The sequence below is a fragment of the Tachysurus fulvidraco genome, chromosome 19, assembly GCF_022655615.1.
Source record: "Tachysurus fulvidraco isolate hzauxx_2018 chromosome 19, HZAU_PFXX_2.0, whole genome shotgun sequence".
Taxonomy (NCBI): Eukaryota; Metazoa; Chordata; class Actinopteri; order Siluriformes; family Bagridae; genus Tachysurus; species Tachysurus fulvidraco.
This window is the reverse complement of record NC_062536.1, coordinates 16,103,041-16,245,540: the sequence shown is the minus strand read 5'-3', so window position 1 is coordinate 16,245,540 and position 142,500 is coordinate 16,103,041. Positions and strand designations below refer to the sequence as shown.

The 142,500-nt window shown below is 38.4% G+C and overlaps 6 protein-coding genes across 13 annotated transcripts in view; 1 reads left to right on the top strand and 5 right to left on the bottom strand.

The window, feature by feature from the left end:
* Positions 1–6,948, bottom strand: part of camk1da (calcium/calmodulin-dependent protein kinase 1Da) — a 77,870-nt gene extending 70,922 nt beyond the window's left edge. The window contains exon 1 of one of the 2 annotated variants that reach the window (XM_047803795.1): positions 6,170–6,948. In XM_047803795.1, the coding sequence (XP_047659751.1) occupies positions 6,170–6,264 (95 nt within the window). In that variant the 5' untranslated portion in view covers positions 6,265–6,948. The remainder of the gene's footprint in view (positions 1–6,169) is intronic. The other variant, XM_027151493.2, reaches the window with a different exon arrangement.
* A 15,254-nt stretch (positions 6,949–22,202) lies between these two features.
* On the bottom strand, positions 22,203–47,100 carry LOC113645785. 5 transcript variants are annotated; one of them, XR_003441299.2, is made up of 3 exons: positions 47,043–47,100; positions 24,861–24,989; positions 22,203–23,313 (listed from the first exon to the last, which is right to left on the bottom strand). XR_003441299.2 is itself a non-coding variant. In XM_047804237.1 (2 exons), exons 1-2 carry the CDS (start codon positions 47,085–47,087, stop codon positions 27,960–27,962), a joined length of 4,650 nt encoding a protein of 1,549 aa, XP_047660193.1. In that variant the 5' UTR covers positions 47,088–47,093; the 3' UTR covers positions 27,138–27,959. The 5 variants fall into 5 exon arrangements, 3 of the variants coding, with proteins under 3 accessions (XP_047660193.1, XP_027007436.2, XP_027007437.2); XR_003441298.2 differs by lacking the exon at positions 47,043–47,100 and adding an exon at positions 39,864–40,842 and having other exon boundaries at positions 22,204–23,313; XM_047804237.1 differs by lacking the exons at positions 22,203–23,313; positions 24,861–24,989 and adding an exon at positions 27,138–32,564 and having other exon boundaries at positions 47,043–47,093.
* A 1,562-nt stretch (positions 47,101–48,662) lies between these two features.
* On the bottom strand, positions 48,663–63,291 carry ttll12 (tubulin tyrosine ligase-like family, member 12). Its single transcript, XM_027151730.2, has 14 exons — positions 63,052–63,291; positions 62,700–62,863; positions 62,393–62,591; positions 61,978–62,137; positions 61,061–61,194; positions 60,091–60,167; positions 59,677–59,793; positions 59,376–59,573; positions 59,177–59,288; positions 56,947–57,098; positions 54,332–54,413; positions 53,886–53,954; positions 52,268–52,406; positions 48,663–48,890 (listed from the first exon to the last, which is right to left on the bottom strand). The coding sequence occupies exons 1-14, from the start codon at positions 63,181–63,183 to the stop codon at positions 48,739–48,741; spliced, it is 1,887 nt and encodes a 628-aa protein (XP_027007531.2). The 5' UTR covers positions 63,184–63,291; the 3' UTR covers positions 48,663–48,738.
* Positions 63,292–64,513: 1,222 nt separating this feature from the next.
* On the bottom strand, positions 64,514–72,324 carry pnpla3 (patatin-like phospholipase domain containing 3). 2 transcript variants are annotated; one of them, XM_027151136.2, is made up of 9 exons: positions 72,006–72,323; positions 70,386–70,618; positions 69,589–69,654; positions 67,962–68,171; positions 67,550–67,610; positions 66,478–66,657; positions 66,225–66,357; positions 65,858–65,959; positions 64,514–65,113 (listed from the first exon to the last, which is right to left on the bottom strand). In XM_027151136.2, the coding sequence occupies exons 1-9, from the start codon at positions 72,190–72,192 to the stop codon at positions 64,900–64,902; spliced, it is 1,386 nt and encodes a 461-aa protein (XP_027006937.1). In that variant the 5' UTR covers positions 72,193–72,323; the 3' UTR covers positions 64,514–64,899. The 2 variants fall into 2 exon arrangements, with proteins under 2 accessions (XP_027006937.1, XP_047659652.1); XM_047803696.1 differs by having other exon boundaries at positions 64,963–65,097; positions 72,006–72,324.
* A 1,670-nt stretch (positions 72,325–73,994) lies between these two features.
* Positions 73,995–84,340, top strand: sult4a1 (sulfotransferase family 4A, member 1). Of its 2 annotated transcripts, XR_003441251.2 has the most exons (8): positions 73,995–74,339; positions 76,798–76,928; positions 77,617–77,697; positions 77,778–77,904; positions 78,353–78,447; positions 80,181–80,319; positions 81,644–81,804; positions 83,554–83,690. XR_003441251.2 is itself a non-coding variant. In XM_027151180.2 (7 exons), the coding sequence occupies exons 1-7, from the start codon at positions 74,171–74,173 to the stop codon at positions 83,664–83,666; spliced, it is 855 nt and encodes a 284-aa protein (XP_027006981.1). In that variant the 5' UTR covers positions 73,998–74,170; the 3' UTR covers positions 83,667–84,340. The 2 variants fall into 2 exon arrangements, 1 of the variants encoding a protein (XP_027006981.1); XM_027151180.2 differs by lacking the exon at positions 81,644–81,804 and having other exon boundaries at positions 73,998–74,339; positions 83,554–84,340.
* Positions 84,341–128,097: 43,757 nt separating this feature from the next.
* mpped1 (metallophosphoesterase domain containing 1) overlaps positions 128,098–142,500 on the bottom strand; it is a 49,648-nt gene continuing 35,245 nt past the window's right edge. The window contains exons 5-7 of the mRNA XM_047804429.1: positions 136,297–136,412; positions 135,018–135,131; positions 128,098–130,351 (exon numbers count right to left, since the gene is read on the bottom strand). Of these exons, the coding sequence (XP_047660385.1) occupies positions 130,233–130,351; positions 135,018–135,131; positions 136,297–136,412 (349 nt within the window). The 3' untranslated portion in view covers positions 128,098–130,232. The remainder of the gene's footprint in view (positions 130,352–135,017; positions 135,132–136,296; positions 136,413–142,500) is intronic.

The following is a 142,500-nucleotide window of genomic DNA, read 5'->3' as shown; positions in this document are numbered from 1 at the left end:
CCAATGTCGAGATAATAAAATGTTATATTATTAATATAATATGTATGTTATAAATAACATAAGAGATATATATGATAATTTTAATATGTATCTTCTGTAATTTAAACACAGGATGCACTATATTACTGTTAACTACTATATTAGCTGTGTCAGTTATGCTAATAAGCACATGTAAGTTAATAAACAGTTTTACTTCTATTTTTATTTCTGATATGTCATTATTGGATGATACAAATGGTTAGAAAACCTCCCAGTTTTTTTCCACCAGAACCTTCCAGCGTTCTGTTCAGTCCAGCCTGCCAAACTAATGAAAATAAAGGCAGTGAGGGCATTTCAATGCGTACGATAGTTCACCCAGAAAGAACTGAGCAGAGCACGAATGTCTCTGAGCTGTGTGTTGAGCTGCTTTGTGGCAGTGTGTGGGTGGCATGCTGGAGAGATGCAGCAATAACCCACACCGCCAACAGGGAAGACTGCTACAGTGGTGGGAACTGACTAATGACTAATACTGGGAGGGGAAAAAAAAAATCAGGTACAATGTAGAAAACATTCTCTTGATAAAATGCAGCAGAAAGAAAAACTACCATATATACAAGGCAAAGAAATTCAGAAAGCTCGATAAAGATGACAGAGGGCATGAGGAGAAATAGAAGCACGGCATCAAATCTTTTTCTTTATCCGGTTAGCTGCTACTCTTCTAAGGAAGCTAATTCTGATTACAGAAATCGATGCTAAGATCAAATGATCATAGTATTGTTTAAAACAGATATCCATGATATTGCCACTCAGTCTCACCCAATCAGATCCAAGGGCACAGAGTGTTAAAACTTCCCAGGACTCATTACCCTAGATAGCGAGCTACATTTGCTAATGTTGGGGGGAAAAGGAGACAAAAAACAACAAATGTTTTGATTAGGATATATTTTGAATTTTTTGTCACAGTGGAAAAGAAAATCCAAGCTAGTTTGCTAGCAGATAGCAGCTAGCAGATAGCAGCTGGCTAGTTAAACTACAACAAAAACAACAACAACTGCTTTAGTTATATTACGGATATTAGGGTTATTAGGGACAGAAAAACATGGTGTGTTTCTAACTCATATGTTCACATGTATTTCCATGAACAGCTAGTTCAGTTCAGTCACTAATATGTTAGCGATGTGAGGCTAATCTCCACAATACATGCTTGCAATCCTAGCTAGCAAGCTAACTTAGCTTAATGTTTATGAGCTAATATAGATTTCATTAAGATATATCTAGAGTTTTACACAAGTCACTAAAAAAGTATAAGCTGAGATTCAAATACTAAAATCCCTCATGGCAACAAATCATACAACAAATAAAGACTATTTAGAAATACAAGCTTCAAGCAACATCTAGCCATCCAAATTTAGCCAGCTAAATTTTAAGTTTTTAATGAAGTGCCATGTTACTATATGCGACAGTAATTCCCTGCGATTGAGCTAACTAAGCTTTTTTTTTTTTAAATAAAATAAATGAAAATACAAATTGACATTCAAGATACTGAAATCCCACTTTCACAAAAACACAGACATTTTTTGGGACTAAACCAAGCTAGTTTACTAGAAGCTAGCAAAAATAGAATAAAAATATATATATAAAAAATATTAGTGGTACTATGATAGTAGATTCAGCAGAAGGACATAGGGTGTCTACTAAGCCTTAGTGTAGTGTATAGTGGTCTAAGGTACAGTTTATTCTATAAAGATTATTTTTAATGGTTTAAATTAAATTGCATGTTCAATGCTGCTTTAATGATTTACAACAGCCCATCTTCAAAAACACACAGCACATTTCTCCGTCATTTTAAAAAATATTATACTTGTGTCGATCGCTCCTACACAGAGTCTGCCTGGGATTATTAGATAGCAACGACAATCAACTCGAGCCAATTATAAGTCGAATATGATGCGAGTAATTGGTATTTAATGGCTCAGACTGGGGAAGAAAATTAATGGCAGAAATTTGAATGCAAACAGGTCCACAGTCGAAAGCGAAAGCCACTCTGAAGCTGAAAAAAAAATCTGGAAGATTTTCTGTCTGGTTTTGGGTAGAATTATATATAACACCTAAAGGAACAGATTATATAGCTAACTGGTAGAATGACAGAGGGATTAGTGTCTCTGGGTGACGTCTGTAATAAGGTTTTGAATAATTTAATCAAACTCGTGTCCAGACAACAATCAAATTAAAGGACATGGTTGTTTTGCGTAAGACCATGATGTGTGCGTCATATGTTGTTTTATACGCTCTGGTGCACATTTAATATAAATGGTATTATCTGATCTTTTATATTTTATTATATTTATTCAGTTGTAGCATCTATTCTATTGTATATGTCCATATAAAATTATTATTTTACCTTATGGCTGGACAGTTTAATGCTCCAGCCATGCAGCTCTTTTTTTTTTTAGTGCATTAACACGCATTACAAAAAAAGAGCGAGTTTTTAAAACGACAGGGAATGTTACCATGTTCCTTATTCTCTCTTCATTTCTAGGGAAAACATTTTGGTTACGATTTTGGTTACCATTTTTCTCTTCTCCAATCACACATGGAAAATAGCCTTGTGCTGCACTGTTCTGTATTCTTCCCATGTACATAAATGTTTCCAAATGATCTGTAATCTAAATTATTCATCTCGTAAAAACAATGTCTAACAATGGTGAGAATACATCCTGCAGAACAAGAGGTGGAAAAAAAAAAACACTGAAGACATCATCATCATTTGCCTATTTAGCCTGTATATTAGGCAGCTACGAATACAGCATCCAGTCTAGTGATAATGTCCACTGCTGCATATCTTCCTTTTTAATCAATACAGAACTGTTTAATATGGATTTGCATAATAAATGACTAAATACCATGTCACTTTATCCCAAAACAAGAGTCAGTGTCTTTCTACAAAAATGTCTATACAGACAGGCACAAAACGATCAGACCACAGCAGAGATGGTCTAGAATTAGACAGTAATTTGGTCAGTACTTTCTAAGGCAAAAATTAAAAAATTCATATGGATAAATCATCAAGATATAAAACATCATCTTTAGCATAAAATCACAGAATAGCACCTGCAAATGATGGAAATTGAATCCCGTCCAAAAAGGGCTTCAAACAAATCAAAACAATACAAATTGAGCCCTGATGTAACACTTCATGAATCAGCTTTACCCAAAACACATATCTGGTGTAACCTGATTAAGGCGTCTGATACGAGAACAGATTAAAAGTCCATTTTATGTTTGTAGCAACTTGTCTTACAAATGTCAGATTGCAGAAACAAAGCAGAAACAAGCCTCCATGAATAAAATAAACAGATGAATATCAATGAGAAATGAAAGATATGTATTGTGTGTGTGTGTGTCTAGTCATGTCAAGAGGCTTTTTACCATATATAGCTGACGCAAGTCATAGTGAAATGAAACAGCATTTTTTTTCCAGGACCATGGTGCTACATAAAACAACACAGAGCTAAGGACTTAAAGTATGTTGTCCTGGAAGCATAAAGTGCATCGTGTGCAATCAAGTGCTAACAGAGTGATGTTATCCTTATGCAGAGTGACTTACATTTTATTATTTCAATTTATACAATTGAGGGCCTTGTTCAGGGGAGCAGCAGTGGCAGCATGGTGGAGCTGGAATTTGAACTCATGACCTTCCGATCAGTAGTCCAACACCTTAACCACTGAGCTACCACATCCCACCTCCCAAACACCTAAAACATCACTGACCAGTGTGTAACTGTATATTACACAGTACATTGTGCAAAAATATAGGATTATGAACAAAGGGAGTTCTAGTAAACATATATACACTTGTGTTACAGCAACAATTGGATGAGATATTAAAATGTGGTGTGCAAAAAAAACAATAAGGGTGGTGCTGTAGATACGGAGGTATATTGAATGAGTGTTTGAGTGTGTCTTTTATTTAGTGCAGTTCACATAGTTGAGTGTGTGTGTGTGTGTGTGTGTGTGTGTGTGGTACAGTTCAGTTCTGGTTGTTGAGAAGTCTGATGGTTTGTGGGAAGAAACATGAGGGTCTGAATGCTTCAGAAAATGCTTTGTGTGTCAGGGGTTTCAACATAGCTGATGAAGGCTAACAGATAACTGCTTGGCAAGGCCTGTCCAAGTTGCCATGACTCCTGGCTCACAGGTTGCTATGACGGCAGTGTCCTAGCACCAAGCTCAGATCCACCTCATCAGCTAACCCGATAGATTTATGAAGGAGATTTCCATGTGCGGTCATAAACTGAGCTATGGGTTACACATGTGCTCATAAACTGAGCTATGGGTTACACATGTGCTCAAGCACACACACACACACACACACACACACACACACACACACACACACACACACACACACACACAGAAACCTTGGCTCCTGCTGAGTAGCAGAACCTCGAGGGCATCAGATAACCATCAAACCCGGAAGCCCATATTATGGTTTATGTATGATTTAATAAACCTTGCTGTTGTTGTTTCCCAACGAGTAAAGAACAGGATTATATTCATGCCATAATCCGGGATGGTTAATCTAGAAAACCATCAAGTGTATGAAGGGATTAGGCTATAAAAATACTGCATCCTCTGTGACAAGGTACGATTGCTTTACCAAGATGATAAACACACTGACTCATAAATCAATACCTCTATACTCTATACTGACACTCTCATGTTCATGCAAAACCGCTGCTCCAGTTCATTACCAGGCAATAACTGAGAAGAAAAACACAGGCTGGTTGCTAGCCGCAGTGTGTTTAACAGCATGCACATGACCTTTTTACACGTGTGATAAGGACAGACAAATAAAAGAGTTGGTGTAGAGCTAAGAACATTAAAAACACCAGTTTACACCACGTCTTTAATTTGATTGGTGTTTAATTTGGTATAACATCAGCTCTTAAAAGATGTCATTGCGCTGTAATCCAAACTGCAGGTCTATATAAATGCAATTATTCGAATAGGTTAGAATTTCTATACTAACGACTTATTTATACGTCAGAACAGCTACATGATATAAAGCTAACAATATGCAAATGTGTTATTTTTTAGAAATGTGCATTATCGTTGGTTTATTTAACATTTATTGATGCAGTCTGCAGCGTCAGCACTTTATTTTCCACGATGGGGAAAGTCTCCATCCAGTTTCTCTCTCCCTTGATGAGCTGTGTTTTTGTATTTTGGCCTTACTAACTAGAAAAAGGATAGAACTTCTCTCATTAATCTTTAACTTTAACCCTGTTCACACTGTAGTGGTTACAAGAGAAATAAAATAGTGCATGATGTGATAATACATTTCAGGCGTTGGTTGTTTTCCTCCAACAGCACACCTTGTTTTGTCTTGTTTTACTTCTTACGTGATATAGAGGTCCTGATTATTTTAACACAGAGGTTACAGTGAAGTAAAATTCATCATAGCTCCCTGCATCAACGAACAGATTGTAGTGTATCGCTCCCTGATGTTAAACACCATAATAGGATGAATACAGATGTTATAGTTAGTATTAAACCGAGGAGGGTATTAAACATTAGCACAGAGCTGTTTGGTGCGCAGCTCTTATCCCCCCCCCCCCTCCCTTTGTTATCACACCTAGCGGAAACATGTCGTGTGCTTTGTTTCCCAGCAAAAGTCAAACCGTGCTTTGCAAGCAACAGTAGCAGCAGTGATGCATGTCGTTTTGCAAACATCACTAACAAACTTGGCATGGTTAGATCTCTCTCTCTCTCTCTCTCTCTCTCTCTCTGTGTGTCTGTGTCTCGCTCTCTCTCTGTCTCTCTCTCTCTCTCTCTGTGTGTGTCTCTGTGTGTGTGTGTGTGTGTGTGTGTCTCTCTCTCTGTGTGTCTCTGTGTGTGTGTCTCTCTCTGTGTGTGTGTGTGTCTCTCTCTGTGTGTGTCTGTGTGTGTGTGTGTCTCCGTGTGTGTGTGTGTGTGTCTCTCTCTCTGTGTGTCTCTCTCGATCTCTCTCTGTTTCTGTGTCTCTCTCGCTCTCTCTCTTTCTCTGTGTCTCTCTGTCTATGACTCTCTCTTATACAGATGTGTGTATACAGATGTGTGTATACAGATGTGTGTCTCGCGCCGTTTACAGCTCGTGCGCTTGTTGTCTGTATTAAGAGATATTGTGTTTAAATAAATAAACTTTACTCACGTCCCGAGGACCTCCTTGAATTCGAACAGCTGCTTGATGTCGTTCACTTGCTTTTTCCACGAGTCTTTGGCGGTGTCTCCGTTCTCCTGAGCCATGGCGCACACCGGAGGAGCACAGATACAGTACGAGTGTGTTACAGCTGCCTGGGACTGTACTTCAGATCCCCGGAGAGCACCGAGCTTTCCCACGCTGCGGTTTACACGTTCGTCTTCCGACCGCTGACACGCACATGCATGTAAACTGCAGCTCTTGTTCTTCTGTGGCGCTGACGGACGGACTGACTCCTTTTTTTCTCCCCCTCCGTTTAAGCGCCTGTATGTATGTGCGTGTGCGCGTGTGTGTGCGTAAGCGAGCGATAGATGAGAAAACAGGCACGCGCGCGTTTCCCTTGTTCTCGCGCGCGCTCTCCTTGATGCACCTGCACCGTTTTAAACGCTTTGACGTAATTCTAATAAGGAGTGCATGCACAAAAACCGCGCTCGTGCTCTACTGACAGAGAGAGAGAGAGAGAGAGAGAGAGAGAGAGAGAGAGAGAGAGAGAGAGAGAGAGAGAGAGAGAGAGAGAGAGAATGCGCGCGCGCCTCTTCCCCAAACAAAACGGAAAGCATGAGAACGTATTTTGAGCGAATTCTTCACGCGACCTGACGGTGTGTCAGAGGGAGCTTCAGTCAAACTACAGAGGGGCGGAGAGCGCGTGGGACTGAACGTTGATTCGCATTGCGCCAATCCGCGGCAGAACCGAACAGCACGAGCGCCAGCACACAACACAGCGTTCACATGATCACGTGATCTTTACAGCGGAAACTAAATACTGTACGAAATGTCACGGTGTCCTACTACGGCACGGTGCATTGTGGGTATTCCGTACCTGTGCACACGACGTCGTGCATTGTGGGGTTTCATGACACCTCCGTACATCTCTTTTATTACACTGCAGAAATTAAATGACTGATCTACTTGGTATCCACTTTATCCTGCTGGATCAGGAAACCTGCCCCTGGAACAGGGTGTGATGCTGGAGCACACACAATCAGATCTAGGAACATTATAAGTCATCAATACACATACTGAGATGTATTTGTGAGGAAACTAGAAACCCCAGAGGAAAGCCACACAGAAAACATGGGGAAATTTATAGCATCAGGAATCAGAGCGCAGAAAACCCCCCAGAGCTGTGAGTCCACAATGTGACCTGCTGCTCCACCACCGCCACCACCACCACCACCACCACCACGGCTGATATTAGACAAATGAACTGTAAACACACATCTCAGCACTCTCATAAATCACTTCATTAATCATATCTAACTCAGGTTGATTTCAACTCTATTTCTGCCTAAGAGCTGCTGCTGTAATCACAAACACTCTTTCACTCAGAAGAATCTCCTGCCTCTATGTAGTGAGATCTCATTTGTAGTCCATTTGTAGTTAAGCTTCTGCTCAGTAATTCACTGAGAGACCAAAGACAGAATAGAATGAAAGACTTTAGCTACATCTGGTGGCTAGAGAAACAGAGAGTTGTGGCTTTTATTGAGACAGGATCAGACATGTTTGTACTGAAAAATGCACGTTTATAGCTGCTTTTTTTCTTCCACCTACATACAGGACCATTGCTGTAGCTTTCCATGCTCATGAGTATTCCAGCTGCAAACGACTGCAGATGCTCTGGCGCAGGAAAACACCCCCCCATTTCTCGGCCTACTCTGAGTCAGCAAATCTGTTCAGTGTTTTCACTTGATAATGCACATAGTGTAGTGACTTCTCCACTTCCTGTTACATTACATTGTCCATCCCAATGCTAAAACTTTTTAAATATTAAATTGTCCCATTTGAACTCTTTCTGCCTCCCCTTTTACTCCAGGATCAAGTTATTTACTCCCTCAGCTTACGCAACTGCACAATATAACACAAAACCATGGAATGGTTGAATCTGATTGGTCAGAAGGTGTTGATTTATTTTCTATAATTTTAACATGCTATTGTTTCTATTGTAATGTCTAATTCACAGGGACTTGTAAGGCAGAAGCTCTTTGTCTTAATATGTTTTTTTCAGCTTTTATAAGTGATAACAGAAACTAATATAATATTCATGTAAATATAAATGTAAAAAAAAACACTGAAAAATGAAATCAGTGTTTCACTTTTGTACATGCTGTTTATAGAAACAATAAATTGGTCCACGCTGGACAGCCACACAGAAACACACATACACACACACACACACACACACACACACACACACACACACACACACACACGCCATCCATCACTGATTATTATCATACAACAAAATACAGCATGTTGTATTTCTTAGATAAAGAAAGTTTGATTCTGCTGTTTAGTTTGATTATTCAAATCACACATAAATGTTCATATCTGATCAGTTGTTGTTACAGCCACATGAATGTAATGCTGCTATTTATCAAGCAAGTCTTCTTGTCATGTCATGCATTCCTGCAAGCTGTATTGACGTCTTGTGTGTTTTGCTCCCAATCCATAACCAGGAGAGAACCATAATCTGACTTACTATAGCCTCCATGTCAGCTTGGACCAATCTGTCCAGTCAGATGTATAGTAAAATTATTTTCCTGACTGTCCAGTGACATTAAAAAAAAACAAACAAACAAAAAAAAACAAAACAGAATTTACATTGAACAGAATTTACATGCAAAGAAGATGAAGAACAAAAACTATAAAAAAATATATATAAAGGACATTTACTCAATTTTCTCAGAGATCCTCTGACAGATCATAGTCAAAACCTCAGGGGTGCTGTGGTATAAAGTTTTATAATGATAAATAATGTCTTGTTTAATGTTGGACCATTGAAGGTTTTTTACAGTTCTCGTCAAGTATTTTAAGCACTTCTGATTCATTACTGACTATACACAGAACTCTGGGAGGACAAAACTGTGAAAAGTGTGAATTCCTAATTTTATATTCCTTCTTATTTAATTGGGCACAATGCAACAGCATCTAATGCCTCTAATGTTACTTAATATTTTGTTATAAACTCTTATTAAATAAATCTAACAACAATGACGTTCATGTAACCTGTTGTAACCTAACAAGTGTGGATATTTGGCGCTATCTAGTGAAGAGACGTGTGAAATACTTCTTGCCAACTAAAATCATATCACTATATTGTCTGCTATATACTATATACCTTCTATAAGGTCTACTGCTTTTTTAATAAAATCCTCGAGTTGCTGTTTTTCTATGTCCTAGAAGCAAATCAAATAATAAAATAAAAATTAAAATGTCCTAGAAACAAATCAAATAAAGTGTGGTATTTACCATAAGATAAGAAACACTTAAACTAGAACTTATTTTCCATGTTTGTTTTATGTGTATAATAAAAATAATAATATAAATAAATAAACATAAAAATCTTGGACAAATAAACCCACTATTTTTCGCAGCTATATAAAAATGTAGTTTATAATATATATTTATCATTTTATGACCACACACATTGTGTACAATTTTCTGTTCTTTTATTTGCTTTGACTTTAGCTTTTTTTTGTATGAAGCAAGAGCTACTTATACTTTTTGCATCTGTAGCACAAGAATTTGACTGTATATAGATATTTAAAGCACAGTTTATGCACATGATAATAAAATTGAAACTATATAAAAGAGAGATTTTAGATAAAGTGTAGACTACATGTGGAATAAAGTATAATACTTTATGTGCAATACAATGTTGTGCAACATCAGGCTAAAGACAATCAAATTAATAAATATCCCTTTTCTTTCCTGCAATTATCAGTTTGTTCTCCTTTACCTGCAGGCATGTTTTCTCGTAGGTGTCAGACAGATTTACATATTTAATATTAAGTTAATTTTATTTACGTTAAATTGATAAGTATTTTTAAGAGCATACCCAATCTCTTTCTTTTGCATGTTTATAATATCATTTAAATAATTTAAAATATTTGTTTTTAGGGTGACATTATGTTTAGACACTGCAGATATAACAAGTTTGTTTACAGAAATGTTTTATTCACGTGCATTGTAACTGTTAAATAAACCAACAAATAAACAACAAACAAACAAACAAACAAACAAATAAATAAATAAGCAAGCACCACTGTAGTATAAAGACTTGTGAACAATTCTGATTAATTACTGACTATACACAGAACTCTGGGAGGAAAAAACTGTGAAAAGTGTGAATTCCTAATTTTAGATTTCTTACTAATTTAATTGTGAACAATGCAACAGCATCAGTAACCTTCCTAGATCAGCCTCGAATGTTGCTTGATATTTTGACAAACTCTTATTAAGTTCATTTGAAAGCAGCAACAACAACAACAACAACAAAAACAACAAACTACAGATCAATTTTTTAAAATTTAAAATTAAAATGATGTTTAGGTAATCTGTAGTAACCTAACACATGTATTGTAATATGGCGCCATCTAGTGGAGAGACGTGTGAAATACGTCTTGCCAACTAAAATCATATCACTATACTGTAAGGTCTAATAAAATAAAATAAAATAAAATAAAATAAAATAAAATAAAATAAAATAAAATAAAATAAAATAAAAAATGGGTTAGGTTACGTTGCATATGGAAGGGTTAAAAGTTCTATTTTCATTTGTTTGTACAGGTGTGGGGCATGGTGGCTTAGTGGTTAGCATGTTTGCCTCACAGCTCCAGGGTTGGGGGTTCGATTTCCGCCTCCACCTTGTGTGTGTGGAGTTTGCATGCTCTCCCCGTGCCTTGGGGGTTTCCTCCAGGTACTCTGGTTTCCCCCAGTCCAAAGACATGCATGGTAGGTTGATTGGCATCTCTGGAAAAAAATTGTCCGTAATGTGTGATTGCGTGAGTGAATGAGAGTGTGTGTGTGTGTGTGTGCCCTGCGATGGGTTGGCACTCCGTCCAGGGTGTATCCTGCCTTGATGCCCTATGACGCCTGAGATAGGCACAGGCTCCCCGTGACCCGAGAAGTTCGGAAAAAATGTTGCAAAACTAGGCGATATGTTTTTTAAAAAAAGGGGTTTTATGACCCCTCAGAGGAAACAGTGTTGTAAAACTAGGCCATGTCTTTTTTACAAATGAGATAGGAGACAAGTACTTAAAACTCATGTTTGATCCGGGGGTGTTTATGATAGGGTTACCCCCTCCCCTCAGACTGGATGGTTATCAAATCAAGAGTACAACACCCCCGCTGTGTTAGGAGCTTCTCTCAGACTGATCGTTAGCCAATGGGTGCTATCTATAACGTCACACAAGCGCACACGCCCCTGAGCAAACGTGCATGAGCAAAAAAAAACGCACACACCCCCATGAGCGAACGTGCATGAGCAAAAAACACGCACACAGGCCCCTGAGCAAACACGTGCAAACGCACACATGCCCCCTGAGCAAACTCGCGCACATGCACAAACTTGGCCCTCCAGGGCCCATAGATTTGTGTTTTCAATTGATTGTTTTATCACATATTACTAAAATAAAATGTTATCTGTTTTATTTTAGACAACTGTATTGAGATTATTTCCTAGCTGAATTTGCCTAAGTAAGAGTAAAACGTTCTAGGGAATTCTTACATCTAAGGGATAGAATAAAGAATTGTTAAGACATTTTTACATTAGACATGGCTCAGAAGCGTTCGAATAAGTCTCCCACTTCAGAAGCTAAAAAATTTGAATTGAAAATAATCCTACATCCCATGATTTCTGCTTTGGTGAAACCTCGACTTTTTCAAGTAATCAGTAATTCAAGGAAATCCAAATGCTCAAAATAATTGAATCGATTGAATAGTGTCAACTTAATTTTATAAAACTATTAAACTAACTTAAGTATTTTAAGTTTCTAGTACTTTTTCACTTTTTGATTTTATTAAACTAATTATTTTTGATTAACTTAAACTATTAACTATGTGACATGTAAGAGTATAATTTCATTGTACTTATTTCTGTTACCTCTGGGATCAATTATGCACAAATTGGGGGTTGACGTATTACTGCTATGGGGATGACACACAACTTTATGTACCTATGAAACGCAAAGATAACTCAGCATACAAGAGATTGGAGGCTTGCCTGTAAGAACTCAAATTATGGCTTACAAATAATTTTATGATACTTAACGATGACAAAACCCAAATCATTCACTTTGGGCCAAAAGAGCACCCAGATGAAGTTTCTATTAACCATGGTACTCTTACTCCTTATCTTACTTCTGATGTTAAAGATCTAGGATTTCACCTAGATAATGACATTAATTTAGACAGATGCACATGGCCAAAGTGGAGGCTGAGTCACCAAAGCGCCGTCTTAATGACAGTCCCGACAAGGTCCAGGTGTGTGTGTGTGTGGGGGGGGGGGGGGCACATGGCGAGGCAGGTGGGGGGAGCAAGGCACACGGCGAGTCAGATGGGGGGAGCAAGGCACACGGCGGCGCTGCCAGAAAGGGCCGAGCGATGTCCACAGCCAAGCAGAAAGGCCGAGCGACATCCACAGTCAAGCAGAAGGGCCGAGCGACGTCCACAGCCGAACAGAAGGGCAGAGGGACGTCCACAGCCCAGCAGAAGGGTCGAGCGACGTCCACAGTCGAGCAGAAGGGTCGAGCAACGTCCACAGTCGAGCAGAAGGGCCGAGCGACGTCCACAGTCGAGCAGAAGGGCCGAGCAACGTCCACAGTCGAGTAGAAGGGCCGAGCGACGTCCACAGTCGAGTAGAAGGGCCGAGCGACATCCACAGCCGAGCAGAAGAGCCGAGCGACATCCACAGCCGAGCAGAAGGGTCAAGCGACGTCCACAGTCCAGCAGAAGGGTCGAGCGACGTCCACAGTCGAGCAGAAGGGTCGAGCGACGTCCACAGTCGAGCAGAAGGGCCGAGCGACGTCCACAGTCGAGTAGAAGGGCCGAGCGACATCCACAGCCGAGCAGAAGAGCCGAGCGACGTCCACAGCCGAACAGAAGGGCCGAGGGACGTCCACAGCCCAGCAGAAGGGTCAAGCGACGTCCACAGTCGAGCAGAAGGGTCGAGCGACGTCCACAGTCGAGCAGAAGGGCCAAGCGACGTCCACAGTCGAGCAGAAGGGCCGAGCGACGTCCACAGTCGAGTAGAAGGGCCGAGCGACATCCACAGCCGAGCAGAAGAGCCGAGCGACATCCACAGCCGAGCAGAAGGGCCGAGCGACGTCCACAGTCCAGCAGAAGGGCCAAGCGACGTCCACAGTCGAGCTGAAGAGCCGAGCGACGTCCACAGTCGAGCAGAAGGGCCGAACACCTCCTCCGACACACCGCGGCCAGACCCACGGTTTGGAAACCAGAAAGGTTATAAGAAAAAAATCCTCCTCCACAGAGCAAAAGGTCAACAAAAATATCAGAGGGGGCAAAACACGGGCCTGCAACACCCCCCGCAGACAGGAAGTGGGGCAGCATCCTCCACGGAAAACCAGAAGTGAAGCGACGTCCCCCACCAGACAGGTACGGGCGATGTCGCAGGACACCGAAAAAACAAAACAAAACTCGGGCTGGTGACATGGACCACAAACAGGAAATGAGGCGGCATCAATTTACTCCATAGAGACAGCGGTGCGGAGAGATACATTTTGTGCACTGCAGCACATAAAGTATATGATAAATAGTATGTTTTTCTGCATGAGAAATACAATGCGTGACTGTCACTCTCAATGCGACACTTTGTGACACTTGACAGCCCTGTAATTTGATTTTAAGAAAATAGTAGTTAAGATTACTAATAATAATTAATAGATTTTATCAAAATAAAAATAATAACTATATTATAATATAATATCATATATAATAACAGCTGCATAATTACAGTTTATAGTCTCTGTGTGGAAAGGGCTGTAAAGACAGGATTTAGACCTGGATCTGTCGAACAGATACAGAACCTGAATAGGCACCTAGTGTGTGGCCATGGGAAAAGAAATAAAGTAAAAGCACAGCACTAATCTGGGTTTAGGTGCTTTAGGTGTCTTGTTTGCAAGGTTTAGGGTAAACCGCCACCAACCGCCATCAACTGATGAGCTCGGTGTAGAGACTCTTCGTAGAGCAAAGCAGGTCAAAGAAAAAAAAGAGAGAGAAGGCCAACAAAAAGCAAAAAGTACAAGAGAAGTAAAACAGGCAATCTTAAATCTAAAAATTATTAATAATTATATTATCTAAAATGAATAATTATGGTCCTGAGACTGTGTCATAAGTGGTGATAGAGTGTGGCTTTCCTGAAATTAGTGCAAACTGAAAAAGATAAAAAGTAAGTCTAATGGTAACCTGGACAGCCTTCATTATGTTGAAATCAGAAGCAGAAGAAACAAAATAGAGAAAACTACAATCTAATCCAAAGTGACTATCTGACTAACTAGGCTTAAAAAGTCTCCAGTGGCTTAAGTCTTTTTCAGACAGTCCTGACCTGGATGGACCACCTCCATGACCACTTCTGGACCACTTCCACAGCCACAACCAACTAACACCGACGTATGACCCACTAGCACCAGCTCCTGACTTAACAGTGAGACCTTAGCTCTACTCAGATCTGCCTAATCAGGAAGGACCGTGCACACCACCAGACGCAGTGTGCACTAACCGCCAAGAACAACAGACACCATTTGACGAGGTCAAATTCACCTGTCAGCGGCAATGATGAAGAATTTCCCGTCCTATCTGATAATAAAGGACAAGATCACAATGCCCATGGTGGAAATAGCATCACCTAATGATCACCGATGTTAGCGCACCACTCATGAACAATGAAGGACACTGAACATGCTCATGATCACCTCCCTGTCCCGAAAGTGGTCGGAGGGAATCGTTTGATGCGGAGTTAAAAAGATTCGCCCCACCTCACTGAACGGAGGCAACTACTGGGAAGAAAGTAGGGGCTGATATCACGCGAATCAGGTGCGACTAGCCTGATGAAAATGTGTGCAGAGCACTCAAAACATGACAATGGAAGAATTGCCTTTTACAGAAATCTCTACGACTGCAAGATGCATGTCAAAGCACTGATGGCGAAATTGGACATGATTAAAATCACATTCTGCAAGAAAAGTTTTCCTTTACCGCCTCACGGAAATGCACAATGTGCACAGCGAACTTATTTACATTTACATTTACAGCATTTGGCAGACGCCCTTATCCAGAGCAACGTACATAAGTGCTTAAATCTCTAACATTGAATAATATTAATGCTGGCTCACTAGGTTACATACTTAAGATACCATGAATTTAAAACATTTGTTCAAAGTTACAATGAAAGAGTGTCAAATGTTTATTTATTTATTTATTTATTTATTTATTTAATGCAAACGATAAGGTAAGAAGTGCTAGTTGAAGTGTTTCCTGAATAAGTAGGTCTTCAACCGCCGCTTGAAAATAGCCAGTGACTCAGCTGTCCGGACCTCTAGGGGAAGTTCATTCCACCACCTTGGTGCCAGAACAGAGAAGAGTCTTGTAGTATACTTGCCTCTTACCCTGAGAGATGGTGGAAGCAGTCGAGCAGTGCTGGTAGATCGGAGGTTGCGGGGTGCAGTGCGAGGAATGATGAGGGCTTTGAGGTAAGAGGGAGCTGGTCCATTTTTGTCTTTGTAGGTCAGCATCAGTGTTTTGAATCGGATGCGTGCAGCTACCGGAAGCCAGTGGAGGGATCGCAGCAGCGGGGTGGTATGCGAGAACTTTGGCAGGTTGAAAACAAGCCGGGCAGCTGCATTTTGGATCATTTGCAGAGGACGGATTGCGTTCATAGGCAGACCAGACATAGGTATTCATCCAGATGACACGAGTGAGGGGAAAGTGACAGCATATGAGGCGCACTTGAGAACCAGCTTCTTGAATGGACTCAACCCAGAAATATCTGACAAAGTGAAAAAACTATGCATCATGTGGGAAACTAGGAAACTAAGCTTAATTGAACTCTTCATGCAGAGAACCTGCTCACCAAAGAGGGCTGCAGCAAGCGGAAAAATAAAGAGAAGCACAAGCTCACAAAGTTCAACTCACAATGATGAAATCAATGGTCCAAGTGGCAAAAACCTGATCACATCAGCAGAGGAAGAGGAAGATGCAGAAGGGGAAGAGGCAATAGAGAGTATGTTTGGTTTTTTCCAAAGCAGATTACTAGAAAAACGATAAGATAGAGAATTTCAAAGAAAGGAACAGGTCAAGGAGGGCAGTGTCGGAACTCAGAGCCCCCTCCGAGCGGACATATCTCAGGGTGAACCGCACTCTTAAGCTTTTAGCCTAGTATTTGCTGGTCTAAATCTCTAAGTCAAAAGCAATCAAATGAAAAACCCAAAATAACATCCACCTGCAACCCAAAAAGTTCTCCCTTCCCCAAGAAAATCCCTTCAATATATACCCTGGCGCCTCTAGGCACCTCCTCTTTTAATTTACATACTTTCAGGCAATTTCCCATTATTTCTCAAAGTTGTACTTGAAGCCCCGTCTAATCTTTTACACGACCTTTTTTGAATTACACTTATTTTCCAGAATCAAGGTCTGCCCTTTACTGCCCTTTGAGTAAGTTTCCTCATTTCTTTTCTTGCTATTCTGTACTGTATATGATTTCTACTGATTATATGTTAACTTTATGAGTTTGAATTATGATAAGAGTTCTTACTTATATTGGTTATGTTGTATTGCCATTTTTCTAAGCCCTTGCTGTTATAATGTTGCTTTGTATATAAGTTTTCACTCCTTAAGCTTGCTGAGCATGAACTTTGTTATGATCTCAGTCTGTCACTTCCCAGACTGGGCTTGCTCATGCATACTTTAAGCCTTAGCTCCTCTATTTTTACTAAAGGTTACCTCCTACTAATTGTCAGGTAATTCCTTTCCCCTTAGATCCTCAATCCCAGGGTCAGCAGGTTCGTTCAGCTGGTCCAGCTGTCTCGCCCTTCTCCCTACATGAGGCCTGTTCCAGCTGAACTTTTGACTGGTTACCGAACTCTCTAAGTTCATGGAACAGCTCTGTTTTCAGAAAGAGAACAGACTCTGAGCGTCCTTTCACTTCCTCACACATTGTCAAGAAACCTCTGAATTGCACTTTCTCCACCCAAACTCCTTTGTCTGACCTCGTTGATCAGAGAACTCAGACTGATGGTTGTCCTCATGCTGAACCTTGCTGCCCTGAGCTTGGAACTCCTGCTTCTCCTCCATCTCCTCCATCTCCTCCTTTCGTCTATATTCGCCCTCTCTCCCCCGCTTTAGCATCTTCTCCTTCTGAGTCTGAGCCTGGATCCCCAGATTACACTCCTACTTCTCCTAGGCCTGATAGCACTGAGTCTGGTTACTAGGAATAATCGTATAAAACAATCTTCTCTGATAATGTTGTAGACTTTCTGTGCAGAGCACATTGTTCTTTCTCTCAGGTACACACATACACCCCCCCCCCCCACACACACACACGCACACTCTCCCCCACAACCATAAGCAGTCGACCCCAACAGATGACCCTGCCATAAACATTCTTTATGTTACCAGCCATGGGAACTAAGGGGAGTATAGGTTCACATCCCTGATAAGATCTGACTTTATTGTGAAAGAATTTGAACAGATGTCAAAAATAAGTGGAAGATTTCAGAATTCAGTAGGAGTGTCTGGGATTATCTTGAGAAGAACATTTATGGTGTGAGAGAAAATTCAAAGATTATTTAAGTTTTCCTGCAGAGATTTAATTTGCATATTCATATGGGACCAGATGCACATTATGAACAAAAGTATTAGTTTGAGAAATGAAAAGAAGTAGCAGCCTTTATTATCGCCACATATACATTACGGCACAGTGGAATACTTTTCTTCACATACACCAACTGAGGAGGTTGGGGTCAGAATGCAGGGGAAGCTATGATACAGTGCCCCTGGAGCAGGGAGGGTTGAGGGCCTTGCTCAAGGGCCCAGCAGTGGCAGCTTGGCTGTGCTGGGCCTTGAACCCCGATCCCCTGATCAACAACCCAGAGCCTTAACCAGTTGAGCCACCACTGCCCCTCAACACAAGTAGATGTGTTATTGTTTAAGAATTTGTATTAAGATGATCACAGATGTATTGTTGAAGTGAGTCTGAAGATTCAATAATTTACAATGGAGAATTCATACTTGTGTCTCTATCAAAAGATGAAAAACAGAAGTGGGAAGACTTATGAAAGTGTGACATAGAGGTGTGAAAACTAGTGATTGGAAACCCAGATCATATCCCACTGTGTTTTATAGTGAGAAAATAAAAGCCTATTGTAATGTCTTTGAGCTGGATAGCTTTGGCTGGCTGACAGAACATTTGAGATAACACCACAAGCAAACACAGATTTGCTGAAAGCATTGTGGCAGTTACCACATTTTTCGTTAGATAATCCCTGTTTAAATGCAGTTCTTAAGGAACTCTGAGCAAACATGATCTAATTAAGAATTGTGCACCGGTGCAAATAACCCTCAAATTATAATTCCAGGACTTGTAAAATGCAGTATCCTTAATGCTGGTGTGCATTGAAAATGAAGCTTGAAAATTGCAGTTTGTAAAACAACAGGTGAAATTCTTGAGACAGCAGATATACAAAACAATCCAAATCCTAGAACAAAAACACAACTAATGTCATTTGTCCTGTGGGAATCCCTTTAAGACCTATGCTTTCACAGGACAGGAATAAAACCACTCATCTTCCTTTGATCTACACATATGATACCTATCAATATAATTATAATGATATCATATAATTATGACAATTCTAATAACAATGATAATGATCAATATTTTGTTTATGATTGATTATAATTGATTATGACCTTTGACCTAGACCTGTCAAAAAAAATTAAAGATATGAAAGCCACAATGTATAACTCTCTCATATGCACACACAAATGCATGCACACACACACGTGCACACACATACATACACACACAAACACACTCCTGTTTTTTTATACAACGTTGTTGTGATTATTTCTGACGCTGGGTTTGCTGAAACATCAGTCCAGATTGTGGTATAAAACACTATCTAAATCTAGCATGATAATGGAAATAAAGGAAAGACTGAATTAGTCAGACTTTATTTTATTTATTTTTTTATATGTTAAAAAAAGTTGTAATGATGTGAGTATAAATTTAGGATAATTAAAATAAACTGGAAATAAAACTTTGTTTGCTCCGATTAATTACGACAGTTAAGTGACGGCGTCAATCACAATTTTTGGATCACTTTCATAAGTTTTTCCCTGAAAGAGACAGTCCCGACCAAAATGACTGGATAAGGTCACCATTCAATGTAACCACAGCAAATCATCTGGCGTCAGATATGGAAGATGCGCTGATAGAACTTTCAACCGATCGAACCCGTAGGACAGCATTTGACAGCCAGCCGCTGGATGAGTTCTGGGTTTCTGTCCCGCTGGAATATCCACAGCAGTCTAATATTAGGGGTCGTGATCTGAAAAGTTTGGGAACCCCTGAAATAGACAATACTGAGGAGATCATACCGCCTCCTACACAGTTTGTGGAATTTTATAATTGTTTTAGAGATTTAAAACAGTTTGATAGATGTGGGAAATGAAATGAGTTCTTCAAAGGATCACGTCACTGCTAAAATTGACGTGATTGACACTCTCAAATTGTCATCTAGCATTCAGTTAGTCAATGAGTCCATCGATTTGCAGTCTTTTCTGACCATCGGTAACCCAAATAGTTCAACCACTTCACTGTGGTGCGGCTTTAAAAAAAAAAACCAGTACATTATTCAGTTCAGAAGCTGTACAGAAGGACATGCAACAAATATATTTCATAATAAAGACAGAGTTTTTGAGCCCTGAAAAAAAAAAATTTCAAATTGAAAAGGTTGTTAAGCAAATCCAACATGAGGTCACCTTTGAGACATGTTTGAAGTGTGAAATCATAATGTTCTAATAACAAAGCTGAATACTCTTTTGTTCAAAATAGCAGCAACACTTTACTTGCATTTGCACAAAAAACACTATCATGGGGTTAAAAGCATCACCGGCCTTTTGGTTAGTCTGTTTCTGTCGCTCAAGGTTATGTGAGAATTCACAAAAACAGCATTGTGAATTCAGCTGTAACTTTTGTCGTGATGCAGATTGTCATGATACAAACATTCTCAAATTATAACTAAATGATGAGATTGCTCGAGGTTATGTAGGTTCAGTGGAGTGGAGGTGAATATTCTTTATTTAAAATCTGTTTCTACTTCAGTAACTGTAATATCATGAAGCATCAAAGCCCTTTTAACCAGAAAACGTGTGCTCTGAGAGGTTGTGTAAACCTGCCATAAACAGCCCCATGTGCTAAAAGGATGGGAATTTTAGGGGAGTGTGTGTCCATGAGCTTGATAAAATTTTACAATCCTGAGGTGATAACTTAAAAAGATTAACTCGAGGGGGTAAATCTTCAGTGACCTGCGAGGTCACATAAAAACAGATGCACACACTCACACAACACACATAATAACTTGACTTGATCGTTTGGAATCAGAAGTGGCTTATATGAAAGGCAAAGGCCTCTAGATTACGCTTATTTTACCAACATAAAATCTTATCATGCCTTGATCTTTCATTATTTAATTAGGACAGAAAGGTCAGACTTTGCTTAGACAAAAGTCTTGACTCCCAATCCTTGACTGGCCAATCCTGGAGCACCTTGACCTTCTTTGCTTTCAGGAACTGTGATGTGGAGGCTGAAGTTTGAGAAAGAGCTCCATCCTGCTGAAGAATTTGCCGTCTCCTGTGGTATGTAATGGGCGGCAAGCATGTCTTGATATCTCAGGCTGTTGATGTTACCATCCACTCTGCAGATCTTTTCCACAGTCCATCCTTCCTGCAAGCTGTGGGCCTTGGCTTATGCAACATGATGTTTAAGTTTTCTTCTGTTTAATGCTGGTTTCTGGTGACCAGTTGTTATGTAGCTCTGCTGCAGTTGAAAAAGGGCTGGCCCTGGACTGTTGGACCAACAAACGGTCCTCTCGAACAGTTGTCTTACGGGATCTGCCTGACCTGGGCCTGTCATGAACTTCACCGGACTTCAAATCTTTACCTTATCCTCTCCACTTGACGTTTAGATCCATTAAAGATTTAGCAGGAGACAGGAGACTTGGTCTTCAGGCTCTTGATGATCAGCACTTTGGTCTGTGGTTGACCCTTTGACATGCTGTCAAGAGGTCAGGATGCATTTCAAATGAAGGCTGGGTGTGCAGGGGTTCTTCTTCTTCACACCTGGGAATGTGTTAATTACAGTATTTCTCACAGGTGATGCCCTAATCTGTGATTGGTTGAATCCTTTAAAGATGTGTAAAGACTTTTGTCTAAGCAAAGTCTGACCTTTCAGGCATGATAAGATTTTATTTTGGTAAAATAAGCTTAATCTAGAGCAGGGGTATTCAATTAAAATTCAAAGAGGTCCTTTCTATATAATTTATTGTTAAATTTCAAGTGTTTTCAGTCTGAACTTGTCTGGCACTTGAATGGAAAACAATCCTGTAGTTGTCTTTACTACATGTCAAGTAACAGACAACAGACACTGAATTTCTTCTGAATAAAATAAATAAAAAGTGCAAACACAGCTTTGTGCAGCCTGGACTTAGGGCCTATATTTCAAGTAATGTAAAACATTCAGAATCTTTTGAATAAAATAAAAGTGCTTTTAATCTTTAAGAAAAAAAATTAAATAAAAGACTTTTGAGCTGCCCCTTTTTTAAACATTAACTACATTAATAACACCGGAACCTTTAGGCAAAAGGACATTTCAAGTAAAATAGAACAGGGCAGAATTTACTGAATAAAAGAAAAGTGCAGAGCTTTGAGCAGCTCCCTTTTTCCTCTCTCCTTTCCACCTCTCCTTACTCCCTTTCCATCTTCCGTTCCTAGTGAGAGAAATGGACATGTAACTGTCCTGCCAACAGATTGAATCTTAATTGTCCTGCCAGCGTAATTGTTACTGCCACCTTCTGCTCTGGAGTATGGAACAGAAACAATCTGTTTTTGTCTTGGCTTTTGATGACGCTCTTGTCATAATAACTAGATTAACTGCGCATGAACGAAAGATTTATCTTTTTTAATAATATCAAAGAGCTTATATAATCTTATAATTTTAGATTAAAATAAGGAGATGCTTAGTATGATAATATTAGAATTTTAACGGGTCCGGGCAGACCGTCACTCGGTCCGGATCCGAACCGCGGTCCGCCATTTGGTGATGCCCGATCTAGAGACATTTGCCTGTCATATAAGCCACTTCTGATTCCAAATGATCAACTGAAAGTCATTATTTGTTGTTCCTGCAACTTGGATAGGCGACAAGACTTTTGTCAGGGAGTGTAGGTGTCTTGACATGTGTTGTCTGAACCAGAGAAAGAGGATCAGGATTTCACTTCTCCACAGCTCTCAGGATTCTTCCAGTGAGCATAGCTAAAGCAGAGAGATCCTTTTTAAAGCTGAAACTGATTAGATCTTACCTAAGGTCAACAATGTCACAGGAATGCCTCAGTGGCCTTGCTGACATTAGCATTAATCACACAAATGCTGGCCAGATTTGCTATGATGACGCTATTGATGCATTTATTGATGCATCACTAAAAGCAAGGAAGGTCATGGTTTAGTTTTCAGTTGTCAGTGATATTTAGTTTTCTAAGCAATTAGTTCAGAGTTTTGCTTGTTTGGCTGTCTGAACATTTGAGATAATGCCTGAAGCAAACAAAGATGTGCTAAAAGCAATGTTGCAGTTACCACGCATTTCTTTAGATGATCCCCATTAAAACGCAGTTCTTAAGGAACTCTGAGCAAACATGATGTGGGATTGTGCACCGGTGCAAGTAACCCCCAAATGTGATTACAGGCCTTGTAAATTGCGGTATTGTTAATTTTACATTATATATTAATGGGAAATCACATTGTGAACCTACAACCATTTATAATAAAGCTTGAAAGTTGCAAATTGTAAAATAGCAGGTGAAATTCCTACGACAGCTGATAGAACAAGGTAAAAGTATAGAAGAAAACAGAGTTGCAGATATACAAAACAATCAAAAGCCTAAAATAAAGAAACAACTCATCATTTTTAGGCATGTGTTCTCATTGAAAAAACTTTATACATAATTATGCAATCCTCGAGGCTCCCTTGATTGCAGTGGCTCATGGGAAGGGTCTACAGGCCCACAGTGCACTTAGGAGGACATCTGAAAAAGAAAAGTCCTTTGTAAGAGTTGAAACTAGCCTTACAATCCACACCCAGATTAGATATACCAGGTCCAAACTAAATTATTCACACAGATAGTAGATGGGGGAAAAAGGGGTGTATGACATCAGTATTATGGAAAATTCCGGAAGGAAAATTAAGACCAGTAGACTATTTTTTTAAACTAAACTGGATCCAGTGGGACTGCCTAAGTATTTAAGATCTGTAGGAACAGCTAAAAAAAAAACAATCAACGCTTCAATGTACATCAGTGACATTGTAGAATACAGTGAAATTACCCTATATGTCTGTAGCACGATGGCTGAGATTTCACACTATTTTACTTGAACTGCCGAATGTTAAAGTAAAACACTGCACTGTACCAAACTCTGCAACTCTTCTTTCACAGAGGTTAAAGGAGAACATCACAACTGTGTAACAGTTGTAAATTAAATTTGCAGGTCTGATTTGCAGAAAACACCATCATTGAATCCAGACCTTGAACTGTTTGTAAATGGATAAGTCTTCAGAAACTAGAAAACAGGCAGTAGCTGTTTAGGATATGCAGCAGTCACAGAATATGAAATAATGAAAGCTTAATCATTACCAGGAAACCTCTCTGAACAAGCAGCAGAGTTCATTTCTCTAACAGAAACATGTATCCTTAATTATTAGGTAAATAAATCATGTACAATGGCCTGATTTCTGATCTCCTGAATGCAATCCTATGTACACAATCTATTGCTATATGTGAATTTGAAGCACATACAGGGATAACTGACTCCATTTCACAGGGTAATGCCAAAGCGGATGCTGCAGCTAAGGCAGCTGAAACAAATTCCTCTATGTATAAAGAAACTTTGTGTATTTTGAAAATAAGAACTCTCACAGCTGACCTTGAGGATCTTCAGGCATGTTGCACAGCAGAAGAAAAAGCAGCATGGAGAAATAGGGTTTGTTACAGCCCCAATGACAAACAATGCTTGCCAAATAACAAATTGTTTCCTTACTATAATAAGTTGACGCATGAGTAAGACCATGCATCAAATGGAGGGAAGTACAACAGTATCTCTAGATATCGGTACATCAAACATTTTGTGAGCGATGCTGTGTTATTATGCAACCTTTTCCATTCTTTAGTCAAACAGGGAAATAAAAGTAATCAAAGAAAATAGACTTCACTAGCCTGGATGAGATCTGCAAAGTCCCAGCTTTTACTTCCTTATTCCTTTTTTGGTTCTCTCATTTCTCAATATTTTTAACCTTATTTCTATTTTTATATATAAAAAAAATCTACTTCTGCTTCAGCCTGACACTTCCTGAAACCTGCACATTTCTCCCTGGACTTCTGTAAATATTTGTGTGTGATTTTGACAAAGTCTCATCTGTGGCTAAGCTCAGGCTAAATTTGTTGTTGAGTTTTTACAATTCATGCTCCCAGATATTTTTATTTGTCATTTCTCTTTTCTGTTGGATGAGGTTGCACTCACACAGTCACGTTATGCAGATGACAGACTAATTAAATCATGCAAAGCTATAGCCACTTACCAAGAACACAACTTACTGCCCTGCAGTCTGCCAACACCCGTTTGCACCAACCTGTTGTGACCCCACCATATCTAGGAGTGATCTGGTGCTTTTTGCTCAACCGGAAAAAATTGCTGGTTCATCAGATGTCTGAAAGGGATTCATACAAAAGTGTGAGGTTTTTTCCAACACCAAACAGACACCTACCACTGAAAAGCCACCAAGTGTGCAATTCTACTGACTCTACTCACAGGCAAGACACTGGACTGAGTGATGGTTGTCTGGGATAGCGACAGTGTTGTAATGTAACGGAGTAAAAATACTTCGTTACTGTACTTGAGTAGAAATTTCACATATCTGTACTTTTCTTCGCTATTTAAATTTATGTCAACTTTCACTTTTACTCAACTACATTTCCTAGATAAAATGTATACTTTTACCTCGCTATATTTCAACTAAGCATCTTCATTTCTCGTTACTACAAAATAAAATCAGAAGAAATGTGTGCGACTGCAATAAGGGAGGTTTGGCGAATCACTGCTCCTAGATTGTATTACGCACATACGCTCTACGAAGAAGCACAGGCACACGCAGCGTGTACGCGCAGTCAGAGCTGGAGGCGTTTATCTATAACGACAACCAAAAGCAGTGAAATGTCACTATTCTTATTACTAGAGTTGATAGCACAAACAAAATATTAATGCAATATCAATACTAAATAAAAATAACATTTATTGATTTGGTCTTTGTCTTGTGAATATTAGTTGACTATTATTATATTAATGACTACATTCATGGACACACTGTTTGTAGAGAATGCACACATACATGAACTGATTTGATTCAAGACTGGCATCATTACATCATGCATAAAATTTTTGCCATTTAATACTACCATAACTTTTGGCTTACTATGTAGTCATATAATACGTATATAATATAAAACTGAGAGCTAAAACCCCTTATGCTTACCGAAAATCACTGAAATTTTACTTTTTACTTTTACTTCAAATACTTAAGTACATTAAATATCAGAAAATGACTTTTCATACTTAAGTACAGTAAATATCGGATACTTTAAGACTTTTACTTGTGTAATATTCTAAAAGGTGACTTTCACTTCTACCAAAGTCTTTCTAGTACGATACTTGTTTTTTTTACTCAAGTATTGCTTTCTAGTACTTTATACAACACTGGATAGCGATGATCAGGCAAGGGAATCCTATTCTTCATGAGGTCTTTGAATACCTAGTTGAAGGCTGTGACTTTTCTGAACAGCTCCACCAGAGTTTCCAGACAGCTCCCGATAATGCCATAATCGTTTGTACTTTAGCTGCCGAGAGTAGCTAAAACGACAACACCCTGAAGGCCGAGTTTCGAGATTGACTCAACCGCTCACTAAAACCAGACAACGCTGGCCTTACATTTACATTCACAGCATTTGGCAGACGCCCTTATCCAGAGCAATGTATAGAAGTGCTTAAGTCTTTATTATTGGATACATTAACTCTGGTTCACTAGATTACATACTTAAGATACCATGACATTGGTCAAGTTTTTTGTTTTTTTTATAGACATATATACAGTGCTACCTTGGTGCCAGAACAGAAAAGAGTCTTGTTGTATACTTGCCTCTTCCCTGAGAGATGGTGGAACCAGTACAGCAGTGCTGGCACATGCGTGATTCTGCAAACTCAACTCTCAATTAAAAGTCTTGTCGATTATTTATTTATATTTTTCCTTAAGCCAAGCCTCTTTAACATTTGTCTTATTTATTCTGCATTAATAAACTGTTTATAAGTGATATAGACTATACACTTCTACATTTGCCTTTGCTTACTGTGCAGCATCTATTTTTACATTTCTGTTGTTACCCTGCCTCTAAGCGTGTCTAGTCAGACTTCCTCAATTAAATGTCAAACTTCCCCAACCTCTACTTAAATGTCATAACATTTAACACATAACAATCTAACATTTAAAATGTTTCCCCTTCTACATCTTTTCAACATTCTTTCTCCCTTCTAACATTTTTTAGATGCACATTACATTTTAAGTCCTTAGCTATGTGTTGGTTCTACAAAAAACAAAACATAGCTAAGGACTAAAATGTAATGTGCATCTAAAAAAAATGTTATTCTGAATTTATATTCTGAATTTCAGTTACAGGTCTTTCCCCTGTCCAAAGATATTATATTCACTAAAAAGACATTAAATAGACCTTATAGTTTTAACTCTTTAGCCAAATGCTTGATTGAGTTTTCCTTCCAAAAGATGAAAGTGTTAATTTATTTGATTTTCACAAAACTAATTCACCCAATGACAATTTTTTTTTTTACAAAGAATTTATTATAAAAGTGTTTACAAAAATAAAGATCAACAACATAAAAAAAAAGTTCACAATGGCCATCAAGTTACCAGCTCTTGGGCCAAATAAAATCTTAAAGTTCATGAACCACTAAAAATGTAGTGAAGTAAAATGACACACAGAATATTATCAGCTACAAATCATCCATTTCAAGCAGTTACTTATAGTAGGAAAGAGAACAAAAAAAGAACCTACTCTTTCACTCGACATTTTAAGTGAAAGAATAGAATAGTGGATTCAGCACTGAAATGAACCATAATGCTAGCTTTTACGATTTACTATAAAACAAGTGCAGACGAAATGGCTTGTTTGACACGTTTTAACCAGATTTTACCGTACGTGGTGACTGATTAGCAGCAAAAGTAAAAGAAAAAAAAATTACAATAAAGAAGAATTTAAAATGTCAAGAAATGATGTTGTCTAGGATTATGATTATGATGTAAGCGAAGGCTTTATACCAATGAATCAAAGACAGTTTCATGTAAATAGCTAAATCCACAGTCAGTGCATATCGTTTTTGTACAGCTTTCAAGTTTTTTCAAGATTTTTTTAGTCCACCTTTTTCTTTTTAGGTGGTGTGAGTCACACTAACTCATTATTAAAAGACAAGCGTGATGGGTTCGTGAGCTAATTCTTGGCCAACGCTCTCTGGTTCTGTATAAGCAAAAGCTTATTTTATAACATACTAAAGAGCCAGTGTAGTTTGTGTTCCGCAGCAAGGGATCATTTCAGCTTTTTGACTTCAAAGAAGATCTTCAGCACTTTTTTACAATCTTCTTTCGCTTCAGACCACCTGTGAATTGCTTCTCTCTGATAACAGATCTTTCTTTACGGTGTCTTTTGAGTGCTTTCATCATGGAATCCAGTTCTCCTTTCACACCATTTTGACGTTGCTTGCGAGAAGAGGTACTCTTTTTTGTTTCCACAAACGTGCTACTCCACTGGCTATAGACCTTCTGCTTAGCCGAAAGCGCATCGTCCGTGTAGCTCTGGGATGCTTCATTTGTGCATGAAACTGTGATGTAAACAGGAGCTGTTGATGACTTTGTCCTGTTGAAGAACTGCTGCTGAACCATTCTGCCATTGCCATTATTAAATCCATACAGTGCAAATTTCATTTTTTTCTTTCCTTCTCTTTGTCCAGTTGGTTGTGCCTTACCAAGTATTTTCTTCTTGTTGGCATTGGAATTTGGCGCAACAGTCGGTCTTTTCAGCTGAAACATATCATTTAGCACTTGAGGCTTGAGATCAACATTCAGGTCACTTGGAGCTGAATTTGGACTGCTAGCTTTCTTGACTATGATATCCGGGGTGAAAAGGTCATCTTCGGTAGGTTCCGATATAGTTCTATAAACCTTTACCTTTTTATATGGTGGATATTTTGGTGAAGAAATTTTTTGTTTTGATGCTGTTGTCGGTGACAGAATGTCTGTCTTTCTCTTTTCAATTTTCTGTGGGAGAGATTGTGCCTCACACACTTGTGCTACATTTGGCACGGTGACGTCAACACCCTCTGAGGGAACTCGTCCATGCGCTTCTTTATCTGGTGAATTAGCAGATAATTCTGAGTCTTTAATTGGTAAATTAGAGCTCGGTTTTGAATCACCTTGATCAGTGTCTGGATCTTCGAGGCTCATATTAACTCTACAGGCTGAAGGATTTGAAGAGTCACTGCTACTCTCTGAGCATATGTTCACATTCAGGTCTTGTTTATCAGGTTCTGAAGCATTAAGTTGAATTTTCTGCTTGATTGGAGTTGATTGGAATTTTCTTTCTTCTTCTGTTTCTTTTCTTTCATCGCTACATTTCTGGTCATCTTCAGCTAGGGTAACAGTAAGGTCACTTGGATGTGTATTTTTGGAGTTAGCTTTTTCATCAGCAGTGAAAAGGTCATCTACAGTTTTTTTTTTACGTTTGGATAGTTTTAACTTTTTGTGTGGTCGATCTTTAAGCGGAGAAACCTCATCTGCTGGAATTCTGGTTTGTGCTGGAATGACTGGTTTTTCAATATTTGGTGCAGGACTCTCTACCGTATCACCTGGGTTAAATTCTGGTTCTGAGAAAGTCACTTCGGATACATCATCCATTGAAGTTGGTGAGCCAGCTATGTCGCTACTCTCTGATAATGCAGGACAATTTGAGTCTGGATTACCAGAGTGTGGATTACAGCTTTGATCATACTGACTCTGTTGAGCAGGACTCATATTAGGACTACTCTCCTCTGGGCTGTGGAGAGCTTCTTCTAGATCCAGTAAAGGTGCCTCTTCCCAGCACCTGGGGCAGAAATTTTCAACATCCCATTTGATGTCAGCCACATGATGGCAAGTGAACTTGATTTGCTTGCCTGAATTGCAGAAATCGTTTGACTCACTGTCTGAGATGACCAAAACCGTCGTTTCATCCTGGCACAACTGAGAAGGCTCTTTTTGCCAATCGCAGCCAGACTGTTCCTTAGAAATTGTTCTAGTATCATCAGATAACAGAAGTGAGAGTTCGGTTAATTTAGGGTCATTGCTGGAATCAGCTTCATTTATAAGATCTGACTGCTCAACGAATTCTGAGTAAGTCTTAGAAGTGACAAGTTCCTTTCTTGCATCTCCGCAGACTTGTTCACGTTCTGCTCTACTGTTCTTGGACAGTGTGTCTGCTGTTTCATTTGCGTCTTCAGATTCCTCAGGATTTAAATTTTGATTTGGCTGCTGGTGTTGAAGGTTTTCATCTTCATGCTTCTTTGTTGGTTCTTGCGTATCGATTTTATCGATGGATTTACTGTCACATAGCTGTGAGTTTGCGAGCTCTTTAGTAATCTCCTTGTCCTTCTGGCAATGGGTTTCTGCATCACTCACCTTTGTGGAAGGTTCAGACTCTGAATAAGCATTAAGAGTATTGTGACCCACCAGTAAAGCATAATCAGTAAGGTTTAAGTCCAAAATTGGTTCTGCAAGAATATTTTCTATATCAGCTGTCTGTCCATCCACGTTCAACCACGAGGACCTAAATTCCTCAGTTGGTATGTTTGTGTCGTGTTTCAGAATGTGATAACCATGTTCCAGTTTCATCAAGTCTTTGGGATGAAGATATTGAAACACTGCCGTGTGCATGTCTTTTCTGGAGATTTGAGAGAAGAAACTACTGTAATATGCAGGGAAGTCACGCAGGTATTTTATTAAATTTTGTGCATTTCCATCCCAGAAGAGATCCAAGAGATGCTTCACAAGATTTGCTACTGGTTCTTTTATATTGCTTTCTAGTTGATTTTCAGAAATCTTCACCCAGTTTTTAAAATTCACCACTGTAAATTTAAGCTCTTCAACCTCGGACAAGTCAACTATATTGCGATTTGATTCGTCGGTTTTGTTGCGCTCCTCTGGAGCTTCTGATGCCGAAACAGTAGAGCAAACAGGGCCTTGAGATGTGTTTGAAGAAGTTGGAGTGTCAGCTATTAGGCTCTTAACTGTAGATTCATCTTCATGTTTGTTAGATTCCTGTGGTACTGAATACACCTGCAGTAATTCTTCTGTGATTTCTTTGGGTTGATTCTGTGCATTTGAGTCTTGGTCCACGTTCTTGGCGTCCTTATCAAGAGACCAGACAGCATCTATCTTGAAGGGCAGGCTATCATCAGAGCTTGTTGTGCCACAGTCTTTCTTTTCTGGACCAGGAACCTGCTGAGAAATTGGTGGAACTACAGCTACTGCTTTGCGGGATTGTTGAAGCGCTTTCTGCTGTGCAATTAAAAACTCCAGATTTTCATTTATGTCCTCAATGTACTGCACTTCTCCATGTCTGTTATGTTCACATCCAACTTTTCTCTCAGTGGTCGAGTCTGTCTGTATTCCTCTGGTCAGTATCCCTTCAAAACTTGGAACATCTGATGCCGTCACTTGATTACAAAGCACATCATTCTCTTTTAAAATTTCTGTTCTTTGGACAGGTGTCTGATAGTCTGTCACCCTTTGGATATTTTTACTGTGTAGGATTGGATAGGCACTAAAACGGGCAGATTCTGATGTCTTAGAGTAGCCTGCCTTAGAGGGAATGTGGCTTGGTTTTTGCTGCGCTCTAGTGCGATGCTTTTTCGAAGGCATGTGTGTGCCGTGCTTCTCTTGCATAGACTGTACATTGACTTTGGTGTAGTTGAGATTCGTTTCTGAATAGCTGGGCGGTGATGTCCTGGTAGGTTTGTTAGAAGATATAACTTGTGAGGACCTATTGAGCCCAGTGACTGGGTTATTTAATTGTAAGTCTTGTGGTTGGTTGTTGCGTTGAATGGCAGGTACAGTAGCTTGCTTGGTTCTGCAATGTTGCTGTTGAATCTGGGGCTGGACATGAGGCAAACCTAATTCTGCACTTTGATTTATCATCTGATTTGGGTTAACAAAATGGTGAACTGTGTTTGGTGTGTAAGAAGGCGGGTTATTTTCACTGTGTTTTACAAGAGTGTAACTGGCAGAATTGTTCTCCTGTCTGTTGAGTGGAGTCTGATGATGGGTTTGTGATGAATATTGAACCTGATTAGCCATATAGCTCGAATGGCTCTGACCAGTCTGTTGATTGTAGTTTGAAGGCTGCGATGGAGTGACATGTCTTTGTGATGTAGCATGGTAGTGTTTATAAGAGTTATATAAAACACCATTTTCTATTCCTTCCCTTATCTGACCTTGATTATTGTGATTGTTCTGTGGTGCCTGATTAGACAGAACCTGATAAACCTGATTTGTTTGTTGTGGCTGAACTGCAGATTGCTGATTGTTCAATCGATGATTATGTCCATTGAAATATTCGTACTGGGGTGAAACTGACTGATGTCTCAGGTTATTTTGTTCAACTACATTATTTGCATTACTATGATCAGAAGAGGATAAAGAAACAGTCGTACCACTGACATTGTTCAAGGGTACCATATTATAGTTCTGCTGAGGAACAATATCACGGTCATCCTGAATTGAGTAGAAATGATGGTTGGTGTTTTGAGTGAGGGTCCAATGCTGGGATGCTGGCAATTGTGCAAACTGTCCATTTGGTAAAGTAGCTGTTGTTTGAGATGAATGTCTGAGAGAAATGTCGCTCAATGCGTTGCTAAACGTCATCTGTCTTGCCTGCAAATGTGCTGAACTTGAAACAGGCTGAGAGGAAGACTGATCATTCCTTAATCCATGAGACTGTTGAATATTTTGTTGATGTGGCACAATTTTTTGCATACTGTAATATTGCACCTGTGCTGCAGGGCTCGGCATCCTACTGCAGGAAGTCCATTGTGTTGCAGACAGATTTATTACAGGAGTTGTGTGACTGTATGGCTGCATTGTGAGGGATGATCTCATTCTCTGCTGGTTCTTCGGTGATGGCGTAGTTTCTGACTGTCCCAAAATAATAATAAAAAAATGTCTTATACATAAAGCATAATTAAAGGTCATAGCAAAAAGTCTTCTTTTTCAATAACACCACAGCAGAGTTAAATGATCTAATCAGGAGTTATGGATTAATAATTTATAAAAACAAGTTCTGATCGTAGCCCCAAAAGTCTTCAGGATGAAGCAGGATCACAAGGTGTAGAGTTTTGTCTTGATCGTATAGCTCCTGAAATCATACCCGATAACCGCAACTAATTTTGTCTAGGATCTGCCTTTACAAATAAATGTCATAACACTTTAACTATCCCACTTTAGCTACAACATAAGCACTTCATATAACATTAATATTTGCCTTTCTTTTGATTGTTTAATTTTTTTAGCAGCTTAAATGCAGTAGTCTCAGGTACGTATATATATTTTTGTAATTATTCTTATTTCCTGTACTTGTGTAATCTCCTACTTGGTCTTCAACTCACTCACACTTCTCACATCACACTGGAAGAGCTTTAAAAGCAGCAGTTCTAGTGTTAGGAGCCAACAATAACAGGTTCCTGATACTAAACTCAAATATGCATAATTATCTGAGAAAAGAGAAAATAAAGATTATACATAATAAAAATAAACAAATATAATACATAGATTTGTAAATACATTAATACTACATAATACTAATTACAATTAAATAATTACATTTACAAAATTTATTTGTACTGCACAAAACAGCCAAAAACAAATACCGATTTCTCTGAATGGTAGTGTCTATACACAAACTGCATAGTGTAGGAAAAACTCATCTCCAACCTGCATTGGCCCAAACTAACTCTTGCAATCTGACTATAATTTTAAACAATAATTCCAAGATGGAGTTCAAAGAAGAAATGAACCACCAAACCGATGAAGACTGGATTCAGTTGAGGTAGGTTTATTGGCAGCCACAAAGACAAAACAAACCAGGTGGTACCAGGGATACAAGATTGTCCAGTAGACACTACTTGCACGGAGATACCGCAGCTGGTGACTTTAACCAAGGTCTTCTGGGGCCTCACAATCTTAATGTCCCATTTACCTTATAAGGTTTAACCATGTAAAGGCCAGTTTTGCAGAATTACATCAAATTAAACTGCAAATGTTTTTTTTTCTTCTCAAGACCACATTTACATATTTAACAGGTTCTATTGTTTGTGCTCATAATAAAGGTCTTCATGGGTCCACTTAGATCCAAAAACCCGAGGTCCGACCAGAGACCCGAGCGGGTTTGGGTCGAATAGTTTCACGTGTGCCTCGGACACGAGTCGGGTCTAATAATAGCAGCATCGGGTCTCGGGTCATTTAAAATGAATGTGCGTTTTTTTTTTTTTGCATCACTGGATTTGTAAAGATTCAAGTAAGTAAAATTCCTCACATATATTTTTCTGTGTTTATTACAATGTCTAAAACACATACAGCATTTTCCACACTATAAGGCACACCTAAGAGCCTTAAATTTTCTCAAAAATCTGCCATGCGCCTAATAATCCGGTGCGCCTTGTGTGTGCACAGAGTTCCAAAAATCTGTAAAAATGTTGTGTGACTTTGGTAAGCGCTCCGCTTGATTGACTGTCCGACCATTTCCCGCTGACACAGGGACGTAATACATACACTACGTATGCTGGCAGCGATAAACCAATCAGAGGACATTACGTAATACGTACAGTACGTACGCTTACCTCCGCCACGCCTCCGGTAGGTATAACTACAGGTATGTTGCAAAACAACTTTTGTTTCTTCCTAACCATTATGTGCTCCACACTCCAGTCCAGTAGGTGGCGGTAAATGCACCTTAAGTTAGTTTGCCATTCGCCAATAAAAATCAGATGCTTACGAGGCACAATTACAAACTACAGGCTATCAGTTACGCGGTTGTAAATGGGAATAGAGAAGCTGCGAAAGAACTCAACATCAATGAATCTGTGGTTCAGAAGTGGAGGAAGCAAGAAAAATGTACTGCACCAAGTTAAGAAGACACAGGAAATGAGGACTTTGATGGATTTGTGGGAGAAGATTGATTAAAAAAATAATGTGTGTATTGTTAAATAGTAGAATAAAGTTAAACTAAACTCACTGTTTTGCTTCCGTTACCTTTTTTTGTAGACCGTATGTTTTAGCATGCGCCTTATAATACGGTGCGCCTTATGTATGGGTTAAGTACAGAAATAGACCCGTAATTGAGACTGTGCCTTAATATCCGGTGTGCCTTATAGTGAGGAAAATACTGTACATATTTAGGTATTTTTGGAAAACATTAATAAAATTTGATTTAGAGCTTGTTATGTCCATGTTGTAATTGTACAACGTTGGGCCAGAGTCGTAGTCAAAATAGCCTGTGCACCTTACACATTACATAAGGACACTGCACTTCTCACATGGTCACAAATTGAAATTTAAACTGTTAGAAGATTCATTTGTAACTAATTTCTAAATGTGCTTTTCTGTTAAATTTGTACTTAGTTTAGATTAGACCATAATTAAACACAAAAATAGATTTTATGTGGTATTTGAAACTCCATCATATAGAGCAGTATCTGAAACTCCCTGTAGTTTTTTGTTTGTTATTTAACGTCTAAACGATCATGAGATTTTTTATGAGTGCTGCCCAATTAGCAGTTATAGCAATGGGAGATAGAAAAGCAAGCACTGACTGTTCTGGATGGTTTGGGGTGATGCCTGTTGCATTGTTCAGGGACAAGTGTAAATGGTCTTGAATATGAACCTGTGATACGGCGGATGCATGTGTTCCTTTTAGTATGATAAGTGGATAGCATAATAGGCCATCCAGAGAGTATTGTTTGAATGTTGTAGTGAAATTTTGATTAGCATTTGCATTGAACTGATAATACTTTGATGGATAATACTTAGATCTATTCTTTCAGTTTATCTACTACAATATAAGACTTGTATGTATTATTTACTAATTTATTTATTTATTTTTACTTTTTCCATTTCAGAATGCCACCAGTGCAGAAAGGTCAGCTATTCACTGTGCAGGATGTGATTGCTGCAGTCCAAAATGGAGAGCGATTTTGAAATGGACTCAGATGACACTGATGCAAGTGATTCAGAGAATGAAGATGCAGGTGCAATGGACAAAGAAAACCACCAACTCATTGACTGCCCAGCCAATGAGTTGGTGTGGACATCAAGCCCCAACCAAAGAAACACACCTTGCCACGTTACAGATATCTCTGGCTGAAAAAGGAGTTTATCAGTCCCAATACTGAATTTTCTGGTTCAGAAATCTATATTAATCTATGGCGAAAGTTTGATTTTGACATTGGTGGGGACATAATTTATTTGACATTTGTGGGGACATAATTTATTTGACATTGGTGGGGACAACATTCCCCATATTTTGTGCATAAAACTGTTGTTATAAGAATACTTTCTTCCTCACATACCGGTAGCCTGCATAATCACGTTGCATATTGCTTCATACAACGGAATATAGCTGCAGCCGACCTCAACACACTAGCGAGAAAGACAAAGCCAATCAAACAGCGACGTGGGTTAGAGAGGCAGGACTCAAAAAAGGCAAGGGCCAATCCTTTTAGAGAGTTGAGTTACAGAGGCGGGATTCATTGCAGGGGGTAAATCTGTTAGCCGTTTGTGTTCCACAAGTTGCGCTATTTTCATCTTATTTAATGATTCCTGGATAAATGTTAAATGAAATAAGTAAAAAAGCACAAGACACAGACGGATATCAGTGGTTATGTATATAGGCTTGGTCGAATTATTGCTAGGGACAATTGAGTGTTCCCTGGATATTGGTAGGGACATGTCCCTATCGTCCCTACCCAAATCAACGCCCTTGATATAAATAAATGTTTATTCATAAAAAATACGATTGTTGTGTGATTATTACTCATGATATATACTGTTGGGGCAAAGTAAGCAATCAACCCTGCAAATGAATGCTTAAATGCTCTGTATATCTGTTCAGACAAAGTGAGTACAAATGCAGAAATTCTGCTCCTAGCAGAGCCCAAAGTTGCAGTATTACAACATTTCCGTAAAAACTTTGTAAAAAAAATGTAAAAACCTTTAATTTTTATATCAGGGGCCTCCTAAAACAATATACGAGAGGTCAAAAAAATTTGCTTATTTTTCTCACTATTTGGATTTTACAGGGTTAACTACCTAACCATATGCTCCTCTTTCCTGCTTCATATCATAAGGAGCAGATGTGTGAAACCCTAAACTGCCCCCCACCCCCACACGTGTGAGCACACAACAGGACCTTGACCTGTACATGTGATTCCCTGCAAGTAAATGTTATGTCTATTGACAACCTGTTTACAAATTTGGTCTTTGTTTCGGAGTCCTTTTGTTTCTGCCTTAATTATATCCTGCCCGAACAGCTAGTCATTTAAATCTTGAAACTGAAAGAGAGAAATATTGAAAACGTATATAATCTGTATATAAAATTCAGCAAAGTCATGTTAACTTACTGAACTCTACACTACACCCTGATGTCTCACTGATACTTCACTGTCTTATCACCTCACAGTTCTGCCTCACCCCATACACTCGACCACATCTATAGTTAATAATAATTTATACGATAATTCAAATTGATTAATTAAATAATTAACAATTAATATAAATGTATATAACTGTAAATTAATTTCCTACTCTAGTTTACCTCCATTTATGTATATTATCTTCATTGCTTTAATGCACACACATACATAATTTGATTTTTTTTTTTTTTTTTTACACATATTGCTCTGTATATACAACAAGCACATTTGTCCATATTCTTATGTACATATTTCCTGCCAGAGTTGTATTTATTTATTGTACATATATTTGCACATTTTATAATATTAACACTTCCGGTAGATACTAAATGACATTTTTTTTGTATGTATGTACCCATCTATCTATGCATGTATCTACCCATCTATCCATCTATCTATCTATCATTTAGATATATACCAATCAAGGTTTAGGTGTATGTAAACATAAAAAAGAACACTCTTTTAAAAACCTCTTGTATGGTACATTTTTCCAGACTAGCTGAATTTATTTATTCATATGAAATTCACAGACTGTTCACACAAAGATGTGTAAAGATGCGTCTGTTGCTCAATTATTATGCTTGATGATTCAAGTTCATTTGCAAACCTAAAGAAGTGTTTTAAAGTGCCAGATGCATTATTGGGGATATGATATGCGTTACGCCAGACATCATTGCATGTATAAAGGACGCAATGTGATGAAAAGTGAAGAGAAGGTGCGAAGAGGATGTTCATATACTCTGTACTCAGAAAGGTGCTACCTTGCTAGCTTTTCACACCTGAAGAGTTTTCAAATTTAAATAACAATTGGAGAGACATCTCAAATAGGTGGCTAAAGCTTGTCATCAGAAGTGCAAGATGATCAACAACAATAGCTGTTTAAAGTGTCACATTCCTTCTCAGCTCACATTACCTTATCCAGTACAAAATGATTTCACAACACAATCTACATTTCTGAATGAAGAGCTAGAAGGCATCAAGTCCAGACAAGACAGTGATCAAGATTAATTTCTCACAAACACAGCTAACATGCTTCACCAGGTTTAAGAAATTTACTATACAAGATAAACATTTCCAAGAAGTCTTTTTAATGCTTATTAGACTAAATTTTTGTGTCCCAGATCGCTGTTAATCAACCTTTATTTTGGGATAATAAAGGAAAATAAAAACTATGCATGGATGGATTGATAAAACTGTAAAGAAATAAGCAACTGAATTTTGGAGGAAATTCACTGTATTTCATTTAAACGTTTGCCATGTTACTTAAATCTATCTTGGTTTAAATAAGGAAAATCGCAAAATTAAGCAACCTTGACTCGTGTGAATTGAGTGGTGTGAAATGAGGTGAATCGTGTGAATAGAGTCGGTTTCAGTGCTCTACAAATCCCAGCATGTAGAAAACTTGTTATATAGAGCAAATGAAACACGACTACACCTTTAAATAAGATGGGGGAAAATAGCAAAAAATAAGACGATGATGTAAAAAACAAGTTGTAAAGTATGTCCACGACTCTCTAAAGTTTCTCTCTTGTCCTTTCCATACTTTTTAAAGCCTATTGTCATGACCTACAACACCAACTACATTTATTCATCTAGTTCTCAAATAGGACATGTGTCTAACGTACAGTTAAGAAATCTGTACAGTTTTGACTTATCAACAAAGGCTTGAGCAACGTACATAAATATAGCCCTATCCAAATAAATAAATAAATCAGCAGATGTAAACCACTTTAAGATAAATTACACTGAGCACAAGGACCAAAGCATATTATGTATGTGTGTATATTATATATATATATATATATATATATATATATATATATATATATATATATATATATATATATATATATGATGTATGTATCTTTCTACATACATTCTTATAATATATGTATTTTTTAAAAAGTAATTGCTGTAAAATAGGCTTTATTATCTACAATAGCAACAGTAGAACTCTTAAGTCTGTAAACGTAAATTAACTGAGATCCACTTTAAGAGAAATCACACAAGGACTAAAACTGTATTATATATAATAGAAAATCTAATTAGTGTAAAGCAGCTTTTATTGAAATCTACTGGAGTAACTGTTCTACTGAAATATAGAAATATAGTTCAACACATTAATATCCTCATTATACACGCCAATATCCTCATTATACTCATTATACACATCAATACCCTCATTATACTCATTATACACACCAATATCCTCATTATACTCATTATACACACCAATATCCTCATTATACACACCAATATCCTCATTATACACACCAATATCCTCATTATACTCATTATACACATCAATATCCTCATTATACTCATTATACACATCAATATCCTCATTATACACATTATACACATCAATATCCTCATTATACACACACCAATATCCTCATTATACACATCAATATCCTCATTATACACACCAATATCCTCATTATACTCCTTAGTATTCGCATTATAAACATCAATATACTTTTTTTTATTTCATTTCTCTATTCCTCTACATTTATCGAAAATAAACACACACACACACACACACACACACACACACACACACACACACACACACACACACTATAGTATTAACTTAAATACATAGACAAAAAAAAGTCATTAGGTTTATTATTAAGAATTATTGTTATTCCAATAGAACTGAATTATTACTACGAGTATAAATTCTAACACACCTACAAGTATTTAATACACCTTAAGTTTTTCTTTTTAACATAAAAAATATACTTACAGCCCTCAAAAACTCCAGCTTTCAGTCGTCAAAAGTTTTATCCAGCCTGTTTGATCCACTCTCTCTCTCTCTCTCTCTCTCTCTCACTCTCTCACACACTCTCTCTCTCTCTCTCTCTCTCTCTCTCTCTCTCTCTCTCTCTCTCTCTCTCACACACACCCTCTCTCTCTCCCACACACAAACTCACACTCTCTCTCTCTCCATCTCACTTATAAACACACGCCCCCACTCATACACATGCATTCTGTCTTCTTTGATGTCTAATGGCGAATGGCAAACCAGCTTTAAGTGCAGATTCCTCCACCTACTGGGCTGGAGTGTGAGGATATTGTTGATTTCAAACGGGGAAAAACTCGTTTTTTTATACAACTTTGTTGCTTTAAGAAACTTAAAATAGCTTTTTAAAACCTTTAGTGGAACTGTTTAGCACATTTTGTGATTTCAGAGAATTTATGCCAGCACGTTTAACTTGTTTTAACTGGATTCTTGCCTTGTCATGTGCCGTAGAATTCATCAGAACCTGCTGTATGAAGTCCACATTTATTACACTGACCACATTCATCTATGTCTATTCTCTGGAGTAATTTATTAAGAACAGAATACCCAATTTGCAGTTTCGATATTACTGTATCATCCCTTCTGTTGCCATTACTAGCTTGTCCATGACCAACTTGTTTTTGTGTATTATACAGATTCTGTCCTTTACTTCCCATTTCTCTTGCTACCTTTACCCCTAACAGCTACTTTATTGAAACCTTTCACTTCTGATTTGCTTAATGCTATGTTTGTATTAATTACAGTATGCTTGAGTGTCTGTGTAGCTGTCTGTATGAGCTAGGGCCTCAATTCCCTCCACTCCAACGTGAGCCAGAACCAATAGAAATACTGTTATAACACTTAGGGGACATATTCTGTACACGTGTTGTTGTAACCTGTAACTAAACTGTAAATAAACTTGTGGGTACAGAATACGGACCTGAACAAATCCACTAAATAGCAACCATCTCTGCTCTATACACTGATATATCATTAGCAGTTCCTTTAGCAGATTCACAGCTAAAATGGAGGGGAAAATATACTGTATGGATGGCATGTTTCATTAAACACTGTTTTGATAGCTAAAGTATATCGTGATATAGAGTGGCTTTCATCAAAAATTAACAGTTTTATTCTAGGAATAGTGTTAATGGGTGTAATGACATTTAGAATAGAATAGAATGTTGCATAGAAGCCTTTATTATCGCCACATATACATTACAGCACAGTGGAATCCTTTTCTTAGATCTGCCAATTACCAATAAATCTCTCTCTGCTGAGGAGACTAAGGTCTTTTGGAGTGCAGGGAGAGCTACTGAAGACCTTTTTTGACTCTGTGGTGGCCTCAGCCATATTCTGTGGTGTGGTTTGCTGGTGCAGCAGCATCTCTACTGCAGAGAGGAAGAGACTGGACAAGCTGATCAGGAAGGCCAGCTCAGTCCTGGGGATTTCTCTGGACACTGTACAGGAGGTGGGAGAAAGGAGGATGGTAATAAAACTATCATCATTGCTGCAGAACGACTCTCACCCCTGTGTGAAACGGATTCAGCTCTGAACAGTTCCTTCAGTGACAGACTGTTATATCCTAAGTGTCTGAAGGAACGATACAGATGCTCTTTTCTCCCTGCTGCTAGGTTTAGTTAGGTTTAGTTCTCACATTCTCACATGGTGTAGGGCATAAGCCATCATCTTTATTTGGACAGTTTTATTGCCCCATAAAAACACTAATAGGAAATGGTCAAAGGTCATACCTTTGATCTGACTTTCTCACATTCTCACATGACATGCACTGACTGGATGGTTGTGATAGGGTTACCCCCTCCCCTCAGACTGGATGGTTGTAATAGGGTTACCCCCCTCCCCTCAGACTGTATGGATGTGATAGGGTTACCCCCTCCCCTCAGACTGGATGGTTATCAAATCAAGATCATGACACCTCCGCTGTGTTAGGAGCGTCTCTCAGAATGTTTATTTTATTTTTGTTTTTTTGGGGGTTTTTTTTGCGTCTCTCATAATGGTCGTTAGCAAATGGGTGCTATCTATAACGTCACACAAGCGCACATGCCCCTGAGCACATGCCCCCGAAAATTTGGCGATGACTTCACGTGTTTGGAAATCCCACAACGGAACAGAACTTTTACAATCTCTTTCTAAACATTAAGAGAGCATAGCCTTGGGTAAATAAATAAAATGTTATCTGTTTTATTTTAGACAACTGTATTGAGATTATTTCCTAGCTGAATTTGCCGAAGAAAGAGTAAAACTAAACTTTTATTTTTTTTTTTATTATACCTTTATTTAACCAGGGATAAAATCACATTGAGATAGATATCTCATTTACAAGTGAGCCCTGGCTAGCAGCACACAATAGACAACATAAAACAAATTAAGTACATAGAACAATAATCACAACACACACATTTCCAACAATAAAACCAGACTAAAACAAGATTAAGAACAAGTGCAGATAGTTTGGAATGTTCGGTACAGCTTAAACTCATTCATTGAGATAAGTACACTCAATTTCAATGATCTTTGAATCTCATTCCAAGCAGTTGATGCACTATAAGTAAAAGCAGTTTTTCCAAACTCTGTCTTCATTAAGGGAACATTTAAAAGAATACATCTACTTGAACGCAGATTATGCCCTTGACTATTGAAACTGGCCAACTATGGCCTTGTACACTAATATAAGCCAATGCTTATATCTTCTTAAGTGAAGAAGGCCAACCTACCATTTCATACAGTGAACAGTGATGAGTATAATGATTGGTATGAGTTATAAATCTTAAAGCACCTTGATTATGAGTGAATATTTCAAAACCCATCCCCAAGACTCAAATTATGGCTTACAAATAATTTTATGATACTTAACGATGACAAAACCCAAATCATTCAATTTGGGCCAAAAGAGCACCCAGATGAAGTTTCTTTTAACCATGGTACTCTTACTCCTTATCTTACTTCTGATGTTAAAGATCTAGGATTTCACCTAGATAATGGCCTTAAATTAGACAAACAAATCAACACTATAGTTAGTACCAGCTTCTTTCACATTCGCAGGTTAGCTAAAGTAAAAACTTACTTAAGCAAGAAACGTTTTGAAATAGTTATCCACACTTTCATCTCAACTCGACTTGACTACTGTAATTTTTTGTACTCTGGGTTACCTCTCTCTTCCATCTCTCGTCTTCAAATGGTTCAAAATGCGGCAGCCTGTCTACTCACAGGTAGCCGTAAACAAGCCCATATTACACCAATCTTACGTTCTTTGCACTGCCTGCCAGTCCGATACCGTATCGAACACAAGATTCTGCTATTCCTCTACAAAGCTCTCAATAATCTAGCTCCCAAATATTTATCTGATTTGATTGTTATGTACAATTCATCAAGATCACTGCAACCCAGGGGAGACCGAGTGGGCCCTAAGCTGTGGAATAGCTTGCCACCACCAGTCAGAACTGCTTCTACTTTTGCTGAATTTAAATCCATGTTAAAAACACACCTCTTTTCATGTGCTTTTAATTGTTGGTAACTTGTACGTGTTCTTTTCTATTTATGTTCTTTCTTTTTTCCTTTTCTTTTATCCCTATGTACAGCACTTTGGCCAGCTCAGGTGGATTTTAAATGTGCTTTATAAATAAAATAAAATTGAATTGAATTGAAATTGTTGTTTCAACATTAGAATTTCAAAAGTTTTTCAGATATTAAGGTAAAATGAGCTGCAAGCAAACTATTATACAAGTATATTATATATCTCCAACATATAATGATAAAATATTTAAACTGAAAAAAAAAATCAAATAAACATTTTAAATTAATCAGGATTAATGGTGACACCATAAGTGTTCAATGTGTTTTTTTTTTACAAGCTATTATAAGTATGTCTTTTTTATGTAGGAATAATTAAACAATGATAATGAACAACCCATGTGGTAATGCTGTCACTATGCAAAGTGAAGTGCATGTTACAAAAGCGACAGATTATTTTTCAAGACATTTGGCAGTTTTTTAATCTCAAACCTCCGTAAATGAGCTTGTAACGTACAACAACGCTACATGTGACATTTAAAAACAACAAAAGCAATCTAATATTAATAAAATTAATCTAATACTATAAAATAAATCTAATACTATAAAATTTAATATGCTTTAAAACTAAGTTGGCAAAGTAATGTATAACTATATTGTGGTCAGGTTCTGACAGAATGATATTTGCACATCTGAGAATGTCTGTTCAGAATCTAAAGTATAAAGCAGTGCTCTCTGGTATAAGTCCAGAACTACTACTACTTCTACTTGATATTGAACCACTAACACTATGCCAATGATGTAGTACTTATACTACTTATACTGTTATAACATAAAACATTAATATACAATTATCTATCTCTACACCGTATAAAACAAACACATTACTATGAAAACAGTATTAGTTGTATTCAATGGTCATGATTTTATAACATTATAGTAATTAACTTTGTGTTAAGTACAAGGAATTCTAAGAACCTATAAAGAACCTACCCCTCATTAGAAAGATGATGCAGACCACATTTGCCCTGCGACGACAGACCATTGTGAACCAGTGAAAGAGGTAATGAAACTCTGGCCTGTGTTGTGAAAAATCTTAGTAGAAATAATTAAAGTATTTTTTCCTTACAATACTATAACCAAAGTAAGGTATTAAGCCTTGCAAAATATTACAATTGGTGTCATAAGACATATGTAGGCGATGTTGTAGGCCAGATGTAAAAGTAACCAGATTCGGTGCTGTCAGGCCTAGTCAGTCTGAGCCCTCTGATCAACAATGTGTGAGGAAGTGAAAATCAAAAGTTCAGCTGAAACAGGATTCATGAAGGTAGTAGGGCAAGACAGCTGAATCAGGCGACTAGCTGCAACTAAGGCTTAAAATATGCATGTGAGTGCAAGCCCAGTCTGGAAAGTGACAGACTGAGATCATATCAATGTTCAGCTCATAGGTTTAGTAAGCTTAAGGAGTCAACATAGACAGTAACATTATATACAAAGCAACATTATAACAGCAAGGGCTTAGCAAAAACAGTAATACAACATAACCAATATAATCAAGAACTTTTTTTTATCATAATTCAAACTCATAAAGCTAGCATATAATAAATCAATTATATAATCAGTAGAAATCATGTATAATAGCAAGAAATGAAATGAGGAAACTTGCTCATTGTAGCTGTAAAAAAAAAAAAAGGCTTAATCCTCCACTTTGACCAGGAAGTAAGGCTCTTTTGAGCACATTTGTAATAACAAATGCAAAATTGTTATGTAGAATGAAGAAGACCATGGTTCCCAGACCTTAGCTCATAAATTGTTATGTAGAAGGAAGAAGAAGACCTTGGTTCCCAGACCCAGGTCCTGGGATCTAAGGGGAGGAAAATCCATAAATGGGCATATGGGTAAAAGGTGCTGGGAAATTAGTGAACAGGATGTTAGTGTATTTAGAAAACATAGGAGGTGATGCCGGTAAATAAGGTGATATGGGGAAGGTCACCAGGTGGAACTTCACCGTGGGACTCTAAATACTGGGAACCAAAGAGGAGGCGCCTGAGTGCCAGGGTATATATTGAGGAGATTTTCTGAGGGTCGGGGGTGCATGTGCATGCGCGCGTGTGTGTGTGTGTAAAAACTTTACTTTGCAAGAACGTCTTGAGAGTTTTGTTTTTGATTGCATGAAGGTGCTCTTTTTGGGTTTTTCAATTGTTACTTTCAATTTGGCAATTTCTCTTAGAGAATTGTTGGCTGATTGACCACAATAAAGAAGTTTGCTAATTCTCATCCAGGTCTGAGGAGTTTTCTAAGTTTTGTTTGTAGTAATTATTATCAGTTAGGTCTAACTAAAACAGTCTTCATTGACCAAAAGTCTAAGTGTGGAGATCACCCTGCGATGTGTCCACTTGGAGGCGGGCTCTAAGTTCCGACACCTGCTCTTAAAATGGAGTCTCAGGCAATGTGTAGTAACCCATCCCATTGAGCAGAAAAGAGCCCTATATAAAGTAATAAACCCAACTTATGTTATTACTTTATATAGGGCTCTTTTCTGCTCAATGGGATGGAAGTAGATTTACCAAATTCATTATAAATATGGTTGTGTTTTCTGTCATGTCCTTTTAAAAACATATGCGTATGCAGAGTTCCAACGGATTACAAACCAGAACCTGCCCAACACATTATACTCAGTGCTTGACCAACATCTTCCTCGATTGATGACCTTATATGGACAGAAGGCATCCAGAATTGGAAAGACAGCAGATAATTTGGTTAAAATCTTAAAAATCCAAGATGAACAGGTAAAGAGTTGCACTGTTCAAATACATGTTATACATTTCATTGGTAGAATTTTGTATTGGAAGAGGAAATTTGACTCTGGTTTTTGTTTGATTCTATTAAAGATGCTTTAAAGTTATTTTTTGTATACATGTTTGGACTTTTTAAAATTTACAGTTCAGTTATGTACAGTTTTATTATTATTGTTATAGGAATTTAATGACATACACACCAAGCGTACCACTGTTCTTTATGCCCTTCCTGTGTATCTGAGGAAGTCTCTAGGTTTTTCAGGACCTGCACAGTGAGTGTTTTTGAATAATTGACATTACCATGTTAACAGTTTATATTAATACAAACTTGTTTTTTCATTTAACCCTGTTCAGACTCCAACCATATAGTTTGTGTATTTGAAAACTTTGATCTTTTTATTTTTTTAAACATTTTTTACACCATGTGTAGTCTGTTCTGAAAATCATAGTACCAAAATGTCCAGATATGTACACAAATGCTGTACATAAAGTTTATGCATTTGACAGAAGCCCTTATCCAGAGAGAGAGATGTATATAAGTGCTTAAATCTCTATCATTGGATACATTAATGCTGGTTAACTAGGTCACATACTTAAGATACCATTAGTTTACAACATTGTTCAAAGTTACAATGAAAAAGTTTCAAAGAACTTTTTTTTTATAAATTGAAGTAATTATACAGACGTACATGTCCTTTTAATGAAACGTGTTCGGAGTGTGTAGGAACCCTTCCGTCCTCCCACTAAAGGATGTGTCCTGTTTTGCACAGGTTAATATTGAAAACACAAGATCTACTAGCAGAGTTGGTCTTACCTTGAACACAGGTGTCCTTCGAAGTCCCTCGGTCTTCCTCTTCATGTTCTTCTACCTAATCTATTGTTTGAATCTTTTAGATGAAGGTGTCAGACTTAGACCTTCTTGTCTTTTCAGGATCCTCACAATGGGAGGCCTTATTGTTTTTATTAAATTAAGTGTAATACAGATAAATGTGTGTAATATATGTAAAGTAAAATAAAAGAAAATTACAAACAAAATTTTCTTCAAATAATCAAACATTTCTATTGTAAATAGAAGTAATTAAAATGCAAAGATAAGAACAAACCAAGAAACACTCTCTAAGTATAAGCCTGCATCTGTTCTCCTGATGCACATTCTAGCAGCAAATAACAGAGTATAGCATACTAAGCTTGCCTCTAGGTGAATGCACACCAATAACTGGTTCTAAAACCCTATTTATACCATTTATCCATAACATCATTCAGCTCCTGTCAGCTATCCAGTCAGGCTTTGCAATAACATCCTGAGAAGTCTCTTCAAGTGTACTGCTGATTGTGTTTTCTGCTGACGCAAAGCCTTGTGATTTCCTTTTAAGCTTTCAATGTTACTCTCTGTCTTAATAGCTGAACATACTATCGAACATTATATAATCATACAAATGATTACATAAATTCATATAAAAGGTAAAGAAAACATCATTCTATAAAATGAAAAAGGAAACTTATAACAATTCTATAATCTTCTTTCAGCAAGACAATGGGTCTTGATCCAACTGTCTAGGTACAGTGTCTGTTCCTCTTTTGGTTGAATCAACTTCCTTCTGGATCTCTTCTTTACAGTTTTGATCAGATATATTCAATTTCTTTATTTTATACAACAATTTCCCCATTTCTTTTAGTTTATTTTCCATAGCTTCATTTTTCCATGCCTACTGTTTTTGTTGTCTTTTATTTCATTTTTCTCCTTTTGCTGCATTAATTTCACTTTGTTTCTTTATTGTATTGGAGGAGATTGTCACATAAGGATAACCAGGTGCACGTTGTATGGCAGTTACACGTGATATTGCAGTTACTCCACTCCTAAAATTTCTATCCACAATCTCTACACATCATATGAAACAAACACATTACTGTGAAAAGTGTTAGTTGTATTCCATGGTCATGATTTTATAACTTTATAGTAATTAACTTTGTGTTAAGCATAAGGAATTCTAAGAACCTATAAAGAACCTACCCCTTCATTAGAAAGATGATGCAGACCACATTTGCCCTGCGACGACAGACCATTGTGAACCAGTGAAAGAGCTCATGGAACTGTGTCTGCTCTTAAAATGGAGTCTGAGGGAATGTGTAGTAACATTTTTTCTGTTATTCGTTTGCTGATAACATACACCACATTCTGTGTAGTTGTGTTTTTTACTTTATATAGGGCTCTTTTCTGTTCAATGGGATGGAAGTAGATTTACCAAATTCATCTATAAATATGGTTGTGTCTTCTGTCTTGTCTTTTTAAAAATGTAGGTGTAGGTGTACGCAGAGTCTCAAGACTCTTTTTCAATGTTGATTCACTTCATGGATCAGAATAAACCATCATGCAGTCATTTATCCACTTAAATAAACCAATACCAAAGCTGTAATAACCCAAGAACCATCATTCTTAAGCATCACATCACCTTTAATTAACCTTAAAAAAGCAATAAACTTGCTCCAGCATGTGCTGAAAGCCAGTGGAGTTAGACAATCTGAGTGACAGGACACTGATCAGCCTGATCCAGGAACAGTGTCTGGAACATGTGGTTATAGAAGTCGGGGTGGTACAGACAGGCCCGTGCACAGTCCGGGTTAAAATTCACCTCCAGGATCTGAGGCTTCATTACACGATGTCCTGAGAAGCAAAGAAGAGCAAGGAACAAAACAAGAGCATGTGATGTGTTGTGGAAATTTTAAATATCATGAGTGATAATATGTGCTTTCATGGTAAATTCTGTGTGTCAGACTAGTGAGAGAGAGAACTGAAGGAAATGTCTCTACCATAAACATTCCTGCAACAAATGTTCCGTGTTAAAAGGATCTAACCTTATTGAGGTGACTGAGAAGTCACAAACACAAGCACACACATACCAACACACACATATACCAGGCTACACAAGCACACACCTAGGGTATAAAAGGGAGATCTGAAACACTAAACTTTGCCTCTTCACTGTGTAGGCTTGGCACTCTACACTGTATGACGCCTTTAGCTGCAGCAAAATAAATATCATCTTTACTTTGTTGCTTTACCACCAACTCTGAGTCTGACTGTGTTTTTTATATGTAGATCAAAAATGCCACCACAGATGTCAAACAAAAACAACTGAGTACTCAGGAAAATATCAGTTGTAGCGTCTGGTACAGGTCATTTAGATTTCATGTCCCAGGCACCCTAAACTTCGGCATCTACCCTTCAATCAACCAATTGACAATTTTTACAATTTTTTCAGGGCAACATTCCACAGTGTCACACACACACAACTGGCTCCAGAATGTCTGGAGCCTACACAAAGACCAGATAACCCCATGCCGTGTTTCTTCTTTAAGGCTTGCCTGACTTATTTGCTCCTTACTTTCCTGTCTAGGGTGCATTTTATTCATGTGTCAGAACACAACACTGTATTAACATCAGTTTTACTTTAATTACTGATCCTGGCATGTTAATGTATACCTGTTCTAATGTTGTATGCCCCTTGAAGGTCTGATGTCAGACTGTATACAAAATTATCTGTTTTTCACTTCCCTAATGAAAATGCATTTTTGTTTTGTGTTTCATTTTTGTTTCTTTTCCTTTACCAGAACACAATATCGTAGTAACATCAGTTACACTCTGATTACTGAAATCTCAGGCCGTAGTTTTGGCCATCTCCCCAAAGATGGGTGGAGTTTGCGACCTTTAAATCGTCACAAAACACCACCAATCCATGGTCAGACTTTCGGAACAGCTTGGAGACGACTCCATCTTCCTTCAAAGAACTTCCAGCAAGCTTCACGTCCAAGAACGACAACTGCTCTGATCTTCAGGAAAACTTGGAAGAACGTCTGACCCCACCCTAACTGACTCTTCAGAGATTTCTCTGTTGCATCCAGACTCTCGTGCAGCAAGCCAATGCAAGTAACCGTTTCCTTTACCAACCAATTTAAGATGTGTATTTTAAGTATGAAGCTTGTATTGAGTCTTAATGTGAATTTAAGTTTCCGGTGATGATTTCCCAGTTAGGGTGTGATTAATTTTAAGTTTAGGCTTGCCATTCCTTTCCTTCCTGTCTCTAATTTCTTCTTTCCAGTCTCTTCCTCCCTTTCCCCATTTTTAATTTCATTTTCATCTTTGTTTTCTCTACTTCTTTTGTTTGTTTGTGTAGTTAGCTTTATGTTGTGTTTGTCACATTAATTAAACGCCATATTTTTGTTCCACAAGTGATTGTCTCTGGGTATCTCTCACAAATGTAAGGTACCTGCAACATCTGGTCTGAACTACATGCTCTATTAAGTTAATTTAATTTATATTACGGTATAAAGTAAAAGGGAAGTGCGTCTTTCTCGGCTGGGAAGTTACCGCCTTCATAGAATTAATAAAAATATTTAGGAGTCACTATAACACATTATAATTACTTATAAATATTTACCTTGCTTCGCGAGGCAAAATCGCTACAAGTACACAGTATTTAGTTGGAGAAGGGAAGGAAGACAGGTTTTATAAGACAGTAAATTTTCATTAACCTTTCTGTTGTGCTGTAGTTATGTTTAATTTGGACACAAACTCCAGTGAGAATCTCCCCAGTGATCCTGTGAAATGTCTCTACTGATACCGTACTAGAGCCAAATGCTTTGTGCCTTTCAAATCCTTAATTGGTTTTGACAGGTCATAAGGTCATAATCAATCAAAAACAAAATGTTAATTATCTTAATTATTATTATTATTATACTGATTGGTATTATATGTGCAGATCGAAGGAAGATAAGAGTGGTTTTACTCCTGTCCTGTGAAAGTGTAGCTCGTAAAGAACGGAAAACCATAAAAGGAATAAGGAAATAAGAGGTGAAATAATAGGAAGCTAGGAGGAACTATGTAAAATAGGAGGGAGGAGACTAAACCTTAAACTTAATAAAATAATAGATAGTTGACCGAGTTTTGTAAATTAAGAAAAGCACCAGAGCATAAAGAGAGACAACCTGACACACTTTGCACACTTGACTTCACCGCGCCTGGATGTTGGATTGTTTACTGACTTTGATGCTGAAGACATTTTCTGAGAAGTTATCTTTGAGGACATTTTTATCTGCAATAAAGTTGAGACTTTGCTGATCTCACCCAAGCCTGGGAAGTTTATTTTCTGTGATTCATTTTCTGATGTTGACTGAGCAAGTAAAGAGCTATTGGTAATTGGTAGATATTAGAAACCACCCTGCTGATGTGTCACTTTAGAGAGGGACTCTGAGTTCTGACAATGCGCACGCATGCACACACATACCCCAAAAGAAAAACCACACACACAGACAAACACATATGCATCACATTCAAATGCATCAAATAAAGGCTAATGTCTAGGAAAAGTTCGTATTTCCAAAAAGGTTGACATTCTGGTATTCTACCAAGTGACTTCACATCTTTGGAAATCCATCAGCGTAACAGAACATCTATGATCTCCTTCCAAACATTAAGAGACCATGGACTTTAACAGATAAGAACTGAATCTGAACTTTATTGTAATAATTTTATAAGTATTAGAATAGTAATTAAATTTATTTAAATCAGACTTTATGTATAAACCCATCTATAACTAGATAGTATGAGTCACTCTTCTAAATATTTCATATTTAAAATCTCATATAGGGTAAAAGTCACTTGCTTTTCCTAGACTCTAACTGTAAAAGTCACTAGCTTTTCCTAGGCTCTAACTGTTAGTGTTTTTGTGTGCGTGTTTGGACACATTTGCGGGTGTGTGACTGTGTGGGAACCCCTAGAAGAGCTACGCTTTCACAGGAAAGGAATAAAACCACTCTTATCTTCCTTTGATCTACACATATAATACCCATCAATACTCATCATTTATTATATAGTTCTCCAGCCTTTCTTTTCATTCTTCCTTTCTCTCTCGCCTGCGTCCTTTCCTCCCTCTCTTTATTACTTTTGCTCTTTGTCTTTCCCTGGATTTAATTTTGATCTTTTCTACATTCTCTCTCCTGTGTACTATGCGTGAATGAGTGGAGAATGACATTGTGTAACACCTCCTTCTGTCCGTTCCCATTTCAGCATCAGGTCGATTGCATATATCGCTCTGGAGGACGGATACACACCGATGCCGTACGGTGCAGGGCGGGATGACGCTGCATGAAAAAGCTCAGCAAATGCCTTGAAGATATCCCCCTGATGGCACACACACACACACACACACACACACACACACACACACACACACACACACACACACACACAATATCTTATATTGTTTCATCAGTAGCAAAGTGCAGTAATCTTGGCAATATAATAACTAGATTGCGAAAATTCTGTCACAATTATAATTTCAATCATAATATATCAGAATGTTTTTTTTAAAATCACATTCGTGAGTAAAACAAACAAACAAACAAACAAACAAAAATCCATTCAATGTTAAAGTGTAAAATTGTCAAATGTCAATTTTTAATTATTTATTTATTTATTTATTTTAAAAACACCTCTTTCACTGGCAGTTATAGAGACACTGTGGGAGAATTGTTAAGCCTGAATGAACATGTAAAAGATAAAAGGACATTATGAGTAGTTTAAGACTCCACTTCTACTCATTAATGTAATGTATAGTTTTAGTCGAGAAGTGGAATGTGAGGTTTGATTGCACTTGTTAAGCATAATTGGGCTTTAAGTACCTTGCTATGTAATAATAACATTGTTAAGTGGGTATGTCAGTAACTGAAGTTCTACTCAAGTTGAAACTGAGGCTAAGGGCATGAGAATGAGTTTTTAGTAGTGTTGGTCCCATGAAAAACCTGGGACCAGAATTTAGGGAGTCTGCACTTAGCAGAAGCGACTTGATAAATGTGCAGAATAAATCAAGTTAGGTGGTAAAAATCTGAGGAGGTGAAACACAATGCACTTAGTGGCCCTAAATTTAAAATAACCAACAAAGAAAAATGTGAAGATGGTAATCTGCATGTACCCATAATGTCGTGTCAAAACATGAGTGAGAATGATTCGCATGTAAAAGCCTTAAGGATAGGGATAAAACAATGTCCATTTTTTTCTGATATGTGCAATTGGGCTGTAGTCTTCATGTAAGATCGGATCTCTGCAATCATCCAGTCTGAAGAATTATCTTTAAGGCTATTTTTAGTTTTTAGGTGTAATGTTCGACTGAGCTAACCGTGTCAACCTGTCGATTGGAGTCAGCTAAATGTATGTTAAGATAATTGTGTTAGAAAGATAGTCCTTATTTCTATTTTTCCCCCACAACACACAGTGGGGTCCAACAGTCTTAGATAGATAGATAGATAGATAGATAGATAGATAGATAGATAGATAGATAGATAGATAGATAGATAGATAGATAAACAAATAAATAGGGTAAGTGATAAATAAAATAAATAAAACAGATCATTATGCTAATTGATAAACACATAAGGAAATGTGCAGCATTCTTGACTGTTCATGCTTTGTACAAAATGTCACTATGATGGGTTCTGGTCTAACATGGATCAAAAATTTTATTATTTTGATGAACATCTTGAATGAATAGAAATGATCTAAACTTGTTTTTAGAACCTATTTTTCCTGAGATTTACTTCCTACCTTCACTCAGGAACTAAAACTATCACGATTTAACAATGTAGCATATAATAAAGGTCTCACCTCCACCTCTTTCCACGGATATTCTGCGTACTGCTTTTCAAACATAGGGATGAACTCGTCATAGTGGACCTTTAAAAACCAGACAGACAGGAAGATGTGTTGGAGTTCACGCACGCAAGCACGCACGCACGCACGCACGCACACACGCACGCACACTAATATGCACAAGATTCTGAGTGCACAAGCTGCAACAAAGTTCACCATCACAGGGGCAGAATACTGCACAGGAGCAGTGGGTATCAAACAATTACTACTGGATCGCTAGTAGCCTGTATCAGCTAGCCTGTAAACAATCAGTGTATGTGAGGGCAAGACCAAACAGTGGGCTCGAGATAAGCACTCAAGGCTGTAAATTTGAAAACCCAAGATCCAAAGGGGAGGAGACAGAGCAGACTCCTTATGGAAGAAGACAGACAGAATAGATTGTTTTCAATTTGAGCTCTCACCTGTTTTAGCTGAACACCATCAGCGTAGTTCATTACCGTGTAGTGCTTTTGATAATCATCAAAATGATCCAGAGAGAATGGCCTGGAGAAGGACAGAGATAGAGTGGAGGAATTAGAAACTCGGGAGGGGAGAGAAGGAGGAACAAATAGATAGATAGTGAGTGGGTGGGGCAATAGAGAGAGGAAAAAAAAGACAGAGAGAGAGAGAGAGAGAGAGAGCGCACGAAAGAGACAAACAGACAAAGAGAGAGAGAGAGTCAGAGACAGACAGACAGAGAGAGTGACAGAAAGAGAGAGAGAGAGAGGGAGAAAGAGAGCAAGAGAGATAGAAAGAGAGAGAAAAAGAGAGAAGGGGTAAACAAATGTGTAGGATAACAGATTTTCACTTGGTTCTCTTATAGGAACTGATACTAACCTGTGTGCATGTGTGTGTGAGAGAGAGAGAGAGAGAGAGAGAGAGAGAGAGAGAGAGAGAGCCTAGTGGTTAATTTGTTAATCTCTTAATCAGGAGTCTACTGTAACCGTGTGAGGAAGCTAGAACATGTCTCTGAAGGCCTGATTTGTAAAGGCAAACCATCACGACTGATTTAAGACTCCTGAGGTGAAATTGCGGTCAAGATGAAGTAATTCTTAATGTTGATGGTATCTTTATTTGATCAATAAATTTAATGTTTTTTTGTTTACCTCAAGACAAAACATGAGCCATGTCCCCTGATCTATATAATGTTTTCAAGTAACCTTTTTGTTATGTTCTGGATGAAGAGAATAAACACAAAAACATTACTGGATTCGGCTGTGTCGGTGAGATTAACTTTTAACTTTTCCCAAGTGATCACACTGGAGACTCCTTTCAAAAATGCATTTAAATTTTTTTTAAGGCTTAGATTAGAGCTTCAGCCATAGCCTGAGTCAGCTGTTACTATAGAAACGTCTCAATGACAGCATGTACAATGGTGTGAAAAAGTGTTGGCCCCCTTCCTGTTTTTTATTTTTTTGCATGTTTGTCAGACTTTAATGTTTCAGATCATCAAACTAATTTAAATATTAGTCAAAGGTAACACAAGTAAACACAACACACAGTTTTTAAATGAAGGTTTTTATTATTAAAAGAAAAAAGAGAAGAGAAAACAAAATCCAAACCTACATGGCCCTGTATGCAAAAGTGCTTGCCCCTAAACCTAATAACTGGTTGGGCAACAACTTAGCAGCAAGAACTGCAATCAAGAGTTTGCGATAATTTACAAATGAGTCTGTTACAGTGCTGTGGAGGAATTTTTGTGCACTCATCTCTGCAGAATCTTTGTAATTCAGCCCCATTGGAGGATTTTCGAGCATGAACAACCTTTTTAAGGTCATACCACAGCATCTCAATAGGATTCAGGTCAGGACTTACTGTTGGTATGATGTTCTTTTTCTGAAATTCAGTGTTAAGCGGCCTTCACACTGCACACGACAAACGACCGCCGATAAACGGGAAGTCATTCATTTCCTATGGAGAGTCGCAAGGTCGCTGCGTGAGGTGCCGACCATCTGCGGATCCGTAATTTTGGGATCCGTTTTGAGCGTTGGATCCGTTAAAAAATTTGAACTTTTGTGACTACACCACATCCGATATGCCGACCGGATGTGATGTATTCCAATGTTGTCCAATCAGGATCGTGTGCACGAGGTGATTAAGAATTATTAAAAAGTATTAACATAAACTTTAGTAATTTTTAAACTTTATCCAAAACAATCTCCTAACTTCATTCACCATGATAAATGCTAATTAAGTTTGCAAACATTTAGCCCATTTCGGTAACACGCTTCCATGCTTCATTTTTCCTGTAAGCATTCAAGAGATGGATCATAAAGTAACGGGTGTTCGGAGACCGCAAGAATCGCGATTCTCTCCCATGTTGATGTCTGCACGATCATATTGCACATTACGTGCGACTATCACTAGGGGGCCAAATCCGACAGTCGTGTCCGTTTGTCGTGTGCAGTGTGAAGGCAGCCTTACTTTTACACCAGATGTAATGAAACGCACACCTTCCAAAATGTTCAAGTTTTGTCTCGTCAATCCACAGAGTATTTTCCAAAAAGCCTTGGGGATCATCAAGATGTTTTAGACGAGCCTTTATGTTCTTTTTGCTCAGCAGCGGTTTTCGTCTTAGAACTCTGTCTCTTTATTATGGTGGAGTCCTTAACTGAGGCAAGTGAGGCCTGCAGTTCTTTGGATGTTGTTGTGGGGTCTTTACTCTTTACTTCACTTTTTCCCTGTGGGTTAGGATTTTGTTTTTCTGAATAAAAAAATCCTTCATTTAAAAACAGCATGTTGTGTTTACTTGAGTTACCTTGACTAATACTTACATTTGTTTGATGATCTGAAACATTAAAGTCTGACAAACATGCAAAAAAATAAAAAAAATCAGGAAGGGGCAAACACTTTTTCACACCACTGTATATAATTTGAACTACAGCCAGAACTAACTGTCATAGCTGCTGCTTCTGGGCATTCAGGACTGTGAATATAAAAGCAACAGTATATAAGATATTATTTACCTATTGGACATCATACACAGAAAAGGTTCTGACCAGCCAGATGAGTGTATGTGTGAGGTGTAGTGTGTGACCTGTTGGCGAAACGGAGCCAGAAGACCTTGTAGGCGTAGAGTCTCAGAGGCTGCACGGAACGCAGCAGTACCATGTAACGGATGTCGAACTTCACCAAACCCACCTCTTCTCGGTTAAACAACACAGGGTCCTCCAGGTACTTACACACCACCTGATACACACACACACACACACACACACACACACACACACCAACAAACAAAACGGTTCTACACTGCAGTCATCAAATTTGTCCCGTGACACAACCTTAGAGAGAGCATATACTGGTCATATTCCATCAGCTGACAGTTTTATTACCTTTTCATTACCCTGACAGCTGCTATGACAGCTGTTATGACAGCTGTCATTAGTGATATGAAATTAATAAAGGTCAAAAGTCATACCTCTGGTCTGGTAGAGAAAGAGCCCCCGTTACCTCCCACCAACCCCGTCTTTCACACAAGGACATGTGTTTTTTTATTGGGGTTTTATGACCCTCAGAGGAAGCAGTGTTGTAAAACAAGGACCTACAGTATGTTTTTTTTTTCTTAAAAAGGTTTTTTTTTGACCCCTCAGAGTTTGGTTTTTTTCAAGGACATGTTTTTTTTTTTTACCCCCTCAGAGGAAGCAGTGTTGTAAAACAAGGACCTATGTTTTGTTGTTTTTTTTTTAAATGGGGTTTTATGACTCCTCGGAGGAAATAGTGATGTAAAACAAGTCCATATGTTTGATTGACTAGATAGGAGACAAGTACTTAAAACTCGTGTTTGATCCGGGGGTGTTTATGATAGGGTTACCCCCTCCCCTCAGACCGTATGGTTTTCAAAATCAAGATAATGACACCCCCGCTGTGTTAGGAGCGTCTCTCAGACTGAACGTTATCTAATGGGTGCTATCTCTAACGTCACACAAGCGCACTCGCCCCTGAGCAAACGCGCATGAGCAAAAAACGCGCACACGCTCCCCCGGACCAAACACGCATGAGAGAAAAAGAGCACACGCCCCCTGAGCAAACACGCGCAAACGCGTGCACACACCCTGAGCGGACACGCCCACCCACGTGTAGGTAAAAAGTGAGAATTTCCGAAAATTTGGCGATGACTTCACGTGTTTGAAAATCCCACAACGGAACAGAACTTCTACGATCTCCTTCTAAACATTAAGAGGGCATAGCCTTGGGTAAATAAATAAATTGTTATCGGTTATCTGCGACACAAACACACACCCGTCGGTGATAAATGGCCGTAAGACTTTATATTAATTACTTCCCCCACACACATACACACAGTTATTTACATTTACAGACATCTCTATCCAGAGCTTCATACAAAAATGCTTTAAAGTCTTTCACAGAATAGTTTTTTTTATTATACACATGAAATAAACAGGAAAAAAATGTGCTAGTTTCCTTTGTTAACTCACTTAAAAAGATACCTATTTTGCAAAATCCACTTTTAGAGAAAAAAAAAGATGAAAAGACCAAAACCAAAAACCTCCACCAAAAGTCTCATACATCCTCTCAGGAGATAAAATGATGATAAGACATACGTTAGAAGTTAGTTACTTTACACAGATACATAGACAGATTAAAGTAAACCGAATCCAGCATTCACTTTTCCCACTGATACCAATTTTACAAAATCCACTTTTCCCTTGTTAGCTTGTAAGAGAGATATAGTTGGTACCTTTCAGAACTTTAATTTGACAGGTTTAGGTCAAAAATCTATCTAAAAGTGTAATTTTGTTCTACCTAGTATAACTATAAGAAGGGTTTATACATAAAGTCTGATTTAGATACATTTAATTACAGAACAAAATCAGACTATCTGACACTATTGTCTAGGAAAACATATCAAACAACTGCGATCCTCCAGGGTCATTTCGTTCTGACTCTTATATCCGTGTTTTCAGTTGAATGTTTTATCACATATTACTAAGATAAAATGTTATCTGTTTTTACCAGCACGTCTAACCTTTCGGAAATACTAACTGTTCCTACTAGCCTTTTATTTGAGACACGTGCATGTGTGCGCGTTTGCGTATAATTAACTTTTGATTGTACCAAATTCCTTGTGTGTGTAAAAACATACTTTTTTTTTAAAAAGAATGTTTTTATCAGTATCTGATTCGGAGTATTAGATTGATGCTGAATTATTTTTGGATTTTGACATGTATTACTTGGATGCTGGATCATTCTGTGAAATAACTGGCATTTCTTTTTTTTTTTTTAAACACAGCAAATGTTTATACCTTCGGGGTGCTCTCTCTCTGTCGAATGATGTAGTCGAGATTGTTAGTGATGTGTGTATCCAAACCTCTGGCCAGGTTCCAGGGCTTGCAGATCCAGTGATTATCTTCTCCTCTAAGAAACCAACAGAATACAAGAACACTTCAGTCATTTGAAGCTGGAGTTGAGCAGCCGGCCCATGTTTATGTTCAGACAGCTGACCTGTCCTGCCTCTGGAGGTAATGTCTGATAAACTGTGGGAGCTCTGTCTGAAGATTAAAGGTGGTGGGAAGCCACCATGGTGCATGTCCTCCTCGCCTGGCTCTCCGTGCCACTGATGCCAGGCAGTCCTTCGTGGTTACGATTGTCTCACAGGGGAACTGGTTCAGTAAGACGTGCGGTCGCTCCTCGCTCAGCTTCCTATTGGCAGACCAATGTGTCATTAAAAACAATTATTTTGTGTGTGTGTATATGCACTTTTCCTTAAATTCTACTTCTATGTACATACTATAGACACACATACTTATAATCACGAATGTGAGAATACATCCAGAGTACGTCTGCTTCATCGTCTTGCTCGGTGAAGATGAATCGTGGATGTTTCAGATGCTCCAAAACTTGCTTCATCTCTGTGTACACCCTGTTTTACACATACACACACACAACAGTACAAAGTATAAATAACATTAAGACCGGATTTTAAACTAATAAAAGGTTTAGACACTACTTTACTAAGACATGGAAATAAGAACTACATCCCACAAGACATTATTTTGATCAAATACATGCTTGTGGAGATTTCAGCATATATTAACTGCAAAGCTCATGTTTATGTTCGTTTACCTCTATTCTAATTAACATCCTAGATTAATATTCAAAAATCCGTTGCAATAAGCATGCAACAGTGACGGAAGTTGAGGATGGTTATATTTCTCACTTTAATACTTTCCCATCAGGCACGCTGGAGGCTTGGACTTTCATTGGGAGCTTCTCTTTGTTCTCCTGTAATATGGTCTAAGGTAAAGATGTGAAATAACATATAGGCATTAAGGCAATGCCATTACAAATGACACACAGTTAAATATGATCCACAACAATAAGTAATCTTATTAATAATGATAGGTTTTATTGATACAAGAGCTGAATTCTTGAATCTGATTGGTTAAGAGGTGTTGATTTGTTGATTTGTCTAAAGTAAAGAGGCCATTTATTATGTTCTTGTAGGATTAGTGTTCATTTTCATTTCACTTCTCTTTATTGCAGCTGTATAAATATTTCCTCTTCTAAAGAAGCTCTTAAGGTCTTGATGCCAAAAAAACGTTATTAAAAAATAACAGTCCAGCTGGTCCATGGAGCGATCGTTGAAAAACGTCATGGTGAACACTGTTATATAGTTTAAAAACGCATTAGAGATTTACGGCTTGCCTTTTGGCACAATCAACTCTTCTTAATGCCTCCCTGAAACATTTCTTAAGTCCAAACCTTCTTTCACACATTATTTATGGATTTATTTTAAAGATGGCAAAGCACACACACACACACACACACACTCCCTCATGCTCTCTCACACATGCGCCCTCTCTCTCTCTCTCACACACACACACACTATTGTTTGAGTTACTATTCATTATTATAATGAACACACACATACAAAAGTGCTCATAGGAGATCTTATTATATGCTAAACTTGTTGCCCCATCTGTTTCCTCACTTTCCAACTGAGCCTTGGGGATTAGAGTTGATAAACAAATATACAAGACTAATACATGCATTTAATCCTTCACCTTTGCCTGATGGTGGAAATCTTGCTGAATAGTGCAAACGCTAATATTGGAGACTCCTTCCACGACTGTGATATAAACACCTCACTAAAATCGATCAGTTTCTGATTAGACAATAAGACAAACCTCATAGTAAATGTCAGCAGGCTCATCAGTCTCATCGCTCACTCCTTCCAGGTTAGTGGGTATCCAAGGGAACAGTCGACACTTCCTCACCAGCGAATCAGGCTCCCCGTAACAGTAATCCCTCGTCACCTCATCTGAAGGAGATCAGGAACATGTCAGGAACCTTCGTCAAGAAATTAAATCCTCTTACTCAAGATCTGGAAGAGATACTTCTAATTCTTCAACTTCATTATAGGAAGGATCCAGTGCGCACACACAAATATACCAATCTGTACAAACAGTTTCAATCAGTTTACTCTCATGACCTGTTAGCAAAACTTATAAATGAATACAAGACAAAACAACAAAAATAGCAGTTGTATCTGTAGAAATACTACTCTGGTGTTCAAGCGTTATGTTTATCTTTTAGCCTAGTGACAGAGAACAATACCTTTCAACAACATTTACAAACATTCTTGTAATGATAACATCTGCTCCAGCCAAGGCAAAGAGGCAGTCAATTAGTTGGTCCTTTCTGGCTACCCAGGACACATCGTACGTTAGTTGCATTCACACTACAAGTGATATATATATATATATGCTCCTGAACACCTCTGAAACAGGTTTAAGAGATCAGTGTGAAATTTCCTGATGAAAACACTGGGTAGGCATGTTCTACGTATGTATTTATTAAGGTTTATTATGTATAATTTATAAGCTAAGAAACATCTTCATGGTTTACTTAAAAGGACTTTTCAGTCCTCAGAGCCTGAGACCCATTCTAGTTTAACCCCTTTTTCATTCCAAAACTGGACAAATAATTGCTATAATTATTATTTAATCAGATTGTAATGATAATGACCATTGCCCATTAACCAAAAAGCTGAGACAGTCAAAGAAAGTGTGTGTGTGTGTGTGTGTGAGAGAGAGAGAGAGACCTCCATTCTCCAGATCCTGCAGAGTCCAGAGCACAGAATATGCGATCTGTTGAGGAGCGTAAAACAGAGGAGCCATACAGCAGGACGGCTGAGACGAATGTTGCACATGGGAGCCAAACTCATCCATTATGTACCAGACAGGCACCTTCTCCTCTGCAGACTGCAACACACACACACACACACACACACACACACACACACACACACACACAAACACACAATCTTCAAAAACTTAGTTTCACAGAGACCTGGGAACAGATTTAATAAAATCATACATGTGGTCAAAGTTTCAGTAAGGAGACTCATAAATTAACATCGACGGCTTTGTAACAGATAAACGCTGAACACTGAAGATGTTCTAAAGGTTGCTTTCTAGTTCCATTCCCCAATCCCTCAAATTGGGAACATGTCATACCCCTTGAGACAGCTGATAGGTTTGATTAAACTTCCACATGTTGTCCAAAACCAGGTCCACGATGTCTGGATCAGGAGCCTCGCCGTGGAAAGGAAGTCCCATCAGACCGGCCATTCGAATCAACAGCCCAGGAATCTCCATCAGCTGCTGCCTAGCACTTTCCACACGATACGTCCACGCGTGATCCACCAAGTATACGCTGTAAAGTAAAGACACAAGCATCACTGCACCATATGGACATCACACTTCACCAGTTTATTAATCTGATGCTTGCTGGGTTTGTGTTTTTAGTCTTTAGCGCCCTCACCTGGTCGGATCAGAAGCTTGCAGGCCACTTTCTCGAGTTACAATCACTTTATACGACTCTTCATGACCAGGGTTGGACGTTTTTCGCACATCTTCCTCATCCTCTTCATCCTCATTTTCCCCAGCCACGCGCATGATGCCAAACACCTCTCCGGCATCAAACACCTACAACACAAACACACAAGTGCTTTATTACACTAAACATGAACACAGACATAACTACTGAAACATTTCCTGTACATTATATCATTATATTGTTTTTCTCCACAGCACACTAGGTGTCGCGTGCACTGTCTGAGGTGTACTGTCTCGCGCACGCCGGTATTTAGCATTAGCTCTGTGTTTGTTTTTACCTCATGTTTTAGTTTATAGTACAAACTTTTCCAGTACAACGGTGGAATCCGAGCCGCCTTCAGAGCAGCAATGTGCAGACCCAGAAACTGTTTATACTCATCTTCTTCTTCATTAATAAACTGGGTTTCCATTTTTTCTGACAGCTTTCAGAATCCTGTCCAAAATACACGCGCACAGCGCTGTGCCGCAATGCATTATGGGAGGGTCGGTTAAAGGAACGGGACCGGAGATAGCGTTGGAAATTTTGATTCTTTTAAGAGATTCGTTAATTTTCATTTGGTTCACCAAAATGATTCGTTAATTTTCATTTGGTTCACCAAAATGATTCGTTCATTTTCAGTTGGTTCACCAAAATGATTCGTTCATTTTCAGTTGGTTCACCAATATGATTCATTAATTTTCATTTGGTTCACCAAAATGATTCATTAATTTTCATTTGGTTCACCAAAATGATTCGTTCATTTTCAGTTGGTTCACCAAAACGATTCGTTCAGTGTCAATTCCTTTATTAAAGCCTGTACCTAATTTACTCATTAAATAAACAAAATGTGTAAATAAGTGGTTTAGATGACCAAATCACAAGGTGTTCTTGCATAATTAACATTTTATATTGTGATATTACTGTCATCACAACGAGTCATTGTGCTCCACAGGACCTGAGAATATTGAGAATGTTTCTGAAATTCCTGCCTTTATGTTATTTTTCATGTTATTATCATGTTATGTTCGGGAAACAGTATACTCAATACAAGCTGATTAAAGTAAAACAATGTATGAAATGTAATATATTATCTGAAATACAAGTGATTATAAAGTGTAAACTGGAAAGATTTAAAATAATGTCTATTTGAGATGACAATCAGCCCTCAAACATGAACAAGAATCAGACCATAAACCTACTATGAACCCATGAGCTGTGGTTCTGTTTATTTTATTCTGTTTATTTATTAATTGTGTATTCTGTAAAATTCCTACCTAGTGGGTGATAATGATGGTATGCAAGGAAGAGCTTTAACGTTTTAAAGAAAGCATTAAAAGGATGTGCACTGACTGTAGTATTGAGAACTTTTATGCAATCAATTGGCTTTTTGAGATCTAGAATATCTTCACATATCTCAGCTGGTTAGAAAGTTGGGGTCAGAGATCAGTGTCAGCCATGAGAGGCTCTATGACTTTGCTGAAGAAATGTGCTGAAGCTTGACCTCTCTGACGAGTATCGCAAAGCTTTATACACTCGCTGACTCCCATCGCCCAAATTCTGTTTTTATTTTTGTACTAACTGAAGTGATTAATCTACTGACTCCTAAATAACACAAACTAAATTTCATCCTGGAAAAAGACATAATGACATAAATATATAATTTCGCTCAATCAGATACATAATAAAAAATGTGGAAAATGAATATGCATATTTATATGATTTAGTAAGTTTTCCTTATTTACATGAAGTACCAATCATTCTGGGGTTGAATTTCTGCTTTTTTATTTTCTCACATTTTCATAATCAGGTTTCACAGAAATCAATTATTTATTTGGACAACACTTTATACCAAACATTTTATTTCTGTTGTTTTGAGATAAAACCGGCTGCTTGTTTTCTCTTTTGAGGTGCATGGAGAAATGACACAGCCATTATAATTTAAAGAGTAATAAAAAAAAGTCTTTCTGTCTAAAATTATACCATTCTGATAATCATTCTTGATTATTTTATAGGACATTATGTTCTTTAGTTTAAAGTGCACTTTTCAGCTTAGACCAGAGTTTCCAGTTAGAGATGGTGAATAGAAAAAGTGGAATAAAAAACTCCTAAAAGTTTTTTTTAGATTTGTGTCCATGTCTTGCTGTATTCAGCTCTCGGAATTGTCCTGTGAGCCAACAAACATGCTGATCTGTTCAGGAGATGTGTACGGACTCTCAGGGCCCTCAGGGATTTCTGAGTAATTCCAGTGATATTCACGCAGATCAGCAGCAGAATAAGCAGCGTGTCTGTTTTGCTCCTTGTCACGTGGCTGGAGGTCCAGTGAGGGTGGTCCGCTTACACACCGCCGCAATGGAAAACCACTATAAATGACACAACACAAATGTATTTAGAAACAAAAACAAGGTGAAGACTCTGGAATTTTGAATGCTGCATATGCACCAATGTCTCTGCAACAAACTTCTGATTAATGTGATTGCTGAAAAGTCGGTGTGTTTGTTAAGAGCTTTCAGCAATACCTGAGCATTAGTAACTTGGATTTGTTGAAATTTGTTACTCTCAAATTAAGCACCAATGTAACTGAAATACCACTGACTCTGTGACTAGCAAAAAACTTCTAAGTTCTCTGAGAAAAAACATGAATATCAAGAACTACAAATTTCTAAACACATTAGAGATATTTCAATACAAATATATTTCAAAATGAATGTTTCATGCTGAAGTTTTCCCTTAGGATCATTTTAAGCAGATTTATTTAACCGTAATGCGCTACATGTCCACTAGAGGTCTCCAGAGTACAGAAGTATATCTCTGTGTACGACGTATAAGTGGTTTTGCGAAAACACTAGAGCACGTGTAAAGACTTAAAAATATGTCTGAAATATGTCAGGTAAAGAATTTTGTTAAGGTCAATATGTCAATATGGTCAATATGGTTTAAATAAGATATCCTTCTGGATCCAATCCCTTGGTGACATCACTACAGGAAAAGAACATAAGCATCACCTAAATCAAATATCACTATTAACTATTAATGGTCAGCATACATTCAAGTATTAGAAAATAAACAAATAAAGTTTAAGTTAAGCGTTTGTCAATTTTACCTACCTATTTGAGGATTCTCCTTTCCAGGCTTGTCTATAAACGCTTCCTGCCATCTCAAAAAGCCAGCTTGCATCAGCAGGCACCTCTGGAATCCATTCCACAAACCTTAAAAAAAACAAAAAAAAAAAAACACTAAAACAATAAATAAATGAGGTAAACAAACCTGGAGTCATAATAGTTTCTGAAAAAAAATCTGTTACTCTGCTTATGGTGGTTTCGTTGCTATAGCAACAATTATCAGTATCAGTGAGTGTGGATGTTAAAATGGAGCTCTGTGAATACTGAGCATAGTGAGCGAGTAGAAAGGAAGTGCAGTACAGTACTATTTCAGAGTGCTGTGTAAAGATTGGGTGAAATTATTCGCACAGACCTCTGGACTGCTGAGTACACTGACTCTACTGGCAGCGTGTAGGGCATCAGCATGTAGGAAGCCACACGGACCGGAAACAGACCGGAGATCTGAGCCATAAGGCCATGCTTCTCTTTACACGCTTCGCAGAACACTTCATCACACATTGAAACGTTCAATTAACATAAAGATTCTTGCCTACATTATGACATAATACATTTTACAAGAATAAATTTTGAAGTTAGAAAATAACTTTAGCTATAGCACTTATCACCTTTCTTAATTGGCATGGGCAGATAATTGACAAGCTGCTTATCCAGCCACCAGTGGTGATCCCCTAGGAGACGGAGTTTTCTCAGCATCCTGTCCCGTGTTGACTCAGTGACACAGCAGCAGGTGGGCGTGTCCCGTATCAGGGCCATATCCACTTTTGGACTTTGAGCTTGCAGCAATTCTGAGGGTGACATCATAACATCAGTGTTTTAATCAGAAAGTATTTTAATCACTCCTAATCTACTGTCATTCCTCATTATGCCCTTGCAAATGTTTTCCTTTTTTAATAACCGCAGCTCTGACATAAGTGGGAAATCATGCTAAACTACATGAATAGGTTTTATGAATGTGCTATTAACATGGGAAAGTTTTCTGTATTCGAAATAAGTAGGTATTAGCATTTTTGTAATAGTCAGAGGCTCTGTTACAATTTTTCCTAAGTGGGAAATTCTTGTTTGTAGAGTTTCTCTGTAACATGAACATTTGCCATTATTTGTCTCACTGACTTTATGAGGAAAACAGACTGGTGACTGACAGCTGCTATAATGTATAGCATGAATAGAAGCCTTTATTTTTGTCACATATACATTACAGCACAGTGAATTTTTTTCTTTTCATATCCTAACTTTAGAGGTTGGGGTCACAGAGAGGGTTAAGGGCCTTTCTCAAGGGCCCAAAAGTGGCAGCTTGGCCGTAAACCACAATTGTCCGATCAACAACCCAGTGCTTTAATTGCTTGAGCTACTAACGCCCTAAGCTATGCCCCAAGCTATGCCCTAAGCTATGCTCTAAGCTATGAGACAGATATAACAGTACATTAAAGGTAACTATAAACAGATAAAAAGGCACGATGTTTCCTTTGACAACAAAATTGTCAGACTTTGATATGCTGCTATCAAAACAATCTAACTTTGAGGTAGTAACTGTAACTTTGCTCCATGTTGGATCTCCATCACCCCAACCAGTCTATGATTATTTACCTGTAGTAACATGCCCCCAGAAACTTTTCCACACTGAACTGCCTACATATTTAGAGGTTAGTAATTAAAATGTATTTCTATTTGAAAACTCACTGTTGACCTCAAGGAATCGTAGTGCATCTTTATACCCCTGCTGACACAGCTCTGCCATTACCTGTAATACGAGACACAACACAAGTTACTCAGTGTAATCACAATCCTGGGTTATGTTGTTTGACGTTCACACTATAAAGGAGAAGTGAGAGGAGGAAGAAAATGAGCAGAAGAAAGAGCAGGAGGAGGAGGAAGTGAAGCAAGAGGAGGAGAAGGAGGAACAAGTGGAGCAGAAAGAGGATCAGAAGGCGCAAAAGAGGGAGGAACAGGATGAGGAAGAGGAGGAGCAAGAGGAAAAGGAGAAGGTAGAACAGGATTTGGAGCAGAAGGAGGACGAAATGGAACAAGAGGAGGAGAAGCTAGAGTAAAAGGATGAGGAGCAAAAGGAGTATCAATCCTGCGACATTCTTACCTTAGTCTCTGGAGGGAAAAACACTTTGCTGAGCCTGCATGCATTTCCCCAAGTGACCTGAATGCTGGTGTTGGTGAATCGCAGCTCGTGGAAGCTAGTGGAATTGTCATTGGGGCAGATGTCACTTTCTCCGGAGAATGGTGAGATGGAGATGGTGTTTTTCATCTCTGACTGGGGCAGATTATTGCTCATCCCACCATCAACATACCTCTGTGTAGATAGAGATATAAAAGAAAAAGAGCTGAACATAAACACATTTCCCCAAAGCAAGTATCAGCTGATAGACAGTATAAATACAAAGTATGGTCATAATTATTAGATTGAAATTTTTTTGGAATTTTTTTTTTTAAATTAACAGAAGTTATTTGTAAATAGAGTGTTAATGTCTTTTATTTGAAATGTTTGAATTCATTCATTCATTCATTCATTCATTCATTCATTCATTCATTCATTTTCTACCGCTTATCCGAACTTCTCGGGTCACGGGAAATGTTTAAAAGTTCTCTCTATTTGCTTTTAACCAATCTCCTTAATAGTAAGATCCTGACTTGTAATTAAGAGAAACACTTAAGATAAACAAATTTCAGTCCAGGAATGCTTTTTAATTCCATATAAAAACAAAGATTTCATCTCAGTCAGTATTATCAGTAGCTGTGCTGGCTGTTCCTCACGTGAATGCAGTCATCCAGGCCTCTGTCTTACATAACAGCACTAGCAGTCGCTCAAAACCTCCACCAATAAAACATTCAATGTTTATTATGCTTCTGATCTGGTGACAGAATCAATCTCAGGTTGGTGTAACTGGTCATAAGGTCATGCTGGGATCCGTCCTGGCACGCAACATAGCACTGATATCACCCAACAATATCCGAAACCAGTTATTCATCACTCTAGCTGAATAATACAGCTGAGTGCAAAAGTATGCACACCCCAAGACATGCAGGGCCATGTAGGTTTGTATTTTGTTTTCTCTTAATAATAAAAACCTTCATTTAAAAACCGCATGTTGTGTTTACTTGTGTTAACTTTGACTAATATTTAAATTAGTTTGATTATCGGAAACATTAAAGTCTGACAAACGCAAAAAAATATCGGAAAGGGGCCAATAAATAAATAAATTTTATATATATATATATATATATATATATATATATATATATATATATATATATATATATATATTTTTTTTTTCTTTTCTTCCAAAAAATGTGGAACTGTAGAGTTTTAAAACATTCAGTTGGTTATTTTGAACCCATGTGACTCCTGAAGGTCTACAGAGGAGTTATTTACATATGTCGAGCTGCCCCTAACCTTAGGCCTAAAAAAAGCTTGGCAGCGTTTCAGCGCGTTCTAGTACACAATGTACAGGGAAGATACGCTCTCACAGAGGAGGAGCAGGGAGCATCATGCACCTGACTAGCTCACTTTTAAAGAACTTATGTAGCCCGTAGCTACAGGTACAACATCCACCTCAGCCTAAAAAACTCATCTAACCCTTCCAGTGTAATATGGTCTGATATCTGAGTCTCAGTGACTCACCTCTCCAACATGGCAAGCTTCATATCAAGAACATAATCCGCTGATTAAGCAACTGTATACACCATGAAACAAATTACTCAACACTTACGACTCCACGGAAGGCAGGAGGGAACAGACCACAAAATACTGGGATGAAACAGCTACAGATGAGTGCCTGGGAAAACCGAAAAAGGGATAATTTATTTCAAATATATTTCAATGTCAACTTAATCTCAAAGACATCATGTCATATAAACACTTGCAAACGACAAGATATTCAGTGTGTGCCGTCAAGACTAAGAACTATTTCAGTCCAAATCCTGATTTCTATGTACATCAACTTTCACTATTGTCCATTTTATTTCCTTTATCATACCTTATCAAATAAAACAATCTATAATATTGATGAATGTATAATTTTTATTCATCTTAGGTTAATAATAGATCTAATATGATTATATAAACAAAAAAGTTTTAAATGAGTTCAAATATCTTAAAAATAGCCTTAATACTTAATACTATTTGTTTAACCTGACAATGAGGCCATAAATCCATATGTCATTATTTACTCATAATAAATACAGTAAATCAATTAATTCTTGAAATAAGAATGAAAAATTATCTCACAATTGAACTAGTTGAAAAATTCCATGGTTTCAGTGAATAAAAACGTCAAGAAATTGGTTTACTACTCCTATATGTGATTTATTATAACATTATCTTAAGAAATATTGTCTTTATACACCTGTATATTGGAGATGTTGTCACTTGCAATGAACATTCCCAATGTATTCTTGATCTAATTTAAATGTCTTTATTCTCTTTATTTAATCCTAAGAGCATAAAAACTTTTGCACTCTACTGTAAGTTCTATGATCTCTGTCTCCATGGTCCAGGCTCCCTCACCTGAATAAGCTCATCTTTGGAGCCGAAGTCTGAGACCAGCACGTTCTCGCCGTCACTGACGCGTGTGAGAGACACACACAGTTTGCCGCTGACCAGCGTGTGTACGTGTTCAGGCAGGTCTCTCTGCAGGCCAGTGCGTATCACTTTCACCAGGTTGAATGTGGGATGCAGAGGGCCAAGGTTGCCCTTTCGGGCCTCCTTAGCAACCTCAATCACATTTCCGCAACATTTCTCTGCAACATGAAAACATAAAATGATAAACTGCTCACAAGGAAAAACTACCCACAAAGATAAACTACACATATGAATAAACTTCTCACATGGATAAACCACCAAAAAGGACAAACTACCAAAAAGGACAAACTACCCACAAGGATAAAATACACACTCAGATCAACTTCACACAAGAATACAAAACACACAAGGAACAACTACACACATTGATAAACTACACACATGGGTAAACTACACACAATGATATACTACACACACAGATAAACTACCAATTATAAGCTACACAAACAGATAAACTACCAACAAGGATAAACTTCCCACAATGAAAAACTACACACATGGTTTATATATACGCACGTTTAAACTACAAACAATGAAAAATTACACACATGGATAAACTAGGCACAGATAAGCTACCCACAATGAAAAACTACACACATGGATAAACTATGCAAGTGGTTAACTACCCACAATGATATAGTACACACACCGATACAATATACGCACATATAAACTACACACAAGGATAAACTACACACACACTGTTAAATTACCCAATTGGATAAACTACAAATGGACAAAAGACACAAAAGGACGAACTACCGCAAGGAAACATACAATCTCAATAAACCTACATTAACCATTCAACAGATGTAACTTTTTATTCAGTTTTAAACCTTAATGCTTATAATTTAGTAACATGAAATTTGTATTTGTAAATCACTATGATATTTTTGTGTAGGTGTGTAGTTACAAGAGTAAAGAATGTAAATCCAAACCAAATTATATAGTGCTCAGTTTACCTTTATTTACTTTTAATTAACCAGCTGTATATAATCCACAGGTCAGTTTGAACATGTTATATCAGAGCTCATTAAGGGCAGAGGACATTATTATTGCAGCATCATTCTCTGGTGCAATAAATCACTAAACATGCTTTACTTTCTCTTTCACATCCAAATCTTCCTCCTGCTTCGGTGTATAACTTCATGTGTAGCTTTAAACCTATATTGCTGTAATCATAAAGACTGCCTTGTGCTCATCCCAGGACTTGATTAGTTTTTGCTTCATTTTCCTGAATACTGTAACCATTTATAATATCTCACGATCCCCGTAAAGTCTCAAGCTTTCTTTCTTAGCTTGTTTTAAAACATTTTTATTGACATGGTTCAAACCTACATCTGGATTTCTGTAAAACGGTATTTTGTTAAATAACGTCTACATTTGTACAATTGCTTGTTATTTGTTAATGTATATGTTGTACCTAGTGTGTGTGTGTGTGTGTGTGTGTGTGTGTGTGTGTGTGTGTGTGTGTGTGTGTGTGAGAGAGAGAGAGAGAGAGAGAGAGAGAGAGAGAGAGAGAGAGAGAGAGAGAGAGAGACATACCTAAGCATAGTCCGCTGGTGAGCACAGCTGCGTTGAGAGCTCCAGCTGACGCTCCATAGATCTTGTTTGCTCGGTGGACAAGGAAAGCTGCGCGCTCCAGGAGGCAGCTGGACACACCGAGGTGGTAGATCCCTAAAAACCCGCAACCAGCGAATGACAGGTTCCACCCCGCACTGAGGTCTAACATAGCAGCAGATTAAGAACCTAATTCTGCTTCTTAATAACCCCGGTGGTTTGCACCGGTCATGCCTTCAGTCAGTCGCCGCGGGTCAAGCCGGTGCCGGGCGTCATTGCGTTTTTCATTCAGTCCATATCGCGTTATGAGCCTCTCACCCAATAGAAAGCCGTCAATGATCCTCCTCCTTTCACCTCCCCATTACCACCCCCCCAGCCATCCACATGCCAGCTCTTAAAGAAAAAATAATTCCCACGAGTAAATCAGGATTAATCTGAACTGTTCATTTGTGATTATTTTTTGTTTGTTTGTGAGGTTTATATTCCTTTTTTAATTCAGTGCATACAAATTGAAAGAAAAAAAAAATCTCTCTTAGCCAAATTTCTCTTTCCCAAATATTTATATATATATATATTTCTCACTCTATGAAATCAGGAAAGGCTGCAAATCAATAAGGTTGATAGCTGGATCAAGTGTGTTAGAGCAAGGTTTACTCTGATTTTTTTGCTCTCCACTTATGTTGATGTGAGGTAAGTGCTGCCATTAGAGAAATGGGTTTCTGGAATATGTATCACCCTGAATCTAAAAATCTAGAGTCCTGTTATTAGTAGGTACATTTATACATTCAGAATTTCTGTATAGCTTACAGTGCTGATTAAATACTCATTGAACTCAGTGTAGTGGGATCTACCTAAAAGGATCGATGCAGCAGGAGTTTAGTCTTTGCCAGCTCTCTCACCTCATTCTTTATGCTGTTCAAACAGATCAGCGTCCAAAGCTTTCATGCAAATGCCACCCACAAGACCATTGCACTCATCTCATAAACCACTAACTATTCGAGCAGAATTTCTGCTGTAACTCAGAGTTGTCTAGCAATATTGCAGTCCAATATTTGCACCATTGTCTATGTTATATTTCTGTTGGATTGTTATTTAGAAGTTTTCTGAGATTTGGCATTAATATTATGTCTAACACTAATGGAGGAGGAAAAGATTTGTACCTTAATCTTCTTTTGACTGCACTAGCAATAACAATGTCACATCGGTACATGACACAAACAGTTTCAGACTTCAAGCAGAACCACCTGATCATTTATCATAAGTAATAAATCTTGTATGGAAATCTAAATATATGTCTTAATAAATATTACATAAATATTAATATGCAAAAAGGTTTTGTTGAATAACCTGTAGGACACTGATTAGAACAAGTGTCTGTAGGTTAATTATAAAGGGTTTCTACCGCTTATCCAAACATCTCAGGCGTCAAGGCAGGATACACCCTGGACGGAGTGCCAACCCATCGCAGGGCACACACACTCTCATTCTCTCACGCAATCACACACTACGGACAATTTTTCCAGAGATGCCAATCAACGAACCATGTATGTCTTTGGACCGGGGGAGGAAACCAGAGTACCCGGAGGAAACCCCCGAGGCACGGAGAGAAAATGCGAATTCCACACACACACACACACACACACACACACACACACACACACACACACACACACACACACACACACAAGGCGGAGGCGGGAATCGAACCCCCAACCCTGGAGGTGTGAGGCGAACGTGCTAACCACTAAGCCACTGTGCCCCCGTGAACTTTAATGTGCACAATTAATTGTGGTAGTGAGTTTGAAAGAGGGAAAGAAAATGCATCCACTTCAGATATGAAAACAGAGGACAGGTTATAGCAGGACAATTCTGTTAATATTCGACCATCACTTCCGGGTTGAAGCCACGCCCCACAGTCTGGTGCTGATGCTGAGCACAGAGAGAGAGAGAGAGAGAGAGAGAGAGAGAGAGAGAGAGAGAGAGAGATGGCATTACATCACTTCAGGAGGATATGATTGGCTGGAAATCCAGGCGTCTGCAGTCCTGCACGTCCTCGCCATAACAACCGAGCTTAAGCTACGTGATCTCAAATGCATTCATTTCTATATAAAAACACAAGGAATTAATTGAACTGATATTCGACTGTAAAGATGGCAGAAAGCGAGGTGGACACGCCGAGCACCCCGATAGAGTACGAGAGCAAATACTTCGAGTATCATGGAGTTCGCCTTCCACCTTTTTGTCGAGGGAAGATGGACGAGATCGCTAACTTCTCTCTTAGAAGTAGTGACATATGGATTGTTACTTATCCTAAATCAGGTAGGCATGCGTTGGTGTCCTGGAAAAGCTTCCCGAATTCATATCACTGCCTTCCTGTGTGGGTGGATGTAGTTGGGTTATTGTTTATTATGAAAAAAATGGTCATTTTCGCCAATTATGTATCATCATCATCATCATCATCATCATCATCATCATCATCATTAATAAAAACAAGCGTTTTATTTGAATAATGTAACCCAGATGTGTGTATTTATAGTATCCCATAACTGGAGCGGTATTTTTCCCCTGACGCAGTGGGCCTATATACTGCGAAAAGCCTTACGATGTTTTCACTTAATATTTCATTTTGATCTAATTCTCACGCGAGACTAACAAACACACGTCTATTTCACTTAAACTTTTCTTTTGCGCACTCAGGTATAAATTGCGACAATAATCTTTGGAGTCAAAACCAATAACCGATGGCTTACAATTAAAAAAGTTTATTCATCTACCGTACAAGGGAATAGTTTTGGAGTGAATAGGATGGAACCGTGTGTGTGTGTGTGTGTGTGTGTGTGTGTGTGTGTGTGTGTGTGTGTGTGTGTGTGTGTGTGTGAAAAACGAAACACTCCCTCCCAAAACTAGTCCAGTGTTTACATCCTTCTTTTTGCTGTGCGTCATGAACCTGACGCGCTCTCAGACGCGTTCCTGCTGCGCAGAGTCGGACAGGACAAAGCTCTGCGAGCTCGGGGGTGTATCCTGTTCAGCACAAAGACCCCTGGGAGTTTAAACGCAGGATCACTTTCTCTCCCAGAATGTAGCATGGATGCACAATGCAATAATCACCTGATTGATGTGACCTGTGTGCTTGTGGATTGTTTACACGTCACATGATTCGTTTCACACACGTGATTTATTTATTTTTTTACATGTAGTGCATGTGTTTTTATTTTATTTTTAATACATCAGTCATTAATTAATTAATTTAATAACATGATTATTTTTTATTTCACGTCATTTTAATTTTTTTTCAAGTCATTTGTTGATTTTATTTTACACCAATCATCAGTTTCCACATTAGACTTTTGCTTGATTCATATGAATTTAGTTTGATTCATTAATTCTAGCGTGACCTTTGCATGTGTTTATGTGTTTATGTATATGTGATTCATTTCTCTTCATGTGATTTGTTTTTTTTACATGATTCATTTGTTCACATTTTTTTTTCACAAGATTCATTTGTAGTCATGTGAATTATACATCTTATTCTTTAATGTTCACGTGTGAATAAAAAAAAATCAATTTATCATCACATAAATTTTTCACATATTTCTATTTTAATGATTCCTTTTTATGATGTTGCTTGTGCTTCCTTGGGTTCACATATGCAATTTCAGGGCACAACGTGTTCCACTCACAGTCACATAAGAAATAATACTTCCCCTGATAAGACATTTCTTTTCCCTCAAGGCTCTAGTGTAGGTGTGCTAATGCAGTGCTGCTGCTAATTCAGTGTTGTAGTTATTCATTACACCCTGGGGATCCTGTATTTATATATGGCCATGTATATTGTGTATGGAACTGGATCTAAACAGGAAGTGGCAGATACATTAAGGAGGTTCACTCTTATTTCACTGAAGGCACAATTAATGTGAAAATAACACAGGAAGGAGAGCAGCCTGGTTTCTCTGGAGAGCACGTCATGGCCTCTATATAACCACAGCCGGGTCTGAACCTGATCTGAGGTGGTGCAAGAGATAAAAACAGACTGAGAGACTCCAAATAAAAAGGATAAAGAGTGGGCTGTGTAGGACAAAAATATCTCCTGATTCCAGTCTTACATTGTGCTTACAGCCAGCTTTATAATGATTGGCATCCTTGCATTTATTGAGCTGGATTCTAATAAGCTGGGCATGTGTGTGTGTGAGTGTGTGTGTTTGTGTGTGGGGGCGGGTGGTTGATTAAGAAGAGAAAAAAGCATCAACAGTGGCATTCAGGAAAAAATAGTTTTCTTTGTTGATGGCTGTGAAGTCATGCGTGGGAAATGGAAAGAGTCTCCATTAGCCATTAGACCACATTTACTGAAGCCGTTAGCACTCAGTAAATGGCTATCGGATGCTTTTTAGCAATTTGGTAGCAGCCTGGAATGGTTATGTTAAATCAGACCCATGTTCTAGATGCACTGATTGAACTGAATTGATTGGTTGCTGAATGCACTCTTCTACTGAATATGTCTTCAAAGAGACATATATTTACATTTACATTTAAATCATACATTAATTGCAGTGGACCAGACTTTATCTAAAAACCTGTGACATTTACTACTGTTATCAGGGCCTTGAGAACACAAGAGTTTGCAAAAAGTTGCATTTTTTTCTTATTTTTTCTTCCATTTCTATTTGTGCATATATTAATAATATAAATATTCATCTGCTTTAGGTGTCTGTAATCTAAATACAATGCTCATGATCACATGCAACTTATAGTGAATAAGTGACTTTTTCTTGTACCTAAGGTACCAGCTTGCTGCAGGAGGTAGTGTATCTAGTGAGCCAGGGGGTGGATCCAGATGAAATAGGACTCATGAATATTGATGAGCAACTTCCTGTTTTGGAGTATCCTCAGCCTGGGTTAGATATTATACAGGTATGCACAGACACACACACACACACACACACACACACACACACACACACACACACACACACACACACACACACACACACACACACACACACACACACAGTTTTTGATATCAAACAGTATTTGTGACCCAATTAAAAAAACAAAGCAAAATAGGAACTTTAGTTCAATTAAATATAGACAAATTCTTCAGGAGAGAAAATAATTAACAAAAGACAAAAATGTAAAACGTTTTATCATGAGAGCATTGATTTTTTTCACTGGTTGTAAAAAAAAAAGGAGAAAATATAGGGCATATAACAGGGCTGGTAAACATGAATATTAATATTAATAATGAAATGAATAGTAATAGTAATAAAAAAAATAAATATATAATATTTATTTATAAATATTATATATATATATAAATATATATATTATATATATATATATATTTATATATATATATAAATAAATAAATAAATAATAAATAATAAATAAATAATAATAATAATAATAATAATGCATTATAACAGGCTAGGAATGTATTTATAGCTAAATAGATAAAAGGTGTTTTATAATAAGGGTCAGTAAACTTTAGAGTAAAAGTTTTATAGAAATACAGTACACCACTTATGCAACAAAGAGCAACACTTTTCTTCAGCCACGTGAAATCTTATTGAATTGTTTTGCTTTTGTTTTGCGGCTGCAGGAGCTGACATCACCTCGTCTGATCAAAAGTCACCTGCCATATCGCTTCCTCCCCACAGCCATGCATAACGGCGAGGGCAAGGTATAATCTTAATTGTACATGCTGTTTGTAGTTTCATGCACTGATCCCACTGACTGTGTATGTGTGTCTGTGTACTACAGTTTATCTACATGGCCCGGAATCCTAAAGACCTGGTGGTCTCCTATTACCAGTTTCATCGCTCTCTAAGAACCATGAGCTACCGCGGAACCTTTCAGGAGTTCTGCCGGCGTTTTATGAATGATAAGTGTGAGTGAGCTGAGCTGCAAAAAAAAGGTCAAAACCAGCAGAGGAATGAATTAAAACACTGACTATAGAGTCTGAACCTTTAACTTGATTATTCAGTTACAATTTTAGTGACGGAGAGCAACAATCTCTCTCTCTCTCTGCAATTTTTTTTTCCTTCTCTCCCTCTCTTCCTCTTTTTTTAATTATGTTTTCATCTTTCCCTCTATCTTTCTGTCTGTCTGTCTCTTGTCTCTCTCTCTCTGTGCCTCTCTCTGTCTCCCCCCTCTCATTCTCACCTTTTCTCTCTCTGTTTCTTTCTTTCCCTCTCTCCGTCTATCTCTCTCTTTCTCTTTTTATTTGTTTGCCTCTTTTCCTCTCTCTCTCTCTCTCTCTCTCTCTCTCTCTCTCTCTCTCTCTCTCTCTCTCTCTCTCTCTCTCTCTCTCTCTCTCTCTCACACTCTCTCTGCAGTAGGATATGGCTCCTGGTTTGAGCATGTGCAGGAATTCTGGGAACATCGCATGGACTCCAATGTCCTCTTTCTAAAACATGAGGATATGTACAAGGTAGATGTACAAGTCTGCTACTAATACACACACACACACACACACACACACACACACACACACACACACACACACACACACACACACACACACACAGCACAGATGATTTATTGCTTTTCTGCTATTTGTCTTTTCAAAGGTCAATGTACAAAATCTATAGGCAGATAAACACTAACAGTCTATCTAATACCTAGAACCAAGATTAAATATTATCCATCAAGCCTTCGTCTTGAGACTACTATATGATGAGTGTAGTTGAGTTGGTGTACTGTCTTTGGGTGGAGTTCATAAGCTGTTGTTTTATCTGTTCGGATTTATATATGGGAAGAAACTGTAATAGTCATGGTAGCAAAGTCCAGTGCTGACAACACACACACACACGCACACACACACACGCACGCACGCACAAACACACACACACGCACACACACACACAGAGGAGCGAGAGAGAGAGAAAAGATGTAGGTTCCCCAGCACACCATTTCACATCTTTGTGTATATCATACTCTAGGTGGCACATTTGCTATGATTCCAGATTGCTTGTTCTTGGCGTCTCTGCAGAATCGGTCTGTTTTCAGCCTCATGTCATCTGCTATCATCATGGAGAACACTGCATGGCTCCTTTATGGCTCCTCATGTTTTTCTGTGTCCCACAACCTTCGACTGTCACTCATAATACACATGTGTTGTGGAAACGTATAATGTCATCAGATAAAACGCACGTTACTTAACTTCCTGAACAAGTGCAGATCAGAGAAAGAATCAAGTTTAAGTTCATGGAATCACAGCGCAGTTCAACCGAAGTGCAATCGAACTCACACCACCTCCTAGAGGAAGTCTCGGGTTTGGTGCCATGTTGTGCTTCCTGCTCAATGTGATAGCTTTCACATTACCAATTTATCACCAGAACTGTGATCTGCTTCAGACTGAACTGCCAAAGTGAATGCCGCTTAGAGTTTGGATTCGATTCTTTTGCTATAAAACAACTAGTATTTATTTTTCATATCTACTCATCTGTCTATGTTGCTCAACCCCAAACTATTTCTAAATGGACCATCAAGGCCAACATGATGGAGCAAGACACTCGATCAGATGACTAGACGAGTGTACATGGTGTGTAGTGCAGCAACCGAAATATACAGAACATCTGATCAATAAGAACAGAACAATCAGTTCTGTTTCAGTTCCTGTTTAACCTAGAGAAAGCTGGAAACACACACACACACACACACACACACACACACACACACACACACACACACACACACACACACACACACACACACACTTTTATCTTTTGCTTGTTTAAATCCCAGCACAGGAAAATCATTCAAACTTCACACATGATCAGTCATATTTTCAGATTTTTCTTTTTCTTTTGTTGTAAATTTTTACCTGCATACCAACTGTACTCAATATTGGTGTATATGTATATATATATATATATATATATATATATATATATATATATATATATATATATATATATATATATATATATATATTAGTTTTAGGTTTATGGTATCCTAAGACTGTAAACTAGTGAACCAGTGTTAATCAGGCTTAAAAGCACTCTTGCATGTTGCTCTGGATAAGGTGGTCTGTTAAATTCCGTAAATGTAAATGTCTATCATTCTTTCACCTTGTCTCAATCTCTCTCTCTCTCTCTCTCTCTCTCTCTCTCTCTCTCTCTCTCTCTCTCTCTCTCACACACACACACACTCTCTCTGTAGGACCTGGGTACACTGGTGGAACAGTTGACACGGTTCCTGGGTATCTCATGTGATAAGGCTCAGCTGGAGAGCATGGTGGAAAGCTGTAATCAGCTGATCGAGCAGTGCTGTAACTCAGAGGCTCTGTCCATCTGCAGGGGTGAGACACACACACACACACACACACACACACACACACACACACACACACACACACACACACACACACACACACACACACACACAGAGCATATTTGTCTGCAAAGACATTTGGGTTTCTGTGAATGCTGTATATACAGAACCTCTGCTCCTTTTTTCACATCACATATAGTCTATCAGAGCTATTATGAAGAAGGGACAGAGATTTCCAGATCCCCAGATTTCCCTTCCACCCTCCAGCTCAGCATTTCAGGAAAAATTCCGAGCATTTTAGATTTGGCATCTAACTGATATTTTAAACATGTTCCTGGATACATTTCTGGTCAGACGTGAGAACACATTCAGCACATAATAGAGGATGAAGCATAAAAAAATGTAATAAATCATTAAATAAATGTTCTTCAGAAATGAACATATTAGTCCAAGGGGATTCTTCAGATCTTATCTGGAGAGGACACGGTGTGGGTGCAGGTTTTCATTCCAGCCAATCAGAAGCCACACCTGAATCTATTGAAATCCAAGTTTAGGTAATTATAGGCCTGGCTATAGAAGTTAAAGACGTTTTTGAATTACAAAAGCTAATTATATAGAAGTGAGTCATTATTACTGTGGACACCGATCACTAAATTGTTGAAAGATGCTCCTTCCACGATTAAGGAAAATTGACTAGCATTTAATACAACAGTAAGAACCAAAGGCTATGATGTTTAGATTTTTTAGCGATATCATGTTGTGAGAAAGAGTAATAATGGATGTATAAGATTTCACACAATTACAGGACAGTTTTTAGACATTTAGAATTTAATTGAGTTTAATTAATTGATTTTTTTATTTTGTGCATTCATTTATAAATGTATTCATTAAAACCTGAGGCAGAAGGTTACTTGGTCTGAGGTAGAAAACATTTCCCCTTTACACAGTTTTGTGCAACTTGTATAGATTGTCCTATAAAACGATGTTGGCGGTTGGCCCACATTGATCTGCTTTTTAAATACACAATATGCATGCTTTGTATTTGTATTTGATGTCTTGAATATGACAAACAACAACAACAACAACAACAACAACAATAATATTAGTCTTGTCTTTTTATATACAGTAAATTATACAGTAAATTATATTACAGTCTTCCCCTCTGGCTGAATTCAGAGTGTCCCAGAATCCAGAATGTCTTTGTCCTCACTGTAGGGGTTTTACACACTATATAAAAATCTGAATGTGTTATGTGTTTTATTTGTGAATATTTTTGTTGAAATGGATCGTTTTGTTGATTTCATTTCAATTTATTGTTTCAACATTTACTGGTTTTCTTTTATGTTTTTTAGGTTTATTTTCCTTTAGTGCATGGATTCTTTGCTTGTCTTGATGGTGCGAAGTGATGAGCATGCAGTAGGGTCTTAGATAAACAATGAGCATGGAGAAAGAGAGAGAGAAAAGAGTTAAAGAGAGAGAGAGAGACAGAGAGACAGGGGGAGTGAGAAACAAGGTGAGTGTGGACGAGACAGAAACACCTACTGATACCTGGCTCTTCTTTACAGAGTGGGTTACTGTTATAGGAAAATAATCAACAGCGTGGTTTAGCAGAGCTTCTCTTAACACCTCAGAGTTGATTATTTACCAATAACATCATGTTCTGAGCCATTTTATTTGACTTTTTATTACTTTTTATACATCAATGATCACACATTTTTAGTTACTCTTAAATATAGTTACTTTAACTATAGTAACTATAACTTATACAGTAACTTATAACTATAATTATAACTTAAATATAGTTCCTGTTATCACTTACATCATAGCAGCTAAATGTTGTTCCCATACCAGAGTCATTTAGTTTAATAAAAGAAAAAAGCAATAAAATTCAATAAAAAAGGTAGATTGTCATGTTCTTAAGAAATTTTTAGAATTGAACAGTTTATATACTTTACATCCTGGACTCTCCATAATGGTCCTCAGTATGGTTGAGATATCTAACAGCTTTATGTTACACCTTCTTTTTCTCTTCAAAATAATCATTTAACCTGAATTCATGAGGAATTAAATATTTCTTAAATTGAGTTCATCTGAAAAAACAACAAAATATCTAAGTGGCTAAATCTAAATAACGGCATCAAATCAAATAAAAAAATAAATATAAAAATATAAATAAAAATCGAATTTTATTTGTCACATACATACAGGGTACGACATGCAGTGAAATGCTTTATGCAACTGTCCGGTATATAGGCATAAAAAATGGGAATGCAATTTAGGATAAAAAAAAAAAAAAAAAAATATTAATCTATATAAAAACTATATAAAAAACTATATAAAATATGAAAATATAAGTGGGGAAATTATATATATATATATATATATATATATATATATATATATATATATATATATATATATATATATATATGCATAAATATTCATATACATAAATGTGTATGTTTTTTTAAAGATTGTCCTTAAAGTGTCCAGGTGCAGTAAGGTGTGTAAATAGTGTATAAAGTGGCATTGTGCTGCGCAAGTCCAGAGTTAAAGTGACAGTGCAAAAAAGGTGTGCATAAAAACAGTGTAGATGGAGAGAGAGGCCCAGTACTAAATCCCGGGTGTTTCCTGATGAACATGAAACTTTACGTATATATAAATATATATATAATGAAACAAAATATTTTAAAACATTTTAAGAATTGGATGACTCAGAATTAGGATATATTTAGAAATGAGACAAAATATAGAATTATTTTAAAATGAGATCATTCAAAATAATGAGATACTTTAAAATGAGATAATTCACTGTTTTAAACAAGATCATTCAAACATAATGAGAGAATATTATAAAATGAGATTTTATAAAAAATGAAACATAATTAAAAAAACAGGAAGAGAGGGAGAGAAGGGAAAAATTGCAGAGAGAGAGAGAGATTGTTGCTCTCCGTCACTAAAATTGTAACTGAATAATCAAGTTAAAAAATGAAAACAGAATATTTTAAATATGCAATAAACTCAAAATTAGGATATATTTTTAAAGTGAGATCATTTAAAATAATGAGATACTTTAAAATGAAATCATTCATAATAACGACAGACTGAGCATCAAAAAATAATGAAAGAATATTTTTAAATGAGATATCTCCAAGTAAATATAAAATTAGTTACTTAAATAACTCAAAATAATCATTTAATGAAAGAAACAAATCAATCAGATCTAAATGCGTGTTTATTAACAGTCTGTATCTTGCTGCAGGTCGCGTGGGCCTGTGGAAAGACATCTTCACTGTGTCCATGAACGACAAATTTGATGCTGTGTACCGACAGAAGATGGGGAAGTCTGATCTTACCTTTGATTTTGGTCTGTGAACCAACCACATGGCAAACTGGACTCTGCTTGACATTGTCTGCACTCGCTTGAATGACCCTCATCCACCTTTCACCTTTTCCTTCTTTTCCTCACTTAGCTTGTGTGTTAAAAAAAAAAAAATGGTAAAAAAAAAAAATTGAAAGTCAGCACATGTAACGCAGCGAAAGGAAATTTGATCCAAAGTTGAATGTAAAGATATTTTTCACCCGGAGCTTCATCATCAAGTGTGTTTGCAGTGTGTTTGTGTAATACAGCGCATCAGCATTGCTTTAAAGCTTTAGCCTGGTGACAAGTGTGAGTAAAAATGCTAGGTGCATTACATATTGTATAGATCTCTTCTTATAGTCTCCATGAAATGTATGAAATGTATATTTATCAAATATGGGAAATATATATTCATTTATATTCTATAAACTAAAACCTCAATACAAAGAGAGATTAGGAAATGTTTGCTTGATTTCTTAGCTTTTCGTAATTACAAATGGCAAGATGATATATTGTTTATGCCGTCAGCCAATCACAGGTCTGTGTCCTGCCACTGAAAGCATTGACAAATTGAAATATTTGTAAAATCAATCGGCTTTGTTTCTTTGTTCTGTTCTGATTCCTGGCATTCTGATAAATATTGTTTATGTTTGCTGAAGTGAACAGTATTACAGATTATGTTTCTACACATGTGCATGCATGCTTGCCAGTTTACTGTCTGAGTGTGTAAGAGTGTGTGTGTATGTGTGTGTTCTGTGTGTGTTTTAAGCAATATTTCATCATTTACTGCAGCTTGGTGTACTATTCAAGCTCTGTAGCTGTAGTCAGGATAATGTTTCCTGCTCTCAGCTCAGCATCTCAGTTCCTTCATCTGTGTAAAACTTTATTTATTTGTTTGTTTGTTTGTTTGTATATATTTGTTTATTTTATTATTTGGGAGGGGGGGGGGGGTTTGGACAAATCAGACATCGATTAGCGAGCCTTTGGACAACTTTTAATTTACTGCCAGAGAGCTAGTTAGCTATCAGGATATGACTCAGCCTTAGTTGTTATCCCTCTCCAATGTAGCATGTCATAGATAGATAGATAAATAGATGGATGGATGGACGGACGGACGGACGGATAGATAATCCATACCTTATTTAAAATATAAGAACATGTTATATTTTTAATTATATTTGTGAACAAGATGAACAAGATGAACAAGATCCGAAACCCCAAATCCTAATCTGAAACTCTCTTTCTATATATATATATATATATATATATATATATATATATATATATATATATATATACAGTACAGTATCTGGCAGAAGTAAGTACACCCCTCACATTTTTGTAAATATTTCATTATAACTATTCATGTGAACACTGAAGAAATGACACTTGACTGCAATGTAAATTAGTGATTAGTAAATTTGCTGTCCCCTCAAAATAACTCAACACAGCCATTAATGTCTAAACTGCTGGCCACAAAAGTAAGTACACCCTTAAGTGAAAATGTCCAAATTGGGCCCATATTGTCAATATTTTGTGTGGCCACCGTTATTTTACAGCACTGCCTTAACCCTCTTGGGCATGGAGTTCACCAAAGCATCACAGGTTGCCACTGGAGTCCTCTTCCACTCCTCTATGATGACATCACAGAGCTGATGGATGTTAGAGAACTTGTGATAAACCACCTTCCGTTTGAAGATGCCCCACAGATGCTTAATAGGGTTTAGGTCTGGAGACATGCAGTCCATCACTTTTAACCTCAGCTTCTTTAGCAAGGCAGTGGTCGTCTTGGAGGTGTGTTTGGGGTTGTTAGCACGTTGGAATACTGCCCTGCGTTCCAGTCTCTGAAGAGAGGGGATCATGTTCTGCTTCAGTATGTCACAGTACATATTGGAATTCATGGTTCCCTCAATGAACCCCAGTGCCGGCAGCACACATGCAGCCCCAGACCATGACACTCCCATCACCATGGTTGACTGTAGGCAAGACACACTTGTCTTTGTACTCATCATCTGGTTGCCGCCACACACGCTTGACACCATCTGAACCAAATCTTGGTCTCAACAGACCACAGGGCATGGTTCCAGTAACCCATGTCCTTAGTCTGCTTGTCTTCAGCAAACTGCCTGCGGGCCTTCTTGTGCATCATGTTTAGAAGATGCTTCCTTCTGGGACGACAGCCATGCAGACCAATTTAATGCAGTGTGTGGCGTATGGTCAGAGCACTGACAGGCTAACCCCCCCATCACTCTTTCAACCTCTGCAGCAATGCTGGCAACATTCATACGTCTATTGCCCAAACACAACCTCTGGATATGACGCTGATCACGTGCACTCAACTTCTTTGGTCGATCATAGCAAGGCCTGTTCTGATGGAACCTGTCCTGTTAAACCACTGTATGGTCTTGGCCACCGTGCTTTTTTTCAGTTCCTTAGAGAGTTCTTTGCCATGAGGTGCCATGTTGAACTTCCAGTGACCAGTATGAGAGAGTGAGAGAGATAACATTAAATTTAACACACTTGCTCCACATTCACACCTGAGACCTTGTAACACTAACGAGACACATGACACTCGGGAGAGAAAATGGCTAATTGTACTCAGTTTTGTGGCCAGCAGTTTAGACATAAATTGTTGTGAGTTATTTTGAGTGGACACTGTTATACAAGCTGTACACTCACTACTTTACATTTTCTTCAGTGTTGTCACATAAAAAGATATAATAAAATATTTACAAAAATGTGAGGGGTGTGCTCACATCTGTGTGTGTGTGTGTGTGTGTGTGTGAGAGAGAGAGAGAGAGAGAGAGAGAGAGAGAGAGAGAGAGAGAGATTTTTCCACAACAAAAACCCTTTTTTCACTGTAAAATTCAGAATTGGGATGTAATTGTTTCTTTTTCTGGTTGTTGAATAAGAGAACATTAAACAATTAAACAGAAGTAATCTGATTTGTCCATCCCTGGAGAGTGTGACAGCTTACACAACAATACAACACACTATCATATATCAACACACTGTTCATGTTCCCAACACTCAGTCATGCTCATTAATATCATGCATGTATATAACACATTATTCCATCTTCGTGTAAAACTCCTTACACAGACTAAAGTATCACACTCAATCACCACAATTTAGAGCTCGAGGCTCCTCGAAACATGCCTTTAAATCCTAGGGCCACTAAGCTGCCACTGCTGGGCCCCTGTACAAGGCCCTTAACACTCAGTCTCTTTGCTGGATAAATGTAAGTCGCTCTGTATAAGGGCGTCTGCCAAATGCCATAAATACAGTCTAAGTTGTGACCATGAGTTTGTATATTAACATTTTCTGGAGATCCATTACACGCCAAAAACACATAAAAATTATAATTTAAATAAAAAATTTCTCTGTAAAATGTGGCTTGAAATTTCTACACCTTCTGCTTGACTTATTACGTTGGAAAAAAGCCTTTAAGATCATTTTTGAACACCTTGTCCATGCGCCAAATAACAGTATAATGAAGTGAATAAAACAAAGAACTCTTTGGATTTAGAACACTGTGTGACCATTAAACACAGTAAGGATTGAAAATATTAGGCTTTTTCTATGATTAAAAAGTTATCAACATTTCTACTAATTTATTAAATAGAGGTATTTTAAGATCTCATGGGCTCCATAGCTCCATAAGCTCCATAACTCATGACCACGACTTCACTATCTTGTAGCCATATGACAATAATTCATGTCCATAAAATGCTTAACAGCTGCAGAATAATACCTGAGGTCTCAATATCTAATTTTTTTAGCCACGTCTAAAACTGTATAATTTTTTTAATTTTTTCTTTCACATAGGAAGTAAATTGAAGGTTCAAAATGTTGGTAATATATAAAAACAAACAACAACAAAGATATCAAATCAAATCAAATCAAATTTTATTTGTCACATACACATACTTACAGGGTACGAACATGTGGATTCCAAGCAGCTCGAATGCCCGCTCGCATTAAAACAATCATTTGGAGAACTCTAAAGCTAAATATTTTGTTTCTGTATACAGTAAGACCTAAAGCATCGCTCTTGGAGCTGGTGTACAGTATTTCTACAGTTACAGTTACAGCTTCCTGCTAGCAGTTATAGCTCCCAGCATCTCAAAGACATGTTGTTGTTCTAGTGTGTACTCTGAGGTCAACATATACCCTCTGATGTATATATAATATACTCAGTCAGCTGGTAAATACAGGATTGGAGAGGAGGGTTATGCTTCCTGTCAACTGTGTGGTGTTTCTTTTCCTGTCTATTTGATGGTTTATTAATAATGTTACATCTTGAGCCTTTTGTGTGTCTGTGTGTGGATGTGTAATTCCACAGTATAGTAACTTGTCTCACAAATGAGTAACACAATAGAATGAATTTGAGTGTTTTTGTTTGTTTGTTTGTTTGTTTGTTTTTTCAAATCACAACTTGTAACCGAGAAACAAGCTGGTCAGAGATACTGCGGGTAGCCACTGGTCCTCTGAACTCTATCACTGTTCCACAAGTCACCCGACTGTGAAGTGACCATCGTGAGATTTGGTTTTGTGTTATTAGATATAGATCTTAGATTAATTAAGACTTAATTTATTTATTTACTTTAACGTTTATGGTATTTTGACAGACGTAATTATCCAGCAACTTAAATTTATCTCATTTATACAACTGAGGGTTAAAGGCCTTGCACTGGGAGCTTGGTGGTACCTGGATTTGATCTCCCAAGCTTAATAATTAATTAACATTGAATTCCTTTCTCTGTTTCTCTAAATATCTCAGCGTGCTAGGAAGTTGAGGTCAGCCATGGAAAAGTGAGGGTTAAGGGCCTTGCTCAAGGGCTCAAAAACAGCAGCTTGGCAGACTTGTGACTTGAACCTGAAAGTTCAATAGGTTTTTACTGAGTTTTCTTTCTTTCTTTCTTTCTTTCTTTCTTTCTTTCTTTCTTTCTTTCTTTCTTTCTTTCTTTCTTTCTTTCTTTTTGGGATGACGACTTTGCAAAGCACAGACACTGGAGAGTCCTTCCACACAAAAAAAGACAACCACAAAATAAATGCATCCTTACTGAAAATGACACACCATTTGACTGCATCTGACACACCAACAATAAACAATATTAGAACTTGTGCTTTTATACAATCCCCTGCTTTGCTTTACAGTACAGCCAGAAGTCATGTCTGTCTTTAAATGAATCAATAATTTAACAGCACTGTGGTTTAATGTCTGTAATAACACTCAACAGAAACACTGATGACATGATGCAACAACCTGCATGATGCACAGCAATGCAACACAAATCAGAACTCGATCTAAAGTAACTCTGTCTGTCACTAGAGGGCAGTAGAAGGCAGTGCAAGTGAAACGGCTATGACTTGACAGCGCTCAAGACATATTTCATGTCATAACTCATGGTGTATGTAGGGGAAGTCGTGGCCTAATGGTTAGAGAGTTTGACTCCTAACTCTAAGGTTGTGGGTTTGAGTCGACCACGACTGAGGTGCCCTCGAGCAAGGCACCGACCCCCCCAACTGCTCCCCAGGCGCTGCAGCATAAATAACTGCCCACTGCTCTGGGTGTATGTTCACGGCGTGTGTGTGTTCACTGCTGTGTGTGTGCACTTTGGATAGGTTAAATGCTACAGTCCTAATCTCTTATCTGACCTCACTGAGTGATCGTAAGGACCGGGATCTGGAGTTGTGCTGCCATGAATCATTTGTTGTTTGTAGTGTTTAACACTTCCAGCTAATAAGCTCATTAACAGACAATTAAGAGTCAATCAGCAATGAGTCAATCATCTAATGTAAGTGGATATAGAGTGCAGTATAAACCTTTCCTACCAAACACACACACAGCAACAATCAGAGCAACCCAAGCAAACAGTTTTAAAGTCAGTTTTTCCTTTCTGGTCCTCACTCTGTTTAATTTCTATGCTGCAGTAAGACTGCTTTATAATTTCACTGTGTGTATCTTGGTGTTCCCTCTGGAGTGCTGCAGACAGATTGAGGATGTGGATGTGTGAGATGCAAAACAGTCATACCTGGAGTTCTGTCCTGTGGAACCTGGTTGTGTGTTTGTGTGTGCAATCTGGCAGCGTGTCTTCCTCTATCCATTTGCCTTCCGGGAAAGTGCATTGATTGAGTGTTGCATGTTGCACATCGGTGTGTGTGTGTGTGTGTGTGTGTGTGTGTGTGTGTGTGTGTGTGTGTGTGTGTGTGTGTGTTTTCTAAGGGTAACATATGCTTCATTTTTCACAGTTGGTTACTGAGAGTATTATATTGAACACGCTTCATATTTTATATATATATATATATATATATATATATATATATATATATATATATATATATATATATATATGTGTGTGTGTGTGTGTGTGTGTGTGTGTGTGTGTGTGTGTGTGTGTGTGTGTGTGTGTGTGTTCCATTTTTCCAATTCCTGTGCCCACATTTGCATCAGATTACTGCCTACAGGATCAGAATATGGTCAACCCCAGGAACGTGTTGAGATTAAGGTACAAATGTGTTTTAATGAGAGGTTATTTAAGTTGCTTTAGGTCCCTTCACACCAGTCTAGCCATTCTTCAGGTGTTTTTTGTTTTTCGCACCATTTTGTATAGAGAATATGTGTTACTGTATGAATGAAAATCCCAGGAGATCAGCAGTTTCTGAACCGCATAAACCAGCAACGAAGTCAGTGACATCCCGTTTTTTCCTCATCCTGATTTTTATTGTGCACATCAGCTGAAGTTCTGCAGAATTTAATGCACCTCAGTGCTGACACACGCTTAGCTGATTGGACAATTGAAAGGATATTGTTGCAGTGTTCCTATTAAAGTGGCCAGTGAGTCTATATTCATATTCTGTATGGCTCTCGGTCGCCTCATGCCAAATGTGAGCGTACGAGTACATGTATGAGATTTTTCTGCTGCTCAGTCGTAATTGTCTTTGTCTTTGTTCCGTCTGGCTGCCTCCATCTGACAGTTTGACTGCTCGCCTCAGTCCGTCTCTTCATAACGATATCCTCCGCAATCTCATCCCTGCCTCCATCCAGACACTGAGTGGGGGAGTTGTGGAAAGTTTACTTTACAGTCGAGTCTGCGTCCTCACACGAACAGCTGCTATTTTTCTGACATTTTGATGCCGTTAATTTAAGTCTCTTTATGCTTGTAGAGATGAGCTGCCATTGGCATTTTCTTTAACTTTCCGCCCCCCTTCTCATCTGTCTTGCGCTCTCACAGGATATTTCACGCTGTGCTTTAGGTCTTACTGATCAATTATTTAAAATGCAAAGAATTGATGCAAAATAAATTGCAGCGGTTTGTCAAACAGAGCATGAGTGCGAAGCAGAGAGGATGCGAGCCTCTGAGGTAGAGGCACTTTGCCTGCAGGTAATACAGTAAAATATGAGTTAATGCATTGTCTTGTCAGTGCAGGCGCATTACTGAATGGCAGAGAGGAGTCAGTCAGTGCCAGAACAGCCATCTGCCCGAGTCCTCTGTGAATGCACCAGTGTTAAAAGCCCAGACTCTGCCATTAGCAGCGTACACACACAGGCTACGTGTTAATGAAAAGCTATGCGCTCTATTATAAGACCCACTTTGATTGACTCTTAGGGGACTAACCACAATGGATTAGTGCATTTCAGGATGTAGGCCACTCCATACGAGACTGTGCTTTGATTATGCATGTGTAAAATAGGTGTGTGTGTGGGCATGTGTATGTGTGTCGTGTATAAGTGTGTGTGTGTGTGTGTGTGTGTGTGTGTGTGTGTGTGTGTGTGTGTGTGTGTGTGTGTGTGTGTGTGTGCATACATACTTTTGTGAGGTGCTTAGTGTACTTACTGCATGCTGTGTGTTAAGGTTAGGAGATTTCGTATCCCAGGAGTCACACATCTCTAAACATTAAATCCCATGTTATCTTTGGTGGAATTAGTTAAACATTAATCAGCATAATGCTAATCAGAAAAGTATGCTATCTTAATGTATATGGCATAACAAGAGGTCAGAATGGACACATGCTCACGAACAGTTATATCATTGGTGCAATTTATCAGATTTCAGACTGCAGTTTAGTTTATCATACAATCACCTAAAATGATCAGTTAAAACGATATGATCATATTTAGTTCATCATATGAAAATTAAAACATTTCCAGCAACTTTTTTGGTCCCAACTTTGGAGGCTGGGTGTCAATCATGATTCAGCACTCCTGGAGCAGTGAGGGTTAAAGACCTTGCTCAAGCGACACACTATGGCAGTGCTGGGGCTTAAACCCCAATCTTCTAATCAACAACCCAGAGCCACTTGAGCTAACACAGCCTGAGATGTTCATATTTGTGATTCTGTCATAAATTCATGTTCGTTTGCTTCATACAGCTTTTAAAACGTAACTCTAAAATGTAATAAATAAATGTTCAGAGGGTAAATACTGGTAAACATGTAGACCTCTTTATGTAAGATTTTATTTGATGAAGAGTGTAAAGGGTCACATGACACATGACTCGAGTTTAATTGAGAGCAGGACTCTGGCATTGTGGGTCAAAACCTTATTCTGCATGCAGGCCAAGAGGTGCACACAGTAATTACTCCTCTTATTACTCTTATAGTGTGTTATAATGCCATCAGTGTGGTTTTTATTTATTTATTTATTTATTTATTTATTTATTTATTTATTTATTTATTTACATGGACTGTGTGATGTGAATTGTGGGATTTTATTGGATTCATTATATTTCTGTAGTGACAACATGTTCTGGCCTGGTTAGGAATGGACATAAATGAAAATGACTGAATGATGTATATATATTGAACGTTTTATGCCTTTACTTTGTTGTAGTTTTTACATTGAGAGAAAGAGAGAGAGAGAGAGAGAGAGAGAGAGAGAGAGAGAGAGAGAGAGAGAGAGAGAGAGAGAGAGAGAGAGAGAAAAGACATCTGTATGAAGAGTTGACATTGTTTCATTGGACCAGTGTAGATACAATAAACTATTAGAGCATCCACAGACCTTTAATGATTTATTTGTACAAATTTTCATATGCAGCTGCCATTCATTAATTTAATGCAAATTAATATTTCAAAGGGGGATGGGGGGCACGGTGGCTTAGTGGTTAGCACATTTGCCTCACACCTCCAGGGTTGGGGGTTCAATTCCCACCTCCGCCTTGTGTGTGTGGAGTTTGCATGTTCTCCCCGTGCCTCGGGGGTTTCCTCTGGGTACTCCGGTTTCCTCCCCCGGTCCAAAAACATGCATGGTAGGTTAATTGGCATCTCTGGAAAATTGTCTGTAGTGTGTGAGTGTGTGAGCAAATGAGAGTGTGTGTGTGCCCTGTGGTGGGTTGGCACTCTGTCCAGGGTGTATCCTGCCTCGATGCCCGATGACACCTGAGATAGGGACAGGCTCCCCGTGACCCGAGAAGTTCGGATAAGCGGTAGAAAATGAATGAATGAATGAATAATACGTCAACGCTATCAGAAATAAATTTAATTAGACCAATGTGGCCACAGGAAACTACTGTAAATAAAAAGATGACTGATAACATTACACTTTATTTTATTTCTGAAATGACACATAAATTCATATTCTGTTGGTGATGCGGCATGGAGATCCAGCATTTAAGTGAATTCTCAAAGCGAATAGACCTTTTTTGTCTATTCTTACCAATTAAATAAGAGATGTATGAAGTACAGTAAGTTCTTCTAGAACTACAATATAATAAACTGTTGCCTCCAAATATTAAATTGTTGTCTCGATAATATTAACATGCCAAGCCTTATTAAAAAAAAATAACCACTGTGTCTGTACATTAACAGATTAGTTTGTTAAAACTAAATTGCTGAAGAAAAACAGAATATACTGTATAACTCTTTCTTCCAGAGGCGGAAAAAGGTGCCAGTGGCGATTTTTGTTATGTCCGTGTTGATCATTGAATGTCTTCCTCACGTCTCGCTCCACAGTGGTGTTAATATGAAGCTCATATGAAAGTAGACACTCAGGAATTTAAGTATTGTTCATTTTTATAGAAAAGTTTCCAAAAGCCAAAAACAGGTTTTGTTCCCCACAGAAATGCTTCTGTCTTCAAAGTAAATGGTGATATCAAACCTACAGCATGATACTGATTCTGCTCTCGATTTCTCTAGCTCTATTTTTCAACCACTAAAAATCTACTAAATGTGGTCTACTAAAAAACAGTAAAAGGTTATCAACAGAGGGAAAAACTGGAAGTGGTTCAGTCTTGAATATCTTCAAACTTGTAATTTCTTTTATATTGGCAAACATTTTTTTCTTTGTTGCAGTAAATGATAAACTCATTTATACAAACAGAAACAGATTTGTGTGTCTGGTTTATGTAATCTATTCAAGATTTTTCCAGATCATTTGTACACAAAGATATCTGGAGCGCTATAGATTTTAGTTGAATGTCCTAGTTTTATCATTTGGCACTGGGTCAGTGTGGCACAGGAGGAAATACTAGTAATTTCCACATAATGCAGCAGACAAGTAAAAAGAGTGAACTCGTTTCATAACGATGACAAAGCTATGAATTTTTCAAACCAGCATTATTTTTCTGTTTATTTATTTGGTCGATGCTGTTCTCCAGAGCAATTTAGAAAAAAAATCTAGTCCAACTCTAATAAATGATAAAATCCTGTTAAAGTGTAGCGGTTCTTAAACGTGTGAATTTCTGGCTTACTTACTTCAACTCGGTTACACCTCTGACTCCAGAATTGTTGGCACCTGTCAGGAAATTGAGCAAAAAGCACAAGCAATGTGTTATTAGTGATATTTTGAGCTTATGAGCTGGTGCAGTTAATTCCTCAGTGGACTACGTACGTCAGGAAACTGTCCAGATTGTCAGAGTTGTGTATGGTTTGTAGAAGTGTAATACATGCATTACATTTAGATACATTCGCATCTAACCTGGTCTGACCTTACGATTAATCACAGAGACTCTGAACACTGCAGGAATTTATGGATATTTTAGACATGATATCAGGATTCACACATCCTTATTCACTTTTAATAGAGAATAGAAGCCTTTAATTTGTCTCATATACATTACAGCACAGTGGAATTCTTTCTTCGTATATAATAATTTTGGAAATTAGGGTCAGAGCACAGGGTCAGCTATGATACAGTGTTGTCCAATCAACAACCCAGAGTCTAAACCACTTAACCTCTTGAGCCACCGCTATCTGGTACTGTCAGTGTAGCCATGCTGTGATAAAACACTTACCATATGCAGCTGATACAGTGATACCACATACAGCGTTAATTTGCCATTTCTGTGCTTTTCTTTAGCTCCTGCATGACCCATAGGCATAATTAAGGCTTTAAGTTGGACTTTCACCAACAACCTCTAAGTGACCAAGCCACTGAAAGAGCCCCTGCTACACACACTGTATAGGATGTGCAGCTGCACAGAAGGCAAAACCATTTCCTGAAATCACATTCTCACTTGTTTATCTGTGTCAGAGTGTAAACAACAAAGCACCAGAGGTTTACAACCATGCATTTTTTCCTTTGCATTTAATCCAGATATTAAGTAGGTCATTTTGTTTTTTCCCCCTTATAACATAATTAACGAATTTATTGAATTAAATCAGACTGCAAATTAGTCCCTCAGAGACAGTCTGCTTTTACTTGATTTCCCCCGTCTTATTCAATTCTCCTCCCTTGTTTTTCTTTCACACGATTGGCACGTGTAAACCTTTATGTTTGTCTCTTATTCATTTCTTCACTCTACAAATTCAGGCTCCATTTCTTTCTCTTCACAAATATCACTAATAGACCTTTTTGTGTATGAGTATGTTTGCAGTTTTATTACAGATGGGCAGTCATGCATCTATGTGAACAGCTGTTTAGGGTAATGACTAATGAGCTAGCACACACACACACACACACACACACACACACACACACACACACACACACACACACACACACAAGCACACGCACACACACGCACACACACGCACACACACACATGAATGAGTGATAAAGTACTTTGTCACAGATGCTTCCGCTTCACACAGGCATCACTTATCAATATTTTAGCATGATTTTATCACTGAAGTCCTAAACTGAAGAAACTCCATCTACATAAACCCATAAACCAAGAAATCTTTATTTGTACTTATATGTACTATGTTCTACAAACAAAAGCACTCATACACACTGGCCCACATTGCAAGCGAATCAATTTCCTGGACTTACGCAATGGTTATTATCAGATGGTCCTTGCTACACAAATGAATAAAAAGACAGCGTTCACCTTGAGACCTTGATGTAGCAGATTGAGGTCATGCCTTTTGGCCTTTTTAATGCCTTAGCCTCTTTTGAGAGACTAATGGAGTGAGTGGGTGATCTCCATTGGACAGGTGTGTGGTGTACTTGATGACCTGCTCATTCAGGATGACATGCTAACACCCTATTGTTGATGAGCCATTAGAGAACCACAGAAAAGTATTTGCCACAATCCAAAGAACTAACCTTAAACTGCAGCTCAAGAAATGCAAACTCCTTTAGTGGAAAGTCATGTTCTTGTGCAGTCAGCCCTAAGAAGTGCAATCTCAGTTGGTTATGGCTTGTTGTTTGGATGGTCAGTGGTTTAAGCCCCAGCACTGCAAAGCTGTGACTGTTGCAGTCTTGGGCAAGACCTTTAACCCTCTCTGTTCCAGGGGTTCTGTATTATGGCTGATCTTGTGCACTGTCCCCACCTTCCTATGATGGGATATGTTAAAAAACTATTTCACATTGCAATAATGAATAAGTGACAAAAATAAAAGCTTCTTCTTCTTGGGCCACATCATCAGCAGTAAAGGGGTAGAAACTGACCCCATCAATTTATAAGATGCCCCATGGAACATCAAGATGCTGTGGTGGTTTCTAGGCTTCTTAACAATGGCTACTTGAAGTGCATAATTGCATGGTTACTGCTTAAGCTGGTGAAAGAGAGATGCATGGTGTACATGGGCGACCTGCTCTTCCATACCACTGGTGTCCACTAGGCATTAATTTCCTCCAGGGAATTATTTGCATCAATACAAAGCATATTTGTATGAGTGAAGCATATACTGTAAGTGCAGTCTCCGTCAGGGTGAAGTCAGGTTCTTCAGCCACTTCACCATCAGTGGAGGTGTGGCTCCGAACACCAAGAAGGTTAAGGCAGCCAACATTGGTTTGTCCCTGTCCCAAAGACAAAGAACAACCAGTAAACTTTATTAAGTTCCTGGGCCACTTTTTCAGCATCAGAAGGGATTTAGATGCTTTCTGCATTTGGTGTCTTACTGTCATGACTCAGCCCGGACTTTGGCCACGTGCACTTGTTTGTTTATGTTCCTCGTCACATGTTTGCCCTGCCCTCGTCTGTTCCTCCCTGTTTCCACACCCATTCCTAATTGTATCTGATTGTCTTTTGTATTTAAGTGTGCCGCGTTGCCGATGGCAGCGCGGAATCTACTGTTGTCCTGTCCTGTCTTTCAGTCCGTGTCTTGTTTTCTTGTTCCCTTTGTTATTAAACCCTGTTTGTTTTGCTATCCTGCCTTTGGGTCCGCTTCCTTACCCCGCGTCATGACACTTACTACTATGCAGGAGATATCACCACCACTCTCTGTTGCCAAGGGGGTGTTGTTTCAGTTTTCTGATGAGGCAGGAGGGTCATACAGGTACATACACAGTACACATTTTATTTACATTATTATTTGATTTACTGTTAAAAAAAAACTACAGTCAATCCCCATAGTACATAATGCTAAGATGTGTGCCATCACTGGAACATCACATCTTACTACATCACATCTTATGTTTGTGTCTGTCGCTCTTCTATGTGTATGTGTGTGTGGGTGTCTAGACTAATTCAAAGTGATAGCTGAGGTTACAAAGTGAAAAACAGGGGACAGACATCTATTTTGTTCTACTTGGATACAGAATAACCTTGATGTTTTGATCAGGAAGGATTGTGTCCCTCACACAACAACTACACACTTACAATGACAATATATACACACATTTTCACACTTAAAGACCTCAAGACTTGATCCCTATTTTAATTATGGATGTCTTTGGCACTGGCAGCTTCAGCCATGGAAGCATTTTAGTTCTGATGGCTATCGAATTCACACAGTTACACAAAGACACAAGCTCAGACAAAGGCAAACAGACACGCAGACACTGTGTTTGGCAAAATGCCAGGTGGATACTGAACCCTGCCAGGATACAACCATTTAATGAAAATCTGGCATCCATGAGATCTAGCAAGTGAGAGAAATAGAGAGTAAAGGGAATACATGTGATGAAGGGATGAAACACGATAGTGAATGAGAGATTATATGAGATCTCCATCTTTCAGCTCATTAATTGCTCAAGATATCCTTCTCTTTCTCCTTGGTGGATTTAACACACTTCTAATTACCTCCTAATTCTGAAACTTTTGGGTCTGAAATCATATTTATATCCATCCTAATAAATTCCTTTTCAGTCAATTAAAAAAAAAAGAAATTAAACCCTAAGATCTCTGGTTTCTTCTCCTTTTTCCATAGTGAAGCACCAAGCCTACTTAATGCAACTGTAATTGTTCTGCTTGTTGGACGCAATTGAAAGCGTTATTACAAAGGAGAATACCTCAGCACTCCTGCACCCCCCCTTCACACACACACACACCTTCCCCTGTCCAAAAAAAAAGATAAAGGAGATCGTCTTCCTTGGGCGATGCTGATGCCGAGGTGAAAATGCACGATTATACAAGTCATTTGATCGCCCAGTCACAGGGGCCCGCTTCTCATTTTGCACTAACTTGATGGTGGGGGGTTGAGTTGAGCAGTTGGTGGCAACTGACAGCACATCTGGGAGGAGACACTCATTTTCATGGTGATTTGGCGGCGGACCTAATAAGGGTTCAATTAAAACTGGAGTTCTTTTGGGCTACGATAAGACATGATTACCCAGGAGCCAGCAGGGTATATTTAGTATCTGTTCCTCTTTCTGTGAGGCTTGTGCAGTTAGGCCTGAGGGACAAGATACACTTACACTGGCCATTACTGCCAACTTCCCACCCACAGCTAAAGCCACTTGATTCCTCCATCTCCTCCTCTGACTAAACGTCTGTCTGCTGCTGGATATAGGTTTTTAAACATATCTCCAGAACTCTCAATTTATCAAAATCTCTACTCTTCTTTCTCCCTCACCATCCTCATCCATCTCTGTTGTGATAAAGTTGTTAGTTTGTGAGATTGCATGATTATCCATGCACTTAACTTCAATTCCAGGTGTAAGAGCACTGAAGAGATGAAACCCAAGCTGAAACTGAGAGTGTGTGTTAGTGTTCCTCTTCCCAGGGCTTACACAGATCAGAGTCAACCTGTAAGCAATGACCAGAGTCTTCCATCTGTTCAACTGCAGCTAAGACACACAGATTAAGCAGCATGAGGTCTGTAAGCGACTTAAAACTCAGCACAAATGATGCAAAAAGTGAGAAAGAAGGAGAAAGTGATGGAGCAAGTTAAGTGGATATACTGTAGAATAGAAGGTACTAGGGGATAAAATGATTTTGCAGATTGAAAAAAAAGGGTCTGAGGATATATCTTCATTGGAATTCTAATGAAGCACTTCAACTACACCAAGAAACACATGTAATATATTTTCACTGATGTGTTTAGCAATTCTGGTGCTAATTTGTTTGTTGGTGCTCTAGTTTTTTTTATTCCCATGAGTAATCAGGGGGGCGCGGTGGCTTAGTGGTTAGCATGTTCGCCTCACACCTCCAGGGTCGGGGTTCAATTCCCGCCTTGTGTGTGTGGAGTTTACATGTTAACTCCTCCGATGACACCTGCGATAGGCACAGGCTCCCCATGAGCCAAGGTAGTTTGGATAAGTGGTAGAAAATGAGTGAGAGAGTAAGTGGTGGTTGTGTGCCACACTGATGTCTCAGAGTTTTATATTCCCATGAGTAAGTGGTGGTTGTGTGCCACACTGATGTCTCAGAGGGGTTTCTGTAAAAGCACCTAAACATACCATGTTTAATGTTATATTAATGAAGAATCTAACACAGAAGTAGCAATTGATGGCACAAATGTTGGCCTCAAAGTTCTAAAATGCAATACTGTTATATGACAGATATATGTGAGCCATTCCTCTATTCATCAGTGATCTCCAAGATAAAGAATGCCACTGTGGGAGGAATTAGTGAAAGTTGAGTAGAATGTACGTACTGTACGTGAAGTTGAGAGAGCTTTTTTTTTTCTCTCCAGGACACCTCTAGGACATATTGGTAATTCAAGAATGGATTCAATTATTCTGGAAATGCCCGAAGCCCCATTTTATAAAGAAAACAAGGCTAGCTTTACCCTGGTAGCCAAACAAAACCCCAAATCAACTAGTGTGTAACAGCCAGTCACTTTACTAATGGAATAGCTTAAGGACAATGAACAGATCTTTGTGCGGTAGTCACGATAATGATACATCAATAACAACATGACTCCAAAGAGGACAGAAAAAAAGATGATAGATTTACATTGCTATATTATTAATTATTTAAAAAAATGAGAAACATCACCATCCCCCCACATTGAGTCCTTATCATACATTAAAAGTAACAAAAGCCCCTTGTTTCCATCAAGGACTTTTACTAACTTTGTGTCTGGCAGTCAAATTTTTCGACGAGTTTTTGACGAGGCTCATGGGTATAAGCAGTGACAGATTCATTTCCGCAGCCTCTAATTGCTTTCAGCTCTCAACCAGGTCTCTCATTAGTCTACATTTATAGCACAAATACTGTAAACTCCGACAGCTGGCCCCAAACTCTCAGCAGCTCTGTAGCTGATGACATGCTGCCATTCAAGTGGGCTTTGTGAATCAATAACTGCCTTAGAGAGTCATTATGTGGTATTCACTAGCAAAGTGTTGTGTTTGTTCATTGTAACCTTCATTGTACGAAGGTTACAGGTATACATGTCTAAGCAACTTTGACAAGATCCAAATTGGCCCTATGCAATTGTCCACCACAGAAGGGCATGCAAGCATCAGAACTGGGCCATGGAGCAATGAAAGTAGGTAGTCTGATGAACGTTTTCTTTTACACGTTTCTTTTATGTCATGTGGATGTGTCGCTTACCTGGGAAGGTGAAGAGATGGGCCCAGGAGTCACTGTGGGACAATTGCAAGCTGATGGAGGTAGTGTGATGCTTTGGACAGTGTTCTGCTGTAAAACCTTGGGTCTTGGCATTGATGTGGATGTTACTTTGACATGTAAAACCTACCTGAACATTGTTATAGGCCCTTTCATGGCAATGGTATTCCCTAATAAAGGTTGCCTCCTTCAGGAGGATAACAAGGTCTGACACATTGCCACACAAGTATTGTTCACAAATGGCCTACACAATATTAGTCAGGTGGGTTAGGTGTTTTGGCTCATTGGTGTAGACATATATTTGAATCAGTTGTTGGTTGTGAATATCCTGTTGTATGGATCAGGAATAACTAAACTCAAACCCATCATGGAGTCCCTTCCTAACTCCTCCAAACAAATGTATTACTTAAGCAGGAAGGAAGGAGCTTGATAAAAAACAGAAACATTGATCATCCAGGTTTGAAAATGTCCATTTAGAAAAACATTGTCTTTCCATTCTACCCATCTTTTTCCACTTGGCACCATCTGGGTTCTTGTCTCCTGTCTGTCTGTTTTTTGAGGACAGAGTACGGAAAATTGGCACTAAGTGGAAATATAGCATGCATGTGACAGAGGGAAGAGTTTTAATTAAAATGTTTGCCCAGAAAATAATCTCGTGAGTAGCCTTGTTAATTACGACTAATTCCTGCGAAGGTAGAGCACACAAAGGCATTGGCTCATGCTGTGCACAGGGGTGTCTTCTCCATGGAAACGGGAATAGTTTTTTTTTTTTAATCTCTCCACCTAAACGGAAGTGGACCAGCTTCCCACCTCCTTTGTTCCTTGTTAAAGCCGTTTGTTTGGCCACCCGATGAGTTGACTTTGTTGTTAATTGGGTCATTGCCTTTGCTAAGGCACACTGACTCTCAGACCCTGATGCGACAGTCCAGCTGCGATCACAGTCACTGCAGAACCAACAAAGACACACACACACACACACACACACACACACACACACACACACACACACACACACACACACACACACACACACACACACACACACACACACAGAGTGCGTCAGCAGGCGAGGGATTATGAGATTTTAAAGAGACATATTCAGAAACAGAAATGTGGTGGGCACATTTGGCTAAACGTGAATGCATAAGTTGGATGGTGTGTGACTGTGTGTCAAAATACACTGTCTGTCTTTGATGACTCCATCTTTGGGTTTGTTTTGGTAAATAGACTCAGGTCCATCCTTGACAGCTACATCCACTCTCCACACCTTCCTCTCAATTTGTTTTGGGAGTCCTAATGTTTATTCAGGTTTGATGTTTTCCCAGTGTCCTGAGAAGGTATGAGGTGATGGGGCCTCAATGTCGCTTTAAGATCACCTTCCCCCGTCTCGTCTTCATAATCAATCCAATAAGCCAGAGATCAAACAAGAGATCGACTTAACAGCGCGATATAATTAGCCTTGGCTCCAACTGAGCTCTGTTCTAACGCAAGGGAGAGAAACGTCAGGGGCCAGAACGTGCTCCGATTGCCAATGTGTGCATGTAGATCATGAGATTGATGCCTTTTTAGATGCATACGAGAGTACTGAGCTAAGCATAACAGAACATACTTAACACTGACATAGTAGATATGTTCATTTAATGAGCAGTCCAAGGATGAAATATCAGTAGTGTGCTAGTGCACTGCCACCAGTGGGTACATGCTTAAGCACACTGGTGTAAAAACAGGCATATTTCTACATATATTGTGGAAATGGTATGCATGTGATGGAATACTCTCCTAGGACCACCAAGCTTGAGTAAGGCCCTTATCCCTCAATTGCTCTGTAATATAAGTCACTCTAAATAATGGTATCTGCCATAAATGTAACAAAACATTAGTATTTCTTTAAACCAAAATCATAGAGGATTCATAATGCACTCGAAATCTATCTCTATTTTTTTTGCCATTGCTATGCACGTTCATTAAAAAGCAAAGTCAGCAAACAAAGTCAGGAGCATGTCTTTTTGTACTTTCTTTTCCTGATAAAGTTATACCCCCTTCAAATTCCAAACCCATGAGCTCAGGTTACTTTTTATGCAGAATTGCATGTTTTCCCCATGTCTGTGAATGTCCTATGGGTTCTAGAGTTTACTCAACTGTCCAAAAACCTGCCAGTAGTTGGATTGGCTATGTTAATGTGCCCTTAAATGGGAATTTAGGTGCACTTACATAAATGCCTTGCAGTGGACTGGCATCCAATTCAAGGTCTATTCCTGCCTCACACACCATAGCTCTTACCATTGGCTCTGGAATCCCTGTGTCCTTGCCATGCCAGGAGAGAACACTGCAGCCTCATTTGTGACACATTTACCAAATCTTGCTGACTTGTTTTAAGTTATAAACATACTGTGGCTATGCAAAGGGGCAGTGGTAGTTCCGCAGTTGGAAAGTGGTTGGAATACTGATTGAAAGGTTGTGAGTTTAAATCCCAGGAACACCAAGCTGCCACTCAAGGCCCTTAATGCTGAGTTGTATGAGTGATATAAACATAAGTCACACTGGATAAAGGTTTCTGCTAAATACGAACATGTAATGTATAAACACACTCATTTCACTTAGTCTGTATTAATGCACTAGTCTACTAGCTTTTCATCATGCCATCATGCCATTAAATTCTATTACATTAGCTACCACTTTCCAGTCTACTCTATTATGTTTCCAGGGAACATAAACATGTGATTTTATCATTTGTCCACCTCTGACATGGTACCCAGAATGTAACAGGACTATTCATATCTTTTAAGAATCAGTCATATTCCAGAGCAGAAGTCAGAGGACAGACATTTATCAAAAAATGCACTTATTCTGCAAGCTGTCATGCTACTTGAATATAAGTCCTGCACTTCTTTCTTTCTGAAGGAAGTGGTCTATTACCCTGTCACTCCAGCAAAGTCTTCTCAAGTGATTTGGCCATTTTTCCTCTCAGTGGCCATGAGAGCTGCAACCACTCATGCTCACATTGTGAATCACTGTGTTAGGGGTGTACAACTTCAATCATTTCTAGCAGCAAAAATTCCATCTAATTGATTTAAGGCATTGTTTATTTCCATCCATTAAAAATAGTATATAGTCTAAGGCATCATATTTGGTTAGGTCAAGGTGTTAAGAGTTTCATTTGAAGGCACAATTTTCAAAAACAAATAAATCACAATCTTCATTTGAACTAAATACCTCAGGAAACCTCAGGAAAAAACTCACTTTCTCAAAAAACAATAACGTTCTCCAAAGCTTTGTTTATACGTGTACAACATGCACACTAATGGTATAATAAAATGGCAAAATCTGTGTCATTCTCCAAATATTCACATCTGCATTTGAAATTATGAATGAAAACAAGAATCTTATCACAATTCTCCCTGAAACATGGAACAATACTGTAAAAAAACAAAGTGTGTATGCTTTCTATGACAGTTCCTCAACCTCAGCTTCTTCACCTGAACACGTAATACACAATAATTGGTCTCAACGAGAAATATTTATCCAAATTATTTTTTTAGCTGGCTTTATTTCTAAGTTATAACCAAGCAAGTATCTTTATTTAAACAACCAAAACATTGACAAGGCAGTTCCTAAGAATGAATGAGGAAATTCTGTAGTAAATACAAACCTGCAGTCAAGCATGCACATACTTAGAGTATTAAACGTGCCACTTTCCCCTTTGTATCACAAACGTTATTTCTGATCTCTCACACTATATATAAAAAAATGAGGATCTTCTAGTTATGTGTATTTGTATCTGTACCTCTGTAGAACACGTTCGCTGAATAATTTGTTTACATCCCTAATGCACACATTATACAATATTCATTCCTCACGGGTTCCATGAATAGTTAATTAGTTAATGAGTAAAGAATTCTCCAGAGAAAACCCTGTGTTGTAATGTTCTTGAAGGATTTCCTTAAAAGCACAAATTAAAGAAGAACAATTAGGTTCTAGATATATGATTTGGGATCATTCCATCTCCCATATCATTGATCTCCTCCAACCTTTAGGAGTTACAATACTGTACATTTCCCATTGTTGCTAGCTACAGTGCTTGCTCTGCTGGTAAGGATTTTTCAAGACTTCTTTGAACATATAACATATATATATATATATATATATATATTTTTTTTTACAAGGAATTCTCTTTATAAAGCAACAAATCTCAAGGGGTTCCCTGCAAACATGAAACTGGGAACAAAGAATTTAACTTAAGAATTTATTGTGGTGGCAATAACAGTAACTTATTATAAATGCCAGAAAATGCAAATGACAAAATCAGAAGCTGAAAAAATAACCATTCATTGCCAGTACTTCAGTAAATCCTGTATAATTTGCCCTCTTAGCAGAAACACTTGTCGGCCAAGCAGAGATTTTACTTGGATTAGATGTCTGAGAATGGCTCTATTGGATTTGCTGTCTCATTGCCACTTTGCCACTTGAATACATCCACAATATTGCATCCAGCCAATAAACTCAGTCACACAAAACATTCCTCATATTGTGTCTTTGTACAGTATAATCCTTTGTGAATGTGAAACTTCAAAAAGGAAACAAATATGTGATATGAGTAATACACTTCAGCCTCTAGCATAACTAACATTAAAGTGACTCTAGTGAGATCCGTTTTGCTCGTTATATCAAATATATGTATACATTTGATATTCCCAAAAAGGTTAGGTACCACATTTTGAATACTGTACAAATTGCAATGCTAAACTTAGTTAGTCGCTAAATTGTACGCTATCATTAGTTGTGGCCATCAGGAGATTTAAATATAAAACACTGAGTCAACTATATCACAGTTGCTAGTTTTTAATGTTACTAAATTACATAGTTTTTAATTTCCCTCCCTCAGATATCATGGCTTCTGCTCATCAGTTGAACCTCAATCTCATTAAAACTGAACTGCTGGTCATCCCAGGTGATTTATCTCCATGTCAGAATTTTGCAATATCACTACACGACAATTTGATCTCCCTTTTGGTCACAACTTGCAATCACTGTTAACCACAGACATTCAACTGTCCTTTTCCTAGCTTGTTACTAATGTGACACGCTCATGTCGGTTTCTTCTCTACAACATCAGAAGGATTTGCCTTTTTTATCCTTTCAGGCTGCTCAGGCACTTGTTGTGTCCACTGGAACTTACTGCTGTCAGGTCTAACTATGAATGCAATTCGTCCTCTGCAAATGATCTAAAATACAGCTGGATGGCTTGTTTTTAACCTGCCAAAGTTCTTACTGTACATACATACCACCCCACTGCTGTGCTCTCTTCACTGGCTTCATGCATCAGATTGAAAACATTGATGCTTCCCTACAAAGCCAAAAACAGGCCAGCTCCCTCTTAACTCAAAGCTCGTATCACTCTTCACACTGCACCTCGCTCCCTCAGATCTACAGCACTGCTCAACTGGTCCCACCATCTCTCAGTGTAATAGGTAGGTTCACAGCAAGACTCTTCTCTGTTCTGGCACAGAGCTGGAATGAACTTCCCCTAGATGTCAGAACAGCTGAGCCATTTGAAACAATGGGTGAAGACCTTCCTCTTCCTGAAATACTCAAACTAGCTCTTTTTTCCTCTTTGTTTTATGTCTATAGTAAAAAACAACAACACCCCGAACAGAGTTTAAAGATGATGTATTCTGAGTCTGTAACCTGGTGAACCAGTGTTGATGTATTCATTACAAGACTTGAGAGCACTTTTGTACATCACTCTGGATAAGGGCATCATCCAAATGCCATAAATGTAAATGTGGTTAATTACTCATTCAAATAAATAATCTGGTAAAAGTTGAAGAATTGCTTAAAATTCTTACCTATGACAAAGTACAGAATACTAACTATTAAGGTAGCATTGATTTGATGGTAAATTTCACATTTAGTCATTGATTCTTCCTTAACCAAGAAACCAGGAAACATGGGAGAAAGTGTATTTACTTTAATCAGACAAAGAAGTTCAAATATCTCAATAAATTAATTACATTCCATATGATAAGTTCTATATTTATAACATCAGACTCTTAATTGCTTGCTATTTTTTAAACACCATTTTAGATGAAGCCATTATCCCTGTAAGCCTGTTCTATCTACATATCATCACCCCAAAGTCAGAATGATGCCAACACTATGGCTCTTAATAAGTACCTGTGGGTAAAAGCTGCTCTGTGGCATTGATTGACAGGAGGGAAGCATACATTTGGATCAAAGTAGAGGAGATTTTATCCTGAGGCAACTCAGAGAGGCGCTGACACTTGTACTGACCTTCTCTCAGCCTCAGAGGAGAATTGCTGCTGCAAAAAAGGTAAACATATTCCACAATATTACCGAGTAAAGACACATAAGTCTACAGGTTTTATTTCTCTTATACCACAGTGAACTTAAATTTTCTTTTCTTTTTTTTAATTTCTCTTTTTAGTATTAGATTGAACATTGTGGAATTGAGTTCCAGTTGTCGCTTACGTTAGAACCGCTACACACATCCTCAATTCTGGTTGCCATAGTGACTCTACAAATGCTAAATATTGCACAGATTTATATGTTTTAGATGGTAGATTCAAAGCCAGATGACTTTAAATCTGTTCTTGCAGACACTTCCTCTGTAAGTCCTGGGAATTAGCGGTTACTATAGAAACGTAGAAACGTTTAGTATAGAAAATGAATTTCACAGTGCTGTGATTTTATTTTACTTAACATCGTTTTATCTCCTATAAGACTCGAACATTATCATATTGAATGTAAAGCAGATGCAGAGACTGTAAAATATACAGGTCATGTACACTAGGGATCAACAGTTACACTGCTCAGTCCTGCTTCTACAATATACTATGCACACACACACACACACACACACACACACACACACACACACACACACACACACACACAAAAATTTTACACATATACATACACAACCTGCGCTCAAAAAATACCCATCACTTTGCATGCTTTATGACTCATTGAGGAAATTATTCGCTGCACAAATATAGTTTACATCTTCCCTGTATCTCATTAGACCCAGCAGAAGAACAGAAACACACTGAATAATTTTGATTTCTAGATGTTCCAGCTAATTATGTTGTTTGGAGGCAGCCTGCTAGCAGCAGGACATCATTTTAATTTGTATCGTCTAAAAACTCCATTAAAATGAAGCCAGCCAGCAAAAAAAAAAAAAAAAGTTATGTTTCCACAGCAGCTTATTTATTTATTTTTTTCTAAAGCTGTAAAGCTGGAAGAAGTTGTGTATGGTAATTGAATGTAAAATGGGTCAGATTTGTATTATTAAATTATGAGTTTTTATGTATTCAAAAAGCAAGATGCAAATGGAGACCCTCTTGAGAAATGCATCAGAATTTATTTTCTCTCTTTGTAAAATGTAAATATAAGTTTCTTCAAAAGTGCCTGATTTAGTTTAATATAATACACACAAACATTAGGCAGGGGAAGATTATTATATGAGCTGCACATGGGAAAAGAAATTTTTGGAACTTTAAATATTTAATATAAATATATAGTACAGAAACAATGTTGTGAAGATAATTCAGTTTATTTTTTATTTTCATATGTTTTTATTACAATTAATTAATTAATTAATAATTATTCAGTATTCATGTTTTAATAAAAAAAATGGGTATGCAGAGTAAATATTAAAGGTTGTAATAATTCAGTGCTACTTTCTGGATCTGTGTCTGTATTTGGATTTAAATTGGATTAATTAACAGATTCATTTCAATAGACTGATAAGTCATCAGGATGTTCACACTGACTCATCTACCTTTTTTTTGCATAAATAATTGTGCAATTCATTCATACAAATAAAAACTCTGGTGAAAGATGAAAAAACTCTGGTAAAAGCTTCATGTTGATCGGTGAATGTCTTTGCCATGTCTCACTCCACCCTGGTGTTAATATGAAGCTCATATGAAAGTAGACATTCAGGACTTTGTACTGTTTCAGTAGGGTTTCTTTTAAAGAATACCCATCTACCCCAACCCTAACCCTAAGTCTACCCCTAACCCTAACCCTGAAGGTTCCTGTTCTTGAATGCCAGTGCACTGGGAAAACAAGTTAAAAAATGTTCACAACCTAGACACTATATATCAACTAAGATGTTGGGAATGGAAGAGTGTTCTTCACAGAGAACTCACTCGAGGTGGAAGTTTTCCCAGTTTCCCAGTTTCCAGACTTCCATTTCAGAGAGCATTTCCATTCCAGAGATCCCAGTTCAGTGGATTTCAGCGTTAGTTACAGTATGTCCAACTGATTCTGCTTGGAGACAACATTACTGCATGTTCATGTTAATAAATGTGGTTTTTCTTTGTCATGCAAGCTCAGTATTTGACCGCTCACTCGCAAGTGCATGAAAGTCAAAACCTCCCACACATGTAACTTTTTTGTTGTGTCTCACAGGATCTCAGTCCTCTAGTCAGAACCAGCTGCCCTGAGAACCTTTAAAAATCACACACACCCCACCCCCACACCCCAAAAAACAAAAAAAAGGATCCTGTGTCTCAGATTCAGAAGTCATGCGCAGATCTTTTAATGTATTCATATCCGGCTCCATCCCTTACACTCACATACAGAGAGAGAGAGAGAGAGAGAGAGAGAGAGAGAGAGAGAGAGAGAGAGAGAGAGAGAGAGAGAGAGAGAGAGAGAGAGAGAGAGAAAGAAAAAGCATTGTGAAAAGGTGCACATTTCCTCCACATACACATATTTATATTCATATTCATGTTCATCTGTGCTGCTGGTGTATGTTTGTCCAGAGAGTCTGGTGTATAAAGAAGAACAAGATCTCGTTTGAGAGAGGAGAAACCGGTCCGGGGGTTTACTTACACACATGCGCACACACACACACACACACACACACACACACACACACACACACACACACACACACACACACACACACACACACACACACACACACACACAAATCCCAACTGCTCACTGCTGTAAGCCACAAACACAGACTATAAAGACAACATCTGAGAAATGGATGGGATGAAACACACACACACACACACACACACACACATACACACACACACACACACACACACACACACACACACACACACACACACACACACACACACACACACACACACAGTTACAGCATTCCTCAGAGGCACACATTTGGAGGAACGTGCCTGTCTCAAAGCTAGACTGTTTTAATAAGTGATTTCCCACCTGAGTGTGATTTGAAATGTGGACAGACGTTTCTCACTGCCTTGCGTGTGACGTAAAGGGACAACGACAGACATGACTTATGAGATTTATTTGTAAATTTGGGGGTTTTAGAATGTAAAAGTTTGCATCACTCCTTCGGGTTTGGTTTGGAGTGAAAAAAAGAGAAAAGCATTTCAGAGTTTTATCTGCAAAGCGGAGCTATGTTCGTTTAGCGATATTACATCATGGCCTAAATATTACAGCCTTTGAGACAACAGCTGGTTTTTTTTCAGCAAGCCTAAAATTTTGTATCCCTCTCGACATACTCCAATTTATTTCATTGCACCAATTTAAGGTGTCTACCATATTAAAACAGACACTTTGTAAAGTTTTAGTTTGGGAATGAGAAGTTTATACGGGTTACGACCGTGATAAACATGATATGGAGGAAATTCGCTGACCAGATACTGTACAGTAGCTGAAGAAAAGGAACTGAACACTGGATTAATCGAGTGAAGGTTACTAAGGTAAAATCAGGTGGCGTTCCTGCTTGGTTGCATGACATCCTTCAGTCACATCTGTTTTAACGTTTTAAATAAGGTGACATGTCCTGTGTTGTTTCTTAATACTTATGTTTGTGTTAATATAAAATTGTGCTGGTGTGATGGATGTCTGCACATCTGGACGTCTTGTCTTGTCTTGTCAAGTGTTGATTTAGTAATGAATGATGCATCATACATTTTACCCGTTTATATTTAGTTATAGTTTATAGCTGTGGAATGTTCGAGAAATAAGTCGGTAAATAGTCATTTCGTCACCTGCCTCTTAGGGGTAATATTTTGAATAAAGTCAGGTTACAGTTTTACTTCTGAAACTGACACTGGAGACTCCATCCAGCAATATTAAATATACATCTCGTTATATTTTAATAAAAGATAATAATGTATTAAAATGAGCACAAACCCGTGACTTGGCCAAGCTGTATAGCTGTAAAGCAAACAAAGCGATACCTTCCGACCAATCAGATCACAGATTTTTCAACAGCACTGCATTAGACATCGTTGTAACTAACATGTAGAAGATCTGATTACTTTGAGAAGTTTTCAGGTCTCACCATCGCCATAAGTCATTATTGTGTCATTAAAATCAGCGCAATATACAAGCAATCAGTGAGGATGAAACGGAGGAAAATTCCATTTGCTGGTTTATTGTCAGTCTTTCAGCCTGCACATGGAGCCTCAGGAGTTGGCGATTATGTGCTGCAGGTGCTGCGTGTAGCTACTGAGAAAATGGCACCATGTACTCCTGAGTATTTAACCAATTAAACCTGAATCAAAACAGACAAAAAAAGAAGAAAAAAAGAAAAAGAAATCTGAGAATGTGAATGCTTTTGTCTGTGTGTGTGTGTGTGTGTGTGTGTGTGTGTGTGTGTGTGTGTGTGTGTGTGTGTGTGTGTGTGTGTGTGTGTGTGAGTATGTGTGTTAAATGTGAAGATGATAAAAGAAGAAAGTACACAGAGTTCCTGTAAAAGTTTAGGCTGTTAACTATTTCTGCTCCAGTGGTGGTGTATCATGTCTGCCTTTTTTTTTTTAAAAAAAAAATTAAACATTTCACTGCCTTTAAGAAAGAAATCACACCACTTTTACAGTTAAATGGTTCACTTTATCATTTTAATTAATCTGTTACTGTGAGGTTACTGTTCATTAGTTGTTGTTTTTTTCCTAGAAAATTTAAAACAATTTCACAATTTTCATCAAATTTTTTATCCGTTTATAGTTACGTCTTAAGTTGTGGAACGTCCATCAGACAACATCCTGTTCCTGTTATCCCTCATGTTATAGTACTTATAAACAATTCTCTCAGCAGCCTTTCTATTTTTCTCCATCTTGAAGTAAATCCAGCATGTCATGTTAATGAGAACTGAGAAAGATTTGCTCAAACATTCATTTGCTTTCTAAACTAAATGCTAAACATCTGCCAGGAGGAAACAAAGACAGCAAATTAGAAGAAAGTCCTAGAAATAAAGGTATGTATTCAGTATGTATTTCTGACCTGGAAATGTGTGCAGTGTTGTGTACTGTACCTTTAATTAGGTTTTTGAGTAACACTTTAAAAAGACATCTCTTCTTCTTAAAGTGCACTTGAAGCATTTAGAAAAGTTTATAGACACAAAGTAAAGGAATAAAAGATGAACCCATGATGATGATGATGATGATGATGATGATGATGATGATGGTACCAACCCTGCGATAAGGAACAGTACATTTTGGTACGTTTATTTGTGAAAGTGTGTGGCTGTGTTTTCCAGAGCTGTCATAAATAACTTGAAGAACTTATTAATATTACGAAGATCCTAACGTGTGGATTTCTGTGAAGTGGCAGTTAGAAAACTTCAATTTAGACCCTGTATACAGTCTTTTAGGATGACATGTTTTTCGAGGTTAGCACTCCTTACCAGACAGCTGCGAACGCGAGCTAATTTACAGCCTGTCTGTATTGTAACATCAGCTTTGCATTTGCTTTGCGGTTTTCATATTTGTGTTTTCATTTATTTGTGATTGTGCTTCACTTTTTTCATCCTTCAGGGATTTTTTTAACCATGTTTCCCCTCCATGGCATATTATTTGCATTTTATAAACCATCTTATCTGTCTCCTATTTTTTTATTTATTTATTTAATTTTTATTTTGTGTGTCACTACGACGGCATTAATTTCTGCCTTGGACCAAAAGGAGTTGTTTCTGAGCAGCTGAACATTTCCATTAGCATGCACAGCCGTCACATGGGAACTGGCGATCCCATCTGCATAAATAAGTGCTGCAATATGCAGCAGGTTTTGCACTAGGAAATGTGGTTACTAAGCTAATAATAAGGCCGCGCGACATTCCTTCAGGGAACGGCTTACATTAGTAACCCATCATTCCCTTTTAGTCAGCCAACAGCTACCACCTGAACACTTATATCACTGTGAAGCTTAAAGCTGAAAGAAAGAACAATTTGTTCAGTATAAAATCTGGTTGAGCTACAGTCCAAACAGTTTGTAGTGTGAAATGTTTTTGTGAAAAATCCGGGGGGCACGGTGGCTTAGTGGTTAGCACGTTAGCCTCACACCTAACACCTCCAGGGGTTCGATTCCCGTCTCCGCCTTGTATGTGTGGAGTTTACATGTTCTCCCCACTTCGGGGGTTTCCTCCGAGTACTCCGGTTTCCTCCCCTGGTCCAAAGACATGCATGGTAGGTTGATTGGCATCTCTGGAAAATTGTCCGTAGTGTGTGTGCCCTGTGATGGGTTGGCACCCCGTTCAGGGTGTATCCTGCCTTGATGCCCGATGACCTGAGATAAGCACAGGCTCCCTGTGACCCAAGGTAGTTCAGATAAAGCGGTAGAAAATGAAAATGAATGGCTAAATATTACTGACTGATCTTACGAAGTTTTAGTTTTTTTTTTGTGTTTTTGTTTATGAGTAACACCCACAAAATCTGAATGACAAAATTAAGGCTGAATCATAAATATTTCTCTAACTATTTATCTCTAACATCTATCTTTAATGATCAAGCATGAGGTGATGTTGGTGAGGAAAAACTCTTTGGGATGATATGATGAAGAAACCTTGAGAGGAACCAGACTCAGATAAAATTTGGGTGACACTGGAAAGGAAATAATGTTAATGTAAATAAGGTCCTTTCTACAATAGTTTATAGTCGAGTGAAATTGTGTAACCAAGAGGAACTAACAGATCAGAGTCATTTTTGAGCCGAAGTCATTTTTGATTCCTTTCTGCTGAAGTCTTCAAATGACAGTGTGATCCTCTCCAAGTGTTTTATCTGCAGTAATCCCATGAGTCACAGGCTGTCTATGTAGATCTATCCCCAGGAGAGAGGTCCACTGCCTCTTTTCCACCAAAAAGAACTGAGTGCTGGTTCAGAGCTAGTGCTGGTGCTGGTGCTGGTTCAAAGTTGGTTCCACTGGCAAACCTTCTAAAAACCGGTTTGCCTTTCCACCGGCTAGAGAGCCATCACAGAGCCTGTGATGAGTCTGACATCACTGTATACGTCTCACGTTACCCAGCGCAGCAACGTTAGCGCATCAGCGGCAAACACAAACACAACAACAATGGCAGATGTTGATTTACTGTTAATGCTCATGGCTTTGTGAACCTACATTAGCATCCAAACATGGCGAATCCAACGTGTACGTGCAGCTCCATGTAATCTGTATAAAAGGAGGTTAGGAGAAAGTACATAAAATTATTTTATCATTAACACTGAAAAAATGTAGCCTTAGCATGATGTAGCTACCTACTATCATGTGTGCTGATAATTGATCATACTGCGGTAAAGTAAAAGTGTATTAAACATTAGTAAACTTTAGGTACATTATCAAAGGCGCTAACAGTAGCCCCGCCCACAGTCCCTAACGCAAGCGGTTCTTAAGTCTAGACCAGCAACGTTTTGGTGCTACTTACAGTAAGAACCACTTTTCCTGGTTCAGAGCCAGTGCTTTGGCTGTCGAAACAGAAAGAACTGGCTTTAAATTAGGCTCCTGCTCCAAACTAGCACTCAAATTGCTTCGGTGGAAAAAGGGTACAAGACTCTGACCATGGTTAGGGCGTCAGGATCGATCAGGTAGGTCCAGGAAGTGATCAGTGTAAATAAAAGGTTTTACTATGATGATACACAAACACCTCCTTATACACAATCTTACACAAACTCATAACCTCTCAGAGGATTTCAAACATTTTTTCAAACTAACTCCATGCTGCATTTCCTCTGTAAATGCTCTGATGAAGGATTTACGAATAGATTTGTTGGTATCAAGTGTGATAAATGACACCCACAATGTGTATTTTGCCCTTGACCCAGTGAAAGCCTCATGCATGTAATGGAGGAGGCAGAAGCTGCAGCCATATGGGCCGGAATCCGTTGGGTTTGAATTAAACACATAATCATCTCTGAAACGAAGAGATGCTCTGACTCAAAGGTTTGCCCTCATGGCCTGTGTCTCTAAATAAAAGGCCAAAAGAGAGAAAAAAGGTCTACTGGGGAAGCAAAGATCACTTTTCTCAGCTGGAAGTGCAGCAAAAACCCAAAGTAGTAAAAATGCTCTAAAAAAAACAGATGTCTCTCTGAGAGCATCGTCTCTGGTTTCGGAAGAAAGCAGCCAGTCGTCCAGATTACTTACAATGCACAGCCCCCGCAGCTGCAGCGATGCAAGAGCCAGAGGAAGAGACGGACCAAATGTTTATGCTTTCCTCTACCGTGCAAAGTACAGAACATTCCAGACCTGGACATGCCACAATCCTGCTGTTCAAATATGAGAAGCCTTTTTATGCCACAACGCTCCAAAGAGGTTTTATTCTGGACGTGATTTTAAAGTGTGTGAACGTCACGAGCAACTGTTTTGGCGCCGAAGACACATGAGCGCCGCTTGTCCCCAGTCCTCCTGTGTGAGGGAATAACAAATACAACAGTTAGTATTAATGTTTACTCTTGATCGGATCTCTAGCCAACAGATGACTGCAGGATCAATCTCATGGACCTTTTTTGAACATAAGCCAAAATAAATAAATAAATAAATGATTAAAATACATACAAAATACGTCTTGGTAGCTCTCAATAGGCTTTCCCATCATCATCCTCCACTGATTAGCCACATATATTATACTGTGTTTCCGCATCTATTTTTTAATCGTTTGTTGTAAAGTCCCATAGTATCACACATACACTTTGTTTTTAAAAGCCTGGTACCCAGAGTTTACTTCTCCTTTACAGTTACTTCTTTTTTTTTATTTATATTTTTGGTTGTTTGTTTTGCACTTTATAATCACTGTGGCCTTCATGGAACTTTGTGAAACTTTCCTGACAGTCCAAACCTCGCTGTATATTGTTTAAAAAATCAAAAAATTTTGGACTTATTTTTGAGTCATTAATGTTTGCCTTAGACTGCTGCCCCCGTGACCCGGCCCCGGATAAGCGGTAGAAGATGGATGGATGGATGGATGGGTGGATGGACCTATAATGTATAAACATTACTGTACCTGATAATATATTACACTTCTCATTGTAATTTGAAGAATTTCTAGAATCTCTTTGCCTTTTGGTCTTTCTGGTTTAGCATTTGCACGGCTTTCACTACTGCCAGTTATTATACAAACGTACTGAATATAAAAGCTAAAAATAATGCACAGGAACAAAAACCCAGAAAAAAGCAGAAGAAGGCTGGAGCGTCCTATGTGATTATGATGGACTTATTCTCGGACACATGAAAATGTATGGTATTTAGCCTGTGCTCTTATTTTATCTTATTTTTGTACAAAAGATGGTTAAAGGCCTTGTACGAGGGCCCAGCAGCTTGGTCAACTTTGGATTCAAACTCACAACTTTCAAATTGGTAGTCCAACAACGTAACCATTGGTCTACCACATCCCCAACACATGGCCAAACACCATGTGTGACAGTTTGTGTAGTGAGGAGACCAATAATGATGTAAATAAATTGGTAAGAAACAATAACATATAAGAAAAACAGACCTGCTATAAAACGCAGGAAGCCTGTTTAGATGAAGTAATCAGACTCCATTTCTTCACTCATTTAGCACTCAAGTGAAAGTGTTGACGAGAAAAGAGCGAGATCCTCAGGGTGTGAGTGTGATACCTGTCTAATCTAGCATGAAGTTTGAGGAGGTTGATATCTCAAATGACTGTAAAAATGCTTTGAGTTGGTAAGAGGTAGATTTGAGGGTTATATTCATAAACTGATGCTGAGGATTTTTTCGTTCTGTTGCTTCAATCTCAGTGTGAGTCTTGGCAGTACGAGCGTCCGCAATAAGCGCCATTGCCCAACTGTGCAGCGCTCGAGAGGGAGCTCAGATGCTCCATCAACTCCTGTTGGAAAGGCTTCAGCTGGGGTTAAAGGAAAACAAACCCTAAACAAGATGGTTAGCTTTGGAGGTGCTACAGAACTTTTGAAAACTTTTTTCTTAGTTAGTCAGGGGTCACCTTGTCCTCATGCTAACTCCAAATCTTGCAATCAAACAAAATTCTATTGTTGATTAGTTCTGTAATGAAGCATTGGTTTCATGTCACACCACGTTAAGCAAGTAGCAAAGCCTTCTTATTCAATTAGCTTTGGTAATTACATAGAATTTGTTTATTTCAGTAGTTTTCACATATACAACTATAGATTTTTAATATACTATATTGTATATCAGTTCATCAAAGTCATCATTCTGCTATTGATTCCCATGATTTCCCTGATTCCAGAAACTGAAAAATAAAACCAACAGCTTTTTGCTATGTTCAAACATACAGTGATTCACAGCAACAAAGTGATCAAAGATCGTTCACCCATTTTAAATGAGACCTGAAGACTTTTGGCTACATTAGCAATGGTGAGCATCGGAGACTAGATGTGATAAGCTTGAGGTTGATAAAGAACTTTTTGCAAACAGGTAGCAACTCAGTGAAGCAACTAGCAACTCTCCTTCACCTCATATGATATGACGCAGATAAACACAACCTCCCTCCAGAAGATTTCCTTTTAGCAGCAGGATCTGCGAATCCAATCTGATTGGAATGCTAGCTGCACCACCCAGTAATAAACGTTGTCACTATGACAACACTAGTAGGAACGCCTACTGAGACTGAAAACTTGCAGCGATAAAATCACCATATGTGAACACAGCTTTCGAATTGATACCACACTCAAAATGATTCACATTGTGCACACACATAAATGTATGACTTCATTATAAAAGTGATATCTAAAGCTTAAAGTTTAATTTTAAAACAAAATGAATAAATGAATGATTCTAAAAATTATTGTTTAAAACAAACATCTGCATTTAATTAAATGATGATTTAAATTAGTTAATTACTAAATGATTATTAAATGATGAATAGGGGTTAACAGTAAAAAAAAACAACTAAGATCTAAAATTAAAGGTTTAAGTGTAGAATTAAACAAGAAAATGTAGAAAACCCCTCCTTGAACCGCCACCTTATTGTGGTGGAGGGGTTTGCGTGCCTGAATGATCCTAGGAGCTATGTTGTCTGGGGCTTTTTGCCCCTGGTAGGGTCTCCCAAGGCAAACAGGTCCTGGGTGACAGGCCAGACAAAGAGCGGTTCAAAAAACCCTTATGAGTAAAGTAAAATCAAGGTTGCAACCGGGGCCCTGCCCTGGAGCTAGGCCCGGGGTTGGGGCCCGCATGCGAGCGCCTGGTGGCCGGGTCTTGCCCGGCCACCAGGGAAAGAGCGACGTGGGGCCGATCTCCTGTGGGCCCACCACCTGCAGGAGAAACCGTAAGGGGCCGGTGCAATGTGGATTGGGTGGCAGTCGACTCAATCCCCAGACATGGAATCTAGCACCGGGGACCGGAGCATGTGTTCCAACTATAGGGGTATCAGCCTCCCTGGAAAAGTCTATGCCAGGGTACTGGAGAGGAGAATTTGGCCGATAGTCGAACCTCGGATTCAGGAGGAACAATGCAGGTTTCGTCCCGGTCGTGGAACACTCTATACCATCGCCGGGTTGCTGGAGGGTTCATGGGAGTTTGCCCAACCAGTTCACATGTGTTTTGTGGATCTGGAGAAGGCTTTCGACTGTGTCCCTCGTGGTGACCTATGGGGGGTGCTCTGGGAGTATGGGGTTCGAGGCCCTCTGTTAAGGGCTGTGCGGTCCCTATATGACTGGAGCAGGAGGTTGGTTCGCATTGCCGGCAGTAAGTCAGACTTATTCCCGGTGCATGTTGGACTCCAGCAGGGCTGCCCTTTGTCAACGGTCCTGTTCATTACTTATATGGACAGGATTTCTAGGCGCAGTATGGGGCCGGAGGGAGTCCGGTTTGGGGACCACAGGATTTCATCTCTGCTTTTTGCAGATGATGTCCTGCTGGCTTTCTCAAACCAGGACCTTCAGCGTGCACTGGGACGGTTTGCAGACGAGTGTGAAGCGGCGGGGATGAGAATCAGCACCTCCAAGTCCGAGGCCATGGTTCTCAGTCGGAAAAGGGTGGCTTGCCCCCTTCAGGTTGGTGGAGAGCTCCTGCCTCAAGTGGAGGAGTTTAAGTATCTTGGGGTCTCGTTTACGTGTGAGGGAAGGATGGAGCGGGAGATCGACAGGCGGATTGGTGTATCTTCTGCAGTGATGTGGTCGATATACCGATCTGTTGTGGTGAAGAAAGAGCTGAGCCACAAGGCAAGCTCTCTATTTACCGGTCGATCTACGTTCCTACCCTCACCTATGGTCATGAGCTTTGGGTCATGACCGAAAGGACGAGATCCTGGATAATGAGTTTGAAATGAGTTTCCTCCGCAGGGTGGCTGGGCGCTCCCTTAGAGATAGGGTGAGGAGCTCGGTCACTTGGGAGGAGCTCAGAGTAGAGCCGCTGCTCCTCCACATCGAGAGGAGTCAGCTGAGGTGGCTCGGGCATCTGTTTCGGATGCCTCCTGAACGCCTCCCTGGGGAGGTGTTCCGGGCATGTCCAACCGGTAGGAGGCCCCGGGGAAGACCTAGGACACGCTGGAGGGACTATGTCTCTCGGCTGGCCTGGGAACGCCTCGGTATTCTCCCGGAAGAGCTGGAGGAAGTGTCTGGGGAGAGGGAAGTCTGAGCATCCCTGCTTAGACTGCTGCCCCCGACCCGGCGCTGGATAAGCAGTAGAAGAAGAAGAATGTAGAAAACTGGGATATATAACAATGCTAATGTCACAAGGACATTCTAAAAATGTAAAACAAATTTTAACAAATATTTATTTTTAAAGCTAACAGTGTTTTAGTAGTTGTGTTGAGTTCAGCGAGAGCATGTCAGACGATATCACAATATTATTAAAAAAAGTAAACAAATTTTTTTCTTCAGAAGAGATCTTTAGAAAATGCAAACAATAAAAACGTGATTTGCGGAATATTTCAAATGTTTCATAAAAATGTGTGTGCTCAACTAATGAGGAGTAATAACTAAAATTCAAAATTCAATTCAAAAGGAATTTAATTTCAGTTGATTTCACAAATTTAATTTTCATTTTTAAAACAATTTTTTTTTATAAATGAATGATTTCATTTCAAAGCTATACTAATAGTGTTTTAGTATTTGTCTAACATTCAGCCTGCGCATATCAGTTGTTATCACAACATTATTTAAAAAAAAAAAGAGAAATAATTGTGTTTTCTTCTGGCTAAAAACATGATTTGCGGAATATTTAAACTAATTTCATAAGAATGCATGTGATCAGCTAACGAGTTGAGTGAAGTGAAAATAAAATGTCCAGAACTTTTAATGGATAAAAATGTTGTTTCAGGTTCGAGATGTGAAACTGATTTACACAGTATTGCACACAGAATCAGGTCTGAAGTGTTTTAATGACTAAATTTCAAGGTGAAGTGTGATTAGAGACATGTTTTACTGTAGATATTATTAAGAAAATATCAGATGCAAATTAAATCATGTACTGTAGATGTACAGTGTACTAGCAGATATGTTCATCCCTTTCCACTGCTTCTCTCTCTGTACCCATCCCAAGGCATCCAGACACTGTACCAGCTCCCAACGTCCTCTGTGGGATGAAGCCTTTGGACGTCCACTGAGCCGAGGCCGACTCTAAGAATCCTGAGACATCTCCAGTTAGACTCTGTGGTACTCAGGATACCAGAAGTCCATGATCCTTACACCAATACAACATTTAACTGACTGTATATTACAATCACACCCCCAGTGTCACCCATATGAGGATGGGTTCCCCCTTGAGTCCGGTTCCTCTCAAGGTTTCTTCCTTTACCAATTTAAGGGAGTTTTTCCTTGCCACTGCTGCCTGAGTCACCTCAGACTTGCTCATAGGGGAATAAATACATAAACACTGTGAACTATATACAACTAATAAAAATCTAGAATTTTTATTCTGTTAATTCTTATTTCTTTTATTATTCGTTAATTCCTTTATCATTAATTATGTTTACCTTCTGCTCTGTGTTTATGTTCTGTAAAGCTGCTTTGAGACAATGTCTATTGTAAAAAGCGCTATACAAATAAACTTGAATTGAATTGAACTGTATGTGTGTTGCACTGTAGCAATTATTTAATTAATTCAATTCTATTCCATTTGTATAGCCATTGTAACAATGGATGTTGTTCCAAAGCAGGTTTATATAAAACAGGAGTATAAATATTCTGAATAAAAATTATTAAAAAATTCAATTTATTACTAATGATTAAGCCAGAGGTGATGTTAGTGAGGAAAAACTCCATGAGACGAACAAAAGTGAACCTCATCCTCATCTGAGTGATGCTGGAGAGTGCAATTCAATTTTTACATTTACATTTACATTTACAGCATTTGGCAGACGCCCTTATCCAGAGCGACGTACATAAGTGCTTAAATCTCTAACACTGAATACATTAATGCTGGTTCACTAGGTTACATACTTAAGATACCATGAGTTTAAAACATTTGTTCAAAGTTACAATGAAAAAGTGTCAAAGGTTTTTTTTTTTTTTTAAATGCAAAGGATAAGGAAAGAAGTGCTAGTTGAAGTGCTTCCTGAATAAGTAGGGAAGTGGGAAGTTCTATGGGAAGTTCATTCCACCACCTTGGTGCCAGTACAGAGAAGAGTCTTGTAGTATACTTGCCTCTTACCCTGAGAGATGGTGGAACCAGTCGAGCAGTGCTGGTAGATCGGAGGTTGCGGGGTGCAGTGCGAGGAATGATGAGGGCTTTGAGGTAAGAGGGAGCTGGTCCATTTTTGGCTTTGTAGGCCAGCATCAGTGTTTTGAACCGGATGCGTGCAGCTACCGGAAGCCAGTGGAGGGATCGCAGCAGCGGGGTGGTATGCGAGAACTTTGGCAGGTTGAAAACAAGCCGGGCAGCTGCATTTTGGATCATTTGCAGAGGACGGATTGCGTTCATAGGTAGACCTGCCAGCAGTGCATTGCAGTAATCCAGTCTAGAAATGACAGGAGACTGAACAAGTACCTGGGCAGTCTGTGTGGACAAAAATGGCTGAATCCTTCTAATGTTGTAGAGAAGAAACCGACATGAGCGAGTCACATTTGCAACATGAGAGGGAAAGGACAGGTGATTGTCCATGGTTACCCCAAGGTTGCGAGCTGTGGCTGAAGGGGAGATCAGATCGTTGTGCAAGGATATAGCAAGATCGTGACCTGGGGATGAATCACCTGGAATGAACAGCAGTTCAGTTTTGCTAGGATTGAGCTTTAACTGATGAGCAGTCATCCATGATGAAATTTCTGCCAGACATGCTGAGATCCGGTCAGAATCTGTGGCATCTGAGGGTGGGAAAGAGAAGATAAGTTGTGTATCATCAGCATAGCAGTGGTAAGAGAACCCATGTGATGAAATAACTTCACCAAGAGAGTGAGTATACAAGGAGAAAAGAAGAGGACCAAGTACTGAGCCCTGTGGGACGCCAGTGGAGAGTCTGCGTGGAACAGATGTCACTCCCCTCCATGTTACTTGATATGAGCGTCCTTCCAGGTAGGAGGCAAACCATTCCCAAGCTGATCCGCAAATCCCAAGACTCTTGAGGGAGGATAAGAGAGTCTTGTGGTTGACCGTACCAAATGCTGCTGAAAGGTCAAGGAGGATAAGGACGGATGATAGTTTGGCTGATCTAGCAGTATGTAGCTTCTCAGAGACATCCAAAAGGGCTGTCTCTGTAGAGTGAGCTGCTTTAAAGCCAGACTGTTTGGGATCTTGGAGGTTGTTCTGTGAGAGATAGACAGACAGTTGATTATAGACAATGCGTTCAAGAATTTTTGAAAGAAATGAGAGAAGTGATACCGGTCTGTAGTTATTGATGTCTGATGGATCCAGAGCAGGTTTCTGTAGGATGGGAATAACCCTTGCTCTCTTGAAAGTAGTTGGTACCTGACCAGATGCTATGGATCTATTGACGATAGTGGAAATGAAGGGCAAGAGGTCTTGTGAGATGGTCTGGAGCATAGTGGTAGGGAGTGGATCCAGTGGGCAGGTGGTAGGATTGCAGGACTGGATGAGTTGTAAAATCTCTTCTGCTGCCACAGTTGAAAAATGTGACAACGAAGGTGTAGGAGAATCCATACTCTGAGATGTAAGTGCAGTCGGGGCTGAAGTGAAGGTCCGGCAGATTTCCTCAATCTTCTCCTGGTAGAAAGAAGCAAAGTCTTCTGCAGTCAGGGAGGATGAAGAAGGTGGAGCCGGGGGGTTGAGCAGAGAAGAGATGATGTTGTGGAATTTCCGAGGGTCATGTGAGGAAGCTTCAAGCTTTTCCTTGTAGAAGGAAGTCTTGGCAGAAGTCACATCTGAGGAGAACTTGACAAGAAGTGTTCTGTAAAAATCAAGATCTGCATCAAGTTGTGATTTCTTCCACTTTCTCTCTGATGATCTTAGCTCTCTTCGATTGTTGCGCAGCACATCTGAAAGCCAAGGAGCAGAACAAGAAGTTTTCTTGGGGTTATTGAACATAGGGCAGAGGAAGTCCATAGTTGAGGAAAGAGATGAGAGGAAAGTATCTGTGGCTGAGTCTAAGGGTAGTGAGGAAAAAGACTTAGCATCAGGAAGGGAAGAAAGAGTGCCAGAAGCTACAGATGAAGGTGAGACAGAGTGAAGGTTGCGGCGAGTAAGAGCGAGGGGGTGAGAGGTAGTTTTAGGTAAGATAGGTAGAGTGATGGTGAAGGATACCAGGTGATGATCAGAGACGTGGAGTGGGGTAGCAGTCACATCTGTAGCTGGAGAAGGACGGGTGAAAACCAGGTCCAGGACATTGCCTCCTTTGTGTGTGGGGATGTAGCTGTTGAGTGTGAGGGAGAAAGAGTCGAGAAGAGACAGGAGGGAAGAAGAATGTAACTTGTCAGAGGGGAGGTTGAAGTCACCAAGCACTGTCAGGGGGGAACTATCGGAAGGGAAAGCACTAAGCAGTGAGTCCATTTCTTCCAGGAAGTCTCCTAGGGGACCAGGAGGGCGGTAGACAACAATGATAACAAGGTTGATAGGAGAGGTAACTGAAATGGCATGAAATTCAAAAGAAGAGATGGTTAAATTAGAGAAGAGTAGAGGTTTAAAGCACCATTTCTTTGACAACAATAAACCTGTACCACCACCCCTGCCTGTTTCTCGTGGTGAGTGAGAGAAAGCATAGGCAGAGGATAAAGCAGCTGGTGTAGCAGTGTTCTGTGGGGATATCCAGGTTTCTGTTAGAGCAAGAAAATCAAAGGAGTAATGGGAAGTTAAAGCAGAGATAAAATCAGCTTTCTTTACCGCAGACTGACAATTCCAGAGCCCACCTACCACTACTGTTTGAGACTTACACAACAGAGGAGGGTAGATGAGGTTATTGGGATTGTGACCTCTGCTTTGTGGATGAGAGCGTCTGCGAGAGTAGGCCTTGAGTACAGAGATGGGTTTAAGGCACATATTTGTAGTCAAACAAGAGTGAGAATTAAGGTATGGTAGAATATATCAAAACAGTACTAGACACTAATGTTAGAGAGAGGGAGAGAGCTACTAACAAACCGCTACAGATGCTAGCGTCTGTAGCGGAGAACCTTCAATTTAAATAGGTAAGCCCTCCCCCAATTCACACCTTAAGGGAGATTGAAACTACTCCTGATTAATCAGCTGAGAGAACAACAAAAACCAACACTATAAAAATCAACAATGCTATAGAATATAACACGATTCAAATCACACTACTCTAGAACAAAGTGAGTTAAGCAGATAGTATACAAAAGACAGGAACCTACTTTACCAGAAGACAATATAATCAAATGTAGAGAGTTAAAGCACACTTTTTAAAGCACAGAGAGTTAAAGCACAATTTTATTTGTAGAGTGTGTTTAACAATGGACATTGTCTCAAAACAGCTTTAAAGAACATAACAAATATAGTAAAAAAAAGTTTAATATCATTATTATTATTATTATTATTATTATTATTATTATTATTATTATTATTATTAGTAGTAGTAGTAGTAGTAGTAGTAGTAGTAGTAATATTAGACTTATATTCAAATGTGTTTATATTTATCCCTAATGAAGAAGCCTGAGGTGACTGTGGTGAGGAAAAACTCCCTTAGATGGAAGAAGAAGAAACCTTGAGAGGAACCAGACTCAAAAGTGAACCTCATCCTCATTTGGGTGACACTGGAGGGTGTGATTATAAATGATGATAAACAGTGTGTTATTATGAATAATGATTATAAATCATTTCCCTTCTGTAACAAATTTTAGCATCAGCACCATTTCTGAATTCGTTATCGTTTTTTTAATAACAAATAACTGTCAGTGAGGAGTGTGGAGCTGTAGCACAACATACATGACACTGTACAGTAGAAGCTTAAATACTAAACCTAAGGTTTAGTATTTAAGCTTCTACTGTACAGTGTCATGTATGTTAAAAGGTCATTAGACACAGCACAAACCACACGAAGGTCAAGAGCATTTTCAGTCAATAAATGTGAGCTGAACATTTGAGATATAAAGCAACATTTGTGCTTTTCAACCATACAACAAAACAGGGAATAAATACTTCAAGATAATGTTCTAAACACGACAGAAATGAACAGATTTAACAGAAGATAAGCATAATCCCAGTTCAGTTAGAGGCATAGGGCAATTTTGGATAAAGCACATTTTGGAAACCTTGCAAACGAAAGCAGCATGAGTATGTCCACCGAGGACTGATATAAAAAGAGCTTTTTTTTTTCTTTCTCCGAAACGCAGATGACTGAAAGAAGCACTGTGTTGAAGTAAATCAGGAAAGGAAGTGGAGAGCGGGTAAAAACTCAGCAGGGACCTCCCACCCTGAGGCTCTGTTCTGACACTCTTCTGATGACAGAATTGGGAGATTTCGTCGTTTTTGGCATCGCAAGAGAGCCATCGGCGAACAAAGAGCGGGGGCTGGTTTAGCATGACTCCCCACGGAGCGACTCCGTAGTGCCCTGAGCCATGTTAAAAGTGGGTGGGTGAAGCTAAACCTGGCAACCCGCACGAAATCTGCCACCTACAAAAAAAAAAATAAAAATAAAAAAATCACTCCAAGACACAATCTGTACTAACCAGCAATGTCCAAAATCCCAGACAAAGACTGTAAAAGACAAACAAAAGATGCCACCACAATTAATATATCATGACTAATAACATGGCTTCTTGTACCAGGAAAAAAACCTCATTGTCTTTTGTTCAGCATATAAGATGGTATGAACTTTCTTCTTGTCATCTTTCCCTGTGCCCAGAGGCGTTGTCATGGTGATAATATCTTACATGATAATGGGAAAGCTATATGGATGTGACTGTGCCTTGCTGAACAATTCTTTTCAGAAAAAAAGAAAAAAAAGATAATGCTTGGCAGAGGTTATTATAAATAGGTACGCCTCTACACGTCTAAAAAAGACACAGACATCCGAGTTCACCGCAAATAAGTTTATTATTTGTCCTTATTCATGACGTATTTAATCTGGCTATTATAAGAAAGCAGTGACATCTAATAAATACAGTCAGGAGCTACAATTTTCACACGACGACATATTTCCAGGAAGAAGAAGGGGATATTTTCAAGATGGGATGATGAGTTATGATGTACATAAGAAGGAGACCTGGGTGTAGCTCAGTGAGGAAGAGCATCTTCTCTCTTTTCAGAAAAAAAACTTCACCTATAATGCTCACATGACACATGTGTGATTAGAAGAGAAAAGCATACGAAAATGGACGTGTAAACTGATGTGACATCGTGTGACAACGTTTGGGTAGAACGTGGGGTAAAAAAAATCACGTCACAATAAATTAACCTTAGGAAAACAATTACATGAATTTAAACCAATCAGGTGGAAGAATCAAGTGTGAAAATTAATGTAGAAATAAATGAATTGTGTTGAAAATAAAATTAAATATAAAATGAAATCTAAAATTATGAGAATTGTGTAAAAAAAAAACAGGTCATGACAAATCACATGGGAATAAATAAATTGTGTCAAAAAAATAAAATATTCTGTGAATTATGTAAAAAGAAATAAAAGCATTGTATAAAAATTACATGAGAATAGAATAATAATAAAAAAAATCACCTGAAATTAATGTATTGCTTGTAAAAACCAAGTAAAATAGTATGAATTGTGAAAAAATGAAAATAAATGGTTTGTGTGCAAAAATCGCATGAAAAATAATAAATCGTGTAGAATCACATCATAAAAAAGAAACAAATCTTCTAAAACATCACATTAAAATGAGATGAAAATCAAATTTTGGGTAAAATAAACCTACCCAATAAACCTTACAAATAAAAGAATCATAAAGAATCACCTGGGAAAATTAATTCACTTGTGTTTAAAAATTAAATGTGAATCGTAGGTAAGAATCATACGTGGAAATGAATCAATCCTGTGTGAAAATCTGAGAAATCACATGACAATAAAAGATGGATATGAAAATCTTCTAAAAATAATTGAATGGGGGAAAAAAACTTTTGTACAAAAAATAATCGCATGTAAAATATCTAAATGAAATGTAAAAGTCAGTTAGAAAAGAAGTGTGTAAATAAAATCATGTAGGACATATGAAAACGTGTGAAACAAAACGTGGCTGAAAACCATCATGCTCACATCCTGTGGCTGTTCTGCATGTGCTCCATAAGTATTGGCACCCCATAAGACAAGCAAGAAAGCTTGTATATTAAAAAAAAAGAAGAAGAAGAAACACATGGTTAAAAAAGTTGAATGTTGAGTCTTTCACACAAACAATTTGAGAACTCTGAAACTTATTTTTTTCAAGCTGAAATATCCTGATTATTTGTCTCACAGTGTGCTTTCTGAAAATTTGATTTGAGAGATGGACAGAAATGTCCAGCCTTCTTTATCTTTCCAGTTTCTTTAAAAAAAAAACGTCTCAGATGCAAGAGCGGTGTTTTCAGACATACATAAAACACAGCTGTTATATTGTGTATGTCATAATGCTTGCTAGTTTTCTTTCTATATATTCTGGTTGTCTATACGTTTGTCCCACAGCATTACTCAACGATTCTGCCATCATATTGCATTGAAGTGAGTCTGCCAGTGTATTCTGGGACATTTAACACCACTCACACGCAGTATAAACCGGCCCTTTGTTCCCATCTAAAGCTATGAAATGCTTGACGCGATGATGCATGATGTTTGTGTGTGTGTGTGTGTGTGTGTGTGTGTGTTTGTGTGTGTGAGGTAGAGGCTGACAGCACACGACATCTCAGAAAAAAAGGGCTATAAAGAAAGAAACAGGTTGCCTTTTACAGAGATGGAAAGTGTATAAAATGGGTTGCTTTTAAAAAAAAGGGAAAAGGAAAACAATAAGCAAGGACAGGAGTAGAAAGGACAGGAGAGAAGAGAGGACGAGAGACGACGAGAGCAGAGCGAAGTCTTTAATAGCATAGTAAAAGCCAGCAACGAATAAATTACACTCCATCCCGCAGGATTACTGATGTAATTATTTGAACGAAGGATTTCATTAGGATGTGCAGAAGTGTGGAAGAGTGAGGTGACCGAATGAAGGAGAGAATATGGTTTGTGCCTAGATAAATTAGGTTTTCTCTAATAATTGATATGAAATTCAAATCTTTTTGATTGCGACGGAAATGCAGAGAAATGTTTCAATCTCGTATCGGGTTGGAATCAGAGAAACGGCTAAAAGCAGACGCCAGAGTCTGGCACGGATTGGGTTCTTTACTTCTGCGTCAAATGAATTTCCAACGTTTTCTTTGTGTCTAAAACAAAACAAACAACAACAATAAACATCAGAAGAGTATCATGAACAGGACAAATGATAAAGATGGAGGAGATTATAAAATAATCTGATGTGCTGTCAAATAAATAGACAAGGAATTAAATACAGCATGATCAGTGATGGGGTTTGTGTGATGTGGCACGACACCACAGCACTTTGTCCTCATTCACGATCTTTTACTAACGGAAATACAACGTTTTACTGTGGAACACTTTATTAGATACATTTAACGTTGCAAAAAAGCGATTACGTTATAGCAGCTATTAAATAGTCGTTCTCTCACCAGAATTTCTTTTTTTTTCCTCTGATGATGTTAATAAGACAAAATAAAGCAGATTTAACACTGGAGACTCCTTTTTTTAGCCTCTTAAAAAAAAGAAAACTTGACCACATTAAGAATTATACATCCATTTACTTATTCATCCATCATACAGTACAGTAAAGTCCCTGCGTAAGCCGTTACTATAGAAACGACCAATCAGATTCAAGAATTCAACAGAAAAAATTTAAATAAATAAATAAATATGGCACGGTAATTCAGACTCCAAGCTTTTACATAATCATCCAAATGCTGTTCTCTGTCTTCATTTTCGTTATCCAGTCTTTACTTTTCTGGCCATTAGAAGTGCTTTTTTTTTTTTTTTTGACCTGATGCTCTCTCACACATGCTCATCTGATTCATACACTTATTCGTCCACATATTTAAAAAAAAAAAAAAGATAATAATAAGACAAAAGACCACTTTATTTTAATTGGAAATATAACAATGAGCGTAATCGGAATGTTCAATGCCACAGACATAAACAATCGCTACGAGTTTAAAAAATAAATAAAACCACAGGCGTAAACATGTAGAGCAACAGATACTCGCTAAGCAAAAAGTGCACTTTGAGCATTTTCGGATGAGGAAAAAAGAATAAATGCATCTTAATGAGATCTAATAAATTGTGTGCTTTGAAACAATTTCAATGACACGCTCACGTCACACAGATTTACAATAAAACAAATAACAGAAGCATAAAAATGGAGATTTTTTTATATACAACGGCAACTGTACATGATTTGGAGGTCTCCTCTGTCCAGCACTGAAGAAGAAGAGTGGGAACAAGAGTGGGAGACTGGAAATAGACATGTCCATCAGTTCATATCAGATCAGATCAGATCAGATCAATCAGAGAAGATCAGATTCAGTCAGCACACCACGGGCATCTTAAGCCGTCTCCGATGTGAAGTAATTAAAAGTCAGACGTCCTTACGCGTCTCACGCAGTCCGTAAGATGGTTGCGCCGTATGATGCATGTCCGCCGTTAATAAACAAGAGGGATTGTCACGAGATTTTATGTGCAATGAAAGCGTGAGAGTCGCTCAGGAAATGAGGCAGGATTTGAGAAAAGAACATGGCACAACGACAGATTCAAATCTTCCACAGTAGTCTCTCTCTCTCTGTAATATGTACACAAAAACAGCACCCAGATAGGCTTGGAAATTAAACCTGATTTTGGGAGGCATGGGGTGGGGCCGAGTTCAATCACGAGCTCCTGGGATTCGGCAGGTCAAAGACGATGGGCAGGTTCATGGGCTGGAAGTTCACTGTGCAGGCCGAGGCGTTAATAAATGTAGTGGTTCCGTCAGTCATCATGCCATAACCTAACAAACACACACACACACACACACACACACACACACACACACACACACACACACACACACACAAAAGCAACAAAAATACATTAAAGGCATCGTCAGCATTTTTTGTAGCCCCTCCCCTCCCAAAGAACTAAACCACTACAAAGTAGAGGAGGAAAAACACGGATGCCTTCATGTCTGTCTTTTGTTAGCAACGATCTAGCAGCTAGCAGGGATGAGTGATGCACATTTACCAAAGAGTTTTAGGTTTACAAGTCTGTATGTTGAGATCTAAAGTAAACACTAGAATATACAGTATGCTAGAACAAATGAAAAAAATAATAAAGAAGAGCTACGTTGTTTACTGTTGATGTTGGGAGCAGCCATGTGGTTGTATATGGTGTCATATTCTGAAGGACAGACAACATGATTGAGACACGCCTTCTCGTCGTGATTGGTTGGTTATTGGTCTTTCACATAACATTTAGTGCTGCACTAACAGACATTTTACTACCAGCTCAGAACATGAGAAGTACCTCACTAAATATTGCAGAAAAGTGTTGTGTCTTAAAGGTGAATTCTGACCTCACCTTTAATTCTTTAACACTTCAAAACTTAAGGGGAATCATAATGAGCAGGTCATCGAGAACCCGCCATAGATATTTGTCAGTTTGTTTGTGAAATGATGATAGCGTGCACTGACAGCATTCACGTAAGAAGCTGATTCATTTTTTCCAGGCTCTTGTTATCTCAAATCTGGACCACTGCAGCACCCTAAACCTGAGCATCCCAGCCATCTCCATCAAACCCCTTCAGATGGTTTAGAACACAGCATCATGCTTCGTTTTCAACCAGCCCAAAAGGAGCAGGTCACAGCTCTCTTCATCTCTCTCCAAGGCCTTGATCCTCACCTGCAAGACCATGTCTGTAACATCACCCTCATCCATGAACTCAGCAGTTTATGTTTCTTTCCTCAACCTACGATTGCTTAATATCTTAATAACTCGGTGAGGTATTAGTGCCCATTCTAGAACCTTCCAATTGACAGTCCAACATTGGAGAAATGCAGAATCCATTACTATCTTCAAAAAATGTCTGAAATCCCAACTCTCCTTTAAACACCCCTAACTAACCCCTAACTATACTGTATCCAGAAAATAAATACCTACACGTCAACCAGCTCCTACACTTGCACTTTATTTCTTAATAACAGCATGAAGCATCAAAAAAGGGGCTCACAATAAATTCTGGAATATTTCATTGGACAAATGAACAAAATTTGTGTTTATATATATATCCAAGTTGTAGGAACAACAAATAATTACTTGACACCTAGTTGATCATTTGGAATCAGAAGTAGCTTCTAGATAAGGTCATTTTACCAAAATAAAATCTTATCATGCCTTGATTTTTAAGTATTTAATTAGGACAGAAAGGTCAGATTTGCTTAGACAAAAGTCTTGTCACATCTTCAAAGGATTCAACCAATCACAGATTAGAGCATCACCTGTGAGAAATACTGTAATTAACACATTCCCAGGTGTGTAGAAGAACAACCCCAGCACACGCAACCTTCATTTGAAATGCATCCTGACCTCTGTCAGCATGTCAAAGGGTCAACCACAGACCAAAGTGCTGATCATCAAGAGCCTGAAGACAAAGTCTCCTGTCTCCTGCTACATCTTTAATGTATCTAAACGTCAAGTGGAGAGGATAAGGAAAAAAATTTAGTAAACCGGTGAAGTTCATGACAGGCCCAGGTCAGGCAGATCCCGTAAGACAACTGTTCGAGAGGACCGTTTGATGGTCCAACAGTCCAGGGCCAGCCCTTTTTCAACTGCAGCAGAGCTACATAACAACTGGTCACCAGAAACCAGCATTAAACAGAAGAAAACTAAAAAATCGTGTGGCATTTGCCAAAGCCCACAGCTTGCAGGAAGGATGGACTGTGTAAAAGTGGCAGAAGGTTGATTTTTCCGATGAATCATCTATTGAACTGCATCCCAATCATCGCAAATACTGCAGAAGACCTATTGGATGGACCCAAGATTCACACAGAAAACAGTCAAGTTCGGTGGAGGAAAAATCATGGTTTGATGTTACATTCAGTATGGAGACGTGTGAAAGATCTGCAGAGTGGATGGCAACATCAACAGCCTGAGGTATCAAGACATTCTTGCTGCCCATTTCATACCACATGAGGGCAAATTCTTCAGCAGGATGGCGCTCCTTCTCATACTTCAGCCTCCACATCAAAGTTCCTGAAAGCCAAGAAGGTCAAGGTGCTCCAGGATTGGCCAGCCCAGTCACCAGACATGAACATTATTGAGCATGACTGGGGTAAGATGAAGGAGGAGGCATTGAAGATGAAACCAAAGAATCTTGATGAACTCTGGAAGTCTTGCAAGAATGCTTTCTTTGCCATTCCAGATGACTTTATTAAAAAGTTATTTGAGTCATTGCCGAGACGTATGGATGCAGTCCTCCAAGCTCACGGGAGTCATACACAATATTAATTCTTTTTCCACTGCACCATGACTTTATGTTCTGTACTGTACATTATTTCTGTTAAGTGACAAGACTTTTGTCTAAGCAAAGTCTGACATTTCTCTCCTAATTAAATAATCAAAAATCAAGGCATGATAAGATTTTATTTTGGTAAAATATGCGTAATCTAGAGGCCTTTGCCTTTCATAGAAGCCACTTCAGATTCCAAATGATCAACTAGAAGTCAAGTTATTATTTGTTGTTCTTTCAACTTGGATAGACGACAGGACTTTTGTCAGGGAATGTGTATATAGTGTCCACAGCTATCCACAGATCTAATCCTGAGTCTGAACTCCGGATCAATCGGATTTGACATTTTATTCCGATTCAGTCTGCTGATATATATGTCATATGCTACAGCTTGAGCTATTAACTGACAGGGGAAACAAATCATGCTTTTTGAAAATACTGTAATATGCTAATATATCCTGTCGAGCACGCTGCTAATCCGCTTACGGGGAGAGTACGAGTGTTGGATGTGTATCAGTGAATCCTCACGGATTTAATATTAAGAATCAGAAAAACCCTAGTCAGCACCTGTATGTTGAATATTAAAAATTGATGCTAAAAATAAAAAAGCATTAGTGATGTATTGTCCCAGAACGCAGGACTAGTATTGGATTAGATTTGAAAACTTTTGCCATCTGATTGGCTGATGGATTTTCTGCAGTGAACGTGTGTCATGCAGCAGACAGTCGCTCGCTTACTGATATTGATTGATATTGCATTAAAGATTAAAAACTGCCATAGTAAAAAGGTGAAATAAAAGACAGCCAGTCTCCCACTCTCAAACTCATTCACGATTCGCTTTTACTTGCACGCTATAAATATTACTGCAGCACGGAGAACAGCAGAGATGCTCGCTCACAGCGCGGTTGTACACATAAATAATTTATACCCTCCCTTTAGGCATAATTAAGGTCTTTTTATGATTCTTTGTAACATGATTACAAATGAAAGTGAATTCATTTGCCATAACACACCCTCAGATCACAACCTCATAACATAATAACAAGAAAAAATGAAACCTTTTTTACTTAACTAAAACTTAAACTGACAAATATGACCTCGCGTCTTATTCTGCGCCAGCTTTATTGAAGGACATTTTGAAGCTCACCGCTAATTTGATTTTGCCTAAATATGGAAAGCTGGTGGAAGAAACCTGAGCCTAATAGAGCGTGTTTGAGCTGTGTTTGAAACGAGTACTTGAAAAATACTGTAGTGGAACCAATGAAACCATTCAAATTTGGTTGCTGTTCAAGATTCTAGTTTTCTGAAATTGAAATATTGCAGCTTTTTATCCAATCATGTGCATTTATGTAAATAAGGTAGCTGAAGAAAGCTTATAGAGACTGCAATTATTCACATACTTTCATAGATTTTTTTTTTATTTAATTCCCCCTCTCTGGTGTGATCAGTGAATTGATGATGTAAATTATTAAAAGTCAACAACAAAAAAAAGTTGTTCGTTCAGGTATCTAATCTCTTCAGAGTCTGTGGCGTTAGTCCAAAAACAGTAATGTGAAGCATTACTACGAGACTAAACATAAACACTCCAAACAGAGTTCATGACCTCTTATTAATAGTCATGATGTTATACAGAGTCTGCAACATTTCCAAAATAAATTGTATCAAACATGGAGTAAAAATAGAATTGTTCAGTGAACAAAACAGATTTGTTCAGAATTGTTCAAGGTGTAAAAACAGAATTGTTCAAGGTGTAAAACAATTGTACAGAATTGTTTAAGGTGTAAATACAAAATTATTTAGAAATGTTTAAGGTATAAATACAGAATTGTTCAGAATTATTGAAATTGTAAAACAGAATTGTGCCGAATTGTTCATTGTATGAATTATTCACAGAGTAAAATTTACCCGTAGCCAGCTCTGGGCCATCATACTACAGCTGTGAGCAGGAGGGTGACGGTTTACACGTGTTTCCTCTGAGACACGTGAAGCTAACTGACTTCATCTGTTCAAACTGCTGCTCCTGCTGCTTCACATGGCACAGTAACACATTCAGCAGAAACTTACTATCTGCCCTCTTCCATATCCACCAGCTCATAGATGTTCACCATCAGCTACTGTTGCTGTGAAAAAACTGTATACTGTATGTAGGATAAATGAGGGCGAGCTTTACCTTCATGTATGTGTCCAAAGACGTGTAATTTGGGTTGGACTCGTCTCTGCACCGTATTCAGCAGTTCCATGCAACCGACACGTTGCATCTTCCTCGGCACCCAGTCTAGAAAACCTGCGATAAAACACACTGCATGTTATTGCAAAAAAATGAGCACTTTTGCTTCCTCAAGACATCACAAACTATGGATAGAAATCCATCAATTTTAGTATTTTATCCTTCTGACTACACCTAGCATCAATTCTATATGTTTTTTTTTTTACTTTTCAGGTGAAATCAGCCTTTTATAATAATAATAATAATAATAATAATAATAATAATAATAATAATAATAATAATAATAATAATAATAATAATAATTGGTCTTCAACTCAGACTTTGACAGATTATTTATTCTTCTTATTTTTTATTTGAATATGACTATTATAAATTTCCTAGTATTTTTTTAATTATGTAAATCTTGATGAAATAACTTATTACATTTTTCAGGAAACTCAGAGCTCTGGGTGTGTTAAAAAATGTTTGTGTTGTATTCAACAATCTCCTGGCTCATTTTCGTAAAAACAAACAAACAAACAAATAAACAAACAAACAAACAAACAAATAGTTAAGTAGAGTTAAAAATAAATAAATAAAACAAACAAATAAATTGTACAGTATAATCATCTCAATATAATGATTTGTTCAAGTTTTATATTAATGTATTTTATTTTAATTTGAATTGAATACTCATCTACCGTAGAAGTTGCTTTTACCTGCACAGGTAACGTCAGGTCGAATTCAACACAAACCTCAAGTGATGCAAATGCAGACATTCTGATTTCGAGTGTCGGGCAAATGTATGCATACACACACGCTTCAGAGCGCACACACAACACACACTCACACACCTCATGAGAATTGAGCCTTTGTCACACATTCCAAAGGCCCAAGGGCTAGGTGTCTTAAAATGCAGCTGTCTTTAAAGTGAAACTTTCCCCCTCCCTTATATATGTGTGTGTATGTGTGTATGAGTGTATGCGTGTTTTATTGTGTGCAGAGGGATTTGCCGCACTGCGAACAGCGTCTCGATGCTGCATGCTTTAGCAGCCTGCTGTAGCCGCTCCATCTGCCAAAGCCCTGAAAGCAAATGTGTGTGCGTCGACGTGTGTGTTTTGGCGGAAACAAACTCGCGGGAGAAAGTCAGGAAGTGTACCTGAACATGTGTTTGTGTGTGTGTGTGTGTGTGTGTGTGTGTGTGTGTGTGTGTGTGTGTGTGTGTGCGTGATTAGTGACTCACCCAGAGGAGGGCAGTGTGTGAGCAAAATGTCAGTGGAGTCAGGGATCTGGTTCCACTTGTCCAGCAGCGCCTGCCCTCGCGGGAGATTAAAACCCCAGCCGTAGTACCACGGCTGCCTGTGTCAGTGGAACACACACACACACACACACACACACACACACACACACACACACACACACACACACACACACACACACACAAAGAGAGATGGGGGAATACGTTTAACACAGTGTGTCCATGCAAACACGATATCATCCTCCTCTTTATTAACAAAATCTACGTCCTGGTCACCATCAAGTTGATCACATGGATTATTACTTCCCACATAAGCTTTAAGCAGTAGTTATTCTATAACATTCACAGCTTATTAAACCTCTGGTTGATTACAGTATTAATAAGGAATTGGATGCTTATGAATAAAAAAATGCAAAAAAAGTGAAAAAAAAAACAAAAAACAAACTAAAACCTGTCAATCTGATATGAGTAAAAGCGATCAAATAAAAAGACAAAGAGTGGGAGAGAGATGGAGACAGAGAAAGAGAGAGAGACAGAGAGAGAGAGAGAGAGAGAGAGAGAGAGAGAGAGAGAGAGAGAGAGAGAGACACTTTGAGAATGCGGAGTTGGAGCTATACGAGGGTTTGATAGCTCTGCCTGTGTGCCATCACTTTGATTGCAGATGCACCAAGCTTGAGTGACGAAGTAGAAATTAACATGTCACTAACAATCTGTCCTAAGATCCATCTTCTTCTTCTGTTTTGCTGTATGCTTGTGCATGTGTGTGTGTGTGTGTGTGTGTGTCTCAAAGTGGCAGTCTGCTCATAAAAGTTGCTCAGATTTGGTAATTTACACAAAGCAGTCACTTGAAACGTTTACTTTTAAGATCGGTGATTGCTGCATCGGTGTCCAGCGGCGACTGTGTGCGTTTTCAAAATGTCAAACAATTCATTTATGTAACTCATTATTAAGATAATGAATGCTACTGTCAAATGTAAAATTCATAATTATTATTATTATTATTATTATTGTTGTTGTTGTTATTTCTTATACAAACAGTAATCAAGCAACCTGCATTTCATATTACTGATATTTAAAGATGTTGCCAGATCCTCATCATCACAATCAAACTGCACCACCACCACCACCACCACCACCACAACAACAAGAAGAACAAGGACAAGAACAAGAACAAGAACAACAACAACAATAACAATAACATGTTGAAAGGAAAGGTTTAGTGGATATGAGTGTCCTGGAAAGCCAGTGCCTTCATGCATTATGACTTACAGGCTCATAAATATCCTGCTCATGAAGACAAGCAAATAACTTTCAAGATAAAGATTAAAGAAAAAGAAGATCAACTTAGCAACAATTACAGTTTGTAAACATATTAAAACCCTGCTAGATGCTTAGCGACAGAAACCCAATCGGAAATTAAACAGTGCTTCAGCCTCACATCACAGTCACATTAAAGGATGTACATGCCATCGCTGGCATGAACGTGTGAGGCATTGTATCTACCAATCATGGTTGCTGATGACACAAGCATGCAAATACCAGAAGGTTAAGCCCGGGTTTAGAAACATACATCGGGATTATAAAGATACGCAGGATTAATTATTAACCGTGGGAAAATATGCGCCATGTGAAATGTCAGACAGCATAAAGCAGGATTGTGTTCACTCCAAGTTTATCAACAACCAGAGTTAAATAGTTCAAGTGTGTAAAGCCCTGAGGTGTATGTTAGGGTATGTTAAGTTTCTGTAGAGACTCCACTATATCACTCATTACTATAGAAACAATCACGTTAACACAAACAACTGCAACTCCTGTAACAGAAAATTAATCAAAACTCTTTAACAACCCAAATGACTTATGCGATGCTTATGAATGCATTATACAGGATTAATGTACTGTAGGTGTCTATCATATAAAGTGTGACTAAACATCTGAAGGGACATGCATGAATAATTTACACCTCACATCGTCCAACATTCGAAGCTGTGTTGCCGCCGAACCCTGGTACTAAATATTCTGTTGAGTGATAGGAGAAATTGGCTCAGCTGCAGAAGTCTCGCCTACAAACTGCCGGATAAAGTTCTGACCACTGTGACACAAATTTGGAAAAGATTTGAGGAGCCTGGAGGTCGTCATCTGATTGGTTGGATTCTACCATATTTCCAGGAGACTTGTGTGTTACATTTTTTTTTCCTTTGCGGAAAAAGGAAGGAAGAAGTTGCTTATGGACATCACCTAAATACTGGATTTTCCAAATAATGTGAAGTATATGGTACAGACTCATTCATTTGCACGTATTTCTTTTTGTAGGGATTTTACATTTTCAGCCCCTAAACATGACACTGAACAGAACGGACCGTGATTGGTTGCTTAACCCGTCAGTCAGCGGCCTATTGGGTGAGCCAATATACAGTAAGCTGCTATGGAGTCCAGACCTTCTGCCGTGGTTCTGAAGCTCTGGCTACACGAGACAATAAGTGAAATAACTCAACTCACTGAATCCGTATCAGATTCATCCAACTTTCCTCAGCGGATGAATAGAGAGTGTAATATTAGTAAGCAGAGAAAAAAAAAACTAGCGTTGATCAGAAAAAAAGGAGTCAGCAAAAACGGAGTGAGTGATTGAGTGAGCGAGGGAGGGAAAGAGAAGCCTTTCCAATATGTTGCATACACAATCCAGGAGAAAATTTCACCAACTAATTTATAAGCAACAGACTGGGAGGGCTTGTTGAGTTAATGTGATTTCTACCAGGCCAAAGGGTTATCCTAACACGTATAAATCACTTAAACAACACGCCGAGCTGTCAACAAACACGCAGTAAAAAAAAACAAAAAAAAATCCGGTGTTTTCCATAATTTGTTTTTTTTTTATTTGTTGAGGTGGGAAAAAAAAGAGCTCACAACAGCTGTTTGCTTGTGCATGCTGTCTCTTTGGGTAATACCACAAGGAGGAAATAAAAAACAAACAAAGAAATAAAAAGAAATAAAAGAAAAGAAAAAAAACTGTCCAAATCCCCATTCGGTTTGAGTTTACAAATTACAGAAAAAAAAGTTTGCAACAAGTAACCTAATATCAACATAGTCTTAAGCTGACCTGAGACACACCGTACTCTTACTCGTTCAGGTCAGAGCTTCTGTAGAATTAACAATCTTTCTAAAAGATTTTAAAAGTGAGAATATCTTTTAAAGATTGCAAATTTTTATGTAACACAAAGAATAATGCAGAAAATATGCAGCTGAACACCAGTATGTGGAAAAACCGCATTGGCTGCAATTACAGCTGCTGGGATGTGTCTCTTTCAGCTTTGCACATCTGGATCCTGATAGTTCTGCCTGTTCTTCTTGGTAAAATTGCCCAAGTTAGGGATCTATCAGACAAGCAAGTGAACAGCAAATTTCATGTCTTTCCACAGAGTTTCGATCAACCTGAGGTCTGGAATTTGACTGGGAGTTTCTAAGTCATAAATCTAAGCTCTCGGATCTAAAGCGTTTTACTGTAGCTTTTGCAGTATGCTTCGGCTTCTTTGTCCTGTTGTGTATATATATATATATATATATATATATATATATATATATATATATATATATATATATATATATATATATATATATGTTGCAAGGATATGTTTAACTCTGACCGGTTTCCAAGCTATATATATATATATATATGTGTGTGTGTGTCTGTGTTGCAAGGATATGTTTAACTCTGACCGGTTTCCAAGCTTTTAAAAAGGTGTAGCCATAACACGATGCTACCACCACCATGCTTCACTGTAGGGATGATGTAAGCTCATTGTTCCAAAATCTGAAGGTTTGAGTGGGCAGGCTGTGGATGATGTGTGAGCTTCATCCACAGTTTATTGCATCTCAAAGCTGTGGATCTATTCAGTTCCTTCATAATAACTCTTGGCCACTTGGTTGTTTCACTGTCTCATCCCTTCTTTACCCGGCCACTCGTATTTAGTGTACAGCCTCAATTAGTGGTCTTTGATGACAACAACCTCCTAATCAATTCACAATTGTCGGAATGTATCTGACTGTTTAAGGGACATTATTCATAATAACACTCTCCGGTGTTTATAACAATTTATAATCACACCCTCCAGTGTCACCCAAATGAGGATGAGGTTCACTTTTGTGTCTGGTTCCTCTTAATAAGGTTTCTTCCTCTTCCATCTAAGGGAGATTTTCCTCACCACAGTCACCTCAGACATGTTCATTAGGGATAAATATAAACACATTTGAATATAAGTCTAATATTAATCTTGATCTTTTGTATAATATTAATCCTTGTATAATTAAATTTGTAACAGATCTCCTATGTTCTGTTAAGCTGCTTTGAGTCAATGTCCATTGTTAAAAGTGCTCTACAAATAAGATAAAATGCGAATATTCAATATCATATAGTATTCAGTACCATATTCTTTCCATTTTTTTCCATTCATAGCAACAGGGGTGAATAGTTTAACAATTTCAGTAGTATGGGCTATTTATGTGTAGACACATGAGCTAATATCACAGATAACGTCATTTAGCAATCGGGGGTTGAATACTTTTGCAAAAGACTGCACGTGTTGGTTTGTTCTTATGGACTTATCATATCAAGGCATTTGGTTTGGTTTAGATCGAAGAAAAACACTGCGGGTGCCTGAGCTTCAACTTCGTCAAGCAAGAAAGAAAAAAAGGAACGCATTATAAGAAAATCTTAAGAGACCATTAATGTTTCAAGGTAATTTTAAATGGAAACTCAGACTACGAGTGAACGATTTGAGTACAGAGACAGAGCGAGATAAGACGAGGACTGAGGAATACAGATGAGAGAAAAGCAAAGGCTGAGTAAGAGTAAGGGGGGGGGGATGAAGCACGTAACTCCAGGCGTCAAGGCTAAACACAAGTCTCTATTTATCGCCGTCACCTCTCACCGAATCAATTAAAGATGTCGAAGGTAGCGCGACCCTAATTAGCGTGGAAGTCTGTGTGGGTGTGCGTCTGTACGTACGTAGAAACAGAGTTAGAGATGTTTAGCCTTTGATGCTCTGCTGTGTTGAAGCGGCGTAAGGAAGGTTGAGTGGAGCTGTGGTTTTACACACCGCTTTAAACAACCACTTTCACACAGCAGCTCATTAACGCTGTCAGTTTCAATTAATAGCACACAGGTCATACACTCAGCTGGGAAATCACACACAGACCAACAACGTGATTGTTACATTGCTGTATTGTGTTGCTGTGTTTTGTTATTCAGTGGCAGTATTGTGTTTCTGTGCTGTGTTAACCCGTTGCTGTATTGCAATGCTGTGTTGTGTAATGTTGCAGAATTTTGGTATTGCATTGTGTTATTCCATTGCTGTAGTTTGTTTGTGTTGTGTTGCTGTGTTTTGTTATTGTGTTGTGTTATTCCACTGCTGTATTGTGTTGTTATTTCATTGCTGTTTTGGTTTATTGTGTTGTTATCCTATTGCTGTAATGTGTTTTTGGGTTGAGTTGCTTTGTTGTGTTATTGTGTTGTGTTATTCTACTCCTTTATTGTGTTGCTATGTAATCTCATTGCTGTATTGTGTTATTTTATTGTGTTATCCCATTGCTGTATTGTGTTATTTTATTGTGTTATCCCATTGCTGTATTGTGTTATTTTATTGTGTTATCCTATTGCTGTATTGTGTTATTTTATTGTGTTATCCTATTGCTGTATTGTGTTATTTTATTGTGTTATCCCATTGCTGTATTGTGTTATTTTATTGTGTTATCCTATTGCTGTATTGTGTTATTTTATTGTGTTATCCCATTGCTGTATTACAATGCTGTGTTGTGTAATGTTGCTATATTGTGTTGTGTTATATCAATGCTGTATTGTGTAATGTTGCTGTATTGTGCTATTGTGTTGCAGAGTTGTGGTATTACTTTATTCTAAAGTACAGAGCTAGCATGTTGCAGAGTTGTGTGTGTGTGTGTGTGTGTGTGTGTGTGTGTGTGTGTGTGTGCGTGTGTGTGTGTGTTTAATGAGAGAGAAGGCAGCGGTCCGCTCACACACCGCTCTCAGTCTGATCCCAGCACAGCGGGACAGACCGGCTCATCGACACTCCTCAGCCAACGCAGCCATGCTACACACACAGCGTATTAAACCCACACTGTGTGTGACACACACACATACACACACACGCACACACACACACATATACACACACACAGAGG

Excerpts from the sequence above, each read along its gene's own strand:
- sult4a1 (XM_027151180.2), top strand. The coding sequence starts at position 74,171 with ATGGCAGAAAGCGAGGTGGACACGCCGAGCACCCCGATAGAGTACGAG. Across the intron at positions 74,340-76,797 it reads TGTTACTTATCCTAAATCAG|GTACCAGCTTGCTGCAGGAG; the intron begins GTAGGCATGCGT and ends CTTGTACCTAAG. Across the intron at positions 78,448-80,180 it reads AACATGAGGATATGTACAAG|GACCTGGGTACACTGGTGGA; the intron begins GTAGATGTACAA and ends CTCTCTCTGTAG.
- LOC113645785 (XM_047804237.1), bottom strand. The coding sequence starts at position 47,087 with ATGAAGAGGAAGACCGAGGGACTTCGAAGGACACCTGTGTTCAAG. Across the intron at positions 32,565-47,042 it reads GAAGGACACCTGTGTTCAAG|TCAGAAACTACGCCATCACC; the intron begins GTAAGACCAACT and ends ATTTTGGGACAG.
- pnpla3 (XM_027151136.2), bottom strand. The coding sequence starts at position 72,192 with ATGTTAGACCTCAGTGCGGGGTGGAACCTGTCATTCGCTGGTTGCGGG. Across the intron at positions 67,611-67,961 it reads TTTTCCCTCCAGAGACTAAG|GTAATGGCAGAGCTGTGTCA; the intron begins GTAAGAATGTCG and ends CTCGTATTACAG. Across the intron at positions 66,358-66,477 it reads GCCCATGCCAATTAAGAAAG|TGTTCTGCGAAGCGTGTAAA; the intron begins GTGATAAGTGCT and ends TGTGTGATGAAG.
- ttll12 (XM_027151730.2), bottom strand. The coding sequence starts at position 63,183 with ATGGAAACCCAGTTTATTAATGAAGAAGAAGATGAGTATAAACAGTTT. Across the intron at positions 59,794-60,090 it reads CCTGATGGGAAAGTATTAAA|GGTGTACACAGAGATGAAGC; the intron begins GTGAGAAATATA and ends TGTGTAAAACAG. Across the intron at positions 54,414-56,946 it reads TGGCTCCGTTTCGCCAACAG|GCCATTCTCTCTGGATCATT; the intron begins GTCACACACTAC and ends GTCCTTCTCCAG.